General features: G+C 37.7%; 4 protein-coding genes, 1 long non-coding RNA gene and 3 other non-coding genes across 9 annotated transcripts; 2 read left to right on the top strand and 6 right to left on the bottom strand.

Moving 5' to 3' along the window:
* Window positions 1-8,538: 8,538 nt before the first annotated feature.
* Window positions 8,539-37,632, bottom strand: LOC115438365 (active breakpoint cluster region-related protein). The gene is made up of 24 exons (XM_030161941.1): window positions 37,579-37,632; window positions 37,425-37,464; window positions 36,200-36,334; window positions 34,790-34,902; window positions 30,326-30,430; window positions 25,229-25,507; window positions 24,369-24,476; window positions 23,683-23,737; window positions 23,551-23,603; window positions 22,637-22,774; window positions 22,430-22,551; window positions 21,230-21,386; window positions 21,044-21,148; window positions 20,534-20,609; window positions 20,149-20,244; window positions 18,012-18,086; window positions 17,800-17,897; window positions 16,972-17,079; window positions 16,735-16,898; window positions 14,646-14,785; window positions 12,458-12,592; window positions 10,787-10,892; window positions 10,560-10,701; window positions 8,539-8,805 (listed from the first exon to the last, which is right to left on the bottom strand). Exons 1-24 carry the CDS (start codon window positions 37,630-37,632, stop codon window positions 8,704-8,706), a joined length of 2,706 nt encoding a protein of 901 aa, XP_030017801.1. The 3' UTR covers window positions 8,539-8,703.
* A 5,683-nt stretch (window positions 37,633-43,315) lies between these two features.
* On the top strand, window positions 43,316-45,459 carry LOC115438364 (trace amine-associated receptor 13c-like). Its single transcript, XM_030161940.1, has 3 exons — window positions 43,316-43,656; window positions 44,643-44,913; window positions 45,127-45,459. Exons 1-3 carry the CDS (start codon window positions 43,316-43,318, stop codon window positions 45,457-45,459), a joined length of 945 nt encoding a protein of 314 aa, XP_030017800.1.
* Window positions 45,460-65,253: 19,794 nt separating this feature from the next.
* Window positions 65,254-75,532, bottom strand: rnf175 (ring finger protein 175). Its single transcript, XM_030162393.1, has 9 exons — window positions 75,403-75,532; window positions 75,013-75,050; window positions 74,712-74,853; window positions 72,163-72,317; window positions 70,988-71,095; window positions 69,626-69,746; window positions 68,138-68,271; window positions 67,120-67,221; window positions 65,254-65,916 (listed from the first exon to the last, which is right to left on the bottom strand). Exons 1-9 carry the CDS (start codon window positions 75,421-75,423, stop codon window positions 65,796-65,798), a joined length of 942 nt encoding a protein of 313 aa, XP_030018253.1. The 5' UTR covers window positions 75,424-75,532; the 3' UTR covers window positions 65,254-65,795.
* Window positions 75,533-78,956: 3,424 nt separating this feature from the next.
* LOC115438653 (uncharacterized) lies at window positions 78,957-81,908 on the bottom strand. Of its 2 annotated transcripts, XR_003938122.1 has the most exons (6): window positions 81,826-81,908; window positions 80,892-80,956; window positions 80,607-80,683; window positions 80,316-80,381; window positions 79,250-79,304; window positions 78,957-79,028 (listed from the first exon to the last, which is right to left on the bottom strand). It is a non-coding gene; the product is annotated as an uncharacterized LOC115438653 (long non-coding RNA). The 2 variants fall into 2 exon arrangements; XR_003938121.1 differs by having other exon boundaries at window positions 78,957-79,304.
* Window positions 79,103-79,195, bottom strand: LOC115439102 (small nucleolar RNA SNORD14). The gene has a single exon (XR_003938195.1). It is a non-coding gene; the product is annotated as a small nucleolar RNA SNORD14 (small nucleolar RNA).
* LOC115439101 (small nucleolar RNA SNORD14) lies at window positions 80,457-80,549 on the bottom strand. The gene has a single exon (XR_003938194.1). It is a non-coding gene; the product is annotated as a small nucleolar RNA SNORD14 (small nucleolar RNA).
* Window positions 80,749-80,841, bottom strand: LOC115439103 (small nucleolar RNA SNORD14). Its single transcript, XR_003938196.1, has one exon. It is a non-coding gene; the product is annotated as a small nucleolar RNA SNORD14 (small nucleolar RNA).
* A 2,417-nt stretch (window positions 81,909-84,325) lies between the features above and the next one.
* Window positions 84,326-110,534, top strand: LOC115438621 (tripartite motif-containing protein 2-like). The gene is made up of 14 exons (XM_030162360.1): window positions 84,326-84,535; window positions 95,084-95,640; window positions 96,534-96,682; window positions 99,226-99,406; window positions 100,755-101,014; window positions 102,530-102,668; window positions 102,761-102,946; window positions 105,019-105,214; window positions 105,358-105,461; window positions 106,180-106,347; window positions 106,762-106,930; window positions 107,314-107,384; window positions 107,487-107,627; window positions 108,434-110,534. The coding sequence occupies exons 2-14, from the start codon at window positions 95,542-95,544 to the stop codon at window positions 108,584-108,586; spliced, it is 2,016 nt and encodes a 671-aa protein (XP_030018220.1). The 5' UTR covers window positions 84,326-84,535; window positions 95,084-95,541; the 3' UTR covers window positions 108,587-110,534.
* Window positions 110,535-144,179: the final 33,645 nt, after the last annotated feature.

Here is a 144,179-nt window from a genome sequence, read left to right as displayed (position 1 = left end):
AGGACCTCTATGGGCAGGAACCAGAGGGTTAATGGAAGTCTTAATTGCAGCTGATGGAGAAGTGAACTGTTAAGGTCTGAGCTTATTAAAAACAGATTGTGTATTTTCAGATTTTAGGCAAAATGTGTCACTTTTTTGTCAAAATGTACATGAAACTACAATAATACTCCTCAATTATCTGTTAGAGTGTGGTGGGTCATTTATGTCATCTTTTATATTTTACTTGTTAGTTTTTTTGGTGTTGACTTTTATTCAGTGAGTTTCTATCTCTAGCCAATGACAGCGCAGTACAGGCTGTGGGGGCGGGGTTTCTGTAAAAATGCAGAGACTTCAGTTTCAGCCGCTTTCTCTTGGTTTTGTGTTCAATGGAAGACCAAAAATGGCCTGTGGCTCCATTAGAAGTAAATAAATGAATGAATAATAAGATTTTCAACAAAATAAACAAAGAATTTAGTATCAAACAAAACTGAAACAAATAATTGGATTTATGGTCTAGTCATAGTTTTCAAGGGGCTTAAGCTTTGGTAAAGATGAGGTGGAATTCATGATGGAATGGACCAGTCATGTGACCAGTCATGTGACCAAACAGGTGGAAGTCTTATTAGCTTCCATTTCTTTCTTTTTTGTTTTTTTAATTGATATTTTGACAGACAGTACAACATCATCACAAAATAGAAGACATAATATCATCCACTGTCTGTTTTCAAATATGCACTTAAGACAAACCCAGCAAACAAACTAAAATAAATAAAAAAAATAAAAAAAATAAAACACCACTTGTGCCTTACATTGAAGTTCTACATTTGTCCTCTTATTCTACCTCTCAGTCAGTATACTGGATTAGGTCAGACCACACCCGGCGCCTTACGTTTATATAGACATCCTCTCTACTGACGTCAGAAAGGAGCCCCAGACTTTATTGAAAATGTCTTCTCTCCCCATTACTCTGTATGTGACTCGCTCAAAAGTAGCCATTCTTGTCATCAATTCAATCCATTCCTTAAAACAGCAGGGACTAGATGACTTCCAGTGTCTCAGAATTATTCTACATCCTGTAGTAGTAGCTAAACGTATCCACAGTCTCTGTCTTGCAGTCAGAGTGTTACTGTCTGGCAGCAGACCCAAAACACACAGAGCAGGAGTCTTGGACAGTTGCATTCGAAACAAATCATTTAAGAGGGGAACAAGCCCTTCCCACAGTTGTACATTTTTTTCACAAGAATATAACATGTGTACAAGAGATCCCACTTCCTTCTGGCACCTCCAGCATTTATCACTGTCCCTAAGTTTTAGTTTGGCCATTTTACTAAGTGTCCAGTGGTTTCTATTTAACAATTTGTACTGAATTAGCTGAGATTGTGCTTCATGAGAACAGTTATGCCAGGATGCAACCAACTTCATCCATCTATCTGCTGAAATCTGTTTGTCCATGTCTTTCTCCCAGCACATTCTCAGCCCCTCCAAATGGGGGGATCATGTCTCCCTGAAAAGTTCATAAAATTTAGAAGCTCCATGTTTTTTATGTCTAGTTACAAGGACTAACTCTTGAATCCTGGTCACAGGGTCAGGGTTCCTCCCCCGGGTAGTTTTAATACAGTGCCCAATCTGTATGGATTTCCAAAACTCCTCTTGTCTAAGGTTAAATTTTTGCTTAATTTCATCAAATGACATCAATCCATTTTCGCTAAGTAAGTCACAAAGCAAGTTTATTCCCGCTTTGGCCCATTTCTCCCATATTACAGGTTTTTTGCCAATTAATATTTTTTTGTTATACCAAATAGAGGATTTAGGAGTAAGGTATGGGCTAGATTTTATAAGTTGGTGAGCACCCATCCAAGTTTCTTGCACAAATGTCAGTACTAGATCCTTAAAGGGTACCGGTCTTCCCCTCTGAGTAAGAAATGCCTCAAGGGAAGTTGGGACCACCACTTCTTCTATTTTAACCCAGGAAGGCAACTGCTCCTGCAAATTATTTATCTTAGTTAACTGGGAGAGTGAAAAGGCATATTGATACCACTCTATTTTGAACAATGATAAGCCTCCATTTTTTTTGGCCGCATATAATTTTTGAACGGCTAAAGGTTGGTCTTTTGCCTGACCATATATAACTCTCTACAACAGTATTATATAGTTTCAGAAGGCTGGGAGGAAAATTTAATGGTAGCATATACAGAATATATTGGATTTTAGGGAAGATGATCATCTTAACCAAATTAATCCTTCCTAACAAAGACATATTCAATTTAGCCCAGTTTTGTAAGAGAGGCTGAATAGCTTGAATAACTGGAGAAATATTAGATTGCATTATTTTGTCCAATCCTGGTGTCAATTTGATCCCCAAATAAGTCAGGCCCGCTGGCATCCACTTGTATTGCCATGATTCTCTCATGGCCGGGGGACATATTTTAGAGATAGGCATGGCCTCTGACTTGGTCCAATTAACTGTGTAGCCAGAGATTTCTGAAAATAGATCAATAATGGAAGAGATCTTGGACACTGCTGTGTTTGGGTTACTTGTGATCAAAAGAATGTCATCTGCGTATAAAAAAGTTTATGTTCTTCCCGGCCCATTTGAACCCCCTTAATATCTTTACTTTCATGCAATGCAATTGCCAGTGGTTCCAGAAATAAGGCGAATATCAACAGCGACAGGGGGGAACCCTGCCTAGTGCCACGACTAAGTTTGAATAAGGGTGACATCACTCCATTAGTAAGTATTGTAGCCATTGGCTCTGTATATACTAATTGTAACCACTGCCTAAAAGATGGACCGAATCCAAATCTCTCCAGTGTATGAAAAAGAAAAGCAAATTCCACTTTATCAAATGCGTTCTCCGCATCTAGGGAGAAGGACACTATGGGGTCTATATTATTCCTGCTTTTCCACATTATGTGTAATATTCTGAGGAGATTGTCAGCTGAGCACCTATTTTAACGAACCCAACTTGATCTACGTGTACCAGATTAGGAAGCACCTTTTCTAGCCTGGCAGCAAGCACCTTGGAGATTATTTTTTCATCAACGTTAATTAATGAAATAGGACGATAGTTTCCACAGTATTGTGGGTTTTTCCCTTTTTTATGTAGTAAAGTGATAACAGCTGATCTCATGCTAGCTGGGAGTCTACCCCTCCGTAAAGCATCCTGGTAGATGGCTAACAATCTTGGGGCAAGATCTTCCAGAAATTTCTTATAAAAATCAGACGGAAATCCATCATTGCCAGGAGCTTTACCTAACTTGAGACTATGAATTGCCTGTTTAACCTCCACTAACGTAATTTCTCCTTCTAATGAGTTTCTATGTTCCTCAGTTAGAGTTGGAATTTTAATAGAGCAAAAGAAATCTGTCGTTTTCCTTTCATCAACGTTCCCTTGTGATGTATATAAATTTTGGTAAAATGCTTGAAATACTTCATTAACCGCCTTTTTATTCGTTATCACCTTATTAGTGTGATCAAATATGGATGGAATTAAATTACAAGTTTGCATCTGTTTTACCCTATGTGCTAACAACTTGCCCGCTCTCTCACCTTGTTCAAAATATTTTTGATTGGAACAGAATAGAGCATATTCAGCTTTTTTCTGTAGATTATTGTTCAGCTTGTATTTTAATTTAATTAGCTTGTTCCAAATTTCCCTCTCTGGGTGCTGTATATGTTGTTTCTCAAGTTCCTTGATGTCTTGCTCTAGCTTCTGTATTCTATCCCTCTCTGCTTTTGTAATTCAAGAGCTATATTGAATGAGACGCCCCCTTACAAAAGCTTTAAAAGCATCCCAAGTTATTCCAATATCCTCAATTGAGTCCTCATTAAATTCCCCAAATTCCTTCATTGCTTTTCTTAGGTAGTCACAATATTCCTCACTATTTAGCAATAAATTATTTAAGCGCCACCTCACCGTAGATTTTATATTTTCTGTTGTAGACATGACTACATCCACTGGAGCATGGTCAGTTAGAACTATGTTGCCAATTGTGGCATTAAGAGTCTGACTCACCAGTGAGTGGGAGATCAGGAAATAATGAATTCTGGAATGGGTAGAATGCGGGTGAGAAAAAAATGTACAGTCTTTTTCTTGTGGATGGAATAATCTCCACACATCCACCAATCCCAAATCTTCCATCATCACATCTACAGCTGCGTGCGCTGGGTCATTACCCGGCCTAGGTTGGGAGGATTTATCCAAACAAACGTCCCTAACCTGGTTAAAATCTCCTCCAATTATGATGTTGTCATTGCCTACACTCCTTACTAAATTGCAAACTTCATAAAAAAACTCTGGTTGTGATGTGTTCGGGGCATATATGTTTACAAAAGTAGTTTACTGACCCTCTAGAGCAGCATCCAAGATCACCCATCTACCTTCCTGATGAGAGTAATGTCTCAGTACATGAAAATCTATGTTCTTCCTAATCAATATGATCACCCCTGTTTTCCTATTGGAATATGTGCTAAAATAAACTTGTCCCACCCAGTCCCTTTTAATAGATTCATCATCATTTAAATGAGTCTCCTGAATAAAAGCGATGTCTGTTTTTCTCTGTTTCAAGTAGGTGAGGATCTTTTTCCTTTTAACAACATTGTGGCAACCTGCTATATTCCAAGACACTATTTTAAAGATAGTCATCTGGGAGTGTTTTATTATATTATTCTAAATAAGCAGAAACGCCACGCTCCACCTGCCCAATCCACGTTGATTTATAACTACATTCTTGGTAAGAATCAGTGGACCAAATAAACACACTTGTAAGACACTGTAGACACAATAAAACGAACAAAAAAGAGAAGGAAAAAAAGAACAGCTGGAACCATTGGGTTAAACAGAAACCCACAAAACAAAACTCCTGCAGGCCAGCAGTACTCAAGGTTCCCATTAATGCCTTACCTCCCAGTTTGCCCATCCCCAACCCTCACTCATTTCTAAGACAAATTATTATAGTCGTTGAATTTCTTAATGCTTCACACTCCGTACAACTTACATCAGTCCTACTGAAGTCAAACTGCGGGAGGTCTATATGTGTATGTCTGCACCTAAACCACCCCTCTAACACACTGTTATTAACTTCACACCTACAATATACAAACTATTATTGACGGAGTTACGTGGGTGTAGAAAGTAACTGAAGTCACCTTACCCGTTCAGTGAAGAACAACCAAAGAAGAAAAAAACAGAAACCTTCGAACACAATCGAGTGCACTGTCCATAATTCACTTCAGTCTTAAATGTCCGATATCATCTCAGTAGGACTAAAGTGTATCCCAACAGGAAAAAGAAAAGGTCCAGCAGTCCTCCTCAGTCAGGTTCAGTCCTCCATGTGTGTCCAGTTTCCCTCCATGTTGTAAAACGTGATCCGTTTGTTTATTCAGTTGAATCCACATCGGACACACTCCTCCTCTTCCGCCCATGCTGATGCCACCTGTCCCTTACCTTTCTCCGCGGTCTTCTCCGTTGCTTCCCGGCCGTTTAAAAACTTCTTCACCTCCGCAGGGCTGGAGAACTGGTGTCGCCGGTTATCCGGTGTGACAGTCAGACCTGCGGGCTTCCGTAGTGCCTAATCAATCCTCCGTTGTTGCAGCATGTGCCGAACCTCCTCATATTTCTTTGGTTTTTCCTGTACCTCCTGGGCGTAGTCTTGAAAAAAGCGGACCCTCATGTCTCTCCAGGTGACCTGATTCTTTTTCGTCGCGGCTGTGAGAACCGCGGCCTTGGCTTTGTCCCGCACACAGATGCTGTGCTTCGGCCTTGAGTCGTCCGGAGGTGCCGGGCCGACCCGGTGGTTCTGTCCGTCTCAGAGTTAGCATCTACGTCAGTGTCCAGCGCCTCATTCAACAGTGTTAAAAATCCTTCCAAATCCCGACCCTCCACCCCCTCTCTAATACCGGTGATTCTGATATTCTGGCGTCGGGAAAATCCCTCCAATAAACCCCTTTTTCCCGCAGCTGCTGGTTCTGTTTCACTGAGTTCTTCAGGACTGGGTTAGCTTTAGCTTTAGCTTCTCCGTCTTCTAACCGGGAGATCCTCTCTTCAGCTTCCGTGATCCTGCCGCCGAGATTGTTAACAGTTGTATTCAAGGAGTCTACTCCGTTTTTCACCACGTTCATGTCTTCAGCCAGGATCTCCAGGACAGATCGGATGCTGGTCAGCTCAGCCGCCACCCTCTCTCTGGGAGGACTCAGATGGAACAGGAGCCTCCGCCATCTTTGACCGCGGAGTTAGCTGGGGGTCCTGCGCTAGTTTTCCACCGGCGTTTAGAGGCTGATTACGGGTAGAGTAGCGATTTTTCTGACTCATGCCACCTCCCAGAAGTGTCCGAATACCAGGTACGATCCGTACAACGACTTAAATTAAAATTTTTTAGGGGGATTTGGGGAAAGGCAAGCTCCGTTTCTCCCTAAGCGGCCATCTTGGACGGGCGTACCACGTGACTCCGTCATTAGCTTCCATTTTCTTTCCAGCTGATTCTGTCTTTAATTATGTTTTGTTGTTCATGAATTCTGGAAAATAAACTTAGAGAATAAATTAATGGCAGTCCAATCTTTATAATAAGGTAAAACATGAATATATTGACAGAAGTTTTATTGTTGAACCTGGTGACAAAATGACACTGGATCTCCGGTGTGGAAGTGAAGAGGTTTTAACCCATAAAGGTTTTTGTTGAGGTCTAGATTATTTACTCATATTTATTAGGTTATTGACCCATAAAGACCCAAACATCCACCTTTAACCTAAACCATCTACTGATATAAACTGTTTAATACCTGTTGATAATAATTGGTGTAAATACAGTTCTTCATCTTTTCAGTCATCAGATATGACTCATTTGGACGTTCAGAGGCTCCGTAGTTACCATGGAAACACCGTCCTCTTCTACAACGCTGATTCACCAATAAAACCCATGGAGTTGGATCAATGACAGTGGATGACCACACTGAGTTTATGTTCAGTTCATGAAAGATTTTACTAAAATAGTCACTGTTTCTTTAGTTTTTGGCAACAAAATGTGAAAAACTATACAATATACAGGGTGGGGAAGCAAAATGTACAATATTTTGAGGCAGGGATTGAAAGACAGTGTATGACCAATTAGTTTATTGACAGTCATGAGAATTTATTTGCCACAAGAAAATGTACATAATAGAAAATGTTTTTATTCTATGTGTCCTCCTTCTTTCTCAATAACTGCCTTCACACGCTTCCTGAAACTTGCACAAGTGTTCCTCAAATATTGGGGTGACAACTTCTCCCATTCTTCTTTAATAGTATCTTCCAGACTTTCTGGTAATAGTTTTGCTCATAGTCATTCTCTTCTTTCCATTATAAACAGTCTTTATGGACACTCCAACTATTTTTGAAATCTCCTTTGGTGTGACGAGTGCATTCAGCAAATCACACACTCTTTGACGTTTGCTTTCCTGATTACTCATATGGGCAAAAGTTTCTGAAAAGGTATGGATAATAGTGTTAGGTATGATTATGACATCAATATATGTTTGGTTTCAAAACAACTGACGTAGTGCCTGCTGAGAAAAAACAACTAAATGTTCATTGTACATTTTGCTTCCCCACCCTGTACATTATAACTTACAGATCACAGTGGATCTACAAATACACAAAACATTAATAACAGGCAGAATCTTGTTAAAATTGTACTTACTTCTCTTAAGACATTTCAGGTTGTTCATATTTGTTCACATTTTTTGCGAAATTATACTTTTAGTGTAAATACATGAAAATATTTACATTTACAAAGAGAAAAATGTGGAGTTGTCATTATTTATATGTTGTTATGATAGTATTTGACTGGTCCTGCCCACTTAAGATTGAATTGGTCTGAATGTGGAACCTGGACTAAAAGGATTGTTAATACCTTCAGTGTAATTTTTGCATTTCACAAATTCATCCCAAGGGCTGGAATGGACCCTTTGGCGGGCCGTATTTGGCCCCCGGGCCACATGTTTGATACCAGTGTGATAGACCATGGAGAGTGTTATGGTTTAAATGGATTTGAGTACATGTCCAAAATGACCATTTGTAGAGCACATAGTATATACTTACTACTCGGCCACTGGAGGGCGCTGCTACACATTGAAATAAAGGGTGAGAACTTCCTGAATCAACATGGAAAGCGGCGTTTATGTTTACAAGACTTTTTAATCGAATTCAGTGGCACAGTCTGGAAGATATGTCGATTGTTATGTTTATGGAGGTTCTGTTCTGTTTTTACATCTTTTACGTTCTTTTCATTTTCTTTTTTTTGTGTTGCTGAGTATTTTTTTTTAATTTTTTAGGTGTTTTTTTTACTGGTTTTGTTAAAGCTTTTACAACATTTTCACCATGTTTTTGTTGTGTTTTTCCCCATATCTTTAAATATTTACTATAATTTTCATTATTTAAAACCACAAACAACCATCTGGTTTCTTCACCGTTCCAACTACAGGACCAGAAATTGAACTTTGACTACATGTCCTCATTGTGATTATCATTGGTATCAGCTGATCTGACAATATTTAGAATAATTTTTGGCTTTTCAACCCAGGTATACGTTACAGTGTAAAACAGCTTTATTAAACCATAGAGACGTAAAAGCCATTAGTGTGAAATGATAGAAAAATACAAAAAAATCCATGTTCAGCATTAATAAATATCTTCATGGTCTTCCAGTCCTTCTGTGGGTCTTCCTCAGGTCTAGACTCCTATGGTGGTCTCACAAGTGGGTGGTCTCATCTTCGGTGTCCGAGTCATGTGGCAGAGAAATCCTTGCCTCTGGGAGGTTGTTGCATTGCAGGTATGAGAAAACCACCTGGACCTGAACACAAACCAAACACACATTCACTAAAGTAAAAGTGTTACCGACTGGAGAAAAGGACAGTGTTGCACAAAAAGGCATAGTTTATCTATTTATTTGTTTATTTATTTATGCAATAAAAAGGGAAACGAAAGTCAAAATAGATTAAATTGTGCAGCTGAGACAAAAAAAATCAAAAATACACATACATTTTACATCAGTACAGAATTTCATGTTTCCGACCACGTAGTATAGACATGATATTGGATGAACTGGAGTCCATGGAAGAGCCGCTGAATAAATATGTACCTGACGTCACCTCATCCTCAGCGATGATCTGACACAAGTTGGAGATAATTTTTAAATGATGACCAAAGTGTCCATCTACAGTGGACGTAGCAGAGCCATATTAGTGGACAACCTCAGTGCACTGGGACAGGTGGAAAAAAATCTACTTGTCCCAAAAAACCTCAGAGAATGTTTATTGAGGCCTCATTAAAAATACTGAAACAAGTGGTGCCAGGCACAACAAACCCCACCCCTCATACATATTTCACCCATTATAAGTAAATGAGAAGTTTTTAAGAATCCATTAAAAAAATGTTTAACTTTTACCTACTTTTCCCAAAATGTAATCAGATCTATTCTGGGTCACTGGCGATCTATAAACCCAATGTGGTCTGAATTCAACCAGTAGTTTTGCTGCTAGAGGGATAACAAACAAACAAACAAACTGAACCAAAAACAATACCATTTGCCTCCCCTTGCTAAACCCTAACCTCCACACATTTACAAAGATTAAACTCCACATTTTTTTTTTTTTTTTACATCAACCACACATTGTTCTTTGATTATCACAGCCAAGTCTTCTCCATGGCAATAGCAGCTGAAGATCATGGGTATGGTAGTATGTAAACTCAGCATTTAAAATAAGTCACACTGAAACCACAACATTCAGGCTCTGTTCCAAGATCAGAAAAAAACAGACATTAGCTTTAAATGAACATCACTGCTGTGTGAGTGGAGCTCGTTCTGTTTGGTTGATTGTTGTTAACTAACTAACAAACAAACAAACTGAACCAAAAACAATACCCCTTGCCTCCCCTTTGGAGGGTGGGATAATAACTTAGGGAAGTGTTATTTAGTGGTTTAGAATGGTTTGTAAGTGGATTTGATGACATGTCTGAAATGACCATTTTTAGAGTACATAGTCTAGCCCAGGGGTGCCCAGTCCAGGTCCTGGAGAGCTACTATCCTGCATGTTTTGGGTGTTTCCCTCTTCCAGCACACCTGACGGTCATTATCAGGCTTCTGCAGAGCTTAATGATAGGCTTATCCTTTGAATCAGGTGTGTTGGAAAAGGGATACATCTAAAACATGCAGGATAGTAGCTCTCCAGGACCAGGATTGGGCACCCCTGGTCTAGCCTTATTACTCCACCACTGGAGGGGGCTGATGACCATTAGAAAATAAAAAAGTTTAACTCTTGAGGTTAATATCGGTCTGTGGTGGTGGAGGCTTGAGGGTATAACTTGTGCTTTGGATTTCATCTACGTCTCTTTGGTGCTTTCTGTTGTTTTCTAGGATTTCATGAACACTTCTTGGGGTGTTTCAGGTTTTTCTTTAAATTTTTTTTGCTGGTTGTCACTTGTTTCAGTTGGTGAGTCACAACCTTAAATGATTTTTTTTTTTTTGGCTAGAGCCATTTTTTTTGTTATAAATGTATATGTTTCAGACAAATATCTCATATGAACATATTTTGTCTGAATGCTCACCTGTACAACCACCTCCTGGGAGATGTCCACAGCAGGGCCGTCGTTCCCCACTCCAGCCACCGGAGGGCGCAGGAGGCTTGGTCCAAACACTGTGGCCAGGTTTAACAGGGACATTTTGTTGACGTCTTGCCTCTCAGAAACTCTATGGAAGCAGATTGAAGAAGATGAAGCAGAGGGTGTGATGGATGCCCCTTCGGTAGTGTTACTGGAGGTCATGTGACTCTCACCTTTTGAGGTGGTGGAGGAGGTAGAGGAAGGTGTGGCGGTTGGCGTCGGGACACGACTGCAGCAGAGACAACAGGGACACGAGTCTCGAGTTCATGTCCTGGATGTCTGTGAGGGAAAGGGGAAACCTCTGTTGTATTAGTACAGGGATGTCAAACTGTGTTTCTTCCAGAGGCCACATTCAGCCTGATTTGGTCTCAAATGGGTCGGATCAGTACAATAATAACATATAAAAGCCTATACATAATGACAACTCCATATATTTCTCTTTGTTTTATTGCAAAAAAATAACATTAAATTATGAAAATATTTACATTTACAAACTATCCAAACAAAAAGATGTGAATAACCTGAAAAAAGGACATTATAAAAAATTAGTGCAATTTTAGCAATATTCAGAATCAGAATATCTTTATTGTCATTGTACGAGTACAATAAAATTGTGGTAGAGTTCTCCAGTTTAGTGCAAGAAATTACAAGGCACAACAAATAACAGTAAGATTGGTGCAATTTTAACAAGTTTATGCCTCATCGTATCATTTATACATGTGCATTCCAGACCAGATCTATAAAAAGGCACAAAACATTTAGTAACCAGCAGAATATTGTTAAAAGTGTACTTAAGTTTCTTTAGACATTTCAGGTTGTTCATATTTGTTCAGGTTATTCAGGTTTTATTGCAAAAGGATAGTTTGTAAATGTAAGTATTTCATAATTTAATGGGTTTTTTGCACTAAAACAAAGAAAAAAAATTTGGAGATATCATTGTATATAGGTTATTATGTTATTATTTTATTTGAAATCACATTAGTCTGTATGTGGAACGTGAACTAAAATGAGCTCCACACCCTTGACTGTTTATATTTTCAGTGTAATTTTTGCACTGGGGCCGGACTGGAACAAGTGGGGGGCCGGTTTTGGCCCACAAGCTGCATGTTTGACACTCCGTATTAGTACTACTGTGTATCTAACACACCAAGTACTCATTCAGTTAGTTTGATGTGTGCATGATTTTACATCATGCACACATCAGCCTGATTTTTATTTTACCTCCCTTTAAAACCCTCAAGTTAAAAGTGTACATGCACAAAAAACTGCTATAAAACCATCACATATCAATACTTTTAGTTTTTCTGTGTAAATCTCTTAAACCACTTCAGCTCCACGCAAAAAAGTTTTATAAACCAGCTTTTCATTGACAAAACCTATAAAATATCACATTTTTTACCACTACTGATGAGTTTGCAAAATAAAATGGACTTTTCATGCTTTTAAGATGCTAAAAAATGGGCTCAAATGTCTAATGAAAATAAATGTTAATAAATAAATATAAATGTAAAAAATATAAATATACATATATAATAATAAATGAATAAATAAATAATAAACAACGCAAATACAATAGGGCCAATTTTTCTTTTTTCTTTTCTTTTTTTTTTTTTTAACATTTTCTGTCATTTCCCTCAAGAATTCTAGGGGAATCTGTAAAGTCCGATCCCCCAACTGGAAACTTTTTCAGGGAAAGTTTTGGGTTGAGAGACAGTTTTTTTACTGGGTAATTTTGGTGGAAATGCACTGAGGTTTTTCAGAATCCAGGGTAAAGTTAACATTCCTGTGGTGGAAACAGCTAAAATGTTCCAGTACCATCAGCTCCATGTTTGGGCGTCTCTTACCGAGGGTCCTGGCCAGACTCTGGAACAGGCCGGTGGGTATGAGCGGCTCCGGTAGCTCTCTGAAGTACAGTTTGAGGACGCCGGACACTGCGTTGACCTCAGCGCTCCTCAGCCTAGTGACAGCTTCACGAAGATCTGATCAACGACGGAGATGACGGACAAACACGATCAGATTCTATTATCAACAACACACACCATCTCCTCTAACATGTTTAACCCATAAAGACCCAAACAAGCATCTACTAATCTAAACTGTTAAATACCTGTTGAGCCACTAATCCTATCAATACATGTCAATAATTGGTTTAAAATACAGTTCTTCATCTTTTCATGGTCATCAGATATGACCCATTTGGACGTTCAGAGGCTCCGTAGTTACTGTGGAAACACCGTCATCTTCTACAACATTGATTCACCAATAAAACCCATAGAGTTGGATCAATGACAGTGGATAAAATAAACAAAAATGAAGAAAAAAAAATGTATAAAATGATAAATAATGAACTGAAAAACTGAGTAAAATCAAGTAAAAAATTATAACATCCAAAGTAATGAATAAAAGGAATAAAAATTAACAATAAATCAACAGTAATTTTAACACTATAAGCCACAAACTTAACAGAATTGACGAAAGAAAATTATGAAATGTGCAAGAAAATGCTGAAAAATAAACAAAATAATCAAAAAATGTAACAAAAATGAAGGAAAATTAATGAAATAGACAACATATATACAACAACAAAATGAAACCACAACAGCCAAAGTAATCAATAAAGTGAATAAAATGAATAAAAAATTAAAAACAAACAAAAACAAACACAGCAAGAGCAAAATAAGCCACAAACTGAACAAAATAAAAAAAAAAAAAATGCTGAAACAATTGGTGTAAAATGCAGTTTGTCATCTTTTCATGGTCATGAGATATGATCCATTTGGATGCTCAGAGGCTCCGTAGTTACCATGGAAACACCGTCATCTTCTACAACACTGATTTACCAGTAAAACCCATGGAGTTGGATCAATGACAGTGGATGGACACACTGGGTTTATGGTCAGGTAATGATATATTTGACTGAAAAAGTCAGTTTTTCTCATATAATAACTCTCAACTTTAAAGCTATACCATATGATGTGGCATTTTTACACTTTTCTTTTGTCATCTTAAAATGCTCCTAATAAGTGTGTGTTAAACTAAAATGTAAAAGAAATCCGCCAGGTATTGAAACTCAAAAATGTTTAATCCTCATATATTTCTGATAAAAGTCTGACCAATCATTTTATTCGGTCCGAATAAAATAATTGGCCGAACCTGGCTGAGCCTCCTGTCAATCATCCATTACGGCCGTCCAGCATCCGATCCATTATCGCCGTCTCACATCCGATATGTGTCCCTCTGAATCTGACGCATTACTCACGCTGCTTCTCCTGTCACTGGCCACAGTCTTTCTAGGATGTGTATGGATAGAACTCAAATGCTCATGTGGAAGGGACAAAACGGATTTATGAACAGAAACAACAACTAAGGAGAACAAACGGGAGTCTGATGAATGAAGGATGGAGATAAAAGTCCGGAAGTCAGCTGTACTGGACTGAACAGGTCTGCATAAAGCTCAGCTTTTATGACGGTGGGACTCATACAGGTACATGTACATGGTGTCACACATGTAAGATGATGTAGGATGATAATTGTATGGACTATAAAACCTCAAATGTCCACGGAAAAATTCGCGGAGGCCACGCGTTCACAGTGCGCGCGCCCGTCGCCTGGGCATCTCATCTCCGTGGTGCAGTGAAGACACTGACCCAGTACTGCACAGACCACACCCTTAAATACAGGGTCTACTGATGGAACAGGGGCTGCGGGCCGCGGCAGGTGGATGATGCATCTGATTACTGAGGGAGGGGTCTGCGGACACACCGAAGTGGACCGAACCTGCACCTCCGCTTCCTCCACGCGCATCAGGTGAGAGGAGGCGAGCATCAGAGCTCAGGCAGGGGGAAGTGGGCGGGACTTTGGAGGGAGGCGGGTTGTTCATGTTCAAACTTTTACTAAGTGCTGTGAGAAATGCCACATCGGTAGGTACAGCTTTAATAAAAGGTTAAATAAAGATGAAAAATTCATTTAGGAACTGCCACAACAGTAGCTCTGGGTCTTTCTGGGTTCAGTCTGATCTGGGTGGGGTCTTACTGCTGTTGAATGCGTTCTTCAATGTGCTGATGTCACTGGCGGTTCCTGAAATCCTGTAGATGCCGACCTCATCCATCCCTCTGGTCTCCACCTCCTCAACGCAGCATCGAACCACATGAGGAACCAGACCCCCCTCCTGTCTGAGGCCAAAACAGAAAGTCACTTTTACTTCTCCTTAACCGACCTTCAAACCAAGTCAAACCACTTCACTTCTCAGACCAACATGAAAAAAAAGGGAAAGAATGAAGGGAAATAAAACTACACAGGACAACTGACGACTCCAGGTTTGAGTCTTTAAAACATCCCCGGGTCTGAGAGAGGATTAGACCAGAACTGAAACAAGGCCTCAGGATGTTTCCTCATGTAAAAAGATCATGTTGAGATCATTTGATGAACTTTATAAACTGTTGATGGTTTAATCTACAGTGACGTATCAGATCGTATCATCATTAGGGCTGTGTATTGGCAAGAATCTGGTGATACCATACAAATCACTAGGATCACGATACAATATATCATGATACCGTTAAAAAGGCAATTTTTTGTTTGTTTCTTTATTTTAAAATGATTATTTCCTTGAACACTTGAACTACACCAGAAATATGCACAAATTCTAAACACATTTTTATTTGATCACAACAGGATCTAATGCTATATCACAAAATTCTCCTGTGTTCAAACTTAAATTCTGTTTTACAGACATTACAGTTTAAGACCCTGTTCAAATGTTTATATTCTATTAGTTCATAACATCAGTACATTATTTTTGTGCAATCCCAACAAAGGAACTACAATTATTTAGTAAAAGAGTGTTAAATAATAATAAATAAAATATAAACAAAAAAGAAAAACAAAACAAAAAAAAGAACGTCCACAATATCTGAATAAATACCTAAAAATATCGATACAGTACTTTTTAATATTGATACAGTATTGTGAAATGAAATATCGCAATATATTGCAGAACCAATATTTTCTTACACCCCTAATCATCATACACTTTATTACCAAATGTATTTGGAACATGTGCCTTTACACACATGAACTTTAATGACATCCTATTCTGAATCCATTGGGTTTAATATGGAGTTGTTCCAGCCTGTGCTTCAACTCTTCTGGGAAGGTTTTCCATGAGGTTCAAGTGTGCGTTTATGGGCATTTGTGTCCGTTCCTCTAGAAGCACATTTGTGAGGTCAGGTTCTGATGTTGGATAAGAAGACCTGGCTCATAGTCTCTAATTCATCCAAAGGTGTTCTATGAGGTTGAGGTCAGGACTGTGTGTAGACCAGTTCAGTTCCTCCACAACAAACTCACTCATTCATGAGCCCGTTTACATGACCATAAATATCCGATAACTGGGAGTAATCTGATAATTGCCGGAATCAGATGTGAAGTGTTTACATGCACTTCAGAAATGCGATAATCGAAAAACCCTGGTTTACATGTTTTAGTCCATTATTTGATTTCTTTCGGAGTACGTATGTATGTTATGACCTAAGATGTACACTTCCTGTTATTTTCTAAACGTCCGGTCTTGTCTTATTGACCATGGCATTTGCTGTCCTAATATGGGAGGAGCTAATAAGACCACAAAATGGGTCACATGTTGCTGCTGTCCTTCATTTCATTGTTTGTTTACCTTTTTCTTTAGGCTCACATTGTCGCTGCATAACTTCCGTTTCTACAGATTTTTTTTTTTTTTACATATGCGCAGATGTAGAAAAACAAAAGAAATCAGATTAACCTGTAAACATGCGTGAAGACATCTGAGTACTGAGGAGAAATCTAGGTGTGTTAATCCGATTTCTCCTAATCAGATAGCTGCAGTTATTGGATAAAGCTGATCAGATTACCCTGTTTACATGATCACTGGAATAATCTGATAACTCCAGAAATCAGGTAATGCTCGGGGTATTAGTGTGCATGTAAACAGGCTCCATGTCTTTATGGACGTTGCTTTGTTCACTGGTGTCAGTCATGTTGGAACAGGAAAGGGCCGTCCCCAAACTGTTTCCACAAAACTGGAGCATGAAATAGTCTAAAATGTCTTGGTTCGTCCTTCTCATTCTGTTTCCTTTCCGTCACTTACTGAGCCACGGTCTCGATGGGGACGTTGAAGACCAGCTGCTGCTGGGACGTGGACCTCGGCGGGTCCAGAGGATGTGGAATGAACTTCAGGGACACGTTCACCTCCACGAGGCCGAGGTTCAGAGTCTGTCGCCTCCATCTCCTACTGAGGCTTTTAGGATCTAACTGAAGGACAAAAGGAATCTGATATTAGACGTCAGTTCCCTTCGAAAGACGACATCAGAGACTAAACACGTACCTTAACACTGGTTTTTCCCAGGACGGTGTGGTCCCGTTCATCTCGGTCCGACTGACTGATGCAGAGCAGCCTGAGGTTCTGAGCCCCATCCACCTGGAAACACAGCTCCTGTGGGCAAGACAGAAGGACGTCATCATGGTCACGTCGTCACGACAACAGCAGCAATCTAAGCATCTGAAACATCTGTACGGTGAAAAACAGATCACATCTGATCAATATTTAAGTGTGAATAATATCCTAAACGACTGAAAAGTAATGATTTATATGTCTTTTAATTCTGTGGATAGGTTTTATTTCATTTCATTTTTTTTGCAGTTCTACAGATGATAAAGGTTCAGCTTCAGTTAAACATATTTCAACCATCACAGCTGATCTGTCATCTGTCTTTACGTCGTAGGTGTAGTCTGATAATAGCTTTACAGATATTTCTCCACATATAAATATAAAACTTATGATGGTGATGTAAAACTTAAAAACCCACTCTCCCTGCACCCTGCAATGTTAACTAAAGATTATGGATTTATTTGATGCTATTTAAAACATTTGGTTTGAGTTGTTTTTTAACCTGATCATAACTGAACCAAACGCTGAAATTAACTAGAAAAGCACTCGGACAGTGCAGACCTCCGCCAAGGCAGATCAGTGCATCCCCCCCACCCCACCCCACCCCCCCACTGAGTGAACTATAAAAGGATAACTCCGAGTAGTGGTGTCCACACATGAATCAGAAGGTTCCTCTTGGTGTGAATCTGCAGTGACAGTGTTGCATCTATATGTGTTTTAGCTTGATTTGTTCTGGTTCTGGTTCTGGGTGGGTAAAGGTCTGACCTGCTCCCACTGTGGACTGAAGCTGAGGACGGACGAGTGGGTCTGGGCTTGTCTTTCATAGAAGTCAAATCCATCCACTTCCACGCAAACGTACACACCTGAGTCACAGAAAACCAGAAGAAGTTTCTATTACAGATCTGCTCATGTAGGTTCTGTAGACGAGTCTCCATCAGATTCATGAACGTGTTTGTGTTGTATAAACATAAACCCACGGGCCGGTTGTTCCAGTCCACGGGCCGAGTGAACGGCCACGGTCAGAGTCCCACACAACGCCTCACCATCGTCTCCTGTTCAGAGACACAGAAGACATGAGCTGTCCGGAATCAGAACCAGAATCAGATGCAGAACCAGAATCAGACGCAGAACCAGAATACTGTATTAATCCCAGGGGAAATTGTATGTTACAGTTGCTCCATTGAAGTAGAGTAAGAGTAGCAGGAAAATAACAGCAATTTATACAATATGTACAAGACGATATGTTATCAATTCATCAATATAATTAATATGATAATTATCAATATGCTAATTAAACTAGTATACATACATAAATGTACAAAGACTGTTGTGTTATGTGAATGAACAGTGGCTGGATTCACCTGGTGTGAATAAAAAAAACCTCCAGAATAAAAAGAGTGAAGCTTTACTAAGATTTTTTCACTAATAAATATAAATTCAGTCCAAATACTGGTTGGAAATAGCGAGAATTAATGATATTATAGGTTTTAGTCCAATGGAATGTTTGTCTCAGATCTACTTCAATACTCTGTATATTTACCATACATTCACTTTACAGATTCTTTATACTGGAACATTTATACATGTATTGGCTAAAGAGACATAAGCCAACATACTGTATATATGTGTAATAACACTTATTAAAGCACGTAAGATATAACACATTTAAACTCCGGGGAAAATAATTTAACAAAACAAAAAAAATGTCCTCATTTTTTAAATCAATCGATTTTATCAATCAATTTATCAGTTATCTTGATTATCTTTATCATTCTGTTCATTATTGTGTGTGTGTGTGTGTGTGTATATATATATAAATATAAATATAAATATAAATATATATATATATATATATATATATTTATATTTATATTTATATTTATATTTATATTTATATATATATATATATACATATATATTATATTAGGGATGGGAAGATTATCCAATATGCATCGATATGCATTGATACGCTGACACGCACGGGCACGATCCGAGTGCACCAGTAGAGAAGCTGCAAGTGAATGAGAAGTTTGGAATGATATCGTGATGCATCGGTTATTGAATGTTTGTATCGATATAATTTGATCTGTTCAATAGAATATATTTTTACTCTTCTTTAAAAGTGTTACTATTTATTTGGGTAAGTGTTTCTTTCCTTCAGACCCACGTTAACATGCGCCACGGATTCTCGGATGTGTACACTGTACACTAACAGTCTGAGCTCCGTGGATGGACTGTGGCACAAGCGCAGCGGATGAATACTGTAATGTGTGTATGTGACAGACATAGAAGGAGGTGACCACATGTGGTTTATGAACGTGTACTTCTTACTGTATCAGCTGTACTGAATACTGCTGTACATACCACAGATACTTCCTTAAACAGTGTCATACATATCCAACAGCACATCCCGGAATACCTTGTGCAGGTGTCTCTTAAAGTGACACAACCTTTTTCTGTTTTACCTTCATTACAAATACATTTCATTACAAATGGATTCAGTGAGGGAGCAAGAAGTTGAGTGTTAGAAACAGAGAAACGACTTTGGAAACAAAGTCCTAAGTTTTTCACTGACTGTATGTGAGGCACATGTTCTGAAATTGAACTAAAGACACTTTGTAAAAAGTCATGGTCTTATTTGATAAATAAATAATCAAGCTCATTGAATTGCACTACATTTTTTTTTTAGTACTAGAATGAATGTGTTCAATCAGAATGTGCTTAATTGCTCTGTATTGTGATTTGGGTGTGAACTGTATCATATCGCATCGTGAGATGCCACACACGTATTTTTAATATATCAGATCAGAGATGCTGTATCGTATCGGCCTTACAACTAAGGTTACCAAGCCTAATATAAATATATATATACATACATATGTGTGTGTGTGTGTGTCATGTGATTAGCCTCATAGCTTTACCCCTCTTACACTGCTCATTACTTTTTCATCATTGGCTCTGACCAGAAAAAAATATGACTTCCACAGTTATGCTATGAGGCTAATAACTTGTGGAAATGATGAATCATTCACCAGGATCTAAACATTACTTGATCTAAACATAACTGACATAAGCTGAAAAGAGGGGGCGGGGCTTGGTGTTGCATGCTCGTACCACCATCGGCGCTATGCAGCAGCAGCTGCTGCGTCATCCTCAGCTTCACACATGCACCGGTGAGGGTGAGCAGATCTGGAGGCACTGTTTCTACATCTACAAACAAACAGTGAATAGTTTCACTTTCACTCATTCATTTCATTTCTCAGCTGTTAATGTTGTTTTTCTACTTTCAGATCGATGCTATTCTTTAGTTTTACATTTATTTTGTATGTTTTGATCTGTCACTGGGATACGGTATTTTAAGGAAAAACTAAACCTGCTTGTTTATTGAGATAAATACATCACAGTTCAGCTCCATATATCACTTTATTGTAAGCAGAGATTTGTAAATTTATCTGAAAGTCAGTAAAACGTTCAGATAAATTTGTGTTTGTGAACTTACTGTCTTTAGTGAGTTTGTCGATGGCTTCTCTCCATTCTTCTAGTTCATAGAGAAAGGACGAGACCAGGCTGTGGCTCTGCAGAAACAACAGGTTATATTCAGGTTTAATTTATTTAGGTTTTGTTTAGGTTTTATTAAGGTTTTATTTAGATTTTGTTCAGGTTTCATTAAGATTTTATTCAGCTTTTATTCAGATTTGGTTCAGGTTTCAGTTAGGATTTATTCAGGTTTTATTTAGGTTTAATTCAGCATTAATTCAGGTTTTATTCAGGTTTGTTCAGCTTTTATTCAGGCTTTATTCAAGTTTTATTCCTATTTGGTTCGGATTTATTCAGGTTTTATTTAGGTTTTATTCAGATTTTATTTAGGCTTTGTTCAGTTTTTTTTTTTTTTTTTTTTTTTCAGTTTTATTCAGGTTTTTTTTCCAGTTTTATTCAGTTTTTTTTGTGTTTCTTTCTGTTTTTCTTCAGGTGTTTGACTGTTAATGTGAATGTTTTTTTCTGGTCTTACTTTTCCGCTGGGACTGTGCAGATCCAGTCTGTAAACCGTCGAGGTCATGAGCAGCATCGTCTCCATCTGCTCCAGTTTCTTCCTGCTTCGAGCCTTTAAACCCTTCTTCATAACGATAAAACACAGATTGGATTAGTTTTGTTCATACAGACCCCTCATCTCGTCCATCCTGGTTCCTTCACCCACCGCCTGCTGTTGGAGCTGCTGTCGGAGCAGGTGCATCTTCGTCCTGATGGCTTGGAGGCGGAGCTGAGTGTCAGCTGATCGTTCCTCGTCCATGAACCAGCGCAGTTTGAGGCCGGCGAGAGGCAGGTACCAGCAGAACCGGTACTGGTCCTGCTTCCTGACGGAAACAGAAAACAACACAAAAATGGGTTCACGTTAACCCTTTAACCCCTGAGACATTCTTTGTGTTGTGAATCTGCATCTGTTTCAGGTTCATTAAAGCTGCTGTAAGTATGTGCTTGTGCTCCTTTTCTTCAGTGGTTTTGTTTTACTGCGTGTTTTAGGGTCAAAACAGGTGGAATAACAGAAAAAGACAAAGAGAGGAATTGAAGTTTGAGAGGTTTGGACTAAATAAAACACTCAGAATGTACATCAATAATAATCTAATTTAATCTAATCCACTCTAATCTAATCCAATCTAATGTAATATAAAGTAATCTAACATAATCTAATCTAATGTAATTTACTCTAATATAACCGAAACGCATTTAATCTATCTCAATCTAATCTAACCTAATCTACTCTAATCAAAATTAATCTAATCTAATCTAATCTAAAATACTCTAATCTATTATAATCTAATCTAATCTATTTAAATCTAACCGAAACAAACCTAATCTAACCTAATCTACTCTAACCATAACTAATCTAATCTACTCTAATTGACTCTAATCTAATCTTTTCACATCCTACACAGACTGTGTTCATGTCATTTCAGTTTTCAAAAATCACCAAATGCTGGTGTTTTTGGTGGTTTGTCCATATTTTTCCATCTAACTCAGGGGTCTCAAACTCAATTTACCTGGGGGCCGCTGGAGGTAAAGTCTGGGTCAGGCTGGGCCACATGAAGTATTCCACAAAAAAAGGGTTTCTTTACTTAACTCACAACTAGTAACATGCACTTTTTGATGAACTCGCCTTCTTTGAATGGCTTTCTGGCCCTAGCAATCATGTCAATCACCACGTAGCTAGCTTCAACTTCATGTGGGTCACACTAATGCTAAACTTTGATGTCAAGTAGGGGGCCACAAAATATCATCCCGCAGGCCGCATTTGGCCCCCAGGACGCGAGTTTGAGACCCGTGATCTAACTGCTGCTGTAATTTGTCTCCAGTGGAACTAAAACTATCTGTCGGTGTTCCCGGTCTGAGGTGTCGTTACCCTCTGGTTGCAGGTTTGCATCTGGTGCACAGAAGCAGGTCGGTGTAAAGGAAGAGGTGACGGAGGCTGCGTTCGCCATCGCTCCCATCCACCACGAAGCCATCACGAATCAGCTGACGCCTCTGGAGCACAAACATACACTTCAGTGACGTGACGCCTCAGAACAGAACGTGCATTGCATCCCTGTGCATTCAAGCGGCGTCTCACCAGGCCGTGGCTCAGCGTCACCTCCCGTCTGCTCTGTGAACTCTCGTTGACTCCAGACAGGAAGCTGCGACTCAACCTCAGAGCTTCATGTAAAGCGGCATGATCTGTGTGGTCATCAGGCGTCGTCTTCAGCAGATCCTATGCATCACACACAGATTTAACTCAGTATCAGGTCATGTTAAAGCTTAATACAAACAATACTATGCTTTAAGAACTGAACCTCAACTGTTTATCAGTGGTTTGGAATGAACTGACTCTAAATGTTAAAATAAACACATCTGTCCATCATTTACTTTCTGGGAGGAAATCTTCCCAAAGTTAAATTTTTTTTACATTTTCTTTATTGTATCAGTAACAAGATTAAGGAAATGGATAGTAAAATTTGTCAAAACACAAATCCCACCAACCTACACTGTTCTAAATATTTAGATTGAAATTGAAAATACATTTTGTATAAATCAAAATCACTTCTTCATCTATACTATTACTGCCCTTATTCTGTATCTTACAAATTTCATTTTATCCAATTTAACCAACACCATTGAAATTATGGATAAGAATGTAATCACACATTTTGTCTGCACAAATTTTTAAAAAAATCATTTATTTGGAAAATTCCCTATTCATAAACAAAACAGTCCAAATTAAAAATTTTCATGTGTTAGACAATAATATATTTTTGATTTCTTTAATTCATTAATTGGAATAATCACAGCCCCTTTAAAAATGTGTTGTCTTTTTATTATATTTTGTATATTGCTTATTTTCTGTTGCCCGTAATGTTTGATTGTATTGTTGTAAAGTAAAAAAAAAAAAAAAAAGCATGTTGTGTTTAACGTCATAAAAAACACGTGAGAAACACGAAAACTGACTGGTGATGGTTTTAATTAAAAACGTAATGTAAGTTTCCTCACTTGCAGCACCAGCGTGGTCTTGGTGACTCGGTCCAAAGGTTTGTACAGAAGAGCTAATAAAATAAAAACATCCAATCAGATTCTGAAAACCAGCAAAAAGTTTTAGTTTGAAGAAATGTGTAGTAAAAGTACCTTCGAAGGTGTATTTGGTCCGGGTTTTGTCTGCTCCGTTGTGAGTCGTCATGCTCTGTAGAGGTTAAAGCCACTCATTACTGACAGGTTGTGTTTAACCCTTCGAATGTCTGGACCCTCCACTCTTCCATGAGTGGGTAAAAAAATGAGTGTTCAAATGTGTTCAAATACCACTTTTGTCATTTTGTCATGCGTTAAATAATCATTTGTATTATATTTTGAGAAACAAAAGAATGATTTCATGTTTGAAATATTTTTTATTTTTCTTTTCTTTTTTTCTTTTACATTTTTAACAATTGAAAAAATATTTTTTGATTGTTTTTTTATATTTTGAACATTTGAAAAGCAAAGTATATATATAATATAGTATATAACAGCAATAGAACAATGTCAACATCCATTTAGTGAGTGAGTCCTTTGGTTTTGCTGTTGAATTAATCAAATGTTCCCATGTAATTCCATTTATCCACCTATGGAAGTTATAATGGAAGTCATAATACAAAAACCACAATTACATAAAACTGATAAAAGGTAAGTTAAAAATTTAAAAGGCATGATGTCAATAACATGTTTTTTGAAAAATATGTGGAATATGAAATAATAACAACTCTTCACCCCACCTCACCGGGTCATTTTTGACCCACTTATGCATCTAAGGGTTAAGCTGCATTTCGATGCCGTCATACCTGGGCCAGGGTCCGAAAACGAGGGTCTGAGTTCGTGCACTTCCGGACGACTTCAACGGCGTCCTCGTAGTTTTCAATGAAGCCTCCATACAAACCGATCTGGTTCACCTACAGGACAGAAATAAAGCAGGAAATGAAGTGAGGCCGTGCAGATGATGGGCATTCACTTTGGCCCAGTTTGATGTAGAAACACTTTGACCTGGTAGTTGTAGTGCTTTTGTGGTGAACGCACATACAATTCTGAGCATCAAGTCTTTAAACAAAAACCCCCCCCAAAAATAGGACCAATGTCCCTGTATCTCACCAGGCATGTTTATTCTATTTTATTCTTCATTCATTCATTTTCTGAACCCGCTTCATCCTCACTAGGGTCACAGGGGTCGCTGGAGCCTATCCCAGCTATTCTATTCTATTCTATTCTATTCTATTCTATTCAACACACCCGGAGAAACCCAGGTATGTTAATCTGATTTCTCATGATCAGATTACTGCTGTTATCTGATCAGATTATTACCTACGTTATATTTTTGTCCAAATGGTGATCTCTGCATAACTTTACTCTCCTGACACTACTGCTTCATTTGATGCAGATTTCACAGTTTGACCAAAAATATGACTTAGGCAGTTATGCTATGAGGCTAACGATATGGAGGTTAATATTTTTAGCTGCTCAAAGATACACATCATGTTGATCAGTGTGTCATTTCATGCTGTATTCCTATTGGTTACTGAATATGGCTTTAGTCAAACTGTTTCAGACTTTGTCTCAGATTGTCTTCAACACAACACCAGAACCAGAGACCTCCTCAAACCTGTAAAACCACAACCACAGACAGTCCAGACCCTTTCAAACCTCTCACCATCTTCAGAAACAGATCTCCCACCACCAGCTCAAACCCTTCATGTCTGGGTTCTGCTGCGTCCCTGGGCCTCCTCGTCCTCCTCGCCCTCCTTCGTCCCGGTTCTTCCAGATGACTGGGTTCTGTCTGTTGGTGAGCGCTGAGTCGGTCCTTCAGACCCAAGTAGAAGTTCTGGTGCAGGTCTCGGAGCTCAGGAACCTGGTAGAAGACTGTATGGACCTCCTGGCTGGACAGAACCGGCTGGGAGGTCCCGGCTGAGGCCCGGAGAGCCTTCATTGGCTAAAACACAGAAAACAGAAAAAGATAAAATAAAATAAAATAAAATAAGATGAGATTAGATTAGATAAGATAAGAAAATGAGAAGAGATAAAATGAGTTAAGATGAGATAACATAATATAAAATGAGATGAAATAAGATGAGATTAGATAAGATAAAATAAAATCAGAAAATGAGATAAAATAAGATCAAATAAGATAAGACTTGATCCCACCACGGGGAAGTCGACAGCAGCAAAACACAATATGAAGATGAAAACTTGTGAAACAACAAATATACAGATAAAAAAACAAAATCTGCTATTTATGAATATTTTATTAAATTTATAAGTATTCATATAAATTAAGATTTAAATTAAAATATCATATACATATTTACAATATATTTGCACATGCACATGGTGTGATATGGGGGGTGGGTACTGAGAATAGTTACATATTCAAATGGACTGAGATGTGAGATGACAACGGTTCATGGGGGTGATAAACATGAAAAAATAGGCTGTGGTGGGTTGATAAAGACTAGGTGTGAAGATTCACACACTGAACATTCACTCATATTCAACTGTCAGTTAAAGTCATATCAAAAGAATCTACAGCCAGTTTCTACACAGTCAAACATGGTTTTATTCAGGTTTACTTCAGTTTTTATTCAGGTTTCTTTCAGGTTTTGTTCAGGTTTTATCCAGGTTTTGTTCAGGTCTTATTCATGTTTTGTTTAGGTTTTGTACAGGTTTTGTTCAGGTTTTTTCAGGTTTCGTTCAGGTCCAACCTTCACTCATATTCAACCCTCAGTTAAAGTCACAACATGAGAATCTACAGCCAGTTTATACACAGTGAAACACGGGGAACCACTGAGGCCTGAGATCCCAGACCAAACACCAGATTCCCAGACTACATTTCCACTGACTCATTTCTCATCTCCAACTCATTGTTCAAAAATGCAGAAACAATGGTTTCTGTTGCTGTTAATAGTAATGAGAAAAAAAGAAGAAAAGAAACCCGATCACTGTTGCTCCGTCACTTCCTCATTGAGGTCAACGGCTGCTCTTCCATCGGTTGTAATTCTATAGCAATTAAAACCTATAATGAATGACATGAACTGATATATAGATAGAAAATAAATGAATAAAACCTGAACAAAACCTCAGTCAGGGTTTCTGCAGGTGTCAGCATACCTAATTTAATGCTTTTTAATACCCTTTTTAATGCCATTTTAAGCAAATTTATTGCCCATGTCCAACTGCAGATACAGTTTTATATATAGTTTAATGACAGTTTACCGTTGACAGGCTTTAACCAGGTTCTGAATAGTTCCTCCTCCAATCACTCCTGCTCAAACTTGCATTTTCCCATTTTTCCCACATTTGCTAATATTCCCTCTGCTCTTTCACCACGGCATGAGTGTGCTCACAGCATGTTGCTTTCCAAGCATCCGGTGTTGATGACATCGACCATAAACAATAGCCAATTAAAGGGTTCCACCTGTCAGTCATCACACTACACTTCCTATCAAAATTATTAAATGTTTATATAATCAAAATAAATCGTGAATAACAATTTTTTTTTTTTCATTAAGTGTATTTAATTTTTTAATGCCTCTAAACATCTACTTTTATGGTTTTTAATGCCATTTAAGCCCTTAATTTTCACAAAATCTATTTAATGACCTAATGCTTTTTACCCGCAGGAACCCTGTGAATAAAACCTGGACAAAACTTGAATAAAACCTGAACAAAACCTGAATAAAACCTGGACAAAACCTGAATAAAACCTAAACAAAACCTGACTAAAACCTGGACAAAACCTGAATAAAACCTAAACAAAACCTGAATAAAACCTAAACAAAACCTGAATAAAACCTATCAAAATTATTAAATGTTTATATAATCAAAATAAATCGTGAATAACAATTTTTTTTTTTCATTAAGTGTATTTAAGTTTTTAATGCCTCTAAACATCTACTTTTATGGTTTTTAATGCCATTTAAGCCCTTAATTTTCACAAAATCTATTTAATGACCTAATGCTTTTTACCCGCAGGAACCCTGTGAATAAAACCTGGACAAAACTTGAATAAAACCTGAACAAAACCTGAATAAAACCTGGACAAAACCTGAATAAAACCTAAACAAAACCTGACTAAAACCTGGACAAAACCTGAATAAAACCTAAACAAAACCTGAATAAAACCTAAACAAAACCTGAATAAAACCTATCAAAATTATTAAATGTTTATATAATCAAAATAAATCGTGAATAACAATTTTTTTTTTTTCATTAAGTGTATTTAATTTTTTAATGCCTCTAAACATCTACTTTTATGGTTTTTAATGCCATTTAAGCCCTTAATTTTCACAAAATCTATTTAATGACCTAATGCTTTTTACCCGCAGGAACCCTGTGAATAAAACCTGGACAAAACTTGAATAAAACCTGAACAAAACCTGAATAAAACCTGGACAAAACCTGAATAAAACCTAAACAAAACCTGAATAAAACCTAAACAAAACCTGAATAAAACCTAGACAAAACCTGAATAAAACCTAAACAAAACCTGAATAAAACCTGGACAAAACCTGAATAAAACCTAAACAAAACCTGAATAAAACCTGGACAAAACCTGAATAAAACCTGGACAAAACCTGAATAAAACCTGGACAAAACCTGAATAAAACCTGGACAAAACCTGAATAAAACCTAAACAAAACCTGAATAAAACCTAGACAAAACCTGAATAAAACCTGAACAAAACCTGAATAAAACCTAAACAAAAGCTGAATAAAACCTGGACAAAACCTGAATAAAACCTGGACAAAACCTGAATAAAACCTAAACAAAACCTGAATAAAACCTGGACAAAACCTGAATAAAACCTGGACAAAACCTGAATAAAACCTGGACAAAACCTGAATAAAACCTGGACAAAACCTGAATAAAACCTAGACAAAACCTGAATAAAACCTAAACAAAACCTGAATAAAACCTGGACAAAACCTGAATAAAACCTGGACAAAACCTGAATAAAACCTGGACAAAACCTGAATAAAACCTAAACAAAACCTGAATAAAACCTAGACAAAACCTGAATAAAACCTGAATAAAACCTAAACAAAAGCTGAATAAAACCTGGACAAAACCGGAATAAAACCTAAACAAAACCTGAATAAAACCTGGATGTTACTGTCTGTCTAGCGGCTAAGGAGACCGAAACATAAAAAGGAAACCAACGGATATCGTGCTCACAAATTATAATTTAATGTACAAATAAAGAACTCATAAAAATAACACCAACAGAGAGTCAGGGTGCCTAGCAATAGAAGAGGAAGTATAAGTAAACTAAAACAAAACAAGCTGGGTCATCCAGCTCTAAACTAAAGATGGAACTAAAAAGACGGTGACATGTCGAAGTGGCAAAGAAACTGGGCTGTGGCTGGCATGTGGCAGGTCGGAGAGAGAGCCAACGAGAGCAAGCAAGACAGAGCGAGGGATTTTCTTCCAGCTTTTAAGAACTCACGCCATCGGGTCCCGCCAATCAGAGCCTGAAGAGACGAAATAGTCAAGGAAAGAGAACAGGGCGAGAGTGTACACGCAGTGTGCGTAACACTGGACAAAACCTGAATAAAACCTGAACAAAACCTGAACAAAGCCTGAATAAAACCCGAACAAAACCTGAATGAAACCTGAACAAAACCTAAATGAAACCTGATCAAAACCTGAATAAAACCTAATTGAAACCTGACCGAAATCTGAATAAAACCTGGATAAAACCTGAACAAAGCCTGAATAAAACCCGAACAAAACCTGAATGAAACCTGAACAAAACCTGATCAAAACCTGAATAAAACCTAATTGAAACCTGACCGAAATCTGAATAAAACCTGGATAAAACCTGAATAGAATCTGAATAAAACCTAAAAAAAAATTTTGGATAAAATCTGAATAATACATGATTAAAACCTGAATAAGACCTGCGTAAAACCTGATTTTAAAGCTGCACAGACCAAAAACAGACCAAAGTCTGAAAGTCCACCCCTTCCTTCTGCATCTAGTTCTACTCTACAGACTAAATACAGAATTAAAACATGCTCAAAGGTCATTATGGTCTGTTTGCTAAAAACCCATCATACACTGCAGCTTTAAGAGATTTTAATCTGCAACACTGAAATAAGAGGAACCTCATCTTTCAGAGCAGAACAAAACATCGACCATTAGTGGTTAATGCAGGAAACTGAACGGGGACAATGACACGACAGTAAGTACAGCAGAGTAATGTGCACGTGTCGACAGCATTTAATCATTCAACAGAAACAAAACACCCCAATGTTCTAATAACGGAAAAAACATGAACAAACATACAAGATTCACTACAGTCCAAGTAGGAGATAAAATACTACTGTTTAGTTTTATGCCTGAGCTAGTTCCTTTTTCTATATTTAACCAATACCACAGTTTATCATAACACTATCCCCTGTGAATTAACATAATTTTGTACCATTTTCTTTACATGTGGTGAACAGAAATTTGGAAAAGCAGCTAAAATATTGATATCAATAGATAGTTTCAATGCTCTACATGTTGATTTTACATTAAAATGACTTTGTGGTGACTATAAGTACATTTTCTTTACATTTACCCTTTTGTCATTTTATTCTGTGCATTTTTTGTGTAAATCTTGTATTTTTCTATATTTTATTCAATGATCAGGTAGATGTTCTTTAAAGCTCAGAGTAAATTCAAAGGTTACTTTATCAAAACAGAGAAAACTGAAGAAATAACAAACTTTTTCAGCAAAATCGTATTTTTTTCCAGATTGTTTTACCGTTAGCAGAGCCTCCAGTTCGTTCAGATAAACCTCCTCACCCTCCAGGATGCCTTTCAGGACCACCAGCCTCCTGTCCAGCATCTCCTCCGGGCTGCATGGTGTCTGGAAAAGAACAGAAATGAAGACGATCAGATGTTAAGTGTAATACCACCGACAGCCACCAGAGGCAGCTCGGGAAAAAAAAGTCCTGTTTCCCATAGACTTTCATTCAACTTCCCTCTAAAAATATGAAATCCAGGAGTGATTCTAGTCTCATTTTTTGGTCCATTTGATTCATGTAGTAAATCACTTGTGAAGTTGTGAATCTAATCAGAAAATCAAGAAAATACATCGAAAAAACTTTTTGTTTTTTTAAAGTTTATAGTTTAGACCCGGAGAAAGATGTCAGCCAATGTTAATAAAAACTGATAATTAACCACATTTGTGGAATATAATCGATAACAGCAGAAACAACGAATATGACATAAAAGATGGAACAAATGGAAAACAACAAAATTGACGTAGGAGACCAAATATATATATATACAGTAGAGGCCAAAAGTTTGGACACACCTTCTCATTCTTCGCATTTTCTTTATTTTCATGACTATTTTCATTGTAGAGCCTCACAGAAGGCATCAAAAGTATGAATGAACACATGTGGAATTATGTACTTACCAAAAAAGTGTGAAATAACTGAAAACATCTCTTATATTCTAGTTTCTTCAAAGTAGCCACCCTTAGCTCTGATGACTGCCTTGCACACTCTTGGCATTCTCTTGATGAGCTTCCAGAGGTAGTCACCTGAAATGGTTTCCACTTCATAGGTGTGCCTCATCAGGGTTACTTAGCGGAATTTCTTGCCTTATTGATGGGGTTAGGACCATCAGTTGTGTTGTGCAGAAGTCAGGTTGATGCACAGCTGACAGCCCTATTGGACAACTGTTAGAATACATATTATGGTGAGAACCAATCAGCTAAGTAAAGACAAACGAGTGGCCATCATTACTTTAAGAAATGAAGGTCAGTCAGTCCGGAAAATTTCAAAAACTTTGAATGTGTCCCCAAGTGCAGTCGCAAAAACCATCAAGCGCTCCAACGAAACTGGCTCACATGAGGACCGCCCCAGGAAAGGAAGACCAAGAGTCACCTCTGATGCTGAAGATAAGTTCATCTGAGTCACCAGCCTCAGAAATCACAAATTAACAGCAGCTCAGATTAGAGACCAGATGAATACCACACAGAGCTCTAGCAGCAGACACATCTCTACAACAACTGTTAAGAGGAGACTGCGTGAATCAGGCCTTCATGGTCAAATAGCTGCTAGGAAACCACTGCTCAGGAGAGGCAACAAACACAAGAGATTTATTTGGGCCAAGAAACCCAAGGAATGGACATTAGACCAGTGGAAATCTGTGCTTTGGTCTGATGAGTCCAAATTTGAGATCTTTGGATCCAACCGCTGTGTCTTTGTGCGACGCAGAAAAGGTGAACGGATGGATGCTACATGCCTGGTTCCCACCGTGAAGCATGGAGGGGGAGGTGTGATGGTGTGGGGGTGCTTTGCTGGTGACGCTGTTGGGGATTTATTCAAGATTAAAGGCAACCTGAACCAGCATGGCTACCACAGCATCCTGAAGTGACATGCCATTCCATCCAGTTTGCGTTTAGTTGGACCATCATTTATTTTTCAACAGGACAATGACCCCAAACACACCTCCAGGCTGTGTGAGGGATATTTGACCAAGAAGGAGAGTGATGGAGTGCTGCGCCAGATGACCTGGTCTCCACAGTCACCGGACCTGAACCCAATCGAGATGGTTTGGTTGAGCTGGACCGCAGAGTGAAGGCAAAAGGGCCAACAAGTGCTAAGCATCTGTGGGAACTTCTTCAAGACTGTTAGGAAACCATTTCAGGTGACTACCTCTGGAAGCTCATCAAGAGAATGCCAAGAGTGTGCAAAACAGTCATCAGAGCTAAGGGTGGCTACTTTGAAGAAACTAGAATATAAGAGATGTTTTCAGTTATTTCACACTTTTTTGTTAAGTACATAATTCCACATGTGTTCATTCATAGTTTTGATGCCTTCAGTGAGAATCTACAATGTAAATAGTCATGAAAATAAAGAAAATGCGAAGAATGAGAAGGTGTGTCCAAACTTTTGGCCTGTACTGTGTGTGTGTGTGTGTATATATATATATATATATATATATTTTTTTTTTTTTTTTTTTTAAACTCCCACACGTTCACTTTATGATCCATTATTATATTAACTACTGGGAAATATGGAACCAAATTCTATCAATAGTACCAATAGTTTGTAAAACTGATAATGATATTTATTCCAATATAAAACTACATTTGTCATTATTGTTTTGTGTCCCAGACCCCTGTTAGAAAACAAACACCTGAATTCAACATGTCCACATACCTTTGTCCATATAGTGGATGAATCCTACAGACAGACCCTTTAAAACAGGTTGATACTAACACTGCAAACCAAGGGTGTCAAACATGTGGTCCGTGGGCCACAACCGGACCCTCCAAAGGGTCCAATCCGACCCGTGGGATGAATTTGAAATTACACTGAAGATATTATCAATACAGTGTCAGAATCTTTAGAGTTCAGGTTCCACATTGAGACAAATATGATCTAAAGTGGGTAAAACCAGTAAAAAAAACTATCATAATAACCTATAAATGAGGAGAACTCCAATTTTTTTCTTTGTTTTAGTGTAAAAAAAAAAAGTTGAATTACATGAAAATGTTTACATTTACAAACTATTATTTCACTAAAAATGTGAATAACTTGAACAAATATGAACAACATGAAATGTCTTAAGAGAAATAAGTGTAATTTTACCAATATTCTGCCTGTTATTAAATGTTTTGTGTATTTGTAGATCCACTGTGATCTGTAAGTTGTAATGTACGTACATGTGTAAATTATAACCTGAGGAATAATATTGTCAAAATTGCAATTGTTTTTCTTAAGACATTTCAGGTTCTTCGTGTTATTCAGATTTTAAGGAAACTTTGTAGATGTAAACATTTCCATGATGTAATTTTATTTTTTTCACTGTTATGTTACTGGTGGTCCGGCTCATATTAGGTTGTTTTAGGCTGAATGTGGACCCTGAACTAAAATGAGTTGGACATCCCTGCTATAAATAATGCTCCAAATTTTTCTCTTTGTTTTAGTGCAAAAAACAAATAAACATTAAATTATGAAAATATTTACATTAACAAACCATCCTTTAACATTAAAATGTGAATAACCTGAACAAATATGAACAAACTGAAATGACATTAAGTGAAGTTTTAACAATATTCAGTCACTTACTAAATGTTTTGTGTCTTTGTAGATCTGATCCATAATGCATATGTATAGATAAGATGAGGCATGATATTAAAGCAGCGGATGACTTTCATCACACTTTTTTTTTTTTTCTATTTTGTAAAACCCCAGTCATATCCTGATTATCTCTAATCCATTAGTCTTCCTGTGCTTATGCATCTGAATTACTTCCCTCACAGTGAACAACTTCGTAGATGACTCCATCATAAACACAGTCCGCTTGTTTCCATAACAAACCCAAACGTCACTCGGGCCTTTCGGAACTTTTTGTCGTGAAGTGCATTGTGGGAATGGTGACCAAGGAAAACCGGTTTCTCACAGATTCAGCCAGAAAATGATCCAGATCGCTACAACATAAACTTCTCCAGTCCACCAGGATTGTCCACCCCTGGTCTAGTTGGTGGATGGAGGTAAAGGCCACATTTGGGTTCAGCTTCACCGACAGACAGGCAAACTGCTGCTGCGTGGAATTCACATTCCCACAATGTATTTTGCGACAAAATTTCCGAAAAGGCCCAAGAGACATTTGGGTGTGTTTTGTAAACGAGTGAACTGAGTTTCTGATGGAGTTATCTACGAAGCTGTTCACTGTGAGGGAAGTGATTCATGTGCATAAGCACCGAAAGACTAAAGGATTAGTGATAATTAGGATATGACTGGACACATCTGAACTTTTTTAAAAAAATTATCTGTTATTTATTTTATTTATTTCGAGCATTTACAGAATACATGCAAGTTCAAAATTCCAAAATCATTCGTTTACAATTGAAAAGGAGTGGGAAGAAAAAGAAACGGATTTAATGCCACCCCCATTCTCATCATCAAATAACTTTTGTGATGTAAGTCATATGCTGCTTTAAAATTGAACATATTTTTCTGAGAAATTTCAGTTTTTTTCAGGTTATTCACATCTTTTTTGTTTGGATAATTTGTACATGTAAATATTTTCAGAATTTTATGTATTTTTTGCAACAAAACAAAGAGAAAACTCTGAAGTTGCGATTCTTTACAGGTTATTCTGATATTATTTTACTGGTCTGAGCCACTGGAGATCAAATTGGGCTGAATGTGGAACCTGAACTAAAATGAGTTCGACCCCCCTGGAGGCATTTCTTGTCACTTACTGGTGTGTCTGGAAGGTCTAAACCCTCAATATTCAGAGGAGAAAGGAGACCAGACTCCACCTCCTCATGGAATACCTCCTCCTCCAGGATGTCAGACTCCGCCTCCACCACGACTGGAACGTAAACACATCACATGAATATTTTATCAGCTGGGTCCATCCAGGCCTCACAAACATGTGTCAGTACAGGTAATGGAGTGGTCCGAAAAATGGAGACAATCAGTGTTCCCCAAAACCAAAGATCACGTCTATTAATGTTTGAAAGTTCACAAAAATATTTTGATTTGTCCATCTGTCTGTCCTCAATTATATCACAGGAACGACTAGACAGAATTTCTTCAAATCTGACTCAAACATTCTCTTCAAGGATGAACTGAAAGTGTTTTGGTGGTCAGAGGTCAAAGGTCAAGGCCAATAAATGAATGAACTAAAGGCTACTAAACCAACAGACTGACCTTATGGCTCTGGTTTATTAAGAAATTTGTCCAATTAATGATTTATCAAAATATGAGGTGATTGATTTTCTATTCAATAAACAGTTCAGGTCTTCACTTTTCACAGTTTTGGAAAAATATCCTGAATGAATGAATGTTTTATTCCAGACATATAAATATCACAATAGAACCAGGTTTTAATACCGCATTTGGATAAGATAAAATAAAATAAGATAAATCTTTATTAATCCTGCATCAGGTTAATTTATTGTTACAGCAGAAAAAAGCAATACTATTAACTTTATATTATTCTTATACGTATTGTACATATTATTATTACAATAGTAGGAGGTGGAGGAAAGAACATGAAAACAGTCAAAAAAAAAAGGAATTGATGCCATAACATCAACACAAACCAAGAAATGCACAGAAATAGTAGAAATAGAACATATGCATGAACCAGAACTACAGCGAGAACCAGAACCACAACATAAACCAGAACTACAGCAAGAACCAGAACCACAGCATGAACCAGAACCCTAATATGAACCAGAACCACAGCAAGAACCAGAACTACAGCAAGAACCAGAACCATAGCATGAACCAGAAGTACAGCAAGAACCAGAACTACAGCAAGAACCAGAACCACAGCATGAACCAGAACCCTAATATGAACCAGAACCACAGCAAGAACCAGAACTACAGCAAGAACCAGAACCATAGCATGAACCAGAACTATAGCAAGAACCAGAACCACAACATAAACCAGAACTACAGCAAGAACCAGAACCACAGCATGAACCAGAACCCTAATATGAACCAGAACCACAGCAAGAACCAGAACTACAGCAAGAACCAGAACCACATATGAACCAGAATCACAGCATGAACCAGACCAAACCAAACCTGTCTCCTGACCCTAAACCTCAGCTTGAACTCCCGGTGCTGTGTGACCCGGTCTGAACCGGTCCACTCACTGTCCACTTGTCGGGCCAGCAGATACTCCACAGCCTCCTGGTAAACGTCCATGTCCTCGTCGACGTCTTCGTCCTCTGAAGCTGCAGGACGTGAACGTGACGCCAACACCAGCCGTGGTCGGACACTTCCTCTTTCTGTTGAGGATGAACAAAAGAGGAAAATACAGCTTCCTGTGTGTGTAAAAGCCAGTAAACCGGCATGAGAACTGGCACCTGACATTTCCACACATGCAATTCCTGTCAGAGGTAAACCTTCAACTTCAACTTCAGCCTCCCGCTGAAGAAACACATGAGGACAGAGGATGGCGACGCCAGCAGATCAGTCAGAACCAGGATATGTGCAGATATTATAATGTGAATTACCTGGAATAACCTCACAATAGTCCTCTGTTCATGCAACACAAATGCAATATGAATATTTACCCAAACATAAATGCGTTATTTTTATATAGACTTGAGTTCACAGATATACATACTGTTTCATAAATAAATACTATTAATATTGTTAATATTGTTCATAGATATACATACTGTTATATACTATTAATATTGTCTGTTCATATTCTCTATTTTTATTTTATCTTCTTTTAGTTCTATTTTTCTTTTACTTTTTGTAAAATTTTAGATTCATTTTCTTATTTTTTTTTTTTTTAGTTTTTTGGAATTTTATATTTGCTCTATTCTCATTTTCTGACGGATTGGTTTTTTAAAATTCATATCGTTGCACTGACTGTAGTAGCACTTGTGATGTCATTGCACACACAATTACAATAAAGGCTAGTCTATTCTATTTTATTCTATTCTATTCTATTCTATTTTTCTGTATTTTTCCTATGTTTAATTCATTGTTCATGTAGATGTTTAGTAAAGTACTCGTAGTAGTAGTAGTAGTGGTGGTGGTAGTAGTAGTAGTGGTAGTAATAGCCAAAGGTGTCAAGTAACTAAGTACAAACACTTTGTTACCCTACTTAGTATAAATTTTGGTTCTTTATACTTTATTGGAGTAACTATTTTTCAGCTGACTTTTTACTTCTACTCTTTACATTTTCATGCAGTTATCTGGACTTTCTACTCCTTACATTTTAAAAATAGCCTCAGTACTCCTATTTCATTTCAGCTGGTTTTCATTCCGGTTTGTCATCATTCAAATAAAAAAACTATCCAGATAAATGGTTCAATCTGGATAGAGTGAATTTGTGGTTAAACGAGAAGTATAAACGTATACCATTCAGACATCCAACTGGTTTGAACGAGATCCATCGCACCTGCACATGACACAAATCACATCACACTCCAGCAAGGACACAGCAGACGTATGTAGCCTAGTATGAAGATGTCCGAGGCAGAGACCCAAGAGAACTGGAGCCACATGTCCCAACCAAACACCAACGAGGAGGCTGGTAGCAGCCAGGAAGACCATTTTCAACAGGCATATGTGCAGTTGAAACAGGTAGACTAGAGCAGCCCAAATGTTTCCACATGAACATTTTAATATAACATTATAGTCATTATGGCCTTTAGAAAAATGTTTTTTTGGGGAGGTGGGGTAGTGCACTATAGGTCCCTGTGGCACCGCCTAAGCTTTTGTCCTAAGGGCATTTTTCCTCATTACATTTATTTTTATACTTTTAGTAGTTTTGAAACCAGTACTTTTACTTGAGTAAAAAGCTTGAGTTAATACTTCAACTTCTACAGAAGTCTTTTCCTAGTATCCTAGTATTCCTATTTCCTAGTACTTTCCTAGTATCTCTACTTCTACCAGAGTAATGAATGTGAATACTTTTGACACCTCTGGTAGCAGTAGTAGTAACAGTATTATTATTATTATTAGTTGTAGTAGTAGTAGTAGTATGCAGAGCCCATATAGGGGCTCAGTTTTACATAAACAAATGTTATTATTGTTCCACTTCAGTTTCAGATGTTTGTAAGCCGGCGCTGCCCCCTGGTGGACAGTACCTGTCATAACAGGAGGTCAATCGTTCATCCACGTGGACTCGTGTTCATGGTTTATCCTGTTCATTTAATTGGCATGTTATCTGTACACATTATAAGCTTTCTGTGTGTACATTCATGCGGTGTCAAATACCACGCACTGAGGGTTAGGGCAGAGCCCTATAAAGAGAGTTACGACAAGCTTTGATGTCGCTGCTCCGGTGATCATGTGGTTCATGTAAGCCTGAATTGTTCCAAATGAACTGAGCGCTCCCATGCCATTCAATGGGAAAAACAGCAGTGAGCACGATAAATCTGAAAATAAACCACACACAACTGCGGTGTCACTACTGTATGCACTGTTGTGTGTGTTATACTTTTGAGTAGTGGGGCTGACAACTGAAAGGACTGACTTTACTACTTTGAAAACTTCAATTTTAGGGGGAAAGTTTGGTGTTAGCTTGGATCGGCTACTTACATGAGAGCTGCTAACTTTAAAAGTTCATTCATTCTGCAGTTGTACTGTACTGGTAAGGAGATAGACAATTTACCATTTTTAAGTTTTACTATTATAGGCTAACCACTGTGTTAGCTGTGAACACTGTGTGTCTGTGAAGCTCTGCTCTGTAACACACACAACAAGGCATTAACCAGCACATAGCATAGCAGCTAACACAGAATGTCAGTGTTAGCATGGACGCTAAACTCATTAAAAACTTAACATTAGCAAATTCAAAACTCAACAGAATTCTTATAGGATGAGTCAGATCTTACAAATGCCAAGTGATAGAAGTTTGGCCTCCTTTAACTCATGAATATTAACTTCTCTGAACTGATCTGAATAAATAACACTAGCTCCGACAACGCTCAACATGTACAAGCAGTCTTCACTACTTTTATTTCCAGAGGTGAAAGGGCTTTCTGGTGAACGTTGCATGATCTTCTCTCCACTGCAGAGATCCTGGTATTTATTCACTTATTTATTCATTCATTTATTCAGTGTCCTGCCATGGCGCCCCCTGCAGGATCATCAGTCCCACAGTCCATCTAAAATGGAGATTTATTGTCCCCTGTAGAATTTCCCTACTAGGACAAAATAACTCAACCTTTGACCTTTACACACCTTTATTCAGGGTTTGTACACATTTTCAAGGTCAAAATTAAAGCACTTTTAAGGGTCATTTTAAAATTTTTTCAACACAGCACCTTATTACATTGTATTGTATTATGCTATAAACATCTAACATTATGTTTCATAATAGCCAAAAGTTTAGAAATGAAAGAACACAAAGTTTATCCAAAAAAAGGGAAGCCTCTTGGTGTTCTTCAGACACACACCCGCCGAGACACAGATTAAGATAAAATATTTACCTGGAGTCGACCTGAGAACACCTGCTAATTTTGTTTTTTGACATAAATTTTTATTTTTCAAAATGTATCACCTCTCTATAGTTAGCTTCGGTTTGCAATCTAACCTTCCAGAGTTAATATTAAAATTCAGAGTTATAATTGCAAACAGTTTCAAACACTTAAAGTAAAATTCAAGCACTTATCAGACCTTGAAAACACAACATTGAAATTCAAGCATTTTCAAGGATTTCAAGCACCATATGAACCCTGTTTATTTCTTTCTTTGCATTGAAAATTGAGACAGAGCAAATGTCCAGTGGTCCACCAGTGGGACTGTGCAGTGTATGTTGTGCAATGTTTGTTTGTCACTGTCAATTTATTTTCTTATTGCTTAATATTATTATTACTATCACTTACGTACTTACATTATATATATCTATATCTATATATATATATATTACTTATATATCATTGTTACGACGACTAATACTATTGTCACTTTAATATATAAACAGCTACGCATATTGTATATACTATAATATTATAACATAATTACTTGTTTTTTATTACTACTTTGTTATTTGTTGTTTCCACTAGTATTTTTTAATGTGCAACTGCCTGTTTTTCCACTCCTGTTTTTATAGTTATTGTTACTCTTTTCTTATAATATTTCTTATATGTACACATTCGGTGTTGTGCAGCTATTGGAACTTAATTTCCTGAGGGCTCTGGCCAAAGGGTCAATGAAGTTCAATTGAATCTAATCTAATTAAAAATAGGGGGTACAACTGCACAGGGTGGACCCTCAAAAAAGCATTTTGCTGTTTGTCTTCAGGTTGTTGTAGTTTTCCAACAGCAGACACTGAAAACATCTGCTTAGTGAACATGTGGTTTCATTCTATCAGCACTATAGTGTATTTTCTTCATTTTCTCAGGGATTGTCATCTTTCCTCGAACTCATGACCTTTTCCATCAAAGTCGACCCCACCTTCCTCTTGGACCAAAGGGCTCAGACTGTCCAGTGCCAGAGATAAGTTAATATACTGGAATGATCTGAAACAGTCAGGTCCCAAAAACATTCTGCTCATCAGATCAGACTCTGAAACCACATATTGTCTTTGATCCTAAAGTCTGGATACTTGGTGATGTGAGTTCATTAACTGTGACATATATTATGAATTCAAATCTGAAAAAAATCCCCTGCACAGAAACACTGGATCTCTGAGGTTGTGTCCTGTTGTACTCCTGAGTAAATACACTACCTGTGGAAAACCCACAAACCATGAATGTGTCTGGGCCACTTACTGAAAATCTTACCATCATTGGATTATGATTATAATTTAAGCAGTCTTTACAATCCTTTATGATTTGTATTACATTTATGTTTCTTTATGTAGGCTTATTTTATACTTATTTCTACTAAATGACACTGAATGATATAAATAAAATAAATTAATACATTTACACTGCCAATAAATACATCATCAAAGATCATGTTTTGTTGTCTTTCATCTAACAGTTACAACCAACCCCAGGGAGGTGCATGAGGCTGATTGATAATAAACGTGTTTTTTTTTTTTTGTTTTTTTTTTTACAATACAACTCCACAGGGTACCTGTATGGAGCAAGACTTTCTGCTTGTTTGCTCTGTATTGACTCATGAAGTAATCACACACACTCGAGTCCTCTGGGATTTCATTGAACACTGTGTGATTTATCCTAATGACCATGTGTTGAACCTCTGAACATCAGTAGCCTGTTTGTCTGTGTGCACAGATGACGACACCTCAGCCTCTCAGGCATCACTGCAATTAGAGGTGTTAAGAAAAACAAACCACAACAAAAACACAAATCATAGGAACTTGGGATGCAATTATTATTGATATCATCAAACTAACTTGTTCATGTAATAGCACTTGTTTGTCTACAGGTCGAGGGTCAAGTTAATAATCAGGTCTGCACACTGCGGCATCATGGTGGGGGGGTAAAGTCAGAAGACTGATGGACTGATTCAGGACCTGACTGCCTGGACCAGTATCTCATGTTTGCTGATGTGGTTATTCTCTGAGTACCATGATGCTTTCACATTCACATTCAAACGTATGGGTGATTTCAGTTAACCAATAAGTTGTTTGAAACCAAATGATTCTGGTGACATCAAATTCAGATGGAGGTCAAGAAGTAAACAGGAGAATGGAAGCAATATGAGAAAGTGTGGACTTGGCTAGTTTAAATGATATTACAGACAAACCAGAGTAATTAGCAGGCTAGGACACAGACCATATAACGCATTACATATTCATGCTAATATCACCTAGTGTAGCTAAGTTACTACCTCCGCCAAGGAGGTTATGTTTTCGTCGGCGTTGGTTTGTCTGTCTGTCTGTTTGTGTGCACGATAACTCAAAAAGTTATGGACGGATTTGGATGAAATTTTCAGGAAATGTTGATACTGGCACAAGGAACAAATGATTAAATTTTTGGTGGTGATCGGGGGTGGGGGGGGCCCATGGGGGGCCCACTGATCGGCCTTGGTGGAGATCTGCGCTATCCAAGTGCTTCTAGTGTTGGTACTGTGATGAAGTACTGTCAAAGCCATGATTTCCCATCACGTTGGCCATCTCCTCCAACTCCTCAAGAGGAAAGAGGAGCCTTCATGGGCCAGATGAGAGATATAATCCCTTGAGGGGGTCCTGGGTCAGCACAAGGTCTCCTCAGACTTTGACCTCAGACTTGCTGGTTCTAGTCCTCATCCCATTCACACTCAGATGCACACTTTCCCCAGTGTGAGTTAAGGGTTGCAGCTCAGTTGAGCCAACAGGACCAGATCCTCTGCAAAAAGCAGATATGAGGTTCTGGACCACTAAACTGCACATGACAATAATGAATAGGGTTGGTGAGTCCGACCTTCATCAGAAACAAGACCAACTTACTGCCAGTGATGTGAACCAAGCTCTGGCTGTAGTCACAACAGGACAGAATGGCCTGCAGAAGCAGGCCACAGACCCTATACTCCTGAAGGACACTTTACAGAATACCCTGAGGGACACTGTCAACACCTTCTACAAATCCTCAAAGCAAATCCAGTCTTTCTACTTAGAAACCTCAGGTTACAATGGAATGGACCATTCTCTGTATTGAGATGACATCTCCATCCAACATATTCATGGAGTCTTTAGACACAGTGTGATGAAGCCGAGCAGATGAGTCTGCTTGGCACTATAGTCAACTGTGGCTGAATGAAGGCTGCTCAGTCAACCTGCCAAGATGACCAGTTTAAGAAGAAAATGAAATCTGACCAAACCACCTCAACTCCCAATCAATGTCCTGTTGCAGTGAAGCCAGCACACATTCACCAAATCAACTGCCAGCTGCCACATTCATGCACCAGATAACTGTGGATGGGAAACACCAAGAGATTACATCTACAGTCCAGTGAGAAAGTCTTGTGTTAGTGACAGGTTTCCCCACAAACTGAGGTTTATAAAACACAAACAGCTGGTTGTTCACCAGTGGCAGAGAAAAAGACAGAATTTCCTTCAATTTCCTCCTGCAGCGCTCTGCTCTCTACTGTCTCATTTTATCTGCTCTCAAACATACTCTGAAAATATTTGTTTTTAGAGCTTTGTACAACTTGGATCCATGTAGATCTAATCACAAATGTATAATTTTAGATCGGATCAGTCATAAACCTCATACAATGTCACTGTGGTTTACTGACATTTTAGTTTTCTCTCAAATGATCTCACATAGAACAAACACCATTTCCCATAATAGAGATTTGTTGTTTTGCTCTGTGAGTGTTTGTGTGGGCCTGAGCTCTGAGCTGAACCCATGAATGGGACTACACTCCCCAGATTCAGACCCTGGGGAGGACCAGAGAGGAGGGACAACACTGTCCATCAGAGGTGGAGGAGGGAAAGGAGGGATGACCAAAGACCAGAAATAAACAGTCAGCAAGTTGTTGGTGTTATAAGTCACTCTGAGCTGTGTTTGTCTCTGATGGAAACCTATGAAGAAGCTGAGCTCTGCTTTCCAAAACTCCTCAATGCCTCCTGTCAAAAGCCAGTGAACTCTCAGGTTAAAAACCTGATCCTTCACATCCTGCTCTTCATCTTCTCTCCGATGACAGTGGCTCTAAACCTGCTCGTCATCATCACAGTCTCCCACTTCAGGTAAAAATGACCTTTGCAGCAAACTTTTTTTATTGTAAAATCAGTTCATATAGACAGTGAGCTATTGCCTGTACTGGTTCAACACTTCTGATAGAAAATGATCTGAATTACACCTGAATTATCCTTCATTCAAGCAAAAGTATGAAAACACATTGATGAAAAAAAAAAAAACACCACAAGTATGGTGTGAGATGTATCTATGTTAAAGATTCTAAATATTACAACATGGTGAAAGGCTCCCTTTCACTGTTTTACTGTTACATTTGATTTATTGTATGGACTCATTTGCAACTGCTTTAATGTGTGTTTTATATTTCATTGTTAAATATATTTAAGTTTGAGACTGATCAACTTTTGATAGTTTAATCTACAACAATGGATTGCATTTTATAAGATACTCATAATGTTTGTACCATAGCTGTCCTGTGAGGACCACGTACATCTAAAAAGTCCATTCCATTCATAAGCTCAGAAAACTGGGACTGTTTTCAGTGTTGTGATGATACATTTTTCCTCTAATCCAGAAAAAAAACCAACCAAAACACCAGGACACGGTATTTTAAATATCACTTTATCTTCATCGTAATGTTGTTGGAAACTAATGTATTGCAGCAAAAAAACGGTATTAGACACTTTCGTCGCTATTTTTTTCTTTAGTAGATTTTGTATAGTATTTAAAAGATAAGATCATTCTAAATCCCATAAGGTAATAGATAATCTTTTCACCCAGTTTTTGATGGATATTCAAATTCAACACATTTGGAGATATGTAGTTTCCATGGGACAAGAAAGGGATAAAACCTGTAATGTAAAAAAGTAAAATAAAACTTTGATGCAACTGTTGAGTACATTTGTCTCTAGATGTAGTTGAACTGAAGTCTAAAGGTGTATTAAGTGGACACTGGCCATAGTCTCAGTCCACCACCCCTACAGTTCTTATGCATTTATTAATATTTGATTTAATGAAGTTTTTCCTCTTTCTTCAGACAGCTCCATACACCCACTAACCTCATCCTCCTCTCTCTGGCCGTCTCAGACCTCCTTGTGGGCCTCGTGCCGATGCCAGGAGAAGTCTACCTGCACTTTAATTGTTGGTTTCTTGGAGATCTGATGTGTTCATCTTACAATTTAATAACCTATGTTTCTGTTTCTGCATCAGTAGGAAACATGGTGCTCATTTCAATCGACCGCTTCATTGCTATCTGTGACCCTCTGCATTACACTCATAAAGTCACAATAACAAGAGTTAAAGTCCATGTTTGTCTATGTTGGTTTGGTTCCGTTGGTTTTTCTATTTTAATTTTAAATGACAATCTGACTCATCCTGGAAAGTATCACATCTGTTATGGACAGTGTTTTGTTATCATTGGTTTAATAGCAAGAATAATTGACTTGGTTTTTTCATTTTTTCTTCCCATTGTTGTCATTGTTGTTCTATATATGAGTGTTTTTGTGGTGGCGGTGTCTCAGGCTCGTGCCATGCGCTCTCACATTACAGCCATCACAGCTCAGCAATCAGTGAAGGGAGTCGCCAACAAATCTGAGCTGAAAGCAGCTCGGACTCTCGGAGTACTAGTGTTAGTCTTTCTAAATTGTTACTGCCCATATTTTGGTATGCTTTTTACTGAAGATGTGGCACTTCACAATGCCTCTTTTAGCTATGTGACCTTTCTTTTACATTTGAACTCCTGTTTAAACCCTCTCATCTATGCCTTACTCTACCCCTGGTTTAGAAAAGCTATTAAACTCATTTTCACTTTGCAGATACTGCAGCCTGGCTCCTCTGAGACCAACATACTGTAGAGAGGTGATGCATTGGAGTCAATGATGTGATGTCCTAACTGACAGATTAATTTAATTAGCTCATGTTTGTGGTTATTCACAAGTTAAGGTGTTTCCAACTCATCAAAGTCAAACTGTGTATGAAGGAAATCACAATTAAATGTGTTTTAGGGTAGTTGTTTCTCAACTTTCTTACCAACCAGTCGTACATAATTTCAAGTGTGTTGTGGGTGCAGTGATAATGAAGACCAAACTACTTTATAAAGGTACAAGGTCATCAGAGCCATCTATGAGGCCACTGAGAATCTCACTCATAAATAACATCAGCGACATAAAACATAGAACCTATGGTCCTGTAGCTCACCAGCATGTTCAATCAAGAATAACTAACAAATTGAATTTGTCAGTGTATCAGATTTATGCTGTTATGTTAAGAGTCATGTGGTCTTGTTGCAGAAGAGCAATCTCACAATAGAAGTGGGTGGTACTTTCACTGGAGGATAACTCAACAAATTAAATGAAAGTTCATATATGACTTCCTATCAGTGCTCAATAGTAACTATATTGATATCTCTAACCATTTTGATTTTATAAGCAATTAAAATATGGCCCATTATAAGTAAAGGCAATTTTTTAAAATCTCAAAAATTCATCAAAAATCGAGAAAAAAAACAAAACAAAAAACGTTCAGAACTGTGATGAAACTTTGTAGACATTGTCCAAAAGAAGCTTCGTATAAAATTTGAAATAAATACAACCAGTAGTTTCAGAGAAGACTGATGAAATCTAGACAATGGTGACCTTGACTATTATCCTTCAAGGTCAGTCATGGTCAAATGTCATGAACCCAAATGTAAGTCCATATATGACTTCCTATCAATGCTCAATAGTAACTACACTGACATCTCTAACCACTTCCATGTTATAAGTAATCAAAATGTGGGCCAGTATAAATAAAGGCAAATTTTTGGAAATTCAAAAATCCCTGAAACATCAAAAAAATCAAAATTTCTCAAAACAGAGAAAAAACTTTACAGACATTGTTCCAAGGAAGCTACATATAAAATCTAAGATGAATCCAACCAGTAGTTTGGTCAGAGAAGATGTTTGGAGAAATTGCTAACAAAGATGATGCTGAAAACTACACCGGACACAGTTCCTTCACAACAGCATATGGCCTATGGGCTGGTGAACCAAAACTGCAAAAACAATAGTCAAGACCTAACCAGAGGTAACAACATAGAAAAGTAGACTGGTTGGATTTTTGAAACATAGGCATAGGACACCAAATACAACACCCAAGAGAATGTTTCTATTCAGTTAGTTCTCGAGAACTGCTCATGTGTTTGTTGCTTGCTGTTCAATAAACACTTCTGCATTGGAATCCTCAAGACTTTGCCTGATTCTTGGACTCCAACAGGTCTCTGACTTAGCCATTCACAAAACAGTCACAGCCAGACTTAGAGAAGTTGTTGGTCAACATTACAAGACCTCAGATCCATCAGTAGCTTACGTAGAAAAATGGGCGAACACAGAAGTTCATTTTATTTTGTTCTTCAATTGTGACTTGAATACAGAGGAATGAACTGAATTGGGTGCAGAAGCAGTAGGAACATCATGGCTTAACAACCAAATATCTAGTTAAGGCAATCTCCCTTCATAACCATTGGTTCCCTTTTAACCCAGGTTTTCTGAGTGCAGAAACAATCTCTCCACCCTACATATTCCATTAAATATGAGGCATGACACCTGAAAGGTGATGTAGATACTCTTAAAGACACAACCTCAAGTGGCCATGGACAGAGTGATTTACAGCCTGCATGTGTGGTCTCCTTGATCAACTTGAAAAGTGTTTGTGATTGGACTGAAGCTGGAGATATAAACTGATCTTCTCAGAAAATATAAGTTACAATAGAACCAACATCCAACATGTTCCAAATGTACGTGGCCTCTATAAGACATGGCGTGAGGAATAGCAGTAAACTCAACTCCTTGTCAGGCACTGAGGTCAACTATGGATGAATGGAAGTTGCTCAATTCGCCTGCCAAGATGGCCACTTGATGAGTCCTACATGAATCCTACCTAGTCATCTCAGATCTCAAGGAATGTCCTGTTGCAGTGAATCCAGTACACATTCACCAACTCAACTGCCAGCTGCCACATTCATGCAACAGATAACTATGGATGGGAAACGTCAAGAGGCTGCAGCACTAATGCATGATAAACATGGAACTTAATACCTGATAAAGATGCCATGAGCACCATGAAGCAGCCAGGCCCCTTGTAGAATCCACATAAACCAGCCTGCCAGCCTCTTGGATTACATCTGCAATCCAGTGAGAAAGTCTTGTGTTAGTGACAGGTTTCCCCACAAACTGAGGTTTATAAAACACAAACAGCTGGTTGTTCACCAGCGGGAGAAAAAAAGACAGAATTTCCTTCAATTTCCTCCTGCAGCGCTCTGCTCTCTACTGTCTCATTTTATCTGCTCTCAAACATACTCTGAAAATATTTGTTTTTAGAGCTTTGTACAACTTGGATCCATGTAGATCTAATCACAAATGTATAATTTTAGATTGGGTCAGTCATAAACATCATACAATGTCACTGTGGTTTACTGACATTTTAGTTTTCTCTCAAATGATCTCACATAGAACAAACACCATTTCCCATAATAGAGATTTGTTGTTTTGCTCTGTGAGTGATTGTGTGGGCCTGAGCTCTGAGCTGAACCCATGAATGGGACTACACTCCCCAGATTCAGACCCTGGGGAGGACCAGAGAGGAGGGACAACACTGTCCATCAGAGGTGGAGGAGGGAAAGGAGGGATGACCAAAGACCAGAAATAAACAGTCAACAAGTTGTTGGTGTTATAAGTCACTTTGAGCTGTGTTTGTCTCTGATGGAAACCTATGAAGAAGCTGAGCTCTGCTTTCCAAAACTTCTCAACGCCTCCTGCATGAAGCCAGTGAACTCTCAGGTTAAAGCCCTGATCCTTCACATCCTGCTCTTCATCTTCTCTCCGATGACAGTGGCTCTAAACGTGCTCGTCATTAGGGCTGCTCGATTATAGAAAAAAAAAATAATCACGATTATTTTAGCAATAATTGAAATCACGATTATTAAAAACGATTATTTGTTAACCTTAAAGTTGTTTATTTTTTTCTTGCAAAACAATGTAAAATATACTCTTTAAACATAAATAAAGCTTTTAACCACTAAAGCAAAGCATTTTCACTTTTGTACGAAACAAAAAAATCTTTGAAATCAAATAAGTGTACTGTAAATTCAAGTATGTTTCCTTTTGTAAACAAATAGTGCACTGTAATTAAACTGCTATAGACTTGCCATAGAACTGTAGCAATAAAAAAAAAAAAAAAAACCTCACCTAAAGTGCAAATTATAAATTCAAGTATGTTCAATGTAGTATGAAACATAGTAAATTCAGTGGCGTGCTGTGAGGTTTCAGTTAAGGCCTTCTGTATACAACAGCCATCTACAGGGTGTCCTATAAGTCTCCATACACAGGAGACATACAGGGGTTGGACAAAATAATGGAAACACCTAACATTGTGGCATCATAGAAGGTGTTTCCATTATTTTGTCCAACCCCTGTAATACATATGGTTCTAACATGTATTTCTTTATATTTCTTCTTTATAGTTCTTCAGCATTGGAGGACACGCATTGAAATGTGTTCCCGACAAAATGGCAGTCATATAGAGCATATTATATAAATAAAAATGGTTTATGTCAAGAAACGTTTATTTTTCCTATGTATGGAGACTTATGGGACACCCTGTAGAATACGCACGTTAGGGTTATCCGGGTTAGGTTAGGTTAATACGGGAGTTGCAGCGTAAAGAGATTTGGAGACTGAAGATTGCATTGCGGACGAAGTTGTTTTTATGCGTTTTAGTTTTTCATAAGATAAAGAATATGATAAAGGTGGCGGTGGTTAAACTTTAGATGGTTACAAAGGTTTGTTGTGTTAGCGGTCGGTGCGGACACAACAACGAAACACTTCTTGCACGTGATGTGTTTTTGCTCTTCGTCTTCTTCATCAAACCCAATGTGATTCCATATAATTGAATTTGACTTGCCTTTTTTGTTTACCAAGCACTTCTGCTGTGATTCTCCTGCCATTTTTCCAGACCGCTAGGTACAACTTTCCTCTTGGGGTGGACCTGCCGGCTAGCAGGCAGCTGTAGCTTAGAGGGGGGCGGGGCAGAGCAACTCATGGGAGCTTGCGTGCGCGTGAATTAAAACAACTCAAAATTAATAATCGTTTTTTCTCGATTACATAATTTTTGTAATCGTTGCGTGTAATAATCGAAATCGTAATTGAATTTCGATTAATTGCACAGCCCTACTCGTCATCATCACAGTCTCCCATTTCAGGTAAAAATGACCTTTGGAGCAACTTTTTTATTGTAAGATCAGCTCATATAGACAGTGAGCTATTGCCTGTACTGGTTCAACACTTCTGATAGAAAATTATCTGAAGTACACCTGAATTATCCTTCATTCAAGCAAAAGTATGAAAACCAATTGATGAAAAAAAAAAGACAGCAAAAGTAAAATTTAAGATTTACCTATGTTAAAGATGTTGTGTATTACAGCTTAGTGAAAGATTCCCTTTCAATTTTTTATTATTACATTTGACTTATTTTTGTGACTCATTTACAACTGCTTACATTTTGATGTTGAACAATTTTAAGGTTGAGACTCATCAACCACTGATAGTTTAATCTACAACAATGGATTACATTTTATAAGATACTCATAATGTTTGTATCACAGCTGTCCTGTGAGGACTAAAAAGTTAATTCATAAGCTCAGAAAAATGAGACTGTTTTCAGTGTTGTGATGATACATTTTCCTCTAATCCAAAAAGAAACACCAGTGTACTCTCTTTTAAACATACTGTATCTTCGTTTTAATGTTGTTGGCATCAACAAATACTGATGTATTGCAGCACCAAAACAGTATTAACCACTTTCATTATTATTTTTTGGCAATGGTTACTGCCACAGTACTGTGTCACGAAATATTGGTTTGTCTATTGCCACAGAGCCAATCAAATGTTAGCATTTGTACTAGAGCCAACCATGGATACTGTTACATGAACACATTTAGCCTCTTGCTGCCACAGTGTTGTAGTGATACATAGCATATACCTCAATGAATTGTTTTGTGCATTTTGCTACCACAGTACTGTGGCAATTGATGAAAGAAATGACAAATTATTGATAGTATAAAGTATAGAATAGGAATTATTGTTGTAAATGCTCTATATGGTATGGTATGATTTTATTTGAACTGGGAGAGTGCACAACAATACACTGACCAACAGACAGATTTAAAAGAAAAGATGCTAGTGCCAGGTTATAGCTGAGGCTAATTTCTACCTGTAGTCCCTGGACAGGTTAATGTTATTCAATTTAAATAGGAAAGTAAGTAACAGAGTAAGTAGGGCAGTGGTTCCCAACCTGTTTTGGCTCATGACCCCATTTTAACATCACAAATTTCTGGCGACCCCAGACATACAAAACGGAGACTCTTTTTTTTTTGGCTGAAACTAATTTGTTTTTGATCATGAAAGAGTTTGCTATACTATGTTGCAAATAAACATTAATTTTAGACCGCATTTAGGCTATATGATGTATATTATTCTGGAAGGAGACAGAAAAGCCAGGTGTAGATTACTGCACAAAGTAAGAATTGTATTTTCCTAGGTCAAGATATGTACAGCCAGTCCAGCTTGGATTTACAAGGCTGACAATTTATACTGAACAAACAAGAACTAAAACTATGAATTATGAAAGAGCTGCAGCATCTGAATCCAACCACAATGAACATTTGAAACATAAAGAGTACCACACTGCACAGTGCTTCAGTTTCAGAGGCTGTCATATTTTTTATGGATTATGATTGTCTCTCTCAACTCACCAAATATTTTTATTAGTAACTTTTTATTTTTATCCACTACTAGAAATTTCCAGTGACCCCATTTGAATTCCAGGCAATCTCGTGTGGGGTCCTGACTCCAAGGTTGAAAAACTCTGAAGTAGGGTATATAGGAGAAAAGACATTTTATATATATATATATATATATATATATATATATATATATATATATATATATATACACATATATATACATATATATATATATATATATATATATACACATATATATACATATATATATATATATATATAGTTAGTAGGCCTGTAATGGCACACAAAATTTTCGGTTCGGTACGTTTTCGGTTTTGAAAGCCACGGTTTGGTTTTTTCAATTCGGTACAGGAAGAAAGAAAACCCCTCAAAATGTCCTTAATGCATTTATGAATTTTTGAACATTCTTCTACCAATTTTTGGAGACAACAGAATATAGAAAAACAGGAATAATATAATTCTGCTGCTATAAATAAAATAGAAAATAAAATATTACTAAATGTATTTTAAACTTTAGTATTGCACTTTTCCCTGAAAGGGAGTTTTGAACAAACAACAAAAATCTAATCACATTTTTGTCAGTTCACATTCTGCTTTAAAATAACAAAAAAAATTCCGCATGAAGTGCAACATTGACAAGAGAGCAAACTGGTATTCTGTTTAAACAAACTGAAGAGCAACACTGAAAAATAAATTAACCTAATTATTATTTATTTTAGGACAGATAAACTGTTTAGCCCACCTTGTGTACTTGTGTGTGTGTGTGTGTGTGCGCGCGTGCAGGGTGTGATTTGTCACAAACACGGGGGGGATTTCTTTTCTTTTTTTTTTTTTTTTTTTGTCAGAGGCGGGGAGGGTTCTACGTGGGGGTTCAGTCCATAACAAACATAATAACTAACGCTGGCGTGAAACGAAAGTGAAACTTTACATCCTTTCATCTCCTTTACAACTTCCAACTCCCGGGTTCTATTCCTCTATTATACAGCGTGTGTGTGTGTGAGAGAGAGAGAGAGAGAGAGAGAGAGAGAGAGAGAGACAGAGAGAGAGAGAGAGAGAGACAGAGAGAGAGAGAGAGAGAGAGGGCTAGTGTCAGTGTTTTAGAACTACCGTAGATCATAGGAGCCAAACAACGTCCGTCTTATTAATGTCTCTTTCCTCATTGTTGTCTTTCACCTGAACCTGTACTTATCCCAAACAGGACTGTAATGATGGCGGAGGGCCTTCAGTTTCTTCCCTTCAGGTTGACATCATATTTGTTGTTTTTTTTTTTTTTTTAACCTTATGTCTGTGTGGAACTTGCGTGGATTTAAAGTTCCACATTGAATGACGCCTTTTGTTCCTTTTTCTTTTTCTCAACATACTGTGCCGTTTCGGTACAGCTGTGTACCAAACCGAACACGTGTGTACCGAAACAGTTCGGTTCGGTACGTGTACCGTTACAGACCTAATAGTTAGTGATGCAACGGTACTTGGGAAAAAGTGTACTGTTCAGTCCGCCCTGCACAGGTCAATTCGCCCTAATGGACCATGGGATTTTGGTTTTGCAATTGATTTTGCATTGGCGCTTTATATACTGCTCTCTCTCTCTGGACATGCATGCGAGCACACTGTGCAGGGAAGTCCCGCCCCTCAGTGACAGACAGCAGATAGAGAAGCAGCTTTACACACATCAGTCTACCACTTTTCCAAACCCACTCCTGCCTGTACCCGTGTAACATTAGACCCACAACCCGACCTGACCCGTGATTAAACACATTGTTTACACAGTAACTCACTTTAAATACAGAGACACACTTTTACAAGGAAATGCATATGGTAGATAACCATGGCATTTTTATACCGCTGTTTTCATTCCATCCCTATGCAGAACAGGAATTTATTTATTTAAAGAAAGCCCCCTTTGGGCCTTATGTGTGCACATGACTGTTTTAAACGACTGTGTACAAGTGGTCAAGGAATAAGAAAGGGTTCTTTTGTCCAGTACAAAAAGTGTTATTTTATTCAGTACAGTGATATAATTGGTTACTACTGTGAAATTCAGTTTTTGCTGACAAGCAAAATAAAATAATTTTGGGAGAAAAAAAAAAAATTGTCTTTATGGACAAGACACGAACTGAAACTGAACAAAAAACGGTGGCCCAAAAACCGTGGGATATCTGTACCGTTGCACCCCTAGTGTCAGTTCTGTGTATTGAGTGCTGTGCTACGAATTCTGCACTCTGAACATTGTCCCAGTGGCTGATTTATATCAATGTTGGGTTTACAACGCCACTTATAATTGCCGTGTAATCTGTATCCATTATAAGCTTTCAGCATGTATATTCATGCTGCATAAAATAGCCCAGTTAGCGGTTAGGGTTAGGTTTAGGGTTAGCAATTAACACGATTAGCAGCTTGGGCAATTAGCAGCTAGGGCGATTAGCTGCTAGGTTTAGGGTTAGCAATTAGCGTGATTAGCGGCTAGCGCATTGACACGCCATCAAATGGCATTAAATAACATGCGAAAGGATGAAAATACATAGGTATACACACGCCGAATACAATAAACTGGCATCACATAGAACGCAATTTCATGAGATCAGTCTGTACGAGTCTACACATGATATAACAAGGGCGCTGATTGGCTCTGAGGTAACATATATTTCGTGCCACAGTACTATGTCAATAGCCACTTTATTTTTTTCTTTAGTAGATTTTGTACATTAGTTAAAAGATAAGATCATTCTAAATCCCATAAGGTAATTATCTTTTCACCCAGTTTTTGATGGATATTCAAATTCAACACATTTGGAGATATGTAGTTTCCACTGGACAAGAAAGGGATAAAACCTGTAATGTAAAAAAGTAAAATAAAACTTTGGTGCAAGTGTTAAGGAGTACATTTGTCTCTAGAGGTAGTTGACATGAAGTCTAAAGGTATATAAACTGGACACTGGCCATAGTCTCAGTCCACCACCCCTACAGTTCTTATGCATTTATTAATATTTGATTTAATGAAGTTTTTCTCTTTCTTCAGACAGCTCCATACACCCACTAACCTCGTCCTCCTCTCTCTGGCCGTCTCAGACCTCCTTGTGGGCCTCGTGCCGATGCCAGGAGAAGTCTACCTGCACTTTAACTGTTGGTTTCTTGGAGATCTGATGTGTTCATCTTATAATTTAATAACCTATGTTTCTGTTTCTGCATCAGTAGGAAACATGGTGCTCATCTCAATCGACCGCTTCATTGCTATCTGTGACCCTCTGCATTACACTCATAAAGTCACAATAACAAGAGTTAAAGTCTGTGTTTGTCTGTTGGTTTTGTTCTAATTGTTTTTGTATTGGCATTCTGAAGGACAGTCTGACTCATCCAGGAAAGAATCACATCTGTTATGGACAGTGTTCTGTTACCATTACTTTCACTGCAAGAATAATTGACCTAGTTTTTTCATTTTTTCTTCCCATTGTTGTCATTGTTGTTCTATATATGAGTGTTTTTGTGGTGGCGGTGTCTCAGGCTCGTGCCATGCGCTCTCACATTACAGCCATCACAGCTCAGCAATCAGTGAAGGGAGTCGCCAACAAATCTGAGCTGAAAGCAGCTCGGACTCTCGGAGTACTAGTTTTAGTCTTTTTAAATTTTTTACTGCCCATATTTTGGTATGCTTTTTACTGAAGATGATGCACTTTACAATGCCTCTTTTAGCTGTCTGGCCATTCTTTTACATTCGAACTCCTGTTTAAACCCTCTCATCTATGCCTTACTCTACCCCTGGTTTAGAAAAGCTATTAAACTCATTTTCACTTTGCAGATACTGCAGCCTGGCTCCTCTGAGACCAACATACTGTAGAGAGGTGTTGCATTGGAGTCAATGATGTGATGTCCTAACTGACAGATTAATTTAATTTGTTCATATTTGTGGTTATTCACAAGTTAAGGTATTTCCAACTCATGAAAGTCAAACTCTGTATGAAGGAAATCACAATTAAATGTGTTTTAGGGTAGTTGTTTCTCAACTTTTTTTCCTCCCAAACAGTTCTACATAAAATCAAGTGTGTTGTGTGTGCAGTGATAATAAAAACCAAAGTACTTTATGAAGGTATGAGGTCATCAGAGCCATCTATGAGGCCACTGAGAATCTCAGCAATAAATCTCACTCATAAATAACATCAGTGACATAAAAAATAAAACCTATGGCCCTGTAGCTCACCAGCATGTTGTCTCAAAATTAAATAACTTGAAATTGCAAGGGTATCAGGTTCTGCTGCTATGTTAAGAGTCACATGGTCTTGATGCAGGTGATCAATCTCACAATAGAAGTGGGTGGTACTTTCACTGGAGGATAACTGAACAAATTAAATTAAAGTCCATATATGACTTCCTATCAGTGCTCAATAGTAATTATATTGATATCTTTAACCATTTTAATTTTATAAGCCATTAAAATATGGCTCATTATAGGTTAAGTAAAGCTAATTTTTTTATATTTAAAAAATTTATAAAAAATTTAAAAAATCAGAAACTTTCAGACCTGTGAATATAATTTTGTAGACATTGTCCCAAGAACGCTACACAAAAATCTGAAATGAATACGACCAGTAGTTTCAGAAAAGATTGTTAAAATGTAGACATTGGTGACCTTGAGTTTTATCCATCAAGGTCAGTCAAGGTCAAAGGTCATGAACCCAAATGTAAGTCCATATATGACTTTTTTATCAGTGCTCAATAATAACTATATTGATATCTCTAACCACTTCCATGTTATAAGTCATCAAAATATGGGCCATTATAAATAAAGTCAAATTTTTAGAATTTCAAAAATTCCTGAAACATAAAAAAATCTAAATTTCTCAAAACAGAGAAAAAAACTTTACAGACATTGTTCCATTGTTCCATATAAAATCTGAGATGAATCCAACCAGTAGTTTGGTCAGAGAAGATGTTTGGAGAAATTGCTAACAAAGATGATGCTGAAAACTACACCGGACACAGTTCCTTCACAACAGCATATGGCCTATGGGCTGGTGAACCAAAACTGCAAAAACAATAGTCAAGACCTAACCAGAGGTAACAACATAGAAAAGTAGACTGGTTGGATTTTTGAAACATAGGCATAGGACACCAAATACAACGCCCAGAAATGAGATCTTAACTACATGTATAAAGGAAAGTAGAGAATGCTTCTATTCAGTTAGTTCACGAGAACTGGTCATGTGTTTGCTGCTTGCTGTTCAATAAACACTTCTGCATTGGAATCCTCAAGACTCTGTCTGATGCTTGGACTCCAACAGGTCTCTGACTTAGCCATTCACAAAACAGTCACAGCCAGACTTAGGCCTGATTTACTAAAGGTTTTTGCGTGTAAAACGTGTGCTAACTTGACTGTGCACGCAAAAACACGTTGAAGCTTATCTACTAACAAGACACACTGAGGTTTGCACCTCTCAAATGGGCACAATAGCTTGTGCAACCCATTTAGCATGTTTGCCCTGTTGAATATGCAATTTGGGCATTTCTGCCAGAACGCGCAAAATTAATGGGAGGAGTAAATGCAAATATTTACTTAGCGCGTGCAATGTGATTTACTAATCCTGAAACTGATTGCGGTGGCTGATTTTGTGTCTATATTTAGTGCATCTGAAAGGCAACCTGCCTGCATCACCATTAAGCCAGGACCAGACTCCTGAGAGACGTCTCTTTCTTTCGTTCTTTCTTTCTCTCTCTCTCTCTCTCTCTCTCGCGCGCGCGTGTGTAAGAGAGACCGAACAGGATGGGTTCTAGCGCTGCGCTGCGCTGCGCTGCGCTGCACTGCACAACACACACACACACACACACACACACACACACACACACACACACACACACACACACACACACACACACACTAGGGCTGAACGATATGGACAAAATTTCATATCTCGATATTCATGCCAGATATCTCGATATCGATACGATACGATATGACAACGGGTTCGGTGAAAACCAAGGATTTTTCAGAAAAATACAAACATCATAATACAAAAGAATGTGGAAAGTGCAGTTTTATTTATAAGAACTCACTGCCAGTCATCAACATTAACATAAAGTACGAATAAATAAATAAAAATGAAATTAGTTGTGACTTTCAGAGCTGTACATGCAGGGCGAGCGCAGGGAAATCTACATTGTTTATATTGTTGCTTTTTAGATATTAATATCTTGAATGTTCATATCTCGATATAGATACGATAACAATATATCTTTTAGCCCTAACACACACACACACACACACAGAGACACACAAACAGCGCTGTCCATGGTGTTGTGACTGGACTCTTGAACTGGCTATATAAGCTGATGTTTTTTTTAATCATGCCCACAGACTTAAAAGTTTTCATTCACCATACATTCACCACAGAGCAACATAAAAAGAGAAGGTATTTATTTCACTAATAACACACTTCACCACTGATAAACAACAACAGAGAAATACCTATTCACCCCTCGGTGTGGAAAAAGAACAACTTCATATTTATGAGTGCTGGTGTATCCCAGAGCAATTTTTTCAGCGCACTGTCTCCATGATGACAATCAATAGCGCAAGCAAAATCTTCAGTTAATTAGGGCGGTCTCCAAGACTTCGTGCCTGTTGTCATTTGCGCAGGCAATCCTAGTTGATCAACTGTGACACACAAATCAATAGCACGTGCATTTTTTTGTGCGAGCAAGCACATTTGTCCCTTTTATTTGTGATCTTAATAAATCAGGCCCTTAGAGAAGTTGTGTCTGGATGCATGTTTGAGCGTGTGTGAGTGTCAGTGTGTGTGTGCGTGTGTGTGCATAGAAAGTTGTGACCACACTAGTCCAGCAGCAGCAGCTGCAGGACAGGGACGACCTGGAGAGCACAGGCAACCATCAACCTGCAGAGCTCCTAGGACCCAAAACACAGCCCCACAGCCAGAGCCAGAACTGCAACCACCGAGCCACAATCAGATTGGACCCAACACTGGCGCCCTGGCAGACATCCCTGCCAGGGGGGCCAACCACACTAGACTCCTACTGGAGAAGGGGGTCCCCCAGACCAGTCCCCCTCCCTCTGACAGGGTGCAGCACCCCCAGACAGAACCCACCCACCACACCCCAAAACCCTGCAACTGACCCTCTCATCACAGGGGAACAAGGCCAACTCAGTTCTGCACTCCATCACAAGCAGTGTGTTTGTTTACATACCAAACTGAAACCAAACCATCACTTGGGCCTTTTTGGAATTCCACGCAGCTGCAGCAGCAAGAAGCAATGAAGCTGTTTCCATATTTGTTGCTGCTGCGGCAAGACTGCAGCTGCATGGAGTTCTAAAAAGACCCGAGTGACTGTTTGGTTTCGGTTTGGTATGTAAACAAACGGAATGCTTGTGATGGAGTCAACTTCAAAGTTGTTCACTGAGAGGGAAGTGATTCAGGTGTGTAATTGGCTATCACTCGGGTTTTACAAATTTGATGAAAAATTGGTGACGAACGTCATACGCTGCTTTAAAGAAAACTGCAGTCAAATATAACACTAAGCATGACATGTAGGACACCCAAGAATAACAGAAATACATAGTGAAAATATTTAAAATCACCTTTTGTGCTGTAATCACAATTCTTGGACAGAAGCTGGTGTTCCTCTGCAGCAAATCCAGCCTCAGACTAGAAACAGAAGAACTATCTTAGACAGAATGACAGTATAAAGACAGAATGCTGCTTTAACCCTTCACACATGGACCTGCTGACTCCCTATGAGCCAGTTCACAGCCCTACATCACCAACACCTCTTAACTTACACACATTTGACTAGTTCTTTGCTAAGATTAACAAAGCAAATAAAGTAATATTATTTATTGTGTCATTTGTGAAATTTTTAAGACCTTAGGGTGTCAGATTTAAGGATCGATTATCCATTTTAAGGCTAACTAAAGTTTTAATTTAGAGAAAATTTAAGACCTAATCAGGATCAGCAGACACCCTATAGAGTAGGGGTGGGCAATCCTGGTACTCGAGGGCCGGTATCCTGCATGTTTTAGATGTATCTCTCTTCCAACACACCTGGTTCACATGATAAGCCAATCATCAAGCTCTGCAGAAGCCTGATAATGACCTTCAGGTGTGCTGGAAGAGGGAAACATCTAAAACATACAGGATACCGGCCCTCGAGGACCAGGATTGCCCACCCCGGCTATAGAGGGTATGCACATACATCATTTCCCCCTGGGCCATACCTGGGATTGATGAAACAGGTAATTTACTTTATGTTCATTAAAATGTACTCAGAATAAGCCAGAAATCACATATATCCTACAGAAAGGATAAGTGAATAGCTTGCTTTAATACAGTCTTTGCTTAGTAATCAACTTTTGGCCAACAATCCATTTGCAAATATATTGTGTATTTTTTCACCCACTTGGCTAAACAAAACTGTAAATGTATTTATTACAAACATAGTTCTTCTATTAAAGGAAGCCATCCATATTAGACATTCTGGAATATTTGTTAATCAATGCTAAATGACAGGTTTCATCAACCCCGTGCTGCAGAGTTACAGGTCCTGATTGAATATGGAGAGCCCAGGGAATTCCCTGACTGACAAGTGCCCCGCCCCCAACTTGCAGTGAACGCTTACATGACAGGCTGTATGGTTGCTTGCTTCAAAATATTTTAATTATTAAAAGTTATAATGTGAAAGAATACAATAACTGTGCACTTATCACTACTGTTCACATGACTATATTCCTGCCTGTTCGTTTCTTCCACTTTGTACTAGTCACCACTGTGACAGATTCTGACAGATTACAATGCGCATGCGTAGATAAGATCTGGAACATGACCGTATAGGAAAGGGCCAACCGCAGCGGTGACGTCACGTGCATACCCTCTATAAGAAATTGCCAAAAACAACAGGCAGTGTGGTTAAAGCTCTTTACAAATGCCACAGAGACTTAATGTATTTAAAAATTAAAAACTTAAGATTAAAAACTACAAGTAACACACAACTGGAGAAACCCCCACCACAGACACACAACATTCACAGCATCTTTCTATCTCTCTTTATTATATATTTTATTGTTACTAATGCTAACAGTTAACAGCCTAATATCTGCCAGACCAACTTCAACCGGTTCCAACCAGTTTCAACTGGACGGGCACAAATGTATAGTGCGCTAGCTAGTAGCTAACAGCTAAGCTAACCCACATACTCTACCAACTGTAGAATATGTGGCTTACCCCACCGACTGTGATGGATAAACTGCTTTAAATACAGTGTTTAATAGAACATCAGATTATTCATTGATTTTTATTGGGTTGACTGAAATAACTAATAGATTTACTCACCAGACTTCAGTTGCCTTTCTCCTCAACCACACCCAGCCGCAGTCACCCCATATTCCTCCGCCCCTTTACTAGCTCTCTGTTCGCCGCTGGTGTTTCTTCTCTTATTTTAATTTTAACATGGAGTTAAATCCATCTTCCTGTGTAGTGTCTTGTTGAGGTTTTCAAAAATGTAAAAATCTACATTTTCAGGACCATTTGTGTCGCGCATTAACGCCTACAAAGCCGTTAGGACGCAGCCGCAGTGCAGTCAGACTCCTCCGCCAAGGCCAATAGTCTCCCTGCTCCTCAGTTTTATTCATGACAAATCACACATTAGAACCTGGGTTTAATCTGGGAACTGATGTCTGGAATGCACCGATTTGACTGGATGCAACTACTGTAAAACTAAATTAAACACACACACACACACACATATATACATTTATATATATATATATACATACATACATACCGACATATATATATATATATATATATATATATATATATATATATATATATATATATTTATATGTGTGTGTGTGTGTGTGTATAAACATAAAAGTATATTCATTGTGGACAGTGGACAAACCTGCATCTTGTGTAAAATAACAAAACCACCACTATTCTTATCATGAGGTGACTAAAGACCAATAAAAATAGAAATACTATGTTACATTTCTGCAGTTACATCTATTGTAATAGTAATTGTAATTTTACAATGAGTGTTTTAAGTATTACTGCCCTCTTGTGGCGCTGCTGTTCATCATTCAATAAAGAGCTGGGTGTTTTTGCACTGTTTTCCTTGTGTTTTTTTGTTTTTACTGTTTGCAGTGTCATAGTGATTTATCTATTTATTTATTACTTCCGCCAGGAGGTATTGTGATAGCTTTGCTTTGTGTGTTTGTTTGTTAGCAGGATAACTCAAAAAGTTATGGATGGATTTTCATGAAATTTTCAGGAAATGTTCGTACTAGCACAAGGAAGAAATGATTCAGTTTTGGTGCTGATCGGGGGGGGGGGGGGGGGGGGGGGGGGGGGGGGGGGGGGGGGGGGGGGCACAGATCTGTCTTGGAGGAGGTCTGCACTCTCTGAATGCTTTTCTTGTTTTTACTGTATTTTTTTTTACCGTGTAACTGCTTTTTGGAGTTCAACCAGGTGTCTAAAAGCAGCTGGATTGATTTAGAAAAACAGAGCCCAAAACATGAACTCCTGGGCCCAAATTCAAATCCTTGTTGTTGTTCAGTGTGTTCCAGTTCACAGTTCATGTTCAACATCCTAAATCTCTTACTGATGTACATTCTGAGTGCCTTATTTAGTCCAAACCTGTCAAACTTCAATTCCTCTCTTTCTCTTTTTGTTATTCCACCTGTTTTGACCCTAAAACACACAGTAAAACAAAACCACTGAAGGAAAGAAACACAAGCATGTTTCACTGAAATAATGTCTCAGGGATTAAAGGGTTAAACCTCTGAGACAGAAGTGAGTGCATGATCACAAAGGTCTGAACAAGTGACAAGTGTGGCTTCACTTAAGAGAAGTCGACAACTACTAGTGAAAGGTCAACACGTGCAAAACTAATGAGCTTTATGTCAGTTTGTTTAGATGATGAAGTGCTTGGTAATGGATGAGGATGTCAAAGGGCAGACAGTGTCATTCTCTAAAACAGATGAAAAAACACATGACGTATGAAGTACATGTGATCAGTCATGTACGCAGGCATTTCATTCATGTAACATCAATGGGGTGTCAAACATACGGCTCATGGGCCAAAACCTGCCCACCAAAGGGTCCAATCCTGTTAGATGAATCTGTGAAATGCAAAATTACTGAAGATATTAACAATCAAGGATGTCAAGTAGGTGAGTAAAATACCATCATAATAACCTAGAAATAATGACAACTCCAAATGTTTCTCTTTTTTAGTGTAAAAAAGGAAAATTACATGAAAATGTTTACATTTGCAAACTGTCCTCCCACAAAAAATGTGAATAACCTGAACAATTAAGAATGTGAAATGTCTTAGTTAGGGCTGTCAAAATTAATGCATTAACATGGATTAATCTGTCATCATGTTTAATATGATTAAAAATTTTAGCACAATTAACCCATCTGCAGCAGAATGACTCTGAATGTCTCTGCCAATGCATTTCGGGGAGTTTGTCTAAGTAGAGTTACTGTCGCACATGAACAAATGGGTGGTTGATCCGCTAGTGACAGACAGTAGAACCAACCCATAAAGATGGAAGACACTAAACAGTACATTAGCCCTCTGGATGGAAATATGAGGACAAAAAAAAACAAGACAGAACAGTTGGTTACAGTTGTTTAGTTGAAACTGTTGAAGGTGTTTAATAAACTTAAGTGCAGATGTATTTCCTTCTTTCTTGAGCCTGTTTGCTCATGCAAAATGAAACGAGATTGATATAGATTAAAAATGAATATTTAATCATGATTAATCAAAATTAATCCACAGCAACCCTGTGATTAATTGGATTAAAAATTTTAATTGTTTGACAGCACTAGTCTTAAAACAAGTGTAATTTGACCAATATTCTACCTGTTAAATGTTTTGTGTATTTGTAGATCCGCTCTGATCTGTAAGTTATAATGTACATGTGGAAATAATAAACTGAGGCAGTATATTGTTAAAATTATATTTATTTTTCTTCAGAAATATCAGGTTGTTCATGTTATTCACGTTTTTTAAAGGATAGTTTGTAGATGTAAACATCTTTATAATGTAATTTTACTTTTTTCACTCTAAAACAAAGAGAAAAATTTGGAGTTGACATTATTTATAGATTATGACGTTATTATTTTACTGGTCTGATCCACTTGAGGTCATATTAGGCTGAATGTGGATCCTGAACTAAAATGATTTCAATGTCCCTGATCTATGTGTAAGACGGACACCACTCAGATCAGTCTTTAGTCTAACAAACACAGAAACCAAAGGACGAGCATTTTCCTGAAGTTTTATAAATATCTAATAAATACAAATATCAGCAGCAATGTCACTCCACTTTGGCAAAACAAAGCTTTCCTTTCAGTCTTCTCTATGATCTTTAGCTCGGATTTTTAACAACTTACCCATATTTTACTCTCACAGATCGGCTGCAGCAACAACAGTGATGACACTTTTCCATATTTCGCCCCAAAAAAGACAAAGAATAAAAATTTAAAAAGCCTCTAAATGATACAATAACCTGATCAAATGACAAACTTTTGCCCCAAACAAGTAAAAACAAAGAACATACATTCCAAATTCAACTTTACCAGTACATGAAATGTAAACAGGTTACATGTAGCAACTATTTGGACAGAACTGTCCTTGTATAAATACTGTTGGTACCTGTATTGTAGGTTTACAGCCACCACTTCAAACACTTAAACCTAGAGATGTCCTGGATGAGTTGAATGGCCAAGTCTTGTTCAGTCTATAATTAACTAGTAATAAGTCTGATCTACAGCCAATATATGAATGAAACAAAGTGAGGGAAAAGATGTTTTCATTCTCTTAATAATGGCAGAATAACATGAATTTTGCAGAGTACGGCTAAGAAAACAAACATGTAAACCTGTCATAAATAGTCAAACAGCTGAAACTAAGAAGTGGTCTCATAAAAACCACTCGTGTTACCTAAACAGTACGTTTGATTTCTGTGTTATTTTATAGAAACTCTTCCATTTTCTAGTGTTGGGGCTGCAGGTTGTAACATCATCTGCTCAAACAGTCACATATCAGTGAAGGCAGATGGGTGCTTCTATAAAACTGGGTTCATTTTAGTACCTGGCACTTTTCCAGCTTTTTAGACCCAATAATAAAAGAAAAATGTAGACATATTTCCCCCCCAGGATGGACCTAATGATGACCTCAGATAAATGCAAAAAAATTATACTCTTGCTCTGAGCCATCCCAAAATTAATGAATTTTTAATCAAATATTGGGGCCAAAAATAGGGCCCAAATATGGACATGAAAGGCTACCTAGGTGTCAGTGCATTTTATTTTGAAAATATGGCTGTAAAAGGTCTTATATAGACTATAAATAAAGACAGTGTTTTAAATGTGTCAATCCTAGTGGTTTTTCTAATCCACACACGTGGGTTTTTCATGAATCTCAGTCTTATTCCAGGTTTGGTGTGGAACCCATTGTGTGCACTTATGTTACATGCAGAACCTGCCCAGTTAAACGCATTGAAATCGCAAATGATGTTGCAACAGCAGTCATTTTTGTGAAACACTCTTCCTTGGATAATTAGTTCAATTCCCAAAATGTACCTGTGAGAGAATAAAGAGATATTAAACAAAAATAGTAGTGCATAATTTTTGTGTCCTTCTTACCGTGTTACATACAGATTTTTGTATTATATATGATGTAAAATAATATAAAAATGTGTTTTATCTGAAAAATAGTTTCTCTTTTATCTCAGTAAGTATTCATTTTTCAAACAGATCCAAAGTGCTTCCAAACTTGCTTCATAACATTAGTCTACATCTGTTTTGAATTTCTAGCCCCCATGTCCTGTTTTTAGGGACCAGTTTCATAGAAGGACCCAGATATGTTTTTTTTTTTTATCTGCATGTACCTAATGTCAATGCACTGAAGTAGAGCCGGATCAGCTCAGGACATCCCCGGTTTAAAACACAAATATAAGACAGTGGTGACATCAGAACCAGCAGAGAGGAGTGTGAAAATTAAACCACATAAAACACTTTAGTGAGATGGTAAACTATGCAGTAACTAAAAAAAAGTAACATGTATTTAGTGATGTAAGCAATTTTCCTTTCCTCCTTAAATCTTTGTAAAATACCTGTCAAATACTGATCTGTGCTTAGACACTTGTTGACGGTGGCAGCAGTGGTGGGATCACAGAGTCCTCCAGACCACATGAGACGGCTCTGCAGAAACTGTGCAAGCAAGTGAGCATTCAGCCGACTGCAGTTGAGAAAACAAAAAGAGTTGACGAAACAGGAGTTCAGCCGCCCACTTAACCTCCCATCGGCGCTCAGAGTGACAGTTTGTCGCTAAATGTCTGGTGCAACTCCAGATGTGCTCACAGCGGCGTTCCACAAGGCTCTATTCAAGGCCCAGGGTGAAGTTAATCCCATGTACGATGCCAATGATGATGGGTTGCCAGGCGACCAGGTATCGTAGCCAGTCGAGCAGCTGCCCATAAAGGACGTGTGTCTTCTCCCAGCTGACGGAAGGAATTGAGGAAAACAGGATTTACATGACAAAGATGGTTAGTTTTCTGTACTATGAAACATGACATCTGGAGTCTAGATCAGTGTGGTGGAACTGTGGTGTCTGCAGTTATGGACAAAAGTATGTGGACACGTTGAATTTCGAGTGTTTCTTTTCTAACAGGGGTCTGGGATACAAAACAATAATGACTAATGAAATAATATAGTTCTATATTGGGATAAATAACATTGCATTGGTTAGCTTGGTTTAAATTGTTATCTTTGCTTCTAAAATGCCTCAGAGATGGTTTTACTTAATTTCTCTCAACATTACATTGATTTTGTTTGTTTTTTAATCCAAGATTATGATTTTAAATGTTCTTCCCCTAAATTTCTAAATCTATATGTTTCATGCTCTGACTGTAAATAATAATTCTCTACCACAACAAACTGTCTACTTTCTTCACATCTCACTGAGGAAGAAAAATCTACCATTAAACTTGAAGGAAATATTGATGTTTATAAACTACATGGACATAAATATTGGGACACGTCATGTCTACAGCTGTAAGATGTCCTGTTCATGGTGATTTGAGATAAAAACATCAATATTTCCTCGATAACAATGTAAACAGACACATACTTTTGTCCATATAGTGTAGTTTCCTGTTGAAACCAAATACCATTCACTAATCAACATAAAGAAATATCTACCATTAAACTTTAAGAAAATATTGATGTTTTTATCTCAAATCAGCATGAACAGAACATCTTACAGCCGTAGACAGGATGTATCCCAATATTTATGTCCATATAGTTAATAAACATCAATATTTGTCGTTTTTGTTTTGTAGCCCAGCCCCGTTAGAAAAGACTTTTGTCCATAGAGTGGATTTTACACAAATACTGGAGCAAGAAAAGATTTGAGGTTGCATTTTGGACAAAAGGCTAAACATTAGCTTACTGACACTGGAAAAAATAACAACAAACATTTATGAAACAGTCATTTGATGGTCTTGTTTGTGTAACTTAATAGCAACACTAGTCAACCTATGTCTCCTTTAAAAACAAATGAACGAATAAATAAATACTGGTTAAAGAGTGGTTTTGTTTTGCCTTGGTTGACATATTCTACATGTGTTCAGTATGTATGAATGAAACAAAAATCTAACAATAAATAATTCATGTAACAAACCACACAGATGAAACAAGGATACGGGTTGTTCATCATTCTCTTCAGGTCAACTTTCTCATTGCAGTATGGACACGTCTGCTTCTTACCCACGATGCACCAGCCGCGGATGCAGAACTCATGGAATCTGAAGGAACACAGCAAGTTAAGGAAACACCTGAAAACACTTCAAATACATAACACTGGTTTGTGTCCCACAGACGACCTCAGAATTTATTTATTTATTTATTTTTCCACCAAGTCTGACTTTTTTGACACCAATTCGCAATAGAATTAATAGAGTTTTTGTTACGTTCGGACCATGAAGAGTTCAAAACCTCACTTAATGTCTATTTTTTTTTTTTTTTGCATTGTTTTCATTTTGTTTATGTCATTTGCACACTTCTGTAAACATTCTCCTTAGTACTACCACAGTCGCAGAAAAAATGATTAGACCACCCTTGTTTTCTTCAATTTCTTGTTAATTTTAATGCCTGGTACAATTACAGGTACATTTGTTTGGACAAATATAATGATAACAACAAAAATAGCTCATGTTCACTGCTGCCTTTGACTAAAAGGCTTTTTACTTTTTTAATTTTATATTCACCTTGCATTATCTTGTTGCTGAAATGTGCTATACAAATAAACTTGCCTTGCCACAGTAGTTTAACTTCAGAGCTGACATCTATCCATTTTCCATGGTTTTCTTGACAATAACCAAAATCGCTTAAGTTCTTATGTCAATAGCTATGGCATTGTACTGACAAAAACAGTGCTTTTAGGCATTCCATGTTTTTGTTTCTGTTTTAGTCACATGATACGCTGTTAAATTAAACTACTATGAGCTATTTTTGTTGTTATCATTATATTTGTCCAAACAAATGGACCTTTAGTTGTATCAGGTTTTAAAATGAACAACAAATTGAAGAAAATAAGGGGTGGTCTAATTATTTTTCTGCGACTGTAGTGTATTTTGTAGATGGTCCCAACCAGAGTTTAAAAATCAACCCTCCTTCAGCTGTGACCTCTGACCCCTCTGAGGGATCCGAATATGAGGATACATGTGTCCACAGGAGAGCTGGTAGGTGTCCTCTATGAAGCCTTCCTCCTCCACGTCCACCAGGATCCTCTGACCGCACACGGCGCAGATGTCGTTGGTTAGACTCCTGCTGGGCATCCCGCCTTTATTATAGTACTGGAAACACACAAACACACTGATGGTGAAGCTCCGCCCACATTCCAAATCATAGAAGCACTGTGAACTTTGTCAGTCAGAAACTCAGTTCAAAATGTTGTTTGAAGGTCTATAGGGCTGATACTCAGTTTGACTACTGATAACCAGGTTCATTTATATGTAACTAAGACAGTGGTGGGTTTCAGGGAAGTTTCAGTACATTATTATGATGCTACATACACACTGTAAAATGCAGAAATCCACAAAAACTCTGACCTTGTTTTAAAGTGGTATGAACTATGCTTCTCATATTTACTATTCGATGGTGGGCTGCCTGTTAAGTCTTTTTGTTATAAATAGGAAAGCAGCACCCTCTGGTGGACAGATGAGCTCAAAACCATCAAAGCTGAGGAATAAAATCAGAATAATGACTGAGTGGTTAATTTGGGAGTTTTTTAAGTCAGGTTTTGAGTAAAGAAAATATGAGTAAAGGAAGCACAATGGGTACAAAACAGAGCTGGACTGATTCATCGGTTCTTTGCTTTGAATAAACACTATATGGACAAAAGTATGTGGACATGTTGAATTCAGGTGTTTCTTTTCTAACAGGGGTCTGGGATACAACACAATAATGACTAATGTCATAATATAGTTTTATATTGAGATAAATGTCATTGCATCAGTTAGTTTGGATTAAATTGTTGTCTTTGCTTCCAAAATGCCTCAGAGATGGTTTTTACTTCATTTCTCTCAACACTGATTTTGTTTGGTTTTTTTTATCCATGATTATGGTTTTAAATGTTCTACCTCTAAATATCTAAAAAATTGTTTGTGCTCTGACTGTAAAATAATAACTTTCTACAACAACTAACCATCTACTTTCTTCACATCTCACTGAGAAAGAAAAATCTCCTATTAAACTTTAAAGAAATATTGATGTTTTTATCTCAAATAATCATGAACAGGACATCTTACAGCTGTAGACATGATGTGTCACAATATTTATGTCCATGGATTTTATAAACATTAATATTTCCTTTACCAGCTCTGAGGCCTTTTGGAAGCAAAGATAACAATTTAAACCAAACAAACCAATGTAATGATATTTATCCCAATATAAAACTATATTATGACATTAGTCATTATTGTTTTGTATCCCAGACCCCTGTTAGAAAAAAAACAGCTGAATTTAATGTGTCAACATACTTTTGTCCATATATTTAAGTTAGACGCAGAGGTACTACAGTTTTGAAATGCTCCGTTTTCATTGTGGTTTGGTTTTTTCGTACGGTTTTGTTAAAAGCTACTATTCTTTTTTGTTTCATTGAGATGAAAGGTCTCAGCAGAACACAGGAACAAATAAAAAACATTTTACCCCAATTGTGGAGGCCATGTAGTCGGAGCAAATCTCTGCAAAGTCTCTGCCCATGACGCCGTAGTAAAGACCATAGAACAGCATGATGACGCCTACATCCATGGAGTCCTCCGCCTTAATCCTGAACACAGGACAGACACACATTTGAGCTCAGAAGTTTGTTTGTTTTCCTCCTGGTCCAGCTACAAATGTACTATCGATATTTACTTTTCATTATATGTCATATTTGTAACATGGGACAAACCTGCATTTAGAAACTTTTTCTCCAAACACCCTAAACTAATTCTCGGTCAGGTTCCACATTCAGCCCAATAAGATCTCAAACAGGCCAGACTGGTAAAATAATAACATACTAACCTATGAATAATGTCAACTCCAAATTTGTCTCTATGTTTTTGAGTGGGAAAAAGTAAAATTACATTCTAGAAATGTTTACATCTACAAACTATCCTTTAAAAAAAGTGACATTTCAAGAAAAATAAGTGTAATTTCAAAAATATTCTGCCTCAGTTTATCATTTACACATGTACATTTTAACCTTTAGATCACAGCGGAGCTACTAATACACAAAACATTTAGTAACAGGCATCTGGAACTGAAAAATATAGCATTTAACTTCATGATGAATACAACTTGTTCAGACTCAGTGACACACTTGCCAGTCAATAGTCACTTTTCTATTGACCCTCAAATTGTGTAAATATTACTTGCACATAAAAATTTGCCTAATGGAAATCAGGTGTACCGCAAATGGTATATCACGCAAAACTGCAATGGAAAGACCTTTTTCCAACACTAGAGTCATGTGAATAAAAAAACAAATAAACCTAAAATAGATGTTGACGGACGTTACAACATGAGATGAAGAAGAGTTTTAAAAGAAACATGGCATGGTGTGTGTGGACACACCAGGAAGCCCAATCATTTTTGAGTTTAGTACGAGATAGAGGGGTAATATATAATAATAATGAATATATCTGTAAATCAACACAATATTTACGTTTGTCGCCATGTTTATGGAATGACTTCTTGTGTCATCTCACAATAACAAATAAACAAATCATCGCATTTGTGATTTAATGGAAAAACCGAAATTACACACTTTTGTTTTTACGGCATTTAGTAAATATCGGTAAAGTTTTGCACAGATGTCTGATGGAAAAGCTACTAATGTTTCCTGTGTTATTTTTGGACTTTTCAAATTCATCCTGTGGACCAGACTGAACCCTTAGGAGGGCCGGTTTTTGTTTGTCACCCCTGCCCTAAACATTGGAGCTGAACAGTAAACTGAACAAAAAAGGACAATCGTTGTAAAGAAAGACTAGCAGCAGCCCAGATATTGGACTGTGGGTGGAGTTTTACCTAAAGAAGACATTAAAGCCGAACATGGTGAACATGATGGCCAGGTATCCCAGGACGCCCACCGCATAACTCAGCTTATAGATCAACAGGAACCACTTATAGACCATCCTGAGGAAACACACAAATAGATTATCAACACCATCAATCACACTGTAACATTATTTTACTGATAATTTACTACATTATTTACATACGTTACACATTCAAGAGCATTTTCTTGCTTTGTTTTCATTTGTTTTCCATCAGTTCTGTTGTCTTGTTGTCTTAGCATTTGTGTATTTGGTAGAATTTTAAACATTTTACTTGAAAATCAACACACAATAAACAGGTGTAAATATGTGCATGATGTTCATTTTGGCTTTAAAAGATTTATGGAAACAGATCAGACATGATGAGGAATGACAGTAAAAGTCTGTGCTATAAGACACTGGGTTTTACTCTAAACTCACTGTATTATTGTTTCTGTTCACGAAAATAAAATGGATTTCACTTCAAGTTTCACGATAAATGATAATATTGGCACAAAAGCAGCATAAAAATTTAAACAAGATGAAAGCAATGTAAACACACAAGACAAAAATGATGCAAAACTAGCAACAGGATGAAAAAAATGCCAAAAATGACACCAGTGTCGTGAGGTGAAAACAAACATAAGTGAAGAAGAAGATGAAAACACATGTATTATAACAGGATCATGAACATTTTCTATTTATCACCATGTCCTACCTATTTGTTTGATAATTAACCTGTAGATCCATAAGTGGATCAAAAATGACCCAGTGAGGTTGTTTTATTTCAGTATCTTTGTAATGAAAATAGTTATTTCATATTCCAGGTATTCCTCAAAAACATGTTATTGACATCATTACATACTATATATACTTTGCTTTTCAGATTTTCATTAAAAAAAAAAAAAAAACATTTTAAAATTGTTAAAAACACAAAAAATAGATTAAAAAAATTATTTCAAACATGAAGTCCTTCTTTTGTGGACCAATATATAATACAAATGATTATTTTTAACATGTTAAAATGACAAAAGTCATTAAAAACACATTGATTTTAACACAGGTCATTTTGACCCATTTTTAGAAGAGTGGAGGGTCCAGACCCTCGTGCATCTAAGGGTTAATCATCCACTGACACTCAGCCCTGAGAGCCATCGCCATGGTTACCTGGGCGTTCTGCAGGACAGCGGTTTGCGTGTAGCTCGGAAGATGACGTAACTAGTGACGACGGAAAACATGCCCCACATGGACAGAAACCTCCACCAGTAGAGTTTAATGGTGAAGTACAGAGGGACCACCCACATCTGGACCAGAGTGACCAGCTGAGGAGACACAGATGAGGCAGTTTTTAACTGTCCAGGAAGGATCGTTCAAGGATTCATTTACATAAAGCTACATCTGACAAAACATATCTGTGTCCAGTGATGAAATACTCAGAACATTCTTTGAATTAAGCCATTGTCATAAAGTCACCCTTTAAGTTCAGATTAGATTCTAATAAAGACACACAAAATTTTAACTGTCTTTGCCCTTAAGAGAATAGCACTGACACAATGAATGACTGTGTGTTAATAAACCCTACAAATTCATTTGAGCACGGTTCAAGCTTGTGATTTACTACCGGCAATTAGCAGAATTTGATGAGAGCTCTCCCCTTCATATCAAATAGTTCTGGAACAAAAATTAGCAGCATGGTAAATAACCATCTGCAAATACATTTAGTTATCAGCATTGTGACCCATGTGAATGGGTCACAAGCCGGCCTGTGTTTTCACACTTGTTTGAGCAGGGGTGTCAAACATACAGACTGTGGGCCAAAAGCGGCCCACCAAAGGGTCCAGTCCGGCCCAGTGGGATGAATTTGTCCATTGCAAAATTGACAGTGATGATATTAACAATAAATGATGTTCAAATCATGTTAGATCAGGGGCCACATACAGGCTAATTAAATTTGAAATACTATCATTATAGCCTATAAATAGTGACAACTCCAAATATTTCTCTTTGTTTTAGTGCAAAAAAAGTCAAATTACATGAAAATGTCTACATTTACAAACTATCTTTTCACAAAAAATGTGAATAACCTAAACAAATATGAACAACCTGAAATGTCTCAACAGACATTGTACCAATATTCTGCCTGTTATTAAATGTTTTGTGTATTTGTAGATCCACTGTGATCTGTAAGTTGTAATGCACATGAGTAAATGATCAACTGAGACAGAATGTTGTCAAATTGCACTGTTTTTTTTCTTTAGAAGTTTCAAGTTGTTCATGTTATTCACATTTTTTAAGGATACTTTAAAGATGTCATCATCATGGAATTTTACTTTTGACTTTTTCACAGTTATTATTTTACTGGTCCGGTCCAGTTTAGATCATATCGGGCTGAATGTGGCCACTGAATAAGGGTGTAAGGAAATATCAGTTCTGCATATATATCGTGATATTTAATTTAACAATACTGTATCAATATTAAAAAGTACTGTATCAATATTTTTAAGTATTTATACAAATGCAGATATTGTGGAGTTCATTTTTGTTTTTCTTTTTTGTTTATATTTTATTTATTATCATTTGACACTCTTTTATTAAATAATGTTAGTTCCTTTGTTGGAATTGCACAAAAATGTTATGTTAGATATGAAGTAATAGATTATGGACATTTGAGCAGGATCTTAAACTGTAATGTCTGTAAAATATGATTTAAGTTTTAACACAGGAAAGTTTTGTGATAACATTAAATCCTGTTCTTATTAAATAAAAATGTGTTTAGTCTTTGTGCATATTTCTGGTGTAATTAAATTTTTCCAGGAAATAATCTTTTTAAAAAAGAAACCAAACCAATTTTTAAAAACTGCCTTTTTAACAGTATCATGATTAGGGGTGTGTATTGGCAAGAATCAGCCAATACGATACAAATCACAATACTAGGATCACAATGCGATATATCACAATATATCATGATACTGTTAAAAAGGCAATTTTTTATTTGTTTCTTTTTGAAATGATTATTTTCTGGAATAATTGAATAAAACCAGAAATATGGACAAATACTAAACCCATTTTTATTTGATCACAACAGGATCTAATGCTATATCACAAAATGTTCCTGTGTTCAAACTTAAATTCTGTTTTACAGACATTACCGTTTAAGATCCTGTTCAAATGTTCATATTCTATAGGTTCAGAACTAACATCAGAACATTATTTTTGTCCCAACAAAGGACTTACCATCTGCCTCTCAGACAGTAAAAAGTGCTTTTAGGATGAATCAGATAACCATTATTTAATAAAACAGCGTTAAACAATAATAAGATATAAACAGAAAAGAAAAACAAAAAACAAAAATGAACCTCCACCATATCTGTATTTGAATAAATACCTAAAAATATCAATACAGTAAATTTTAATATCGGTGCAGTATTGTGAAATGAAATATCATGATATATTGCAGAGCCGATATTTTCTAACACCCCTAATCATGATGTATCGTATTGTGATCTCAGTATTGTGATTTGCCAGATTCTTGCCAATACACACCCCTACCACTGGACTAAAATGAGTTTGCCAGCCCAGTAGTAGAGCAGGTATGGATTTCAATAGATTCAGCAGGATGACAGACCGACACACAGACCGACACACAGACAGACAGACAGACAGGAGCTGTAGGAGTGGACTGTTAGTCTTCATCCATACTCCTCAGATAAACTTACATTGTAGGAGCGGTGGTGCCTCTGTTTCCACTGCACCAGGACTATCTGAGCCACCACCAGCGTGGCGATGAGGATCAGCACCATCTCTGCATGCATGGCCTCATGACCCCTGTGCTTCACATGCAGGCGCTCATGCTGCACCCTGCAAACAGGACCAGAAACAGGCTGAATTCAGGTGGAAGGTGCAGAAAACACACAGGGAGTCAAGGGGTCAGAGGTCAGATGGATGCCCAAGAGTGAATCAAAGACTGTCAGTGTTGTATCTGGAGCTGTTTGGTGGTGAATAAACAGTCGTACTCACTTCCAGTTTTCTCTGTGTGTCATCTTCAGCAGGTCGTCCTGGGATTGAAGCACAGACAGAAATAGCAGCTGGGACGTTTGGACCGTCTCACAGGACACATTTATGTAGGTTAAAACACTCATTCTCTGCTAAATGACGAGTAACACTGGGTCACGTTGATAACATAACATTAGACATCTGTTTTCATAGACATTACAGTGAATTATCGGAGGCTCCAGTGTTTCCACGTCCACAGCAGCTGCAGTCCTCAGGCTGAACATCCCCCTCCAGATGCTAGTTAGCCGGCTAAATTAGCTCCACATAACCGCCGCTGTGGCATATTCACACCAAATAATGTCTGGTTCCGTTTCTAATGTGTGAACCACTGCTTTAATATTCAGTCTGACTTACCTGCGGGTGTACACCTGCCATGGCGAGCTTTTTTTAGTCCGTTAGTGGTGCGGGCTAGCCGGCTACCTGCTCGGTTAGCCCTGCTCTGACAGCTGCTCCGAGCGGGAGGCGGAGGTATGGAAGCCCACCACGGACAAAAGTCCCAAACCGTTTCATTCAGGCAATTTAAATCATCTTTTTTTTTTTTTTTTTTTTTTTTTTTTTAATTTTTAAGAAATATTTTAACCCTTTAAATCCTAGCTTTGGAGAAAAATAAGAGAATGAGTTATTTTAAATATACTAAATGCAAAATATGTTTCTATTTTGCACTATATAAAAAACTCTATTTGCACCACAATAATATATACATAAACATATATTTTTACAGACCATATTCCTGTACATACCCACTCACTCTATAAAAACTTCAATTTCAACTTTCTGTACATATTACAATGTAAAACCCACTGTAAATAATGCTGCGTTCCAGGCCATTTTTAGAGCCTGTACGTCATGACTTCAAACCACGACTCATAACTTTATAGTGTTCCAGGCAAGTCACACCAAAGTACCTGAGCGCAAGGAAGTGTGGTAGCTAGATGTAAACAAACCAGCATGGCAGACCGTACGTTACGTTCATTTACAATCATTTCTATCGCCAAAGGTGCTCCTTGGTTATTTGAGGGAAACAGAGGAATAAAAACTGTGCCTAAGGCAAGAGAAGGTGTTTAAATTCATTCTTGCACTCAATGGACTGAAAACTAGCTAACACTAGAGTAGCTGCTGATTATGCAGAACATTTGCAGATAAATAACGTTAGAGCAATACCTTGTTTTAATAAACAATTTGCATAAACACCGCATCCACGGGGACTGCCATTGCTACATGACGTCAGAACTCGTAACTGGGAGAACATCGACCTAGTACGAGTTCACAGGTGGGAAGTCACAGGTTTGACTGACATCCCAATGCATTTTCACTAGTAGAAGGTTAGAAAAACATGAGTAACAGGTTGCCTGGAACGCAGCATAACATATACATAAACATATATTTTTAATATCCAGTGGTGTAGTCCAGGGAATATGGGGGTATATGGAGTATACCCACTTATTTTTCAGTCATCATTGGGTATACCCACTTCTAAATCCCCCCTGAAGCCCACCATTCAGTATAGTATAGTAGTATCTGAGCCAAATTACCCATTTCTTCCCCTGGGATGGTGATGCCATGACCCGCCCTACTCTGCCTCTAATTGGCTAGTACTCGCTGCTGTCACTGATTAGATTGGTTAACTTTAGACATGAGGACTGATGAGCCAATCAGAGGCACAGTAGGGTGGGTCATTCTGAGGAAAATATTGCTAACTTGTGCTGGCCACCTCTGGAATTTGATTGGACACCTCAGGTGGCAGTGCCACCCCAGCTGATTGACAGGCCACTGCACGTCTCGTTGAAAGATTATTGGAAATATGAACGAGAAAGGCAGAATAAATGTCTTTCCAATGAGTGACACATATCGAGAGAACCTACTTTCATGGAATACATCTGAGGTAAGTTTTAAGGCGGTTTCAAAATGAGGCGCTGTTTTAAACTACTGGTCATATGACTGCACATTTAGAGGAGAAGAGATGGTGTCACCAATAGTTCAACTATGCAAGTAGACTAACGTTATGAAAGGCTAATGTTATGAAAGGCTAACGTTATGAAAGGCTAATGTTATGAAAGGTTAACATTACAAAAAGGCTAATGTTATGAAAGGCTAACGTTATGAAAGGCTAATGTTATGAAACACTAGTGTTATGAAAGGTTAATGTATCCTACGTTTGCCTCCTGTTGAATCCATTTCCATTCCTGCAGCTGCTTGTGTGTCCAGTAAAACCTACAAACTGCTCCTGATTAAGTCATGATAATTTTATAATAGTGAACAAATACTACTGATGGATTTTTGGGTAAATAAATAGAGTAGTCTTACATGTCAATGTTTCTATAATGCCGTTTTTCTAGACTACTTAAAAAAACACTAGAAGCACTCAGAGAGCGCAGACCTCTCCGCCAAGGGCGATCACTGCCCCCCCGCCCCCCCACCAAAATTGAATCATTTGTTTTTATTACTGCTTTGCACAGTCTTGGCATTCTCTCAATAAACTTCATGAGGTAGTCAGCTGAGATGTTTTCCAAAAGCCTTGAAGGAGTTCCCAGTGACGCTGAGCTCTTGTTGGCATCTGCGGTCCATGTCATGCCATTTAAATGAGAAGGTGAGTCCAAAAAGCTGCTATGATACAAAAAATGTTTACAAAGTCCATACAGATAGATAACTATTTATAATCAGACCTGGTCATTCAGGTAGTCAGATGACCTCATTTTATGTAATGCTACTAAACCTCCACCTGACCAACTGAAGCAACCCCAGATCTAAACACTACCCCCACAGGCTTACGCTGTAGGCACAAGGCATGATGGGTAATTATTTCATCCACCTGTTTTCACCCTGAAGTGTCCATTGCTCTGGACTCATGTAGATAATTGGTGTAAAATACAACTATTCATCCTTTCATGGTCATCAGATATAACCCATGTGGATATTCAGAGGCTCCAGTTACCATGGAAACACTTCTATAACATCGATTCACCAGTGAAACCCATGGAGTTGGATCAATGACAGTGGATGGAGATTGTTTTCGGGTTTAGTTTGTGTTTTGCCAAGTTACACTTTCTTCAGTTTTGCAAAATACAGACATTAATATAAATCCCTTACAAAAGGCTATTAGTGGAGAAAGTTTCATTTAAAAAAAAAAAAAAAAAAAAAAAAAAAAAAAAATCACTACAAATGTAGTTCTAAGTCTCTTAAAAAAAACAAAAAACAAAACGTGTTTTATCTGAAAAATTAAAACTCTTGCAGTAATTATCAAATTGAAGGATCTGAACTTTTGGATTAGTTTTTGGAGACTTGTTTTGCCAATAAATATCCACAATTTTCACTGCTGCAGTGCCTACATTTGTGATAAACTTGTAACAATCCACTACGATTCGATAACTTCAAACATATGGCTTTATGTGCCTTATATTTTAACTTTACATTCATTTATTTACATAATGAGTTTTACCAGAAAAAAAAAAAAAAAGTCTTCACAGCAGGTTTAGGCGTAGGGCAAGTTTAAGGACAAGTTCTTTGCACTTTCACCAAAAAAAAAACAAAAAAAAAAAAACAATCTATCCATCTCACAGATCCTATTGAGTAAAACTCATCTCTTCAGAATACATAAAAGAAGTAGCACTAAAATCTGATAAATATGAGGTATGTGTCATTTTCCAGTAGACTGCAGACCTTAACTAATCAGATTTCTGGGAATAGGAGTGACATTAGCAATGAAAAACTGAGTTCAAAATGCACAAAGAAAAGTGTAATTAAGCTTCAACATCCATCACAATATTATTATTATCATCATCATTATTATTATTATTATTATTATTATTATTATTATTATTATTATTATTATTATTATTATTATTATTATTATTATTGGCAAAAAGAAAAGTTCATGATATAAAACAAAACCCAAGACACAGAAACATCTATATTTCAAATCTTTTAATACTTGATAAACTGAAGAGAAATCCAACTGAAGAAACTCCATGTTCAAGGCACAACTGCAGAACAAAAAAAACCCCAAAAATTAGTTTACATTAGTTCAGACTGTTGGGTCAGAACTATAACAAAGAATTCGCTCAGACATCCAAGGAAGGTTTGGACCATCTTTGGTCTTTTGACCTCTGGTGGAAACTACGAATGGCAGGAAAAAGCATCATCACAGCGAAGTGTAGTTTAGTATAACTCAAAAAATGAGAGTAAAGCAAATGATCTGTCATACCAGTTAATGCCTCCTCCTCCCTTTTGACTTCTGGACAGAAAGCAGGAACATTTACCTAAAAAATTAAATAAAACTAGTCAATGAACATGAAGGAAAGATTTTAGTCTTGAGTCATTTATTTTATTTTGCTCAGACATGCAAGGAAGGTTTGGACCATCTTTGGTCTTCCGACCTCTGGTGGAAACTACGAATGGCAGGAAAAAGCGTCATCACAGCGAACCCATGAAAACGGATGAACACAACGGCATCTATTTAACAGCTGTTTTAATGTCTGCGAACAGGAGCCTTAGGCTGACACGAGTCAAAACACCAATACTATACTCTATAGTTTTTACCCCTCAGCCAATTGTAATCGTTTTGTCATCTGTCTGTCCATTCAACATAATCACATTATCTGAATAACGCACTGAGATATCTACACCAAATGTATACTGTGGATGCATCTTGGCATGGAGCAGAAGCCTGTTGAAAATCTGTGACTGACCTACTTTTTCAAGGTCCAGTGGCCTTGTGCACTTAGAATATCTGAGTACTTTTAAATAGAAAAACGTATGTAATAAGTTTTACAATCTAATCTACATTATAAGGCAGTAACTTTCAACAGACTCTTACACTATATTTGGCCGAGGGGGATTAAAAGTGCACAGCACGTTATGTTTAATTACACAATTATTTCTGAATTTTCAAATCTCATTTGACCAACACACCAGATTAAAGTAAAAGGGATACTCGTACTGATGAAAAGCATAATGCAGATTCATGGATTTTCATAATATAAATACAAATATTCAGATTCTAGAATGAACTAGGACAAGTCACTCAACAACGTACACCCCCCCCCCCCAAAAAAAAAAAAAAAAAACGAAGAAATAGTGGGGGTGGGAGGGTGGCAGGAGGGTCGTGACAACATAAAGGGGTATTGGCTCAAAAAAGGTTGCTCAACACCGATCTACATGTAAATTTTTCTAACAACATTAGTATGCATGATGTTACTGACAGCTGTGTTGAAGTGGAGTCTGAACACCGGCTGCATGTATATTATATGTGCTCATTTAAGGACACATACCTGCTTCAGTAGCACTGATGCTAACAGTTCAACAGATGCAACAGCTCTGCCATGGAAACCATCCACCTGAAAGCAAAATGGAGGTGGTGTTAGTTTGAAGAAAAATTTGGGGATTTTAATGTTTGTTCTTTTCAGATCAAATCGCTCAGACATCCAAGGAAGGTTTGGACCATCTTTGGTCTTCAGACCTCTGGTGGAAACTACGAATGGCAGGAAAAAGCATCATCACAGCGATAAAAGGATGCGACACTCGACCATTAAGTGAAGACACCGAAGGAACCAAAGGCTCACCTGTGGGTGGATGAAGGACAGTCCACATCAAGGACACCTGGACCACATCTGGTTCATCATCCTGGATCAATGTGACCCTGTTGGGACATGTAACAGGTCACACACAAACTTCAACTGTGTAAATGATCACTGCAGCTGAAACACGCTCAGACATCCAAGGAAGGTTTGGACCATCTTTGGTCTTTCGACCTCTGGTGGAAACTACGAATGGCAGGAAAAAGCATCATCACAGCGCAGGGAACGGAAAAATGGAGCAGGTTGAACGGCAGAAAAATATTTTCTTACCGTGTTTGTACACTGAGTGGCTGACAGCTCCATCAGACAGACGCTCAGATGGTAAAACTGACAATCTGCAAATAAAAAAGAAAACATCAATGCTTTTATTTTTTGATCATCTAAACAATTCTAGTTTCTAAAACTTTCACTTGGCACAAAACATCAACCTCTTAACTTTAATGAAAGACATATTTTAATCATAACTGTTGGTATCAAGTTTTTTGTTTTTAGTTTTTAACTAACACTAATAACAAAATACCTATACTAAACTAATAAGGAAAGGTTAAAAAAAAACAAAAAAAAGCTGCATGTGATAATGCACAAAAAAAAAAAACAAAAAAACAAAAACAGAATCATGTGCCCATATTCACAGACCATGTTAACAGGGAGGTACTATTTTATAAGAAAACATCAATTTGTACAGAAAAACATTAAAATATTTATGTGGTTCAGCTTGAAACACAGATCACAACATTGTGAGGAACAGAAACTAACAATTAAAAAAGTCTGATGTTCAAGATACACCAGATATTTAAGTATGAGTTTTATCACTGATCATTAATGTTGTCAATACTTTTTTTTTATTAATAAAGTTGTTTAACGGTTGATTCCCATTCACCATGGGTTCAACTTTTCTGCAGGAAACTAATCAAACTAAAGTCCAACTGGGTTTGTTCCTTTATTCACAGTAATAGTCTGTAAAACTACTTTAAAACTCAAACACTGAAACTTTTCTTATGGTCCAAACTGAAGTTAAATGTGGAGGTTTTAAGGACACGTGACACCTGAACGTAACTCGGGTCTTAGCGGGTTTATCCGTCACCATCCGCTAAATTAACGAACTATCCGCAGACACTCAATACATATGATACTTCTTAAACATCTAAACTTTACATTTATTTGAGTAGTTGACGAATAAAGGTAGATTTAAGGCCGTACTTACCACCAACAGCACCGCAGAATAAGTTCTTACTATACGTCTGTCTCCGCTCTGCCGCTGCTTCTTGTCGTTCCTCTGTTTATATAGTCACTGGTGGGTCCGCGCGCGTCACCGCCACCTGCCGGACTGGAGACGAACTGCAGCAGATTTACAATAGGAATTATTTTATTTATTTTATTTTATTTGTTTGTACATCACAGACAGCAAGACAAAATGTAAAAAAAAAAAAAAAAAAGTAACACCATTGCACAGGAGAGCATAGGAGCCAAAAAAGGCTTATGTAAATACCTCCCCGGAAATAAACAATACACAGGAAAAAATAAAAAATAAAAATATGATATAACTGAAATAATAATCTAAAGTAAAAACAATAGAAATACAAATCAAATGATATACAGCCTTCCATTTTTTTTTTGTAAAATAGAGTCCTTTTCAGATGCTTTTTAACCCTTTCATGCACGAATTATGAGAGCCCTAATCAAGATTTTTTTTTTTCCTGAGTGTTTTTATTCTTCTTTAGGTATGAAAAAAACAATGCGACTGAAAATTTTCCTACAAAAATTAATAAAATAAAAAATTAAATTAAATTAAATTTAAAAATAGTGATGATAATAATAATAATAATAATAATAATAATAATAATAATAATAATAATAATAATAATAATAAAAATCTCATGAACCTGTTTTTCATGAAGGTGCAAAAATGTCCACTCAGCTGGACACCATGCATTTAATTTTTGAAGCAAAGAAACATAAAACTATAACTATTACGCTCAGGAGAGATCTACACAATGTTACCAATTCATGTCAGAAAACATATGTAATGTGTTAAAACTATATGAGCAAAAAAACAAAACAACAAAATCCATGAATATACAAGAGAAAAGCTGTAGAATAGCTGTCTGTGTAGTGACCAGTATGCATGAAAGGATTAAATAATGTTAAAGAAGATGTTAATTGAAGTTCAGGTCGTAGATTCTTCCAAAGATGTGGTCCACGATATTTTAGAGAATACTGACTGATAGAAGTTATAGAAGTTAGATTTTATTCAATTCACATTTTTAAAAGGGACAGCCAATCCATAAGTAACATACAATAAAAATATAACATCGGCTGACCATTTCAGTATGTAGCCTAAATATAACATTTTTTAATTTTAAAAATTTTGAGGACAGAGTCTATTTTTTATTCATATGTTATCCAACTTTTTTCTTGAGGAAGAAAAAAACTCCTTAGCCTCTTCTCAGTTTTTCCTTTTTCACCTCCTTAGCGTATTCAAAGAGTTTGTGTATTACCAAGAACCATTTGATTTCCAAGATGGTGGCATGGTGTTGGACAACATTTTTCAAGTTGTTTCCATTTAAACACCACTTAACCCTCAAAGATAATTATGATATATGTTTAAAAAGTTACTAAAGTTACTTTTTTCATATTTTTTTTCTGATTTGATATAATAATCTTTGAAATTTGTCTGAGGTTTTGTAAACATCTATATGATCAGTGAAGTAAATATAGGAAAATACCAAAATTTCACTGAAAAATAGAAAATGCAGAGGATAATATTATGGAAAAAAAAAAAAGGCAATAAATCACTTGGGAAAGACAAAAAAAAATCATTTGGAAGTTATGATAAAAAATTGCTTAGTCTTTAAGGGTTAAAGGTGGTGTGGTCTTAAAATGATCAGTGTCAGAGATTAAATCTTACATACTTTAATAAGATGAACTGGAAATCAAGTGACCAAAGTGGTGATTAGCTGATGTTTTCAATGTATATGATTAAGTGCTACTACACAGATTTACTAGTTTATGGCGCAACAGCCCAAAAAATTATCCACAAGCCCAAAAAATTATCCATATAAGAAAAAAAGAGAACAGCCCAAAAAATTATCCATATAAGAAAAAAAACAAGAAAAGCTCAAAAAATTATCCATATAAGAAAAAAAGAGAACAGCCCAAAAAATTATACACTATAAGAAAAAAAAACAAGAACAGTCAAAAAAATTATACACTATAAGAAAAAAAGAGAACAGCTCAAAGAATTATCCACTATAAGAAAAAAAGAGACCAGCCCCAAAAAATTATCCACTATAAGAAAAAAAACAAGAACAGCCCAAAAAATTATCCACTATAAGAAAAAAAGAGAACAGCCCCCCCAAAAAGTGTTTTCTTATAGTGGATTATTATTATTATTATTATTATTATTATTATTATTATTATTATTATTATTATTATTATTATTATTATTATTAATTGAAACACTGTTTTCTGTTCTTCGGTTTTATTTTCCTCAGAATCAGTTCAACAGATCAGAGGTAATAGAGACATCATGATAAAGAGAGAGAGAGAGATGACAGAGAGGCTGATGAACCAATCACCTGTCTCCTCCTCCCCCTCCCCTCTTTGTCATTGGCTGATGCTGCAGAGCGTCATCCCTCTCATCCTCCCACCTCCCCCTCCTCTTCATCTTCCTCCTCCTCTTCCTCCTCTTCAGTCTGCTGGTGCTGCTGCTGCAAGCTGCAAGCTACTGGTGTTGCCGTGACGATGATATCCTCCACCCCCTCCCCCTCCCTCCTACACACACACACACACACACACACACACACACACACACACACACATACACAGAGGAGAGGGAGAAAACAAGACGCTATCATGACGCTATGGCTTCAGGCTGGAAAATGAACACACTCTGATGCTGTGAAGAAAACAGGGTGAGTCTGCATGGGTTTAAGAGTGACAGCATGGATGGATGGATGGATGGATGGATGGATGAAGGGAGGGATGGATGGATGAAGGGATGAAGGGAGGGATGGATGGATGAAGATACCAGCAGTATCTGTAGCAGAGATGTGTTTTTGCAAGAGACAGAGGTGAAAGAGGGAGGATGGACAGATCCCTGGGTAAAAACAGGGTGGAGGACAGATGAGTGACTGGAACAGCTTGGTAACGTGTGTGTTTGTGTCGTATTAGGCCTAAACGTTAGCATCCCCAGTGCTAACACTAACAGGAGGTACGTCACAGAAATCAATCTGATGCACTGTGATATGCAGAAACAGGAAAACACAAAAAATGAGTGGCTGTACGCTTAAAAAAAAAAAAACAGACAAAAACTGTGACTGAGGATCATCCACGTTGGTACATCTGTGGTGAACACTGATGGAATGTAATCTAAAAGTATTCACTAGTACAGGTACATTTCCCAAACGTCAGCGTGTATTCCTATTTGGTAGTTTTTCCATCAGTGGACAAACCACCAAACTGGATTAGTGTTTATTGTGTGGTGTTTAGTGACAGCTGGTGGTGAAGTTACAGATTGCAACCAAATGAATCCCCACCCACCCACCCTCACTTACGGTGGCCGCAAAAAAACATGAACGTCCCTCGATAGAACCTGTTTGTTTGATCCAGAACTGGACCACACTCAAACATAGCGGGGACAATAACAGACCTTAACTATTGTTATATAATGAAAACTGATGTGGAAATTTGCCAGTTCACACCAGACGATTAAATCCTTCTTTTGGACTTGATTATGACACTGGGTTACAAAAAAATGTTTTTTTGCAAGTTGTCCAGGTTTTTTCAACTGAATTAGGACCATTTTGCACCGCTAAATCCAAAAATGACATCTGTTTTTCTCAATCAGGTCAGGGTTTTTTAGCTAATTTGATTTTGAAAAATTTGATCTTCTCACAAAATATAATAATTAATACCAAAATAAGATTGGTGAGCACACTTTATGAAACTTGTGACTTGATTCCTGTTAGGTACAATGGTGTATTCACCGCAGATGGAGCAGAATACGTCAGGCTTATTTTTGCAAGATCTTCTAGTTGAAGCCATTTCATTCACCTGTAATATTAAAAAAAACATTCATCATAAATTGGCAAAAGTAAAATCTTCAGAACTCGTTTATTGCAAGAAATATGAAAGAATTTTGTATCATATGATGTGAAAATGCCCATAAATGTAAGCAAAAATGTTCAAAAGCCAATATGTAGCATAGTTCAGAAAGTTGACCTAACTGAGCAGAATTAATGTGATTTTTGGATTCAGCACACCAAAATTATCCTAAATCAGCTCAAAAAACTTAAACAATAAATTTGTTGTTGACCAGTGTAATGTAGTTCACAGGTTTCAAACATACTGGGTCGGCCAAATCCGACCCGCCAAAGGTTTCATTCCAGCCCCTGGGATGAATTTGTGAAATGCAAAAATTACACTGAAGACATTAACAGTCAAGGATGTTAAAATCATTTTAGGTCATTTCAGTCTAAAGTGGATCAGAGCAGTAAAATACTATCATAATAACCTATAGATAAGAAAAATGTAAATTTGTCTCTTTTAGTGTAAAAAAAAAAGGTAAAATTACACAAAAATGTTCACATTTACAGACTAGCCTTTTACAAAAAATGTGAATATCTAAAATGTCTTAAGAGAAGTGTGTGGAATTTTAATAATATTCTCCCTGTTATTTAATGTTTTGTGTATTTGTAGATCCACTGTGATCTCTAAGTTGTGATTCATATGTATAAATGATAAACTAAGGTGAAATATTGTTAAAATTGCACTGATTTTCCTAAAGAATTTTCAGGTTGTTCATATTTGTTCATGTCATGTTCAAGTACAATTTGTAGATGTAAACATTTTCATTACAGAATTTACTTTTTTCATTCAAAAGTTCTTATCCAATTATTTATATTATTTTACTGGTCCGGCCCACTTTGTATCACATTAAGCTGTATGTGGCCCCTGAACTAACATGAGTTTGACTCCCCTGAAATAGTTCATGTTCAAATATGGCAGTGTGTTATTTGCTGTTTTTATACAGATAGACTTTATTTTGAACATGAGTAGGCAAAAGACATTCCAGATTTAAAAGTTGTGCCCATGGGTTCTGTCTTGGTGATCCTGCTTTCTCCCACTGTGCAAAAACAGGCACTTATATGTTAATCAGTCAATCTAAACCAAAAAAAAAAAATTACCGGCAGGTGTGAATGTGACAGCTGTGTTAGAAATAATAGACTTTTTCATGTCGTTGCATTGCCGTGAATTGGCATGTTGACAGAATGGTGCAGAGCAGAGGTTTGGAAATAGTTGCAAGTTTTAGAGTCAGCCCTATGTTCCCCAGAACCAAGGGTAAGGGTAAGGAGATAGGAGATAGGAGATAGGAGATAGGAGATAGGAGATAGGGTTAGGGGTTAGGGTAAGGGTTAGGGGTTAGGGTAAGTCTCCATGAGGCATCTGCAGACCCATGAGCGATCCCACTTCTGACACCAAGTTTCCCTGTGTAATCCCACATTGGTACAGGAGACCATAGGTACCGAGGACCATGGGTACAAAGGACCATAAGTGCAGGGGACCATAGGTACTGAGGACCATAGGTACTGAGGACCACAGGGACAGGAGATCGTAGGTACCGGGGAGCATAGGTACCGGGGAACATAGGTATCCTCCCCAAGTTTACATCTTTGTTGCACATCTTTGGTCTGTGCTTGGCTTAAGACATGGATATTGGTGGCTTTTGGTCTTTTCCTCTTGTAGAAGTACTCCTTAGCCAGTACAAATGTAGCCTTGGGTACATGTCCTCCTGAAACCACTGACCTAATGTCTTTACTGCTTGGAGTCAGAAAAGACATGCGTAATGTTTAGGGGTGTAAGAAAATATCCGTTCTGCAGTATATTGCATTATTTCATTTCACAATACTGTATTGATATTAAAAAGTATTGTATCGATATTTTTAGGTATTTATTCAAATGCACGTATTGTGGAGGTTCATTTTTGTTTTTTGTTTCTTTTTTATTTATATTGTATTTATTATTAATTAACACTCGTTTATTAAATAATGTTAGTTCATTTGTTGGGATCGCACAAAAATACTGTTCTGATGTTAGTTCTGAACGAATAGAATATGAACATTTGAACAGGATCTTAAACTGTAATGTCTGTAAAACAGAATTTCAGTTTGAACACAGCAGAATTTTGTGATATAGCATTGGATCCTGTTGTGATCAAATAAAAATGTGTTTAGTATTTGTGCATATTTCTGGTGTAATTCAATTCTTCAAGGAAATAATCATAAAAAAAAAAAGAAACAAACAAAAAATTGACTTTTTAACAGTATCATGATATATTGTGATATCTTGTATTGTGATCCTAGTATTGTGATTTGTATTGTATCGCCAGATTCCTGCCAATACACCCCCCCAGTAATGTTGTCATATTAATAAACACTGATTGGCCAAATACAATTCATAATTTAATAAAATATTGTTCAAAGTGTCAGCTGCTGATAATGACACATGATAATGAATATTTATGGTAGCTAGGACTCTGAAGGAACTTTAAAGTTTTCCACTGTGTTTTAAACACATCGTTATGATGTCATGGTACAATTGTAATTGATCTAGTTTGTATACCGTGTGTATCTAGATGTGTACCACTCCTGTATGGATAAACATGTGATTTACTTGGTCACATGCACCTTAAATGGCCATTAAATTCTAATCAGCTCATCTTTGACTTCAACTTGACATTTGCATAGACGTAGATGGGCTTTGGACTTTGCATTGACATGAGTTGAGTTTCTGTTCATTGAATGTGACATATTTTTTCCTAACAGACAGCTTGACTGTAGTTGTGCGTCATAATGAAGACAGACAAAACTATCACATTATTCTGTTATGTTATTGGCTGATAAAGTTCACAGCGTCAGGCAGGTGTTTAGCATCAGTTTACCCATCAGCCCTTGTGCTCCTGCTCTGGCTCACATAGTAAAACCAAAACACAAACTCCTGGACTCAAAATGGCAGGTCCATGTACACATCATGGTGGTGCTGTTCTTTTCTTATAATCCTTACACTCATAACATAATTGCCTAAGTCATATTTTTGGTCAAACTGTGAAGTGAATCAGCAGAGTTTGGAGAGTAAAGGTAAGCAGATATCACAATTTGACCAAAAATATGACTTTGGCAATTATGGTATGAGGCTAACGGTACAGTATATGTTCTGTGTAGACACACATAATAAGATTTTAGTGTTTGTTTCACACAGTGAGATGCAGATGCAGAAATCTCACCGTGTTTACATTGACATACTTAAGACAGCTCAACCTCACAGTATGTCAACACACAATCTGACAGGAACTCGACACATAGATTACATGTGAATGCCGTTTTCTTTTGCTCCATTTACTCTATTTTCTTAATTTTACCTTGATGACAAACTACCATTTTTAGAATCAGTGAATAGCAGATATTTTTTGTGCTCCAGGAAGGCTAACGCTGCAGGGCTCAGCAGTACGAACATTCAACCCAGTCGCATCCGTCATTGCTATCACTTCATCAATAAAAACAGAGAAGAAACGTTCCCACGGGAATATACATACAGAGATCAGATTACATGTGTGTACGTGATGTTACCACACTGCACATTTACTGACTGTCTCTTTACAAACCAGTTTTTACGGCCACGTCTGCAGCTTTAGTGCATTTCTGTCTGTTTTAAATGTCAGAATTTTCCAATGGAGTCTGGTGTGTGATGCTGCAACGATAAGTAGCATTTCCATAATATGAGTCAGAGGGATGTGAAGATGGAGAGTCTGTGTTTTGTCACAGCTTTTCCATCATTTTAAATAAATAACATACAGATAACAAACATGTATCTTTTTTCTCAGAAGGTTATACTAGCAGCTGTACATATTTTAAGCAAAGCACCTAAAGAAAACCTTAATATTACTATTATCAGCTACTATTTATTAGAATATTCTGAGATTAAACCAGATCAAGAGTATTTAATTTAAAGTATGGAGACTGTATGGGTTTAGCAGAGGATGTAAAGTCAAGATGCAGAAATTAAACAAAATTTTTTAAAAGGATTAAACTATAACATGACAGCAGCACATGAAACATATTTTGTATAATTCACTACAGTTGGGAGGAAGAAAATGAACTAACACGTTAAAAATTTTCATGCCAGTATTTCAGTACAATACTGTCAGCACAATTAGCTAAAAACATTAGCAAACAAACATTAGCTAATGTTAGCATGAATCATATTGGATTATATGGTATTTCAGCTAGCAGCTAGCTAAATAGCTGTCCTAGCACTAAATAATGTGTTTGGTTGATAGTACTCTTTAAAAAGTAAATTAATAATCCTGTAAATACTCTTGTTAGTGAACAGGTTAACACATATCAAGTATCTGACATTACTTGATATTTGTAAAATAACGTTAGCTTGATGAGATTCACTTCATCCCGTCCCTTCTCTCCAGCTCCACCTTTTTAGCCAAATAACAAGAAAAATAAAAAATGAACAAGGTGGCAATGTCCAAAAGGCTAAAATATGTGACTCTTCAATGTCTTTTGTCTGGTTTCCTTTACTTTATGTGGACAAACAGAGTACTGGTGGTCCTTTTACTAATGCAAAAATTAGAAAACAGCTAATCACAGTAAGCACATTGATGATAGCATGCTAGCAGTTAGCTCAATAGCTAAATGGATGTTTTCTAAACATGTGTAAACTGATATTACTTGTTGTTTGCTATTAGAGTATGTGAAATAAAGAGAACTAAAAGAGTGTAACAAGTATGGGTATTGGGTAGTGTTGTATTATTTCATATTTGTGCTAGCAGTGTATGTACTATAAGCTAAACTATAAGCTAATCTGTCTAGTGGTACCATGCTAGCAGCTGGGGGGAAATGGCATGAAAAAACATTTTACTTCACTTATTTTAAGTTTTTACTGAATCTAATAAGTGAAAATCTTCTAACAGAGAGGTTTTTTTTTTTTTTTTTTTTCAAAATATAGAAGAATACATGTTGTGAACATTGCAGACTAATGTTATTTTGCTAGCTGTTAGTTCATAGCTTGATGTTTTCCTGTTTCTGTTTCCCCATATTCTGTTAAATTGTTATTATAATTTGCATAATTGTACCAAATGGACTTTAAATTAAGAGATAAGAATGTTTCCTTGTAATACATCAATAGCAGTTTGGTAACAGTGCTTTACTCTGCTAACATGTGCTAACAATGCTTTTATGACTGTAAGCTAAAATGTACCATGTTAAGATAAAACAGGTATTTATAATGTTTTCATGAGTCTGCCATGGGAAAGTGTCCTCACACAGATGCAGGTTTTTGTAAAATACAGATGAATACATGTTATTGTAAAACTGGAAGAATAATGGCTGTAGTTGTTTGTTGCTCTGTTGGTGACAGTTACAGACAGTCACCACACAAACACAGCCTCTGTGCCGGCCCATAATCCTTTGCTGCACTGTGCTGCAGAGTATAAAAATGTGGGGGTGCACCAGAGATGATAGTGAGGGTGTCTGTGCCTGAAACAGACTGCAGAATACATTTCCTTTTATAATATAACAGTATAAAATAATAAAAATAAATAAATAAAGATTCTCATATTGGTTTTAGCAAGTGTACATATCAGAAATGGTATGGGTTTTTTTTTGTTTTGTTTTTTGCTTTTGTTTTTATGACAAAGAATCCATCACTTGCAGGCTACTTTGGGGGGAGGAGGTGATAGAAACAGGATTATATTTAAGATCAGAGGCTACTCATATCCATAATCCCTCCCCTGTATGAATTATTCATACAAATGTGCAGTTCATACTTGAAACGTAGATAGAAAACAGTAAAGTCTCAAATGTGAAATACTAAACATAAACAGATACAAAAAGGAGATTTTAATATCATAAAAAGCATAAAAACCTCATCACCATGAACAATTGTTGTGTATATGAATACCACATAATCTTTAGAAACGTCTAGCTTTTCTAAAATCCACCCTGTGTCATTTTACTTTTAACAAATAAAAATCCAATCCAGCTTTATTTGTAAAGCACCACAGTGGACCAAAGTGCTGTACAGAAGAATAATTAAAACCAAAATAAAAGAATAAAATACAGAATAGATTAAAAGACATAGAACTGTACAAAAAAGAAAACAGTGCTATACAGAAGAATAAATAAAACCCAAATAAAAGAAAAAAAGACAAGAGTAAAAAACAAACATAAAAAGCTATACAATTAAAAACAAACAAACAAACAAAAAAATAAGAACAATAAACTTGATTAAAAATGATTAACAAAAGACTCAGGTTAAAAAAAAATAAGACAAAGAAAATACTTAATAATTTAAGATATCTTTCATAACTGCAAAATAAACATGTTTAAATGTCTTGATTTTTTTTTTACATTCAAACCTCTAAACACATTTAAACTTTTTTCTGTCTTTAGATTAAAAAAAACCTTTAAATCTGACAAATAATAAAAACAAAGTTAAGTGTAGATAGGAACATTCTTCTTAACTTCTTTTTATGTTAGTTTTTTTCTTTGTCTTTATGTCAGTGAAATCCATAAAATGTCTATAATGATTTCTTTCATCCACATCCTTAATTTCACCTCAGTTTGTTTGTTTTTTTCCCTCTCATCTCAACTGTGAAGAAATAAACCCTCAAAAATGTTCTGTAATTCCTTTTAGTGTGTCATTAAACATCATGTAAAACAGTAATTTAATGGATACAACTCTTAAATCATCATATTATCACTAGTGTGAAACCAAAGGAAAGCTAAATTTGGGATTTTCGGATTAACGGCCCATGATTGCAGCACTTTTTATTGTAACCCTGCCCCTCCTCCTTTTCGTCTGTTTCCATGGAAACCGCTGCATCGCCCCCTCTCTCTCTTTTTTGCATTGCTTTGAAGACATCTCTGTGACCTACATTGCTTCTGCTACAGGCTCTTCATCATCACACTCCTCACTCACCTGAATAAATGAAACAAACTGACTTCATCCAATGACAAACACAACCAGGGTCAACGGGGATACTACAAAAATGGCTGCTGCAATAGAAACTAAACTCCGATTTGTTATGTTTTTGAACAAAAATACAGAGATTTCTCATGTTTTCACTGATCAAGTCAATATTGATTGGCAAAAATGTAAAATTAAATAGATCAGATTTTAATGGCTGCATTAGTGGTGCCTTCACATTCATGCAGGTCAGTCATATTATGAACTCTGATGAAACCCCAGACGACACAGACGCTGCTTTTGCACCTTTTAGTGATAACAACCTGGAGGGCCTTCTCCATCTGTGACAAACGAACCTGTTGTCCATTCTTCCTAAAAATATTAGACAAACCCTACGAGGCATCCCCCATGGGTTTGTGTTGAAACCTTGAGATGCATAAAATGCCATCACCATATTTGGATTTAGACGACTTAGGCCACGTTCAGACTGCAGGTAAATGTGGCCCAAATCCGATACGTATCCGATATTCTGGAATGTGACCAGTTTGAACAGCCAGGTCGCATTTATCAAACCGTTACGTCATTGAAATGCGATAAACATCACAATTCTGCATCGCAGGAGGAGAAGCAGCGGGAAAAACTTATTTCCTTCCGTAAACACAGTGGGTCCCTGTGTGGTCACGTATTACATCAGGACCTCTTTTGTGCATGTCGGTCACTTCATGGTCGCATTCAGTTCATATTCAAAACTGATAGAAGTCGCATTTAAAGTGTAACATGAACGAGCACACAAAACATCGGACTTCACCAAAAAATCTGACCTGCTGTCTGAACGTAGCCTTAGTTGGAGACGAAGAAGCTGAAAATGGCTGCCAACCCCAACGACACTGACTAATATTAATGTAATATTACATGAATAGAGTGGAATTGAATAAAATAGAATGTTTATCATCATTGTTCATTGTTCAACAATATGTAAAATGTAACATTTCAAGTGCAACATAGATTAGTTACAGACAAGCAACACTATGAAGTTATGCTATGAAGTCATTTCAGATACTTAATAAATGTTAACACATATTGTTTTGCTTGAACAGCAAAGTCAAAGCTCCCGCATGTACAAACTAATTATGGCTACCTGAGCCAATAGCAGGCTAGCTTGTAGACTATATAATTCAATATGAACTAATGCTAACATTAGCTTATGCAGTTATTATGGATAAGACGTGTAGCTCCTTAAACACTACTAACAGAACTGGGCTTCAGGGACAAAAATATGTTTTATTCAGTATAAAAATAGCTCTTGTAAACCTTGCTGTAGACAAAAGAAAACTTTAAATATCATTGTTAGCAATGTAGCAGCAAGGTGTATACTGCATTTTCTCTAGTTGTTTTGATTAAGGGAGTTTAGGTTAGAATTTTATTAGTTTCTTTGCAAAGTTTTAATAAATATATGTTTGTTATTTTTTATTTATTTATTTTCGTTGTTTATAATTGTATGTCTTTTTAATCTATTTCTGTATTTTATTCTTTTATTGGGTTTTATTTATTCTTCTGTATAGCACATGTTTCTTTTTTGTACAGTTTCTATGTCTTTAAATCTATTTCTGTATTTTATTCTTCTATTTTGGTTTTAATTATTCTTCTGTACAGCACTTTGGTCCACTGCAGTTATTTTAAAGTGCTTTACAAATAAAGTTGGATTGAACTGGATTGGATTTTTGGTTCACCTCTGATGCAAAATTAAAAGGATTCTGCTGCTTTAACAACCATCTTGACCACCTGCCCATGCACCAGTGTCTCTCCAAGTGTTTGCGCTAATACTCAAAGGTTAACTGTGTATTCTGTATATATGAACTAATGCTATGGAATATGTGGGTGGAGCCTTAATTTTTAAAATGTTTCTAATTTTATGAATGCTGGCACTTTACTTCTTACCCAAGAACAACAGTTGAAAAAAAGCTTTTTTGCTAATACTGGCACGTTTACAGATATGTTCATGAATGTGTGCTGTCCCTGCTAAATAAATACATCTTTACTGTGAATGGAGTCGTCATCACGCAGACTTGTCCTGGTGTTACAGCCTCCGTCCACCTCAGCTGCCCTCCTCTGGTCCATTTCAGGGAATCATATTTCAACACATTTAACCACACGTCAATACTCGACATCAGCTAAAGAGTGTGTGATCGTACTACAGTACATGTTCTTCTCTAGTGCCATAAGTATATAATTGTAATATTAAAAACTGTGAAACGACTGCCTCTCAGATAAGACTTTGTACTGGAAATAAAGCCTCTTTTTGGCAGATGTTTCCAGTCCAGTTCAGTTACAACCTTGTGTGAGAACCTCTGTAGTCTGGAAGCAGTGGTTTACAGTGTGTGTATGATATCACATGAAACACTGAATTTAGGAGCTTTAAACTTTTTGTTGTCCATGTTTATCTGCTTTTCCGTCTAATCCTCCTTCCTCTCTTCAATCCACAGGACACAGCAAATCCTGTCCTCAGTTTGAACCTTTGCCGAATTAAATCAACTCTGAGGTTTGTCGCTTTCCCTTCAGATCAGACTGAAAGAGGATTGGGCAGCAGATTCTCCTCACACAGACCCAAGACAGACATTTTATATGACAAATATTTTTGAATGTCTGGATCCCTTTTTACCTCCAGGAATGTAGAGCGGTAATATTTCTGAAGTGAACTTGAGGATTGTGGACTAAACAGAACAGGATCAGAAGTGGAACTGGATTCCAAAGGAGCTTCTCTCAAGGTTGAACTTGAATTTTCCTCTGCTACAATATGGAATAAATGTTGAGAGGGAGTAAAAACACCACCCAAACTGACTATAAGAACTCGTCTAGCTGAACGTCCAGCCCCTCCCCCTGGCTTCACAGCGGGGTAAGGGGTGTGTTCGGAGGATTCCCCCCACCAGGCTGCTGCTCGCAGATGGAGGCCCACCAACACTCCCCAGATAGCAGCAGTGAGGAGTGCACCGTCCTGGAGGCGCCGCCTGGAAAAAACACCTGCACACAGCATGCAGGGAAGGTCAGCAGTGAAAACACTCTAAATCAGGGGTGTCACACTCACTTTCTTTCAGGGGTCACATTCAGCCCAGTTTGATCTCCAGTGGGCCGCACCGGTAAAATAATGCATAATAGCCTATAAATAATGACAAGTCCAAATTTTTTAATGTAAAAATAACATTAAATTATGAAAATATTTACATTTTACAAATTATCCAAAACAAAAAAGATGTGAATAATCGAAAAAAAAAACCTGTAATTTATGAAGAAAAAAAAGTACAATTTTATCAATATTAGGCCTCAGCCTATGGTTTCTACATGTGCATTACAGATCAGATCTACTGAGGCACAAAACAGGCAGAATATTGTTAAAATAGCACTTAGATTTTAAACATTTCAGGTCGTTCATATTTGCTCAGGTTATTGATGTTTTATTATTAAAGGATTTCAGAATTTAAAGTTCTTTGCAATAAATCAAAGAGAAAAAAATGGTGTTGCCATTATTTATAGGCATAATGTCATATTATTTTTTTCACATTAAACCAAGTAGAAAATTTGAAATGAAAATACATGATTTATGCTGAAAAAAAAAAGCAAAATACACAGGATAATATTATAATAAAAGGTGATAAATCACTTAGGAAAGGTTAAATAGAGAGAAAAATTCATTTGAAACTGCCACAAAAGTAACACTGGGTCTTTCTCAGTTAAAGTTGGGTTGTGTTTGTGTCTATGAAGGTTCTGGAGCCTGGAGTAAAAGCTACAGCTGATACAAAACAAAGACTAGCTGGTGCCAGGATATGATTAGTCTATGATCTTTTGTTCACAGGTCCTTAAAACAGAACAAGACTGGAGGTCCAAATGTTGCAAAAGTGAACATATTTACCCTGAACTGGTCTTGTTTGTCTTCTGCAGGTGGCAGAACTCTACTGTTCAGCCTGTGAGTGTCCTCTGTGTGAGGACTGTCTGTCTGAACATGAGGAGCACCCGAAGGTGGCGCTCAGCCGAGCCCTGGAGCAGCACCGCAGCCTTCTGCAGGACGGTCTGGAGGCGGTCCAGAACAGGTACCACCCACAGGGACACAGGGGACAGGGGACAGGACACAGGGGACAGGGGACAGGACACAGGGTACAGGGGACAGGGTACAGGACACAGGGTACAGGACACAGGGTACAGGGGACAGGACACAGGGGACAGGGGACAGGACACAGGGTACAGGGTACAGGGTACAGGACACAGGGGACAGGGGACAGGGTACAGGGGACAGGGGACAGGGTACAGGGGACAGGACACAGGGTACAGGGTACAGGACACAGGGGACAGGGTACAGGACACAGGGGACAGGACACAGGGTACAGGACACAGGGTACAGGGGACAGGGTACAGGGTACAGGACACAGGGTACAGGACACAGGGTACAGGGTACAGGGTACAGGGGACAGGACACAGGGTACAGGGTACAGGGTACAGGGGACAGGGGACAGGGTACAGGGTACAGGACACAGGGGACAGGACACAGGGTACAGGACACAGGACACAGGGTACAGGACACAGGGTACAGGGGACAGGACACAGGGTACAGGACACAGGGTACAGGACACAGGGTACAGGGGACAGGACACAGGGGACAGGACACAGGGTACAGGACACAGGACACAGGGTACAGGACACAGGGTACAGGGTACAGGGTACAGGACACAGGGTACAGGGGACAGGGGACAGGGTTTGGGTTCTGCAATTGGCCTTAATTTTGAAAGATGATTTTGAATTAGTTTGAGTAATTTAACTAAAATCCCACTTAATTATTTTAGATTTTGTCTAATTCCATTTAAAAAGTTTATTTATAATGTGTGTAATGGTAATTTTACATATACTCTATACTACATATAAGACTTTTTGAACTCTGATCTTTTTTTTTAATTTGAACTCTGAACTCTTTTTTTTTTATTTGAACTCTGAACTGTTTTTTTTTTGGAACTCTGAATTATATGAGACTGGGTTTTATTCCTATTAGACAAATGGTTGTTTTATACTCTGTGTTTGGTCTGTTTGGTCAAGGACTCATGGACAGCTGTGTTCAAAAAGAGGCGCTTTCTCACAGAAGTTCTCTCTTCCTGTATTCCCAGACATTCCAGCCCGGCACAGACTTTTTTTATTAGTTTCGTATCAGAGACAATGACAGACTGTATTCTTTTACACTCCTGCAGACAGCTTTCACCTCAGTATGATCTGTACCTGGAGCTCCAATTAAAATACACAGGAAGACACTGATTGTCTAATGACCATTTTTTATTCTAAGGACGAATAAGCAGAGTATTTTTTTCATAACATGTATCTGAAGTGTTTCTCTTCCATTTTCTGTCTTCAGTTGCTCTTGGTTTATCATGGCTGTTGTGCAGTGTTTAACATTCACACAAAACTATCAGTTCTGACTGGATCTCTTCCCAAATTTGTCCCTCCCTCACATTTTCACCTCATCTTTAACTGTTGATGAAAAGATGAGATGAAAATATCATAGTTTTTGTCCTCATAAATGTATCCATCCATTTGAGAACAGTTAAAACACAGTCAGATCAACTATCTTTTGGTTTCTTTGACATTTAAAAACCATTATCTCAGGAACCACTGGACACATTTGGCACAAACATTAACTACTCTGTATAATCCACAGTCCAGTGACTTTAGCCCATTTTCAGTGATGTCCAAATATGTACTGAACATTATCATACCCTTTAAAGCTGACTTAAAATATTCCATAATGCATTTTTGAAAAGTAGTGACCACAATATGTACACAACTATCAGATAACAATCCCATAATGTAGGAAAGGAAGTAGGTAACATCTAAAAGCTACACTTTGAACAAAAAAAAAAAAAGTATGAGTAGGAAAACCACTATAATGAGACTCCACAGCTGTCACAGTAATATTTCACCTTAAATTATTATTTTTTCTCATTTTTGACATAAATGTTCGCTTGGATTCAAGGATCCAGATTAGATATAGTGTCAAGACCATTGTGAAGTCACAAAACAAATGTTTGGTCATAACTGTTTATAACTGAAGGGCCTCCATGAGCAGATGATGATGCAAGAACAGTGGATGTAACAGGACACACTGACCTCTAGTGGACAGGAAGAGAAATGCAAATATCAGGTTCAATAGAGAGATATTTTTTTTTATCTAAGTAAATTATCTAGATTTGACCTAATAACATATCCTATTCATGCATGAATTATGACTTTTGTAAAATTTTGATCATTTTATATATTTTTTAAAATTTCTATCCGATTGAACCTGGGTATATTACAAAGACAGGGAGTAAAAAACTCAAACTGATGCTGATTGAATGCATGAGAAATATATACAAATTCATGATTCCTCTGTTTTACTCATCCTTAGTTCATGTTTAATTTCTTGTTAGACATAAAAATATAATGATTCCAAAGATGAAACCTGAAACCGGATTGTTTTGTGCAGACGACCTCTGACCCAGTTCAGAAATGGTCAAGTATCAAACTGATTAAAAAAATCACATGGACATTAGATCCTAACATTCAGATCAGTTGAAATCTGTTTTGTTTTTGTTTTTTTTATGTATCTTCACAGACTCCCTCAGGTGTCAGACGCTCTGTCCTTCATTAAGGAGATCCTCCAGCAGCTGACCAATCAGAGAGCGTCCATCGAGGAGGACATCCAGTCCAGCTTTGAGGACCTGCATAAGCAGCTGGACGTCAGGAAGAGTGTCCTGCTGATGGAGCTGGAGGTCACCTACGGCCTCAAACAGAAGGTGCAAAACTTTTAAACAGTGTTACTACTGTATGGAAAAAATATGTCCAACAGATAGGCAGAGCTGACCCTTCACTAAGCCCAGCTTTGTCCAGTCCTACGTTAACAGCTGTAGGTCCAGAAGACGATTAAACACCAGAACCAGTGAAGTTCCATAAACTGTGCACATGGTAAATCTGACAGCAGATGTCCTCAAAGGTTCATTTTAAAAATATAAGGGGATGTTTTCAGTCTGCAAGCTTTTATTTGATGGCATTCTAGTCATTAGCCCACTATGAGGCAAGTGCCTATTTTTGGTCATTTCCACACATATTCACATTACAAGTCAGTGACAGCAACAGTTCCAGTCAAAGTCTTCATTAGTCTCCTTTGGGACAGAGGGGTCCACCGCACAGACGACACATACCACTGATACAACAATAAAAATAACAAACACCCAGAATAAAAAATAAACAAGTGAAATAAAAGTGCAATGCATTATCACATTGGTTAAGAACAGTGAGGACAGTGAGTCCACAATCTCAGGTCCAGTGTGGTCTACAGGGTCTGTAAGGTCCATGTGGTCTACAGGGTCTGTAAGGTCCAATGTGGTCTACAGGGTCTGTAAGGTCCACCTCTACATGAACAGTGAGTGTACCTGCTTTGTTAGGTACCATGAAGTAATGGTACTAATGTAAGGAATGATGTTCAAAGGGATCATGTGGATGTGGACAGGTGTCTGGATCAGCACGCATGGGGGTCTAATGGGACAAAAGTCATGTTCTAATGTTCTAAAACACCTGATCCTTTCACATTACATGTGTTTTTCTTGTATTTTTCTATATACTTCTTGAATTTTTGTAAATTTTTTTAGGCCACATACAGGTGAGGAGCCAAATATGGTAACTCAATTCACCTTGATTTTCTACATAACAATACAAACTAGAAGCACTCGGAGAGCGTAGACCTCCGCCAAGGCAGATCACACACACCCCCAATCACCACCAAAACAGTATCATTTGTTCCTTGTGCCAGTATCAACATTTCCTGAAAATTTCGTCAAAATCCATCCATAACTTTTTAAGTTACCTTGCTAACAGACAGACAGACAGACAGACAAACCCCAATGAAAACAGAACCTCTGCCGTCCTTGGCGGAATTAAAAATGGAAAATTTCTCAAAAATAATAAAGTCTTGTTCTGTCCTCCAATAACACACTGAGGCTGACATTTTGAATTTCAGAGTATTTCTATGAGTGGACTACTAAGGGTTAAATTAGATGCTGGCCCCTGAACTACAGTAGGTTTGACAGTCCTGTTCTATATCTATAGCACAGAATACACTCATTTTAGAATGGTGTGTGTGTGCAGGTCCTTCAGGGTCAGGTGGACAGCCTCCTTCGGGGTGAGGGGGACATCATGACCACCTGCTCCCAGACGGAGGAGGCGCTGGCGGGTGAGGCGTGCGTGGCCAACCTGCAGACGGAGCGTGAGCTCGGCGAGAAGCTGGGGCAGCTGGCCGGCCTCGGGTTGCCATGTCAACCAGAGGAGAACGACCAGCTGGACCTGGTGTTGGAGACGGATGGGCTGAGGAAGTCCATACACAACCTGGGGACCATCGTCACCACCAGGTGACACTGTGAACCCATGAAGACCCAAACACCCACTGATCTAAGCTGTTTAAGACCTGCTGATCCACGAATACAGAGTTTTTCAACCTTGGGGTCAAGACCCCATGTGGGGTCGTCTGGAATTCAAATGGGGTTGCCTGAAATTTCTAGTAATTGATAAAAAATAAAAACTTACTAACAAAAAAAATATATGGTGAGTTGAGAGAGACAATCCCAATCCATTAAAGACATGACAAACTCTGAAGCTGAACCTGAAGCACTGTGGTACTGTTTATCTTTCAAATGTTCATCGTGGCCAGTTTATATACATTATGTTGCCTAAATGTCATCAAAAATTTACATTTATTTGCAACATAGTACAGTAAATTATTACATGAACAAAAACAAATTCATTTTAGCAAAAAAAAGTCTTCATTTTGAATGTCTGGGGTCACAACCCAAAAAAGGTTGGGAACCACTGCACTAATCCTATTATTACAGGTAAATAATTGGTGTAAAATACAGTTCTTCATCTTTTCATGGTCACCAGATGTGACCCATTGGGACGTTCAGAGGCTCTGTAGTTACCGTGGAAACACCATCATCTTCTACAGCATTAATTCATCAGTAAAACCCATGAGGTTGGATCAATGACAGTGGATGGACACTGTGATATCTTTGCTGAAAAAGTCACTTTTTCATCAGTTTTCTCTGTTTCTGATATAATAACAGTCAACTTTACTCTGAGCTTTTATGAACATCTACATGACCATTAAATTAAATATAGGAAAATACATGATTTACACTGAAAAAAACACAACATACAGAGGATATTATAATAAATGGTGATAAATCACTGAAGCAAGGTTAAACCTAGATAAAAATGTCTTTGAGAACTGAGACAAAAGTAACACTGGGTCTTAATGGTTTAATATATTTAGAGTCTATACAAATAAACTATAATCTACGGGTTTTCTATTCAGTTTGTTTTACATATCGTTAGCCTCAGAGCAGAATTATGCCATATTTTTTGTTGAATTTTACTATTCCATTTTGCATCATTACGTCCTGAAAAAAAGCTGACTTAAGCAATTATGCTATAAGGCTAATGAAATGTACTTTTTACTGTTATTTATTTATTTATTGAATATTACAGATTTTTTTCTTTACTTGTGGTGTTAGATTGAATTTTTTATATATTCTAATAAGTGCTTTCATTTATAAGCTAAATAAGGTCTGAGGAATGACAGCTCCAGTCTTTATGTGTATGTTTATACTTCACACTTTTAGACAATGACATTAATTTTCCTAAAAGTAAGTTCATAAAATGTTTTTCAACCTCTGATGGTGTTTTGTTCTTAGGTCATTACAGACAGTCAAAGTGGAGTCATGTGGTTCGTGTTAATACAACCAAACACAACAGGGCTTTTACTTTGAAAATCCTGAACACCGTCACAGTAAAATCCTAAATACAGATTCTCCTCTTCTGTATTTGCATCATAGTGTGTCTAACTCTGACCTCCTCCTCTTCCTCAGCGCTGTGGCGAGCCAGAGTGAAGCCATGGGTGCAGGTTTGGAGCAGTGCGTCGTGGGACATCCTGCTTCTGTTACCATAGTGACCAGAGACAAGTCGGGAGGAGCCTGCAAGAGCGGCAACGCAATTCTGTCAGCAGAGGTTTGTTTGAGTCGACTCACATTCAGAGCAGCGGCAGAAATGTTTGGGAACATCCATGAAGTGAAGGAATGTTGGGTGTTTTCTTTCTGCAGGTTTTCACTCCAGACGGCAGCATCGTGGATGGAGAAATTGTCGACCACAAGAACGGGACGTACGAGTTTGTTTACACGGTGCCAAAGGAAGGCGACTTCTCATTGGCTCTCCGTCTGTACGACCAGCATATCAAAGGAAGTCCCTTCAAACTGATTGTCACCAGGGCCTCAGATCTGGAGGTGGAGGTCAGTTACTGCGTCACTGTTAACCCTGTAAAGCCTGAACCATTAAATCACTGACAGAAAATTCCAGTTCTTTGAAACTGGAACCTTTATTGGTCCTTCTGAACAACCAAAAAATTCATTCATTCATTATCGGAACCCGTTTTATCCTTACCAGGGTCATGGGGGTCGCTGGAGCCTATCCCAGCAACTTATGGGCAAACGAGGTATATGTATGAGTTTAAATTTTGTATCATATTTGATACATCGGGTCTAAATGCTCAAATATTATTTTTGAACAAACAAAACATAATATAATACAAACATGTCTAACAAATTGGTAATTCCTTTTCAAAATTGTCAAAGTTCTGCCTCCTTCCTCATTACTGACAGTCTTGAAGTGTCACTGGAAAGGCCTCTGGTGAATGAACTCCTCCCCCTGGTGGATTATCTGTGTATTGCATGTATCTAATTGTATACATCAGGTTTAAAATATCACACTGATCATGTAGAAGGCTTCAAAACTCATGTATCAAATATGATACGTTAGGTGTTATAGGGTTAATATTTGTAAAGGATATGCTGATCGTTATCTCCCCCCAGCATAGAGGGGACGTAGCAGTCGGCATGTTTGTCCATCTGTCCATCATCACCATCTCTGGAGCATAAATGCAAAACTAATTTGAAGGTTCTGATTTATGGTAGAGCTCAAACTCCAACATAAACCACTCCATAAGGTTCTTCACTGGTCACTCATATTCTAATGTAACATTTTGTATTTGTCATTTTTTGCCCGTTTTATTCATATGTATATGCAAACAGAGGTATTCAAGATAAACAACAAATCAACAGCAACTCTCAGTCTAAACCAGGGTTTCTCAACGGGGGCAGTACAGTCCCCCAGGAGGCTTTGGAACACCATTGGGGGGCGTTTGGAATGAGAAAGCTAAAATAGCCGAAATGGGGGGCGTTAATCTGTAAAAGTATCAATATCAAGCAGCATGTTATGTCAATGCTGAGTTTCCATGCCCCCCCGCAATAAGGTACGTTGTGGGCCCCTGAACTTCGGTGGTAATGTCCATTGCCCCCCCACCCCAACCCCCCCGTCACAATGGGCACCAACTATGCAACGAATATAAGCTCTGTCAAACCAACCCCCCCACTCACTACATGGTAATTTCACAGTTAACATCAGCAACATTCAACAAACATGTGCAGAGAAAAACGCCACAAACGAGTGAAAAATGAAAATATAAAGAAAAAAATAAGAAATTTGGTATTTACATAAATATTTACATAACCCATAAAGACCCAGTGCTGGTTTTGTGGCAGTTCCCACATGAAGTTTTCTCTATTTTTTTTAACTTTTCTTGAGTGATTTATCAACATTTACTCTAAAATTATCCTCTGTATTTTGCATTTTTAAGTGAAAAATTGGTATTTTCCGATATTTAATGTACTGATAATGTAGAAGTTCATTAAAGCTTTGATTAAAGTTGAGGGTTATTACATCCAAAACAGAGAAAACTGAAGAAACAGATTGTTTTTTCTGCAAAATCTATCATTAACTGAATATAAACTCAGTGTGTCCATCCACTGTCATTGATCTGACTCCATGGCTTTTACTGGTGAATCGATGTTGTAGAAGATGACAGTGTTTCCATGGTAACTACAGAGCCTCTGAACGTCCAAACGGGTCATATCTGATGACCATGAAAAGATGAATAACTGCAATTTACACCAGTTATTTACATGGATTGATAGGATTAGTGGATCAACAGGTATTAAACAATTTACATCAGTGGATGGTTTTGGTCGATGGTGGTTCTTTGGGTCTTTATGGGTTAAATAAAGAATTAGAATTAAAAATTAAGAGGGAATGTGATGACAAGATGTTGTACCTAAGTGACCAGATATACAGGTCATAATGTTCTCGCCAAGTAGGTGGTCTGGTCTTGGTCTTGACCACAACACCAACATTTAGCATTTGATAAGGTTTTGGTGGCATCCTGAAATAAGCCTAAAGACTCCCAGGCTGAGTTCTTAAACCGTGGCAGAGTACCTGTATATGACGTACTCTTCCTCCATCCCTCCAGGTGTCTCCCTCCACCACCACAGCCACCAACTCAGCAGCCAACGCCACCCCGTCCACAGGCTCCTCTGAGGGGGCCAAGAGACGAGGGAAGTCCCCTGGCCAGAAGAAGAAGGGTTCTAAGAGGGCCAGTAGTGCACTGGGCACCCCACGACGCAAAACCCAGAACCCTATCGAGGATGATCTCATCTTCAGGATTGGTGAGGCATTAGTTTGAACTGTGGAATGAAAGTAAAATCAAAGAAGGAAAGAATCATTAAACTCCTGGAACAATTAGAACTGTAATACTTGTACCTCAAACACAAAATAAGTTATAATAGATTTTTTTTGGTCCTTTATCTAGGCACAAAGGGAAGGAATAAAGGAGAGTTCACTAACCTTCAAGGAGTGGCAGCCTCCACCACTGGGAGGATACTGATCGCCGACAGCAACAACCAGTGTGTCCAGGTAAAAAACACAAATGAGGACAATTGGAAAGTCAGGATTTGTAAATACAAAGAAAGTTTAAATGATACTGATGATGCAACCTAGACCTTTGGCCACCAAAAACTGATCATCTGGGCAAAATTTGAAGAAATTCTCGAGGCATTCCTGAGACTCCTGTTCACAGGATTGGACAGACAGCCTGTCCTTTGACATCACACCATGAACATCACTGGACCACCAAGATCCTTGAATTTATCCTGGAGTCCATCTGAATGTTTAGGCCACATTTGATTATAGTTTGTTAAGACATTCCTGAGTTTTTAAATATATGAGGGACCAACAGACAAACCATGAGATGTGTGGATCGAAAAGTCAGTCAGGAGTTGATGGGTTAATTCTTGGATTTATTACTTTATTTTTACAGAAAATATGTAAGGCCTCTACTCTGACAGTGTTTAAGTCTGTTCAACTGTACATAGAACAACTGAAAGGGTTCTACCTGCACTCTGACCTTTTACTTAATTTTAATTGATTATTATTTATGTTTTATTGATTATGTTTTAATTCTAATTGTGTTTTTAATCTGTCTCTTTTCCATTTTTGTAAAGCACTGTGAATTGCCCTGTGTATGAATTGTGCCATACCAATAAATCTGCCTTTGCCTAAATACAAAAAGAAAAAAATAGTCGTACCAGATGTAGTACCAAGCTTGTGTGCTTTCTTTCTTGTGTCCCTCCAGATTTTCTCCAACCAAGGTGAGTTCAAGAGTCGTTTTGGGGTGCGGGGCCGGTCGCCAGGACAACTGCAGCGTCCCACCGGTGTTGCCGTGCATCCCAGTGGTGATATTATCATTGCTGACTATGACAACAAATGGGTCAGCATCTTCTCCTGCGAGGGCAAGTTCAAGGTATGTGTGGAGAAAGCAACAAAGTAATATTAATTGGTTTTTTTGGGAACATTTTAAAGAAAATCAAGGATGTGTCAAGGTGGAAAATAATAACTTTAAATGTAATAATAATAATAATAATAATAATAATAATAATAAAAATACATCAAACTTATATAGCGCTTTTTTTGGACACTCAAAGACGCTTCACAAACAAACAAAACAAAAAGAACAGAGAGAAAAAAAAGAGGCTCACAAAAATGCAAGTTTGAACAGGTGAGTTTTGAGTAGTGATTCAAGTTTTGTATTGAGTCTGAGTTCCTGATGTTTTGTGGGAGTGAGTTCCACAGGGTGGGGGTGGCTGCAGCGAAGGCTGTTTCATTGAAGTTAATATCATATTAATGAAATGTTTTTTCCAATGAATTTCCTCTCCAGGCTAAGCTCGGTTCTGGTAGGCTCATGGGTCCAAAGGGCGTGTCTGTGGACCAGAATGGTCATGTGATCGTGGTTGACAATAAGGCATGTACGGTCTTCATCTTCCAGCTGACTGGCAAGCTCATCACCAAATTTGGTAGTCGGGGCAACGGGGATAAGCAGTTTGCAGGTAAGTATGAGTACTGAGGTTTAATTCCTATCAGGGTCACACAGCAAGAAATACAGTATCTTATCTATCTTAGACTTTCTTAAATGGTATGTCCCTCAACCCTTTGACTATAAATCATTTCTGTAAAGCTCAAAATGTTTGGATTGAACAACTCCACCCGTGGTGTAATGACCTATGATGGCCCATAACCACTAACTACCTCATACACCCTCTGCATCTCTGAATTCAGCAGTTCTAGAAAGAGAAGTTCCACATGTGTGTAGATATAATCATAAGAGGACATTACAGTGCAAATACCAGTTACAGTGGAAAACAGTTTGTCTACACAATAAAAACGTGATTAAACTCAGTTAAGGCCCTGTATTCTGTTTCTTGTCCCAAAGGTCCTCACTTTGCGGCTGTGAACCAGAACAATGAAATCATCATAACTGACTTCCATAACCACTCTGTCAAGGTACTGGTTTATTTACCTCATTTTCCCACAGATCCATTTAGACTGCTGTTCAGGTCTTCACCTCTTTCTTGTATTTCTGCTTTTATCTTTCTTCATGGTTAGGTTTTTACTCCAGAGGGGGAGCTGGTGTTGAAGTTCGGCTCCAACGGTGAAGGAAACGGTCAGTTCAATGCTCCCACTGGTGTAGCCGTGGACATTAATGGGAACATCATCGTGGCCGACTGGGGAAACAGCAGAATACAGGTACGACGAGAGAGAGGGGATAACAACTGGTACAACTGGTACCTGAATTTTACCACAGGTTATCGTTATACTGGTAATAGTTACACCCCTAGTCTGGACATGTCACCAGTTCACTGAGGGACATGTCTGTGGACGAGGGGAGGAACCCACCCAGGCATGAGGAGAACATGCAAACTCCATATGCAAACTCTGGGAACCCAGGACCTTCTAACTGTGTGGCTACAGTACTAACCACTGTACCACCATCCACCCTGCATTTCCATGACATGAACAATGCAGAATGATGACAGTGTTTCAGTATCCCACCCCTGTGACGTCAGAACAAATGACCAACATGTGAAATCAGTCCATTATTGGAGTCGTGTATGATTATTACCTCCACCAAGTGTAAAGGCGGAGGTTATGTTTTCATTGAGGTTTGTCTGTCTATCTGTTTGTCTGTTAGCAAGATAACTTAAAAAGATTTGGATGATGATACTGGCACAAGGAACAAATGATTAAATTTTGGTGGTGATGGGAGGGTGATCTGCCTTGGCGAGTGTTTTTCTAGTTACCTCTGCCAAGGATAGCGGAGGTTATGTTTTCATCAGGGTTTGTTTGTTTGTTTGTTAGCAAGATAACTCAAAAAGTTATGGAAGGATTTGGATAAAATTTTCAGGAAATGTTCATACTGGCACAAGGAACAAATGATTAAATTTTGAGGTGGTGATGGGGGGACAGACGACTGATCTGCCTTGGCGGAGGTCTGTGCTCTCCAGGTGCTTTTCTAGTTGTAATAATGAAAACCCCCTTTGCCTCTTTCCCAGGTGTTTGACGGCAGCGGCTCCTTCCTGTCCTACATCAACACATCAGCGGACCCTTTGTACGGACCTCAGGGTTTGGCCCTGACGTCAGACGGACACGTGGTGGTGGCCGACTCTGGAAACCACTGCTTCAAAGTCTACCGCTACCTGCAATGATAGAGGCCTGAGCCGCGACCGAGAGGCGGACGACAGGTGTAGGCTGAGATGTCAAATCCAATGAACCCCTGCATGAACCTCCACGGATACCTGTAATGATGAACGGGAAAGGAAGAGGATGAGAGGCGCTTCCATCATTACACCATTAAAGCCCATTTTAGAAGATTTTATTCATGATCAGTGTTTCTGCACAGACTCTGAAAGGGTCGACCATGTAATTGGTCTCAATTGTCTTAAAAATGGTCACAACACCGATACAGAAGTTGTTTTTTTTGCCTTCATGGAATATCTGACAAATTAGAAGAGATGAAATGCAGGAGTAAACGTTTCGAGGGAAAAACAATTATGCAATGATGGATTCTGTCCAATTCTAGAAGTCTTATACTGTCTTCATCCTGGGATTTGAAGAAGGAAAACAAAGGAAGAAGAAACTCATCATCATAAATATTGGACCAGGATCAAAGATGCAACAAGGGCGTGGATATAAAGTCTTAAAAATACTGGATGGGGAAGAACATGCGTCTTAAATGCCTTCTCATATTGTATGTAATAGACAAATGAATGGAGTATGAGCTGATAGAGTTCTGCGTCTTGGTTTGATTTTGTACCATATTTTTGATTTATCACACCAAAGCCTGCTCTCAAAACTGGTACTTAGATTGGTACTTAGATAGATTGGATTGCTAATGTTTGGTAATGCTAATGGTACCAATTCTAAGAGCTTGATTGGATGTCATGAAGTCCACACCATCTGAGCAAAGGGAAACTGTCAATACGACGTCATGTTAGACTAAGACCCAGCCCTCTTTTAAGCCCTGGTCCATTGTTTGTACATAAGGATTGTCTGAATATGGAATGTTTATTTAAATCTTTGCGTATGCTAGCATTTTTTTCAGGTAAATAGATTCATGATTAGAACTTATTGCTTGACTCTGATTGTCTGATTGATTGATTGATTGATGAATTGGGTTGATTGGCAGTAGACTTTACAAGCAGCAGTGTCTATCAATGCTCGGTTTGGGTGTTAATATATTTTTTCCGGTGAAAATGTTGAGGAGAACAAAAAGTCTATAAATCTATCATATATATTTGTGAAAATGCCTTTAATAATATCATGTAAAATGTTTCAATAATCAGCATATTTGGGCTCAGTAAAATTTTTACACTCTTTTCCGCCCGTCCATCTGAACAACGACGACAAAAGGCCAGTGAATGGAATTCTAGAATGTTCCAGTTCATCCTAAAACATTGCTAAGGATTCTAGAATTCTTTAAAAAGTGAAAAAAAGCGCTTGTCATTTCGTAATCTGTACTGGAAACATCCTTTTCTGTGCACGTGTAAAAATGCTACGTCTTGTCACCAGTATTTCCAAGTAATTTATGGGAATCACGTCACAAGTTGTTACAGTAATTATAAGATTAGCTGGATATATATAGATATTTTTGTTTGATTTTTACAGTCACATTAGCTAACATTAGCTAGCGAGGTAACAGCAACAAACATTAGCTAGTGAGGAAAATTTGGTAAATGTTAGGTAGTTACATTAGCTAACCACATTTCCAGTACAGATCGAGTCGCGACAGTGCTTTCGCTTGCAGAAAAAACTGAATATTTTGTCATAAAGCCATAACAGAATATGTGAAGTGTCTCAAAGCATGTTTCTGTATACTGTAAGTGTCAATCGTACCACCCCTGGGTTTCAACTCTTCCATTTTACAAACAGATTTACAGTAAATATAAGTACAGTAGGATGTGAAACAGCAAAACAGTTACAAAATAAGTGCTATATAATAAACAATCGATATACAGCATTTACATCACCAGTCCTTAAATAATCATTATTATTATTGGGCAAGAAACACATTTAAGTTACGCACGTAAATATCAAAAGTCGTTTCTCACCAAGCGTGGATTTGCGTCTTCCGGAATGTTATGTTATTTTGAGAAAGAAGAAGAAAAAAAGTCGCATTTTGTATAAGACAAAGTTGTATTATTATGACCAAGTTGTACTTTTAATTAGAAAAAAAGCTAAATATTGTGTGAGTTGTTGAAATTCCTAGCTGAACCTTAACGCAGCAGTCGCTGTTTGTATTTGATAAATAGTTGTTATTGAGTCGACACTCTTTCTGTGTCGTGACATTATTTGATGCTACACAATCTCTTCTATAAGGATATAAAATTTATTTTTGTAGTATTAAGGGGTGTAAGAAAATATCAGTTCTGCAATATATCACGATATTTCATTTCACAATAATGTATCAATATTAAAAAGTACTGTTTTGATATTCAAATGCAGATGTGGTGGAGGTTCATTTTTGTTTTTTTTTAATGTTAGTTCCTTTGTTGGTATTGCACAAGAATAATGTTATGATGTTAGTTCTGAACTAATAGAATATGAACATTTGAACAGGATCTGTCTGTAAAAGATAATTTAAGTTTTAACAGGAACATTTGGTGATATAGCATTAGATCCTGTTCTGATTACATAAGAATGTGTTTAGTATTTGTGCATATTTCTGGTATAATTCAATTCTTCAAGGAAATAATCATTTTTTTAAAAAAAAGAAACTTTTTAACAGTATCATGATATATCGTGATATATCGTATCGTGATTCGAGTATTGTGATTTGTATCACATCACCAGATTCTTGCCGATACACACCCCTAGTAGTATCACAACTATATCATTCTCATAATGGTGACCTTTTATCTTGTAATATTACGGCATATTTTGAAGCAGAATTCTGATTTAAATGCCGTAATATAACAACTTTCTCAAAATATTATGACTACGTTCTCAAAATATCCGACTGTTTTCCTCGCTAGTCCTGCATCAAACCTGTCAACGCTCATATACATTCAACCAATGAAATACTATAATAATACTGTCTGCACCAGGCCCAGTGTGCATTTACCATATTACCACATTTTTTCATCGTCTTGGTGAGAAACGGCTTTGATTTGGATCATATTTTTAGTGATTAACAAAAACTTGTAAAAGAAAAGCGCTGTTCTAGTTGTTCTAAATGTTGCGTTTCTGTCCAAATTTACACAAGAAAAACAATAAGCAAGAAATCAACCTCATTACAAAGGATTTGTTTTTATGAAGATATGGTTTCTATTTATAAAAGATGTATTTATATGAGTTGTCACCTATTTATTTATTAATGTATTTATTTATTTCAGTTCTCTACTCATTGTAATATTTCTCTCTTGCCATTTGATTGTGTTCCACCATGTGCATTGAAACTCTTAAGTGCCCATTTTACATTTCATCTTTTTTATACATTTCATCTTTTAAGTCGGGAACAAAATGTGATTGTTGACATTTGATAATGTTTCATGTGGACAGATGTGAGTGGACAATTCACTGATTTAGCACTGAAATTGAATTTTTTTGTGGAATGAAAGGGAAAAAAAATCAAGCTAGCTACATATTTGCTGTACTTATTAGCTTGATAAACCGATGGGTAGAAACATATTGCTTGTATTTCTGATTGAAACCAATGTTTGTTTGTTTTTTTGCCCTCTCAAGCAACTGGCTACAGAAATAAAATGTTCTTGACTTGGCACTGCATGAAGCTAATATGTTAGCGTAGGTAATGAATGGTAAATTAGCTTAAAAGTATCCAGGTTTGAGAGGGTTATGCTTTATTTATTTATTTAACTGAACTGGAAATGGGAGTTGAAATTGGATACTATCAACAGCAGTATATATATATATATACAGATGCTTTTTTAAGAATACTGCTTGTACACCGTCTCTATCTAGTCAGAAAATAAATTTCCACAATAGGCCACCACAACAAATCAACTTCCAAACCCAATGAAAGTTAAATAAAGTTAAAAAGTTACACAAAAAATGAATTAACTAAACTACTTCGTCATTCTTTCCCAATATAGAAACAAGACCATATCGTCAACATAAAAGACAACTTAAACGGCTAGTTATGTCATTTAATGTGACGTTTATGAAACTACACAATGACTGAAGTTTTAACAAGAGGATCAGTCTGAAAATTACCAAAAGCTTCAGGCGCTAACGTCAAATACATAAGCATCAAAATCAGCATCTTTAATTCATATGGATCAGTTCTTTGATATATCGCTCACATCCTTTGATACACTATATGGACAAAAGTATTGGGACACATTGAATTCAGGTGTTTTTTTTTCTAAAAGGAGTCTTAGGGAAAAAAACCCACCATTAAACTTTATGGAAATATTGATTTTTATAAACTATATGGACAAAAATATTGGGACACATCATGGCTACAACTGTAATGTCCTGCTCATGTTCAAGTTTAATGGGAGATTTTTCTTCCTCAGTGAGATGTGAAGAAAGTAGAATGTTAGTTGTGGTAGAAAGTTATAATTTGAAGTCAGAGCATGAAAAATATTTTAGAAATTTAGAGGTAGAACATTTAAAAATCATTGTCACTGATTAAAAAAAAAAAAAAAAATCAATGTTGAGAGAAATTAAGTAAAAACCATCTCTGATGCATTTTGGAAGCAAAGATAACAGTTTATAAAAACTAACCAATGCAATGGAATGATATTTATCCCAATATAAAACCATATTATATCATTAGTCAATATTGTTTTGTATCCCAGACCCCTCTTAGAAAAGAAACACCTGAATTCAACGTGTCCACATACTTTTGTCCATATAGTGTATCTTCACTTTCTGTCTTTTTTGGTGACAGTGAAAGTGACGGCCACCATCGCTGAGTATTCGACCTGCAGAATACTTTCCCATTCCCGTTCCTTGTAGGTTTTTACCTCTCGCTGTCATTGGTTTCAGTGCAGAACACCAGCAATGCTAGCTAAACATTTCCACAGATACGGAAAGACTTTAAAATGTTTACTTTAAAATAACACAAGTGCACGTAAAAGAGTAATGATGTAAAAAAAGGGAAGATGTCAGTCATGCTGTTTCCATGTCAGTTTGTGGAACTTCCTGTTGAAATATCCTCCAGTGATGCTGCTAAATGGTCTTAGATGTTCCCATTCGCCACTGTTGAACTATGAGGTTTGAAGGTTTACTTCCAGTGACTAACCCTACATGAGCAGGTGTATGTTAACGTGGCCACCATTTGCTGGAGATTCAGCCTTAATGTCACTAATACATATGAATGTTGTTTTCCACTCGTGACGTAATTGCCTTTTTAGTCATTTTGATTGAAAATTATCTGCAAATAAGAGTTGGATAAAGATGGGTCCACACATGAACGCTTTACCTGTAGACTTACGGCCCGGGGACCAAAACCGGCCCGCCAAAGGTTCCAATCCGGCCCACAGCATGAAATTACAAAATGGCAAAATTACACAGAAAATGTTAACAGTCAACTGTGTCAAATAGCATTATGAAAATATGGATATGTTTTTGTGTCTTGTTTTCTTATAATCTGTTTCATTTATAAGGACTAAGTAGGATTATTTTGTTTTGTTGCATATTTGAAATAAACTAAACTAAATGTAAACATAAACAAGTGTTCAGAGAACGCAAACCTCCGCCAAGCGCCCTGAGCAGTGTGCATGTGTGGATCAACTATTTCTGTTTAAATTCAACAGTTTCCAGGTTGTTCCATACAGCAGAAAAAGTTAAAGCTTGGTACCAGTCATGTGTCTGTCCAATTAGATTCAATTCCAATTAATATTTGTTGAGTTCTAATTTTAAATGTGTGGTAAATGGGATTTTCACTGTTAAATGTAAATGTCCACAGAGTCCACATTCCACAGTGGATGTGGACAATTTAGTTCCAGATACAAGATATTGTTCTAAGCTACGGGTGGATCAAATTGGAGGCTAATTGGAGTCGTTTTGAATTTTTTATGAATTTTCAAAAAATTGCTCAATTATTAGAGATAGGAAAATTGTAGATGTTGTGACCTTGCTGTGACCTTGAACTCTGGCCTACTTGGCCCAAAATTTAATGGGTTGGTCCCAGGGCCTAGGCCTATCTGTGGGGAAGATTTGGGAAAGATGGGAGGAATAGTTTTCCCATAAATTTGCTAACAAACAAACAAACAAACAAACAAACAAACACACAAACACACAAAGCAAAGTGATCACAATAGCTCCTAGCAGAGGTAACTAGTGGAGGTAAATATTTACAGCAACAGACTATTCTCACAAACTGTGAATAACCTGAACAAATATAAATATACTGATAGGTTTTAAGAAAAAAAAAGTTCAATTTTAACAAAATAATAGATTCACTGCGATCTGTAAGTTGTGTTAATAATAAGCCGAGACATAATATTCTTAAAACTGCACTTATTTTTCTTAACTAATGTCAGGTTTAAATGGTTGTTGAGGATATTCATATTTTCATAATGCAATTTGACTTTTTTCACACTAAAACAAAGCAAAAAAATAATGGATTATTAGTAAGTATGTAAAAGTTATTCTGCCTGTTATTTTACTGGATCACATTGTGCTGTATGTGGAACCTGAACTCAAATGATTCAAGGGAACATAAGCGATGACAAACTGCTCTCGAAAAGATATTTAACAAAATTATGAAACAAAACACAGTTGATTTGCAGAGTGTGTGAGCGACACTTCTGGAAAACACACCATAATAACTGTCTGCACACGTGGGTTTAGTTTGTGTCATCGGTGATAAAAACCACTGTACATTTTTCTGCTTGACTCGGTCATTTCTCCTCAAACAGATCCGTAGTGTTTCTGAACAAAGCTCTTAAAAACAGTTTCTTACGATGTCTTGCCTGCTCTTTCTTGCTGTATTTACAACCTGTCATGTCTGATCACTGTTAATGAACCGTCTCTTAATATTCACACAAACACACACTCAAATAAAGCATTGGTTCCTAAATGGCAGCCATTTGTCGTCACTGGTTTTGTAAAACGTATCGTCGCTGTCAGGCTGAAACCTCTTATGTCCAAAATGGTTATTTTTCAGGAAACTGGAAAAACAATGTTTGTTCTAAATAAATAAATGGGGTTAAGAGGTGTAGTCAACACTTTTCATTGGTTAAATATTTCTAAAACTGTCAAGCCAACGTGAAGACTGATCAATAACATCATTTTATGACAAAAAAAAAGACCAAGAATGGACTAAGAGGCTTCGGCCCGACAGCAAGGACATGCAAATGACCAGCTCTATGTTCCTTTATCATCTATATTTTGTGGCAGATCTTGTTCACCCTTGTATTTCATATGTGTGATTGGGTCACATGTCATTTTATATTTTCAGTCATGATGGGTCACACAGAACGTAAATATTACATGGTCCAAATGACATTTTTCCAACCTTCCACAGCATCAACCAACCATTAGCATGGATGTTAGAGGTAATGATGGACCTGCTGACCTGTTGTACGAAACACTGAGGTTCGAATAGTTTTGGATTTCTCATTATAGTTTAGTTTTATTTAGTTTAGACTTTTTTTTTTTCTCTAATTCAGTTAGTTTTAATTTGTTTTTAGAGCAGGTTTGATAGTTTTTATTAGTTTTCATTTTTTTCTAAATGCTTAGTTTTGTCGTATCTTTTCTCTTCTTCTCTGTCGTCGTATTCAAATAAATCCCAGACAGGACTCTGCTGCTTTCTCCCAACTTCAGTCTTCATGTTTCCAGGTAGAGTGGAGACCAGAAGACGACTGGAAACCACAAGTGACGGACCGTGAAGTGTTGTATGGTGCCGCTAGCTAAAATTGCTAGAGCAAAATAAATTGCTTTCGTATCAATCTGACATTGACAAAGACGAAAATGAAGGGAATTTTATCCATAATTTTTATCGTTTTAGTTAGTTTTGTAAGCACACAATACAGTTTCAGTTAGTTATCATTTTTTTTCTTTTAATTATTGTTTTATTTATTTCAGTTGACGAAAATGTTTTTTCAATTCCAGTTTTCGTCATTTCATTAGTTTTCGTTAACGATAATAACCTTGCAAAACTCACAATTGATAAAGATAATAAAGTGAAGGATTTTGTGTTGAGCATCTAAAGAATTAGACAGGATTTAGTTATTATCAGGATAGTGAGGAGTCTGATGTGACGATGTTTGAATCTTTTACTGAACAAGCTTCACAACTGTCGCAAACTCCTATCGCACTCAATGATTCCATTTACATACACACACACACACACACACACACACACACACACACACACACCAATAATCCAATTATTAACCGATATGTGGAGTTGTCAGATTATTAGTGATCATGTAAACAGTATAATTAATCTGTTTTATCAGATAACAGCAGTAATCTGGTTATAAGAAATCAGATTAACACACCTGGATTTCTTCCCAATACTCAGATGTCTTCCTGCATGTATACAAATTAATCGGATTTATTTAGTTCTTGTACATCTGCGCATGTATAAAAACTATTAAAATTGTACAAAACGGAAGTTATGTAGTTACGAAAGTGAGCAGAAGACAATAATGGGAACTTTGAGTTGACCATTACTACGTATGTACCTGGACTGGAGCATTTAAACCAGTGTTTATCAATTATTGCATTTCTTAAATGCAAGTAAACGTATCAAATCTGATTATTACAATTATCCGATTATTCCCTGTTATCGGACTTTTATGTTCACACTAACACTCATTATCTGATTTCTGGAGTTATCAGATTATTCAAGTGATCATGTAAACAGAATAATCTGATCTGTTTTATCAGATAACAGCAGTCATATTAGGAATTTATTTACCTGGGTGAAAGAATTCCTGGTAATCTGTGTGGTTTCCATTTCCACTGCACCTCAACGTTCCGGAAAATTCATTCAAATCAGGCTCAGCTGTTTAGAGTCGCCAACTCGTAGTCACTCAACAGAGTCTGGACCTCGTCATCGTCCACTTCTTGTTGCTTCCCTGTTTTCCAAATGATCAAAACACAAACGCAGTGAATCTTGTAGAAATGGAATAAACACGTTCACAGACGTCACTGGATTAAACATGGAGGGGGAACGGAAGTATGGATGTGGGTTCCACCAATCAGCGCTGTTTGACACACAGCCCCGCCCCCAGGAATTCCAGGGAATCTGAAACCCCACCCCCCCTCCCCCACTGGGAACTTTTCCAAGGAAAGTTTAGGATTGAGGGACAGTTTTTTCCTGGGTAAATTTGGTGGAAACACATAAAAAATGTTAAAATCTTGGATAAATGATTTAAGTTCCCGCATTAGAAAAGAGGTGAAAGTCAAGAGGTAGGATTGAGAATATGTGAACATTAAGGCATTAAGGTGCACCATCATACATCTGCTATGTTCATAGAGGGTTTGTCAGTGGAAGGTCCAGTTCGGATGGTGTCTCAACTTCACTAGATCTGAATAGATATCACACCCTGAACCTCCAACATGGTCTCAGACTGAACCCTGACCTTTCATATGACTGGTTTTGGATATGTTTATCTCAACACAGATCGGTCACACCGGCTGACAAACCCACAACGACAGAATCATATTAACATTTTATTTATTTATGTGGATGAAAGAATTCCTGGTAATCTGTGTGGTTTCCATTTCCACTGCACCTCAATGTTCCGGAAAATTCATTCAAATCAGGCTCAGCTGTTTAGAGTCGCCAACTCGTAGTCACTCAACAGAGTCTGGACCTCGTCATCGTCCACTTCTTGTTGCTTCCCTGTTTTCCAAATGATCAAAACACAAACGCAGTGAATCTTGTAGAAATGGAATAAACACGTTCACAGACGTCACTGGATTAAACATGGAGGGGGAACGGAAGTGTGGATGTGGGTTCCACCAATCAGCGCTGTTTGACACACAGCCCCGCCCCCAGGAATTCCAGGGAATCTGAAACCCCACCCCCCCTCCCCCACTGGGAACTTTTCCAAGGAAAGTTTAGGATTGAGGGACAGTTTTTTCCTGGGTAAATTTGGTGGAAACACACAAAAAATGTTAAAATCTTGGATAAATGATTTAAGTTCCCGCATTAGAAAAGAGGTGAAAGTCAAGAGGTAGGATTGAGAATATGTGAACATCAAATGTGCGGGAGACTTTTGTGACCAGTTTTTCATCAAATCTGTCAAACCTCAGTCATATCCTCAGTTTAATGAATGTGGAAGTTTTTCTGTGATTACTCACCTCAATCTCTTGCATTACGGTGAACAGTTTCTTAGTTCCATCCACCATAAACCATGTGTTTACAAACAGAGCCAGGAGGTCACTCTGGCATCTTCGGAATTTTGTTGCGACGTGCATTGTGGGAAAGGGAGGTTTGCGCAGCCACCTGACAGTGGCAGCACAACCATATGATATTATATGGATGAAACAAACATGACGCAGAAACAGCTGAAATGCGGAAACGGCTGGAGGAATACGCGTAGAGAGAAAGGGAGCTCCTGCCGTTTCTGCGTCGTGTCTGTAGTAGCTACCGCTGTCAGGTGGCTGCGCGAGCTTCCGTTTCCTACAAAATGCACGTCGTGACAAAATTCTGAAGATGCCCGAGTTCCCTCCGGGCTCTGATTGTAAACACATGGTCTGTTTCTGGTGGATGGCACTAAGAAATTGTTCACCGTAATGCAAGAGATTCAGGTGAGTAATGACAGACAGACTTCCAGATTCATGATACTGAGGATATGACTGAGGTTTGACACATTTGATAAAAAACTGGTCATGAAAGTCTCCCGCAGCTTTAAGGCATTAAGGTGCACCATCATACATTTACTATGTTCGTTGTGGGTTTGTTAGTGGATGGTCCAGTCTGGATGGTGTCTCACCTTCACTAGATCTGAATAAATATCCCACCCTGAACCTCTAACCCAGGGCTGTCAAACTCATGTTAGTTCAGTTCCACATTCAGCTAAATTTGATCTGCAGTGGGCCGAACCAGTAAAATAATAACAATAATAAATAAATAATGTCAACTCCAAACTTTTCTCTGTTTTAGAGCAAAAAAGTAAATTTACAGTATGAAAACATTTACATCTACAAACTATCCTTTCAAAAGATGTGAATAATATGAACAAGCTGAAAAAAACAAGTGCAATTTTAACACTATTCTGCCTCAGTTTATCATTTCCACATGTACATTATAACTTACAGATCACAGCTGATCTACAAACACACAAAACATTTAATAACAGGTGGAATATTGTTAAAGGTCCCATATTATGCTATTTTTCAGTCACGTCATATAGGTCTCAGAAGCCCAAAAACATAGTATTTAAGTTTGTTCGCCCCAAAATCATCCTTTGTTTGGAGTTTGTTCGGAATGGTTAGTCAACAATATCCTGTGTCTTAGATGTATTTGTAGTTTGTTCCTGTGTGTTATTGTTACAGCTACTACGTTGTTGCTAACGCTAGCTTGACGCTAATGGTAACTTACTGTTTTACTTACCATCATATTATACTGAATTAACTTGTTTCAAAGTAGCATAAAATTCTCTCTCTGGCTCGCTTTGCCAGGGTGGGGCTCACCTTTTCATGCAGGGTGGGGGCACAGTCAGGGGGAGGAGTTAAATCCGCTTATTTCATCATAAGCGGACCCAACTCAAACTTGGCCATTTGAGCAGGCATTTTCACAAACTGTGGTGTAGCAAGGCAGGGAGCAAACCGACAGTTTTCAAATTCGAACCTCATAATGAGGCTACTGCAACACACACTACTATGAGAAAACTTTCACAAAGTCAGATTTGCATAATATGGGAACTTTAATGTTAAAATTCTACTTACTTCTGTTAAGACATTTCAGGTTGTTCATATTTGTTCAGGTTATTCACATTTTTTGTGAAATTATACTTTGTTTTAAAGAGAAAAAATTGGAGTTGTCATTATTTATGTTTTTATGATAGTATTTGACTGGTCCTGCCCACTTCAGACTGAATTGGTCTGAATGTGGAACCTGAACTAAAAGGATTGTTAATATCTTATATTAGTGTAATTATTGCATTTCACAAATTCATTCCGAGGGCCAGACTGGACCCTTTGGCGGGCCAGATTTGGCCCCCGGGCTGCATGTTTGACACCTGTGCTCTAACGTTGTCTCAGACTGAACCCTGACCTTTCATATGACTGGTTTTGGATATGTTTATCTCAGTACAGATCAGTCACACCAGCTGACAAACCCACAACAACAGAATCATATGAACATTTAAATATGTTTACTTTAGCGCATGTGGCGTGAAAAGCCAAACAATTCATTATCCAGCCACAGAGAAAACACATTCACTACACTGACACCGAACTCAAGGTTTAAGAGTGAACACCAACCATGGAAACAGAGAATATAGACGAGTGAGCAGCTGACAAGGTCAGTATCTATCTATCTATCTATCTATCTATCTATCTATCTATCTATCTATCTATCTATCTATCTATCTATCTATCTATCTATCTATCTATCTATCTATCTATCTATCTATCTATCTATCACGTAAATATTATTATATTGTTGTAACGTAAGAATAAAATTATTTTATATGAAATAACAGGAACATTTCTATATTATTTTTACAGTAGACCATTACTGTACAAGGTTATTATTGTTAACAAAAACTAACAAATTGATGAAAACTAGAACTAAAAAACATTTTTGTTAACTGAAATAAATAAACGGTAACTAACTGAAATTGTATTGTGTGATTATAAAACTAAAACGTATAGAAATTATGGATAAAATTCCCTTTGTTTTCGTCTTTGTCAATGTCAGATGCATTGGAAATCAATTTATTTCGCTTGAGCAGTTTTAGCTGGTGGCTTCACGGTCCGTCACTTTTCGTCACTTGTCGTTTAAAGTCGTCTTCTGGTCCCCACTCTACCTGGAAACATAGAGACTAAAGACAGAAAAAAAGCAGCAGAGTCCTGTCTGGGATTCCTTTGATTACGATGGTGAGGAAGAGAAAAGATATGAAAAAAACTAAAACTAAGCATTTAGAAAAAATGAAAACTAATAAAAAGTAGCAAACCTGCTCAAAAAACTAATTAAAACTAACTGAATTAGAGAAAAAAAAGTCAAAACTACATAAAACAAAACTATAAGGAAAAATCTAAAACTCTTATAACCTTGTTACTGTATTCATATTTCACATGCACACGTTGAAGGTAAAGTTTTGATGTAAATGTTCTCCTACAAACTCTTAATGATGCAAAGGTAAACTGTTTGATGATTGCTAGTTTTATATAATCTGTTTTTTTGGTTTGTCAGTTATTATGCAACTCATTGGTTGTTGTTTCTTTGTATGAATGTGATTGGACTGATTAGAAGGAGAATCAACTGGAACTACCTTTCATAATCCCTCAGGTATCCAAGTGAGCTTATTACGCACACTTTACACTTCATGTGACAAAAGTTAATGATTATTTTTCACAATTTGAATCAGGTTAGAATTCAAAAGTTGTTCATTGGTGCATGATTTTTAAAATTCTGGCCTCCAACTTAACTCTGTATAATGTAAAGAAAATAAAATTAAACACTAGCAGCTGTCACAGACATGTGCCAAACACGCACATTTCCTCCCATTATAACCACTGTTTTTGATCCTTACACCATTAAGGCATAAGTCCTGCTTTTACTGATATCTGGGCTTCATTTGAGAGAAGTGGCTCTGAGTTTTCATATGAACGATTTTTTTTACCCTGTGATGTCACTTTTGCCATATTTGGCAGAAGGAGTTCAAAGAGTAAAAGAGTTAAAAACAAACTGTATGAAAAAATATGTTCACGTTATTACGCGCACTCGGTGGTTCGAACGGGTGGGATACCAGAGGGTTATTGAAGATGATCTCTGGTGGATTCAAAAGAATAAAGTGGATTAAAGTTACTCCTGCTGTCTTAAGCATTTGTTTTATGGACAAAATTTTTGGATTCATTAAAATAATGAAGGAAAACTTTTTGTTCAGAACCGGTTCTGACTTGTTCAGTCAGCATTTATTTCATTTTACAAACAAACGACACATACAACCTCTTCCGTTGTCTTCACTACGTGTTACATGAGTCTGGACAGTAAGGCTGGGTAAAAAAATCAATTTAATCGATTTTGGATCGATTTCTTTTTAATTTTGCATAAGGCATACGTTGTGGGGATGCCGTTCTTGTCTTGCAAATTTTCATTTACATGTTATGCAGATGACACTGTCATCTATTCGCTTTATTTAATATTAGCAGCTGATGTTTCCCCTTCACCTGCTTTCGCTGTGTCGTATGGCCTTGGACAGAAGTCCCTCTAAGTTTACCTGTATGCTGTATATGGAATAGTTTGTCACCTTGCCGGCACATAAACGTTTCTGACCGACTTTATTTTACTTCTTCAAAGTTTCATCACTCCTTTGACATAAACAGGAATTTAGCTAAACTAAAACTAGCTAAAGTGGTCTAGGTGTAAGTATTCTAAGCACAATAAATTAAGATTAAACAGACTTTATGTGGTTTAGTACTTTTCCCTGTTGGCCTCATCTACAATACACTGCTGGAGTTCGTCTCTGCTTCTACATCTTCATTATTCATCACTTTTACTCAAACTTTGATGTTTTTTCCTCCTCTCCACAGACTTCAATCATCAGCCATGACAGTCACGTCCTCCACAAACGTCTCCGTCTGTCCTGACTTTTCCTTTTGCTTCACACTCACTACTACCTCTGTGGCCTTTAGCGCCTTCACGGCCACCTACGCCATCCTCCTCCTTCCTCTCAGCGTTCTCATCCTTCACATGGGTTTGCAAAGGTGGAGGCTTCAGCAGACAATGACCCACAGTGACGTCTTCACATACCATATGGTCACCATGGAGATGATTGCTGTTGGAGGATCCATCTGTTTCAGCAGAGGGATCCCCTCCTGTGGGTCAGTGCTTTTCAGGGTCGGCTTGTACCTGTCCATCCTAACTTTCTCTGGACAGACTTACTTTCACACCCTGACTTGTGTGGAGCGATACGTGGCTGTTGTTCACCCCATCACCTACATGAAGCTGAAACAGAGGGGCGGGGTCACAATAAGGGACGCTAGCATCGGATGTGTTTGGCTGATGAGTATGGGATGGATCCTTGTAAGCCATTTGTACTACCCTAACCTGCCTGACATGTTGCTTGCAATAACCTTTTCTTGTTCTTTAATTACTGTGTTTTTCTGCAGTCTGTCTATTTTACGAGTTCTGATCGGCTTAGGGTTCGGCAAAGTGGGCAGGAATGGGGAACAGATCGACCAAATGAAACTGAGGGCTTTCAACATCGTCATGGCCATACTGGGAGTGCTTCTGTTGAGGTGTTGTATGCTTCTGGTGTCTAATGTCATGTTAAACCTACACTTAATGCATGGAGAAAATGAATGCCTGGTGATGTCACTTGGGTTGTGGTTCTGTCTGCCCAGCAGCCTGGTGCTGCCACTGCTTTTTCTACAGAAAGCTGGAAAACTCTCATGGTCTGGTCATAATCAGTAATCTACACTACTATATTTAAGTCTTAACCCATTAAGACCCGGTCTTATTTTTGTGGCAGTTCCCAAATAAATGTTTCTATAGATTTCACCTTTCTTAAAGGGTTCATATTTTGCTAACCCCACTTTTATTAGTCTTTGGTTCATTTATTTGCAGACAGATCTCATGAAATCGCATTGTTTGTGATGCCAGTTTATTGCATTTGGTGTGGTATACGTACGTATTTTCATCCTTTCGCATGTCATTTAACATCATTCGATAGAGTGTCAATACGCTAGCCGCTAATCACTCTAATTGCTAACCCTAACCCCAAACCTAACCCTAAACTCAACCCTAACTGCTAATCGTGCTAGCTGCTAATTGTGCTAATGATGTGCTATTTTTTGTGGCGTAAATATACGTGCTGAAAGCTTATGATGTGTACAGATAATGTGCCAGTTAAAAGTGCCGTGTTATCTGTACACAATTCATGATTTTATGTTGTTATTTGTGTATTTGGACCCTAACAGTTCATACAGTTTGAATTTGAACCCTCCAGCTGCTGCAAAACTATCTTTATATTCATTTTGGCAAAAATCCAGTGGATTTCTACAACCAGTTTTAATTCCTGCTTGATTTGTTACGTCTATAACTAGTTACATCATGACATTTACACATTTATGGTCCAGATTTCGGACAAACATTTCTCTGAGTATGACATAATTGTTTATCAGCAGCAGCGGTTGTAGTAAAAACTGAAAATATGTCCAAACTTGGAGCCCATTACCTAAAATGTTCAGTTGTTGGTTGAACGGGACATAGCAGCCCAGCCAACAACCTGGAGGGGGCGGGGCCTGAAGTGGCTCGTTTGCATTTAAAGGGCCAGCGCTCCAAACCACCTTTCTGGTGTCATTACTCAGAAACAGGGTTGAAGATGGACCTGTGGAGCTGAATAATGAAGGATTCAGACCCAAGCAGAGCATTTACACTTTATGGAGACCACAGGGAAATGTGGGAAAATGAAGAATTCCATTTAAAAAAGAAAAATATCACTCCTTTAAATGATTTATCACCATTTAAAACACTATCATCTGTATTTTGTGTATTTTCAATGAAAACCATGTATTTTCTTGTGTTTTTTTTTTTTACTGATCATGCAGATTAAAATTGAGGCTTATTATATCAGAGACAGAGAAAACTGAAGAAAAAGTGACTCTTTCAGAAAAGATATCATTAACTGAACACAAAAACAAGTGTGGCCATCCACTGTCATTGATCCAACTCCATGGGTTTTACTGGCGAATCAATGTTGTAGAAGATGATGGTGTTTCCATGGTAACTATGGAGCCTCTGAACGTCCAAATGGGTCATATCTGATGACCACGAAAAGATGAAGAACTGTATTTTACACCAATTATTTCCATGTATTGATAGAATTTATGGATCAACAGATATTAAACAGTTTAAATCAGTAGATGCTTTTGGTCGATGGTAGATGTTTGGGTCTTTAAAGGTTAATTAAATCCTTTTAAGCTTTAGTTTGATCACAACACAAGGTCGTATTTACTCGTATTGGTTTCTCCAAATACTACAGGTTATCAAAGATTCATACACGTATCAATGTCTTATTCACCTACTTGTACAATTTTCTATATATTGTAAATAACCTAGATTTATGTACACCTAATTAGTCAAATAAATATCCTCATTTAGACCAAGCCCTTGTTTTTTTTGTTTTTGTGTAATGCAGACATAAGGTCAATGAAATTACAGTTCACATCTTCAATTTTTACAAGATTACTGCGATGAATTATTAGGTTGATTCATTCCATTCCAAATATCAACTATTAAGAGTACAAACTATTTGTGCCGAAACGTTCAAGATTTAATATACAGGGTTCGTACACATTTCTCAAGGTCAAATTCAAAGATTTTTCAAACACTTTTAAGGGTTATTTTCACCAAATCACTGAGGTCAAATCCATATCTACAGGAAAATATATCCTCATTATTAATTTTATCACTTTTTGTCACAATGATGTATATTTTATTATGCTATAAACATCTAAAATTATGTTTCATAATAACGAAAAGTTTAGAAATTACAATGCGACCAAAATAAATTGTAAATAAAAATGCTTTTTTCCATCAAGTGTATTTAATTTTTTAATGCCTCTGGACATTGAATTTAATGCTTTTTAATGCCATTGAAGGCCTTAACTTTCACATAATCCATTTAATGACTTTTAATTCTTTTTAATGACCTGCAGAAACTCTGTTTTTGCACATTTTTCATCTATTTTTTAAATAAATGTTCTAATGCACAGGTGTCAAACATGCGGCCTAGGGGCCAAAACCACCTGTCGAAGGTTCCAATCCAAGATGACTTTGCAAAGTGCAGAAGATATTAACAGTTAAGGGTGCTGAACTCAAAAATAATAGCATAATAACCTAAAAATAATGACTCGAAATGTGAGAAAAATAACATGACGTTATGCCTGTAAATAATGTCAACTCCAATTTTTTGTCTTTGATTTATTACAAAGAACATCAAACTCTGATATCCTTTAATAATAAAACGCCAATAACTTGAACAAATATGAACAATCTGAAATGTCTAAAGAAAAATACATGTAATTTCAACAATATTCTGCCTGTTTTGCATCTTAGTAGATCTGATCTGTAATGCACATGTAGAAATCATAAGTTGAGGCATAATACTGATCAAATTTTTCTTATTACTTTTTCTAATTTTTCTTCAGAAATTTCATTTTTTTTTATGTTATTCACATCTTTTTAGTTTGGATAGTTTGTAAAATGTAAATGATTTCATAATTTAATCTTATTTTTTGCATATAAAAAATTTGGAGTTGTCATTATTTATAGCACAGGTGTCAAACATGTGGCGCAGGGGCCAAATCCGGCCCCTGGGATGAATTTGTGAAATGCAAATATTATAATGAAGATATTAAAAATCGAGGATGTTAAAATCATTTTAGGTCAATTCAATCTAAAGTGGATTAGACCAGTAAAAGACTATTGTAATAATGTATAAATAATGAAAAACGCTAATTCTTGTCTTTGTTTTAGTGTAAAAAAAAAAAGTAAAATTTCACAAAAATGTTTATATTTACAGACTTTCCTTTTACAAAAAATGTGAATAACCTGAACAAATATGAACAATATGAAATGTCTTAAGAGAAGTATGCAGAATTGTACCAATATTCTGCCTGTTACTAAATGTTTTGTGTATTTGTAGATCCACTGTGATCTGTAAGTTGTGATTCACATGTATAAATGATAAACTGAGGTGTAATATTGTTAAAATTGCACTTATTTTTCTTAAGAATTTTCAGGTTGTTCATATTTGTTCATGTTATGTTCAAGTACGGTTCGTAGATGTAAACATTTTCATTATGGAATTTGACTTTTTTTCACTCAAAAACATAGAGAAAACTTTGGTGTTGACATTGTTTATCAGTTCTCATCCTATTATTTATATTATTTTACTTCAGATCAGATTAGGCTGAATGTGGCCCCTGAAAGAAAATGAGTTTGACACCACTGTTCTAAAGGGAAAGTTACATTGCACTGTCTTGTGTGTTGTGTTTGGAAAAAATTAGATTGGAATCAGCCCAAATTGATATTGGCCGTCCAAGCACCCTATAAATCAGAAATCGGGATTGGCCCAAAAAATTCTAATCAGTGCAAGTCTAGTTTTTTCTCTGAGTGAAACCACATTACGTGACCTTCTGCACCTGGACGGCTCTTTCTTAACTCAAAGTGACAGACAGATGGAAAACAGGACATGATGCATGGACATTTTTGCATCAACAGGTGCATCAACACATGAACTCAAACAAATCATCTACCCTTCAATTTACATCAAGGGTCATTCAATCAGTTTCAGCAGATGTCCAAATGTGGGTTTTCTCATATGCAAAGCGCTGCAAATTCTCATTATTTTCCACATGAACTAAACATAGTCGAACCATATTTTCTAACAGTCCCATTGTATTGGACAAACTGTACTCGGGTGGAACAGAAGAGCCTCAAAACACAAACTAAAACCAATGACTACTGACAAGGTGAGTTACTTTTGTAATCACATATGTTTATTATTTGAAATGTAATGCCTGGATAGTCACAGATATGATTAAATTGGAGCTGCAATCGTCAAACACATGATCCTTGATGACTGTTCTCACTGTTGTTGGAGGAAATAAACATTCTGACATTATATTATATGGAACTGCCTGGTTTGGTCACATGGTGATCTAAGGACCTGTTACTGAGTTGTGGAAATGTAATTTATGAATCTGAACATAAACTTTTAGGCTAAAATAATGTTTTACATACAGTTCACTTCAACTAACACCACGCCCTTATCCAATACATGCAAAGTCTATTTACTTTGGAATCAAATTAAGTAGCAGTTTTGGGGAAAATGGTTTAATGGATGTGTTTTTGTAAAGTGAATATTTTTTAGCTTATCATTATTATTATTATTATTATTATTATTATTATTTAACAAATTCCAAATATAAATACTGTCATTTAGAGCTTTTATTTGCAAAAAACTGATAATGATAACAGACCTTAGACCTTGAAAACCAGGTCATATTCAGGTATTTTTCTCTTGATCACAATCGAAATGTTTTGATCAGAATCAGATCTGAAGTTTTGAACAGATAGTTGCAGAAAAAATTATTAGACCACCCTTTGTTTTCTTCAATTTCTTGTTCATTTTAATGCCAGGTCCAACTAAAGGTACATTTGTTTGGACAAATATAATGATACCAACAAAAATAGCTCATAATAGTTTAATTTCAGAGCTGATATCTATCCATTTTCCATAGTTTTCTTGATAATAAAGACAATCACTTCAGTTCTTCCATCAGTATCTATAGCATTGCACTGACAAAAACAGAGCTTTTAGACATTCCATGTTTTCATTTCTGTCTGTTTTAGTCACATGACACACACAGGAGTTAGTACTGGACTGCATAACCATTGTTTTTGATGACTTTTGATGGTGTAATAATTTTTTCTGCGACTGCATTTTCTTTTTTCCAAAGCTGTATTTCAATGGTTTTTATTTTTCCCTTAGTTGGAATTACTCAAAACTGTATTCATACTGTAAAATCTATGAAACAAACACTACTAACTACTCTGAACATCTCTATGTGTATGTGGCTGACATCAGTTTTTTATTCTGTTTAACATTTATTGAATCAGGTTGGTTGAGATGGGGGAGCGATACGTCACATTATTACAGTTTTACAGTAATAAACACCTTTTGCAAACATAGAAAAAACATATACACAATCAGCTGAAACATTAACGGACCAACAGCCTTGGTTCCACAGTTTTAACTCTCTTTAAAATCAGTCAAAGGAATCAGTGTGTGTAGATGGAGCTCAGACTGAAGCTGGTTCCAGGCGTCAGGAGCCGAAAACCTCAAAGATTTCTTCCCTTATTCAGTCCTTATCTTTGGAACAAAACAATAATGATAAATATCATAATATAGTTTTATCTTGTGATGAATATCATAAATATTGATGTTTATAAGTCAAATCATCATGACACTTTACATATAGAGCCGGTCAAAACCAGACTCAAGCAAATTTACAGAAACCTGACAGAATCCTCCCGGAGCAAACACGTGGTGACAGTGACAGAAAAACGTCCTTTAAACAGGAAGAAACCTGGAGCAGACCCCGACTCTGGAGGACGGACGTCTGCCCTGACCAGTTAGCGTTAAAGAGTTGTTGACTGTGTTACTACACACTTATTCTATTCCCTAAAACAGTGTTTTCCAACCATGGGGTCGCCTGGAATTCTAATGGGGTCGCCTGAAATTTCTAGTAATTGATAAAAAAATAAAAAAATTACTACAATTATTACACGACAGATCACCCCCCGAGTCACCACCCAATCACCTAAATTTAATCATTTGTTCCTTGTGCCAGTATCAACATTTCCTGAAAATTTCATCCAAATCCGTTCGTAACTTTTTGAGTTATCTTGCACACAGACAGACAGACAGACAGACCCAGATGAAAACAAAACCTTTGCCGTTCCTTGGCGGAGGTAATAAAAAATATTTTTTAATGATTCAGTATATATTTCATTATAATTAAAAAAACAGACACTTTTTCTAGTAAAAATGAAGTTCAAATAAAATGCAGGATATAATATCTGAGAGGGCATATCTTGATTGACCCAATCATGTGACTGTGTGCGTTACTACGCTTCAACCTGCCCGGACACAGAAAACCAGACTGAACAGAGAACAGAAAGATTTCTTTGCCCGCCTGGCACCGCTAAGACATCTGCAAATGAAACTGAGAAGCAAACACCAAAAAGGTGCATTATATACACTAGCAGCATCGTACCCGTGGTGCCAGTGTATGATAGCATGAGAGGCTGAAATCTCCCAGCATACCTCACAACATTTGAATACGGACATTAAATTATGCCTCGTAGATAGTCATGTAATGTTTCTAGTCATTTGGCGAGTTTGGCGGCGATCGGGCCTGTGAAGGTCTGTGGTGAGCTGGGACCCGGTCTGTGGTGAGCTGGGACCCGGTCTGTGGTGAGCTGGGACCAGGTCTGTGGTGAGCTGGGACCCGGTCTGTGGTGAGCTGGGACCCGGTCTGTGGTGAGCTGGGACCCGGTCTGTGGTGAGCTGGGACCCGGTCTGTGGTGAGCTGGGACCAGGTCTGTGGTGAGCTGGGACCCGGTCTGTGGTGAACTGGGACCCGGTCTGTGGTGAGCTGGGACCAGGTCTGTGGTGAGCTGGGACCCGGTCTGTGGTGAGCTGGGACCAGGTCTGTGGTGAGCTGGGACCCGGTCTGTGGTGAACTGGGACCCGGTCTGTGGTGAGCTGGGACCAGGTCTGTGGTGAGCTGGGACCCGGTCTGTGGTGAACTGGGACCCGGTAAAACAGGTTGGGAACCACTGCCTAAAACAAAGTCATGACTTGCTGTAACTGCAGGATGTTTCAAAGAAGTGCATGCCTGCACTTAGTTTTTTGGACTGTCATCTTAAAGCTTTGAGCTCCGCTGTCCCCATCTTGGCATTTTGAACCCAGCATCTAGTGGCCATTACTGGTGTTACACCTTAAGATGTTCATTGTCTTCAGTTTTAAGCTGTGTCAGGCCCATGGCACATGCAGTATCTATCTGCTGATATTAACATGATTCTTAGTTCTGGTTCAGAAACTTTGCGTTGTGTTGCTGGTAGACAGACTATTCAAATTCAGACGTCCAAAAAACTGTTCTGTATTTTGTATCATATTCTCACTGTTTTATTCTTGTCATCCTTTCTCAGGCTATGTCGGATAATTCCTCATCCTCCCACAATGTCCCTGCTTCTACTGTTTCCTCGTCCCATAATCATTCTCTATTATATATGTGCATGGAAACCCAAGACATCAACTTCATAGTGATCATTTACATCGTCATGAACCTCCTCCTTCTCCCTCTCTACATCCTGGTGCTCTATATCGGCTTCCGGCAATGGCAACATCAAGGGACAACAGCAAGCCACTCTGACATCATCACCTACCATCTGGCCATCATGGAGATTATTGGCGTGTCTGGAGCAGTCGTTAGCACTTCTGGTTACTGTGTTAAAAATATGACGACCTTCACTAGTGGGATTTGTGTTTTAATAATGACTTACTTTGGACAGACTCTGTTTCATATCTTATTCTGTATAGAGCGATACGTGGCTGTTGTTCATCCAGTCACCTACATGCATTATAAAGAAAGGAGTGGCATTAAGATCAGAAACATCGGTATTTGGTGTGTTTGGCTGCAAAGCTTCGTATGGTTGGGGATTGCTTTTTACCACATGCCTGACTATCCTGCTACACTAGTTCTGTGCTTCGCAGTCATTTGTTTATTAGTCGTCTCTTTCTGCAGCCTTTCAGTTCTGTGGGTTCTGATTCGCCCAGGGCCAGGGGAGGTGGGCGGGGGCAAAAAGCAGATTGACCAATCAAAGAAGAGAGCTTTCTACATCCTCCTGTCCCTAACCGGAATACTGTTCTTCAGGTTCGTTGGGATTCTGAGCTATTTTTGTATGTACGTTCTGGTGAAGACGAAACTAGAAATTTTGTGTGTGTTGCTAACGGCGGCAGTCATCTTAACCCTGCCCAGCAGTCTGGGTACACCTCTGCTGTTCATATGGCGCACAGGGAAACTAACCTGCTGTAGACACAACACATAAAGAATAAGAATAAAACTTAAAGGTTCAATGTTGAAGATTTAGCTTGTGCTTGAGTGCTTACGAAGTTTGGGTTTAGTCCGTTTTGTTTTGGCAGACAGTTGGTTTTTGTTGTTCCCCTACTGAACTTTCTAAGCTAAGGACCTTCTCAGGTTGCCTTTATCCATGGTAACAGCCAGGACTCTGATTTCCATGTGAGACTATGCATCTCTAGCAGTATTAGGCTGAATCCCAATTCACCCCTTGGCCCCTCCCTCTTACCCCTACCCCTCCGTTTTGCACGTACAAAAGGGGGTAGTGTCGTCCCGATTCTCAATTAGACGGAGGGAGGGATGCATAGCCCCGCAACCTGAGATATTTCCGGACCACACTACGAACAGAGGGGTAGGAGATATGTCCCATAATAAAAACAGCCAAAAAGTGCAGCAGTGTGATGAAAGAAACACACAAATGTACCGTATTTTTCGGGCTATAAGGTGTACCAGATTATAAGGCGCAATATCAATGAACGGGTCTATTTTCATACATAAGGTGCACCGGCTTATACGGTGCATTAAGCGAAACAAAACGTTCAGATAAGTCAAACTTTATTCAACTCACAACAACCACTGTGGCCATCTCACTTTGTTCCCTCGGAAACTCTATTTGTTTTTTTTTACTTGACGCAGGTCATCTTCTTGCGTCCTCTGCTTCCGTATCATTGATTCATTAATGTTGAATTCTCTTGCAGCTGCTCTATTCCCATGTTCTACTGCGTGACTGATAGCCTTGAGTTTGAAATCCGCTTCGTAAGCATGTCTCTTAACAGGTGCCATTTTGGGCTCCTTATACACACACCGCAATATTATGTTAAAGCACAGTACTACGTATTACTCCGCGAGGCTCCTGAATACTGTAATGCTCTGACAATCCATCAAGCAGTGCGGCTTCGTAGCTTACCAAAATCGTACTAAAACATTTTGACAGATTTTTGAGTGCCATGTATCACATAAAATGGGTCAGTAAGCACAATCAGAATTAATACATAAAGCGCACCAGATTAAAAGGCGCACTGTTGATTTTTGAGAAAATTAAAGGATTTTAAGTGCGCCTTATAGCTCGGAAAATACAGTACCTATTTTCTTCCTAAACAACTTAATCATTTGATCAACCGTTTAATGCCATTTCAGTCCATTGTAGATCGCATTTCTGCAGTTTACAGTTGATGGCTGGAAAAAAGACGACCAAAGCTCATGGATCAGAGATGGTAACTGCTGTTAACGCTATGGTGAATACTTTCGGAAAAAAAGTTGTTACATCTGTTTATAACGGCATCAATGACTGCTGACAATGGAACAGGTCGCGAAGGGTTGTCCCATTTTATATGGGAATGTTTCAACCCCTACCCTGTTTCAAGGGGTAGTGCCAAGTGCAAGAGCCAAGGGGTAGGGGTAAGGGGGAGGGCTAAGGGGTGAATTGGGACTGGGCCTTAGTTACTGGAGAGAATAAAGCTTGTGCACATAGTGGAAAACTCAATATACATCCCCTGGGCAGTTTCAGGAAGCAAACTGAACGCACTCTTATCCGACTAAAGTACTAAACCCACAGACAGGAAATTCAGAATTTTCAGGTTCAGAACAATGGATCATCATTGACAGTCAACTCTGGACATGTCCGCCTAAAAGAACAGAGAACTCCAAAGCACTGTCTTTTAAAACAATACAAACCCCTTTGTTTTTACAGCATGGTTATGTTAGACCTTTGTAAGACCATACCTTCTGCTTCTGCTGTAAGCCTTTGTCAGGAAATCCCACCCTTAGAATCTACCAGAATACTTTTCGTATTGTTCTTTCATTAAAAAAATTGTTTCCTGGAATTGTGTGTAAAAGAGGGGAAAAAAGGATTCATATATTATAGAGAAGCAGTAAATTCTAAGTTGTCATTTAGGCCTGGGGACTTAGAAGTCTGTACAGAAGCTTATAAATCCAACAGGTTTCTCATTAATTATGTCTATTTTGGTAACTACAATATCCCAAGATCAGACTATAGGATATAATTATAGCCGAAAATCCATGTCCATAACAACTGATAATGCATACAGCGGTAAACTGCGAAGTTATTTGTACATAATGTTCTCTTTGAAGGACTGATGCCCTTGGTGTGAGCCAAAAATGGTCACACAGTCATTTAGCTTTTTTTGTGTTTCCAGGCATTATCATTTGAATGAAATTATGTCTATAATTTCCTTATCAGATTATGACCTTTGTAAAAGATAAAATTATTGTGTTATCTAACCTGGTTTTAGGAATATCTACTTTTGTTATTCAAGTTTTCATTAAGTATTTCTGATAGATTTTGGTCATTCTTGTTTATTTTTGCCCCTGACTTCTGAGGGCTGAATCCCAATTCACCCCTTGGCCCCTCCCCCTTACCCCTCCCCCTCCGTTTTGTATGTACACATGCAGAGGTAGTGTTGTCCTGATTCTCGATTAGACAGAGGGGAAGGGCTAAGGCAGAGGGTGGGCTGTTTGGCCCTCGAAAAGAAGATTTTTCAGGACCACACTACGAACGGTGCGGTAGGGGAAATTTCCAATAATTCCGTTTGAATCATTTGCAAGATGGTGGTAAACACAGCAAAAAAACAATGCAGAAGTGTAATGACAGAAACACACAAATGTACATATTTTCTTCGTAAACAACTTTATCATTTGATCTACCGTTTAATGCCGTTTCAATGTATTATAGATCGCATTTCTGCAGTTTATAGTCGATAGTTGCAAAAAGACGACCAAAGCCCTGTGGAACAGAGACGGTTACAGCTGCTGACAGCATGGGGGATACTTTTGGAGACAAAGTTGTCGCATCTGTTTATAGCGGCAACGTAACAGGTCATAAAGGGTTGTCCCATTTCATTGGGGATTGTTTCAACCCCTACCCCTTGCAGCGCCAGGGGAGGGCTAACGGGGTGGGCTAAGGGGTGAATTGGGAATGGGCCCTGGTGTTCCCTCTGGCTACATCCTTGATGCCCTGTTTTTTCATTTTATATAGGATATTAATCCATGAATGAGTACATTTTTGTTACTAAATGCTAATTAGTTTGTCGGGATGTATGATACTGTATGTTGAATTTAATAAACAGCCTTCTACCATGTCAGCATCAACCATGTGTTTTCATTATTTGTGAAGGTACACCATGTCACGTTGGCATCCAGACATTGTCTGGATTTGTCTGTCTTTTATGTTGTCTGTCTTTTATGTTGTCTGTCATTTTTGTTGTCTGTCATTTTTGTTGTCTGTCACTTCCTGTTTTATTTTGTTAAGTTTCCCTCATGTGTCTTGTCTGGTGTCTTTACTTCCCTTCCTTGATTGTTTCACCTGCTCCTGATTACCTGACTCCACCCTAATGTGTTCCACCTGTGTCCAGTTGTCTTCCCGCCCTCTTGTGTATTTAAACCCTGTGTCTTCCCCTGTCTAGTTGCCAGTTTGTGTTCTATACTTGTGTGCTCACTTACCAGCGTTTCGGATCCTGTCAGTCTGTCTGCCTGTTTTGACCCGTTTCGTCCTTCGACCACCGATTCTGCCTGTTCCTGTTCTGCCTACTCGTCTATGACCTGGTTCGTGTGCCCGACTCTGACTCTCCCTACTCCCTTTGATACCTCAGTCTCCACCGATTACCTGTGCTTCGACCCTGCGCCTGGATTACTGACCGTGAGTTTTTGCCTGTCCCCCATGTACCGTTGCCTTATGATCTGCTTCTCCGTGTATGACCTGGCCTGTTGTTTGACCTCCCTTTGTTTGTCCCTAGTTGGGGTTCCGTTGGGTTTTTCCTGGCTCAGCCATGCTGGTCGCCAGCTGATTCCACTCACGGCCCAGACGTCAAGCCCCGGACTCAATGGCATCACAGACTTATAAATTATTCTGTGTTGTGTTTTTCCCTTTGTTAAAGTGTTTAATAAACACACTCGACTTTACGTCTGTCTTGTGGTCTTGCTTTTGGGTTCAGCCTTTGTACTCAGCCCGTTACACACCATATGGACAAAAGTATTCAAAAGTATTAAACTTCAAGGAAATATTGATGTTTATAAACTATATGGACAAAACTATTGGGACACATCATGGCTACAGGTTGTAAGAGGTCTTCTTTATGTTGATTTGAGATGTAACAATACATGTTTCAATACATAACAGATGACATAATTAAGAAAACACCAATATTTACATTAAAACATAAAATCAGACGACCATTAAATAAAATTAATAAATTAGCTAAAACTAGACAATATATAGATGAATAAATAACATAAAATATTTAATGCATGAAGTCAGCTATAAAACCTGGAGACTAATGAGTAGAATCTCTAGCAAAAAGTTTGACTAAACCAAAACAACCATGTCAGTGATCCACGGACACTGGCATCAGGTTTTAGAACAAAAAAAAACATCATAAAAGCACTTCTACTGTTTTCCATATTCAATTTCTGTGGTAGCTATGATTTTTTTCAGGCACTGATATTAAAATGATCCCAATTTTGGATCAGACTTGTGGTCAAGTGCATTTGAAAGGACACCATGATATAATAAACCAGTGTTTACCCCCCCGTCTTTACGCTGGGGGGGGTGTGGGGGGGTGATGTATAATGTTATTATGTACAACAGTAGTCACTAACACCACCCTGTTGGGCCTGAGCGCCCCACTCTCAGCCTTCTTGTTCAAAACGCTCCCCCGACGATGTCACTTATGCACCCCCGATGTGCTAGCGTCCCTCGGGAGAGAGTCTGCGACCCCCCAGTAGAGAACCACTGTAATAAACAAATTGACAAATGTTTTGTTTTTCTACCTGTCACTTTTCCAGCCTAATATGATGTTTTGTGGAATTCGACTGTTTCTTCAGTGAGTCTAATACGTGGTTCGTCTTGAAGGTTTTTTAATACGTCATAGTCTGGGAGCAGTGACAGGAGCTGGAGATCCAGTCGTCCACCCTCTGGTTTGTGGAAGACCAGCTCTACCTCCTGAACCACAGCAGACTAACCAAATATTAGGCTCACTGAAGAAACTGTTGAATTCCACAAAATATCGTATTAGGCTGGAAAACTGACAGGTTTAAAAACAAACATCTGTCAGTTTGCTTATTATATCATACTGTCCACTGAAACACAAGAAATGGGATCCAAGTGAAATATTATTTTCATTTAGATAGCTGAAGTCTTCAGTTTAATCACATATTAGTCAGTCATAGTCAGGATTTCTTAGTTTCACTAGATTTCTTTGTTTCACTGGTTAGTGCTAAAGTTCTTAGGATAGTATGGGTCACATCTTGGTCAACATCCTAAACTGACAGATTCATGAACACAGGACTTAGGTTTTGCTTTAGACACACTTTTAAATACACATGCCCACATAGGATCGTAAACCACAGGAGATAAGATGTAAACACACTGTCAGTATGGGGTTTTACATAGAGCTGAGGTATCACATCTGCTTGACTTTAGAGTCAGATGACACCAGTGCATTTTTCTGTGACCCCACCCACCTAGCACAAGGGGGTCAGCCCAGAGTTTGAAGATCAGTTTATAAAAGTGATGTGCGTTGGAATGTCTGGATCCATTTCCTGCTTGGTGTGTGGATCCTCAGCGCTGCGTCCTACTTTGTACTTTGTTTGTGGTCAGATAAGCCAAATTAAATGTATAAAAATGAGACCAAAAAGAATCCGAACTTTTTCGTGGAGCTTCCAACAAAAGAATATGTTAACAGCCTGCTGTGGTTCAGGAGGTAGAGCTGGTCTTCAACAAACCAGAGGGTGGAAGACTGGATCTCCAGCTCCTGTCACTGCTCCCAGACTATGACGTATTAAAAAACCTTCTGTAAGGCTTTAAGGTGGAAGAATGTTGGTGTCCAGTTACCTTGTGTCAGTTCCGTTATACAGGAACAATGCCTTATTGCAGCGTTGTGCAAATGTTATTATGACTGTTTTTAAATTTCTATTTGTTTGCCTGGTAGTTTTCTTTCTGTTTCTGTGCAGAAACAGCAGTGGTAACACCAGACTGCTGGGTAAATTGAACCAATAGGAAGACATTAGTATCACACAAGCCCTTTCAGGAGTAACCTTGAGTAACAAGTAACTCATATAGATGACCAAGTAGCATATGACCTTTAGCAGTAGTGCACCCAGTATGGTCATCATGGTGTTTAAAGCCCCCCGCTTCGATTTGTTTATCAGTTTCCTGTCCCTGCCCACCTCCCCTGGCCCTGGACGAATCAGAACACAGAGAACAGAAAAGCTGAAGAAAGAGATGAAAGCTGCACATAGAAACAGAACCAATAAATCCAAAATTATACTGCCTATTTTATACACGCTAAGAACTTTTTCTTTAATGGACAGTCCACAGCTCAACAGCCAAACACAGCCAATGCTGAGGTTTCTGATCCTAACTCCGCCCACCTGCTTCAGGCCCTGGTAAGTGATGGGGTGAACAACAGCCAGGTAGCGCTCCAAACAGGTGAGGACGTGGAAGAACATCTGTCCATATGAAACCATCATGGTAATGCCGTCTCCCACCATACCCACACTGGTGGTCCCAGTGAACAAGTCCCTACAATACAAGCATGAACCCACAACACTGATCATCTCCAAAGTAACCATGTGAAAGGTGAAGACATCAGAGTGAGTTGCTGCCATGGAAACAGAGCGTCGTTTCCTCCATCGCTGGTAGCCAATGTAGAGGACAGAGATGAAGACCGGAAGGAAGAGGATGGAGACAATGAGCCAAAATATGACGATGAAAGAGCTGGTTCTGAACTTGGAACAGTCGGGAATCTGAGAAATGATGGATGAATTGGAGGAGTTGACTGATGTGTCCATTTGTGAGGAAAACTGAGGAAGTGGTAGAGACGAAAGAGACGTGAGGTTAAGGATGGACTTACATCACAACCGTATAGCTACCAATAAAAAGATGAAGCAAAAAAGAGGATGGATTCTACAACTTCAAGTCTTCTGTAAAGAAGAATGGGAGAAAATACCAAATAGGAAAAGAAGACACAAGAGTTCTGACTAAGGACTGAGTGTGGAGGGTGTCCAGACTTTTGCATATGCTACAACTGTACATATGTTTTTAATATATACAGTACAGGCCAAAAGTTTGGACACACCCTCTCATTTCATTCTCTCTTTGCATTTTCTTTATTTTCATGACTATTTACTTTGTAGATTCTCACTGAAGGCATCAAAACTATGAATGAACACATGTGGAATTATGTACTTAACAAAAAAGTGTGAAATAACTGAAAACATCTCTTATATTCTAGTTTCTTCAAAGTAGCCACCCTTAGCTCTGATGACTGTTTTGCACACTCTTGGCATTCTCTTGATGAGCTTCCAGAGGTAGTCACCTGAAATGGTTTCCTAACAGTCTTGAAGAAGTTCCCACAGATGCTTAGCACTTGTTGGCCCTTTTGCCTTCACTCTGCGGTCCAGCTCAACCAAACCATCTCGATTGGGTTCAGGTCCGGTGACTGTGGAGGCCAGGTCATCTGGCGCAGCACTCCATCACTCTCCTTCTTGGTCAAATATCCCTCACACAGCCTGGAGGTGTGTTTGGGGTCATTGTCCTGTTGAAAAATAAATGATGGTCCAACTAAACGCAAACCGGATGGAATGGCATGTCACTTCAGGATGCTGTGGTAGCCATGCTGATTCAGGTTGCCTTCAATCTTGAATAAATCCCCAACAGCGTCACCAGCAAAGCACCCCCACACCATCACACCTCCTCCTCCATGCTTCACGGTGGGAACCAGGCATGTAGCATCCATCCGTTCACCTTTTCTGCGTCGCACAAAGACACGGCGGTTGGATCCAAAGATCTCAAATTTGGACTCATCAGACCAAAGCACAGATTTCCACTGGTCTAATGTCCATTCCTTGGGTTTCTTGGCCCAAATAAATCTCTTGTGTTTGTTGCCTCTCCTGAGCAGTGGTTTCCTAGCAGCTATTTGACCATGAAGGCCTGATTCACGCAGTCTCCTCTTAACAGTTGTTGTAGAGATGTGTCTGCTGCTAGAGCTCTGTGTGGTATTCATCTGGTCTCTAATCTGAGCTGCTGTTAATTTGTGATTTCTGAGGCTGGTGACTCAGATGAACTTATCTTCAGCATCAGAGGTGACTCTTGGTCTTCCTTTCCTGGGGCGGTCCTCATGTGAGTCAGTTTCGTTGGAGCGCTTGATGGTTTTTGCGACTGCACTTGGGGACACATTCAAAGTTTTTGAAATTTTCTAGACTGACTGACCTTCATTTCTTAAAGTAATGATGGCCACTCGTTTGTCTTTACTTAGCTGATTGGTTCTCGCCATAACATGCATTCTAACAGTTGTCCAGTAGGGCTGTCAGCTGTGCATCAACCTGACTTCTGCACAACACAACTGATGGTCCCAACCCCATCAATAAGGCAAGAAATTCCGCTAAGTAACCCTGATGAGGCACAGCTATGAAGTGGAAACCATTTCAGGTGACTACCTCTGGAAGCTCATCAAGAGAATGCCAAGGGTGTGCAAGGCAGTCATCAGAGCTAAGGGTGGATACTTTGAAGAAACTAGAATATAAGAGATGTTTTCAGTTATTTCACACTTTTTTGTTAAGTACATAATTCCACATGTGTTCATTCATAGTTTTGATGCCTTCAGTGAGAATCTACAATGAAAATAGTCATGAAAATAAAGAAAATGCGAAGAATGAGAAGGTGTGTCCAAACTTTTGGCCTGTACTGTGTATATATATATATATATATGTATATATATATATATATATATATATATATATATATTTTTTTTTTTTTTTTTTTTTTTTTTTTTTAAATAATTTGAGTATTTTTTGAAACAAAAAATATTAATGCATTAATGTTGTTCTTTTGTCCACACCATAGAGTGACTGTGTTTACATTATTTCAATGAGAAAAGTCACTAAATTGTGTTATTTTTGTAGTACTAACCTTCGAGCTTTTGCAAAAACTCATCTTGATAGTCCAGACTTATCAAATTATTACAGGTTTTTACAGGTATTTACTTAAAAAACCAAAACAAAAAAACAAAATAATGGAAGAGTGACATATAAACTTCACATATGAACAAAGACACAGTAACCATAGATTGGTGTTTGTCTGTTTGCACTTGCAGTATTTGAGTATCTAGGTTTGGAATATGTGGTGAAAACCATCTAAAATACTCCATGGACCATCTTTGGTGATACCTGTGGTGAAGTTTTAGGTTGGAAAAACAAAACTGAACATGTCAAGCTGAAAAATATCTTAACACAAGAAATTAACTTATCAACTGATATCCATGTCCATAACATGACATGTCTGAATTCTGTTTAACTCTATTTTTCTATTAATGACAATTTGGGAGCATTCAGAATGAAAGATTAAACTCATGTTAGATAATATTTGCTTTGGTCTGTATGCCTTTAAAATATTTACAGATTATCTTGTCAGAAGGGTTTTGATAATAATAATAATAATAATAATAATAATAATAATAATAATAATACATTTAATTATGATGATCTAACTGACCTGGTCGACAGTGATGGTTCTTCTTATGGGTTTTTCTGATGGTTCTGCTGGTTTTCCTGGCTGAACGTATGATCTCTTGTTTGACTGACAGACTAAAGGACACGCTTCGAGCAGGATTGAGTTACATTTTTTACATATTCTATTGTAGGAAAATGATGTTGTGGGACAATAAATCACAGTAGGCAAATTTCTTCATCTAATCATTCATCACTCACAGGTGCAGGGTTAGCTTCGTTAGCATGTTCCAAACAAACACAGATGTGCTGTGAGTTTAATACTAAGTAGTAAATGGTGGCTAACTCAAACCCTGTCTCCACAAAATTCTATTTACAAATGTCACACAGGATAGAAATGTTCTTTCCCTTCAGAATAACCTCTATAAAACTGATTTAAGTCAAAAGTAATAACATGGCATGGTATCACTCGACAGCATTAGTGTAGGTATGTCCACTAACACCAACAGAATACCATCTATCATCAAGTATGTACAGTTCAATAAAATATGGTCTGTTCATAAGGTCTGGAACAGCGATTCAGAGGTAAAACAACAATCTAGTGAGGTGGCATGGTGAAAGTTACAAGGACGAAGAAGACACTACATCAGTGGAACACACAAGACAAAGATATTAAAGACTTTGCAGCCAAAACTCCACTACAACTCACAGACGTCCAAGGTCACCACAGTCATATGCTGCACTTCCACTATATGGAACTTGCTTGGCTTGACTTGACTCAGGTACCAGACACTATTCCTGGACACCGTTTCCATTACAGGATACTACCGACTTTAGAGTACCTGGACGTAGGGCTGCTCGATTATAGAAAAAAAAAAAAAATCACGATTATTTTAGCAATAATTGAAATCACGATTATCAAAAACGATTATTTGTTAACCTTAAAGTTGTTTATTTTTTTCTTGCAAAACAATGTAAAATATACTCTTTAAACATAAATAAAGCTTTTAACCACTAAAACAAAGTATGTTCACTTTTGTACGAAACAAAAAAATCTTTGAATGCAAATAAGTGTACTGTAAATTCAAGTATGTTTCCTTTTGTAAATAAATAGTGCACTGTAATTAAACTGCTATAGACTTGCCATAGAACTGTAGCAATTAAAAAAAAAAAAAAAAAAAGCTCACGTAAAGTGCAAATTATAAATTCCAGTATGTTCAATGTAGTATGAAACAGTAAATTCAGTGGCGTGCCGTGAGGTTTCAGTTCAGGCCTTCTGTATACATCAGCCATCTAGAATACGTACGTTAGGGTTATCCGGGTTAGGTTAGGTTAATACGGGAGTTGCAGCGTAAAGAGATTCGGAAACTGAAGATTGCATTGCGGACGAAGTTGTTTTTATGCGTTTTAGTTTTTCATAAGATTATGATAAAGGTGGCGGTGGTTAAACTTTAGATGGTTACAAAGGTTTGTTGTGTTACCGGTCGGTGCGGACACAACTACGAAACACTTTTTGCACGTGATGTGTTTTTGCTCTTCGTCTTCTTCATCAAACCCAAAGTGATTCCATACAATTGAATTTGACTTGCCTTTTTTGTTTACCAAGCACTTCTGCTGCGATTCTCCTGCCATTTTTCCAGACCGCTAGGTACAACTTTCCTCTTGGGGTGGACCTGCCGGCTAGCAGGCAGCAGTAGCTTAGAGGGGGGCGGGGCAGAGCAGCTCATGGTACCTTGCGTGTGCGTGAATTAAAACGACTCAAAATTAATAATCGTTTTTTCTCGATTACATAATTTTTGTAATTGTTGTGTGTAATAACCGAAATCGTAATTGAATTTCGATTAATTGCACAGCCCTACCTGGACATCATAGTGACGGGGCGCGTAACTTCTGTGACGTCTCCTCAGAGACTTGCCGATAACCTCACTTGTTGCGTGTTGTCCCATCAAGTTCACTCTTAATTTTTTCATCGGCCACCAAGGACAGAAATGTCTGAACCTCCTAGGCCGACCACAGTGTAGTTTTGCGGGCTGCCATCATGTGGATGAACCTACCAGTATATTTACTGTGAACTTCTGAATCTATTTTTTTTTTTAAACAGCAGGTCGCACATTGACGACACAATTAGGCAGAGACAAGTCTCTGACCAATCAGTAGTCTGCAGTGTTTACATGTCACATTTTAATATCTTTTCCCCAGTTTTGGAACCTCAGTGGAGCAGATACCAAAAAGCTAGTTCTGGGTACCAGATTACAGGTCCTTCTATGTAGCGGAAATGCCAAAAGCTGAGTTGAGTCGAGTCGAGCCGGAACCACGTAGTGGAAAAGTGGCAATAGTGTGTTTTATATCTATGAGTCACAGCTTTGTGACACGGTCAATACTTCAAAGCCCAGGTACAACATATCAATATGCCACTGTACATCACAGTAAAAAATGAAGTAGTGGGTGGAAGACTGGATCTCCAGCTCCTGTCACTGCTCCCAGACTATGACGTATTAAAAAACCTTCTGTAAGGCTTTAAGGTGG

Source organism: Sphaeramia orbicularis, chromosome 18, assembly GCF_902148855.1.
Source record: "Sphaeramia orbicularis chromosome 18, fSphaOr1.1, whole genome shotgun sequence".
Taxonomy (NCBI): Eukaryota; Metazoa; Chordata; class Actinopteri; order Kurtiformes; family Apogonidae; genus Sphaeramia; species Sphaeramia orbicularis.
Note: the sequence above shows the minus strand (reverse complement) of the source record. Positions and strands in the feature narration are given on the sequence as shown.

Coding starts and splice junctions, on each gene's coding strand:
- LOC115438365 (XM_030161941.1), bottom strand. CDS start 37,632: ATGCCTGTTGAAAATGGTCTTCCTGGCTGCTACCAGCCTCCTCGTTGG. Junction 18,087..20,148: donor GCTGCATAGCGCCGATGGTG/GTACGAGCATGC, acceptor GTCTCTGAACAG/GAGACGATGGTGAGGCGTTG. Junction 8,806..10,559: donor CCCAGGAGGTGGTTGTACAG/GTGAGCATTCAG, acceptor GTTTGTGTTCAG/GTCCAGGTGGTTTTCTCATA.
- LOC115438364 (XM_030161940.1), top strand. CDS start 43,316: ATGAATGGGACTACACTCCCCAGATTCAGACCCTGGGGAGGACCAGAG. Junction 43,657..44,642: donor ATCACAGTCTCCCACTTCAG/GTAAAAATGACC, acceptor CTCTTTCTTCAG/ACAGCTCCATACACCCACTA. Junction 44,914..45,126: donor TAACAAGAGTTAAAGTCCAT/GTTTGTCTATGT, acceptor GCGGTGTCTCAG/GCTCGTGCCATGCGCTCTCA.
- rnf175 (XM_030162393.1), bottom strand. CDS start 75,423: ATGGCAGGTGTACACCCGCAG. Junction 72,318..74,711: donor GGCACCACCGCTCCTACAAT/GTAAGTTTATCT, acceptor GTGTCTCCTCAG/CTGGTCACTCTGGTCCAGAT. Junction 69,747..70,987: donor GGCTTTAATGTCTTCTTTAG/GTAAAACTCCAC, acceptor TCCTGTGTTCAG/GATTAAGGCGGAGGACTCCA.
- LOC115438621 (XM_030162360.1), top strand. CDS start 95,542: ATGGAGGCCCACCAACACTCCCCAGATAGCAGCAGTGAGGAGTGCACC. Junction 102,669..102,760: donor ACGCAATTCTGTCAGCAGAG/GTTTGTTTGAGT, acceptor TTCTTTCTGCAG/GTTTTCACTCCAGACGGCAG. Junction 102,947..105,018: donor CCTCAGATCTGGAGGTGGAG/GTCAGTTACTGC, acceptor CCATCCCTCCAG/GTGTCTCCCTCCACCACCAC.